This window comes from Homalodisca vitripennis, chromosome 2, assembly GCF_021130785.1.
Source record: "Homalodisca vitripennis isolate AUS2020 chromosome 2, UT_GWSS_2.1, whole genome shotgun sequence".
Taxonomy (NCBI): Eukaryota; Metazoa; Arthropoda; class Insecta; order Hemiptera; family Cicadellidae; genus Homalodisca; species Homalodisca vitripennis.
In genome coordinates, this window is record NC_060208.1 from 77,711,574 (window position 1) to 77,855,752 (window position 144,179).

The 144,179-nt window shown below is 32.5% G+C and overlaps 2 protein-coding genes across 4 annotated transcripts; both read right to left on the reverse strand.

Moving 5' to 3' along the window:
- Nucleotides 1-6,317: 6,317 nt before the first annotated feature.
- Nucleotides 6,318-67,157, reverse strand: LOC124354211 (SNF-related serine/threonine-protein kinase). Its single transcript, XM_046804497.1, has 11 exons — nucleotides 66,945-67,157; nucleotides 38,103-38,301; nucleotides 37,327-37,616; nucleotides 33,169-33,278; nucleotides 31,103-31,244; nucleotides 29,855-30,061; nucleotides 28,657-28,761; nucleotides 17,658-17,949; nucleotides 15,322-15,990; nucleotides 14,924-15,092; nucleotides 6,318-11,343 (listed from the first exon to the last, which is right to left on the reverse strand). Exons 2-10 carry the CDS (start codon nucleotides 38,292-38,294, stop codon nucleotides 14,937-14,939), a joined length of 2,163 nt encoding a protein of 720 aa, XP_046660453.1. The 5' UTR covers nucleotides 38,295-38,301; nucleotides 66,945-67,157; the 3' UTR covers nucleotides 6,318-11,343; nucleotides 14,924-14,936.
- Nucleotides 67,158-75,943: 8,786 nt separating this feature from the next.
- On the reverse strand, nucleotides 75,944-127,874 carry LOC124354212 (sodium-coupled monocarboxylate transporter 2-like). Of its 3 annotated transcripts, none has more exons than XM_046804499.1 (15): nucleotides 127,757-127,874; nucleotides 125,419-125,625; nucleotides 116,427-116,586; nucleotides 113,312-113,377; nucleotides 112,600-112,651; nucleotides 102,416-102,483; nucleotides 101,604-101,696; nucleotides 100,808-100,869; nucleotides 100,481-100,621; nucleotides 95,548-95,656; nucleotides 93,429-93,541; nucleotides 89,678-89,852; nucleotides 86,078-86,164; nucleotides 77,255-77,406; nucleotides 75,944-76,309 (listed from the first exon to the last, which is right to left on the reverse strand). In XM_046804499.1, the coding sequence occupies exons 2-15, from the start codon at nucleotides 125,622-125,624 to the stop codon at nucleotides 76,039-76,041; spliced, it is 1,755 nt and encodes a 584-aa protein (XP_046660455.1). In that variant the 5' UTR covers nucleotide 125,625; nucleotides 127,757-127,874; the 3' UTR covers nucleotides 75,944-76,038. The 3 variants fall into 3 exon arrangements, with proteins under 3 accessions (XP_046660455.1, XP_046660454.1, XP_046660456.1); XM_046804498.1 differs by lacking the exon at nucleotides 127,757-127,874 and adding an exon at nucleotides 127,607-127,714; XM_046804500.1 differs by lacking the exons at nucleotides 125,419-125,625; nucleotides 127,757-127,874 and adding an exon at nucleotides 116,666-116,999.
- Between the last annotated feature and the right edge of the window lie 16,305 nt (nucleotides 127,875-144,179).

Sequence of the window (144,179 nt, forward strand, 5' to 3'; positions counted from 1 at the left end):
AAACAATTACGTGCACTTCCAGAACGTTTTTGTATTACTTTGTCATTAATATGGACACTTTTTTATCTTTAAAATTATTTTTCAGTTTTTTAAGACAATTTTTGAACACATAAATAAGAACATAAAAACAGAAACAGATATAGTTTTTTACGCGAGTTTGACAAGAGGAATGTCCATGGAGCATTTCTGAAAATATATTACAGATTTGTTTTTAAGGACTGTAATTTATGTATAAAATTTAAAAAAGCATTTTCTTCAAAAATAAACATTTTATAGCTAGTACATTTAAAGTCAGAATAAGAAATGAAACTCAATTGAAATTAACTACTACAAAGAGGAGGTGTGACTGAAGCTGAGTGGAGTTTCAATACAATATCCTTGTTATTAAGACATTTTTCTTCAAAAACTGAGCTGTGAGCTGATGGCCTGTGGTTAGAGGTTTCTTACTACATACCAAACATGGAACAGAGACTTGGACACTTGAAAAAAGCAGAAAAAATTAAAGACTCAAAAATAATGTTTTTAGGAAAATCTTTGGACCTACCAGTGGAGGATAAAACACCACAAAGAAACTAGGAAACAGTTATTAAACTCTCCAGATATCACTCAAACTGGGAGTAGTAGATTAAGGTGGACAGGACACATAATTAGAAGAGAGGAAGGAAAAATAGGTAAAGAAATATGGAGAAATCCAACAGGAGACCCTGTAGAAGACCCAAGAAACGATGGAAGGACCAAAGAGAGAGAGAGCCCTAGAGAAAGTTTAGTGATAGGAGTGGAAGAGTATGTCATGCAACGGATGTTATGGAGGCACCTAGTTGATGAGACCAAATTCAACTAGAGTAAATATATGCCAACCATATCTCTCGTAATAAAATAAGGCAACATGTTATGTCAACGTTAGAAATTCACCAATGTTTAGTGGTAAACGATTTTTATAAATTAACAACATAAAGTCACTATATGAGGCACTTGAGATGGTTGAGGTATATGTTTCTACCATCTACTGGTATAATGCGTTTTACACAACACTGTTGTCGCTATTTCTATACAGTCAATGTGTAACAGTGTTTTTCCTATCTTCACATTCTGTATTCAGTGCAATAAATCACTCTTTTTTGGACACCAAGAAGGTCTTAGATTAAACATTACTACACAGTGATGCAAGACGAGATGTGTTATAACTCTATTGATATGAATTGTGGTCAATGTAGTGACATCTTGTTTAATTTTCGCCCAATCTTGTGCACCCATCCATATCTTGTAATTTTTCAAATTTATTCTTGAAATAATGATAGTTTATTTTTGAATTTTAAAGTACAAACCTAAAAAACATAATTGCCTACTTCAATACAAATACACACCTCTGGTCACAAAAAAATGTTAGTTCCACAGTGTGCTGCTTGATTCATTATTCTTGTGTGTGACCACACTAAACAGCCTAGTTTGTGTTCATTGTAACCAATGATCTACTTAATCAGAGAGTATGCATATACTATCTTAGTTGTGGATGTAGGAAACACTCCTTCAGTATCAAACATTTGGCACATCTTACAACACAAACTTATCAAAGCTGGAAGAGTAGCTATATGAGTGATATTTAAATCTCATACAGCCCATGAAAGTAATTGCTTCTTCTATAATCACTATTTCAGTATTTATGTTTAATACCTCCATCTATTAAGGCATTTTCCCAACTCTTTTTAAGTTTACACTTTTTCAGGAGGGCTAGAAAATAGACAATCATTATTTGTTTACACAATCATAGAGATCGGTATTTGTGTCAAAGTAAAATTACATAAACAAGCAATTTTAGTGGCACACTTCCTTGTAATAGAGTATTGGTAATTAATTGTATACCGGTTTCGATTATTCAAACTTAATTATTTTACTTTTGTTACAATCATTTATTGTAAAACCAAGTAATAGCGGCTCAGTTGGAAGAAGTAGTTAGATTTTGTGACAACTGAAATTATATTACTATAGTTCTCAGCCAATACACAACACAATACATGTACTCAATATCTCGAAAACCGTTCCTGATACAGAAACATTGATTATATAAAGTTTAGGAAATGTTATATGCATCCCAAAACACTTTTCTCTAGGATCATAAATATCAGTTAATTAAAGAAATTTAAATGGCCATCATAATGGAAATAAAAAGATGTACCAAGCTGGCCAACAAAATTAGTCATATGTTTATAAAATAAATTTTTGTACCAAGTATCAACTTGTTTGGGCTTTTTTGGGATAATATTATTTTTACAATCCACAGTGAAATATATATATAAAATCCTGTTTATGGTTCATAATATTTATATCAGATCAATTACTTACTTTTGATAGTTAGTATGGTTTTTTAAAAGATGGTGTATTAAATTTAATGATAAACTAATAAAAATTCTGCATTGGATAAAAAGAATAATTATTTTAGCACTTTTTATGACAATAGGACACTTACGATAGGGCTGCTTTGACACTTACACCATTACCCTTTCCTTGCAACCTATTGAGAGATATTTCACTTAAATTGTTCAACTACTGCCTGCGTAACAGGCAGAAATATGCCCAAATGATTAATGCTGATGTAGAGTTAAAATCAGTTTTATTAAAACTATAGCTACTGGTGTACTCCGAAGTTCAGTCCTAGGAGCATTGCTCTTTTTATTGCGTCTATAAACTGCCCAAACATGTTAATAGTCATCGGTACAGCATGCTAATGTTGTACATGCATTTTTAAATGATCCAGATAATTTGATTCTTTATATAAAATTTTATGTTTAAATCAACTTTAAAACTGGTTATCATGCTATAATACCATTTTTAATATTAACAAACATAAAATAGTAATTAAAGAAAATGCAGCAATTTTATTCTACTCTTATTCTTGCACTTTTATTCTGAATAGACATTTAATACTTATTTAAGATTTAACATGGTTTCTAAATGTATTTACAGATTCACACCTTAGGTGGATTAATTATAGAGGTCAAATCTGCTGTAGCCTTCGTTCAGCACTGTTGCTTTAGAAAATAAAACAGTTAAAAAAATATAATACAGGTTGGTAATATGTGTTTTAGTTTTAAGAGACAACAGTTTATTAGTGTTTCTCGTAAAAATGAAAAATGTTACATTTAAAATAGGAGTGATAAAGTAAGGTGGCAGGTTTTTCTGGTAGTTGGTTTTGATAACGGGATTACAATAGGGGTGACAGAATAACCGTTGACGAGTCTCTCTGGCCTCGTGATTGTTTAGTTTGAGGCCAATCAAAGGTAATAGTAAGCTAGTCAGGAGAAGGGGTCAGTATAAAAATCTCCGACACACACAACTTGATCTTTGAGTCCGTACCAACAGCAACAGGTGGTACAAAACATTTTTCACAAAGTTTTTACTTCAGTTTTATCCAGCCTCGTTTATAATAGAGAAAGGTACATTTTAATTTGAGTTCAATTGAAAACTTTTATTTTATTTGAGTTTTATAAGAAAGTTAAATTTTTAGTTTGATTTTATTTTTGAAAAAAAAAAGTTTAATTTAAAAGTTAATACTTAACTCTAGTACTACAGCAATGTTAAACTTGTGAAATGTCCCGCTTTGCACACACTGCAAGCAATTTTTTAAAATAATTTGTTAAACATACAAAACCATATAATATGTAAATTGCTGTATATCATCCTTTTATCAAGAAATTCGGTTTCATGAATAAATTACAAAACACTATATATTTTAATTTTAGATACATATAATTATGTGAAGGATACAAAAATTATTTAAGTATATATGAAAATCATTCTGTAATTATATAACATGCCTAAAGTGACGTTTAAAGCTTTTTTTAACAAATTCAAAGATAGCTTAAATGGGTAGAATTATGTCTAACCTCCTCGGACCCATACATCCCCCAATAATAATTTTTTGAAACTAATATGATTTTTTGGTTGCAAATAAATCAAGAAACTCATATTATTTTTTTCAAAATTTTTATTTAGGCCTCAGTATGAAATCAAGCATGTCCCCTATAAGGGACATTGGGTCCCGGCCAACCTCAAAAAAATCAATGGTATACAAACTGAAACAATAAACATTATTACAAAATAAAACAGGTTGATAATAATGGATATTGCATTAGTTCTCTACATTTCATGGAAAACTTTATAACAGTTCTTGTCCTATTCAGGCACAGGAAAACCTTACATGTGCTGCACTGCATCCTAGCTTTTTTTGAATCGCAACCTGGAAATCTGCAGCGGTGATCCTTGTTGTCTGGTGTCATGGGGATATGCTTCGCTGCGGTCTTCCTTTGGATGTCAAGAGGGATGTTGACGTGTTTTGTTTTACGGTACTGGTTTGTTAAGTGGTAAAATATCCACTTTATCGATGTCCTCCTCTGGTGTTTGGTTGTGAATCAGATGGTACGCTAGATCGGTTCTGTATTCGAGGTAGTCCATTCTATCCTTCTTTGGGGTTTGTTCAGCATTATCATACCGCCTTCGCATTATCCAACCGGAAGCAACAACAAAGTCTATCATATGAAAAGTCAGACGTTCTGTCCATTTTTTTTTTTCTTGCTGATAGACGGTAGTAAGAAATTATGCGATCAAAGAGGTCGACGCCACCCATTTTGGCGTTGTACTGTAAAATTATGTTCGGCCTATCCACATCAATGTATCTCTTCTCCTGCTTTGACCAACGTCTACATTTGAATCCCTGACGATTGCAGAATTCATCCAAAACTCCTGCAAAAAAATTGTTGTTACCGAGTTATCTAAACAATATTATTTCAATAACCCCCTGTAAACCATTGAAAATACAACCACTAAAAATGTTAAATGTTAAAAACAATAATTAACTATATTGTTAATAATTATTGTTTAACAGTACATTACTGTTATGTCGAGTATTTCTATCATTAGTTTCAGTTTTCATTTTTCAAATGTTAAGAAATGTGGCATGGCCGAGACCCAATGTCCCACATAGGGGACATCAAATTTTGCATGCCCGGCTAGGCTAAAATAACAAGGTAAACTCAAAACCAATAATCACATGTTGAAACACGTACCTTATTTAGTATGTCTAATTTTTATTAGGTCTAAATATTAACAATTACTTATTATTAGATAATACTTACGTTGAGAGGTACGTGGTAGTCTGTAATCTCGTCCGTCTGCCATCTTGCAATGCTCAAAACAAAGCAATGACTGAGCAGAAATAGTATTCTGGCTATTTCTGCATGCAAGTGAACTCTAGTGGAAACAATTGGAACTATCTGGAAATGTCTACTACATACAGACCGTTTACTGTAGCGTTTTAAAAAATTGTCCCCTATAGGGGACGCTGGGTCCGAGGAGGTTAATGTAAAATTATAACATGCACATGTGGTGTCTCTAAATTTTTATTTTAGTTTGGCAATGGTAAAATGCAAATAAACCAGTTTATTATTACAAAGAAAACTTAGCATCGGGAAAATAATACTTCTCCTTTCCTTCAAACAAAGACAATTTGTTATAAACAGAGAAAAAACTTTTTGATTATAAAGCGCAATATTTAAATTTTAAAAAACCCCAAAAGAAGCTCAAAATTAGTATATGTGCCCACCGGTTTTCATGGACTGACTACCTTTGTACTAATTATTCAAAATCCTTTACAATACAGCCGTTATAATAAATTCAGAGGTACTATAGCGCTATTTTGAATGAATTTATCTCTCTTTAATTGGTGAGGTCTTGATTGCTTTAGATTAAACAACGCTTCATTCTACAGTAATTCATTAAATCTCTTCTGCTAGTTCATATCAATCCATTGAATTTGTGTGTTTTTCATTCATTAATCTATGATTGTTTCCATCACAGAGGATGTAGTATCAACAGCTCCTTCAGTATCTAGAAGGAACCCTCTTAGATCTAAAAACTTTCCAAGCTTGTTACCTGCTGAGGATTATCAATTTCCACAGATTCTGAGACATGTAGAGATGGCATGATGCAACAAAACGTACACCAGAGCAGTGTCTCGAGTACCTGTCCATAAATCTCCAAACAGAAATTACATTAATCTGCTTGTCTAGAAGTTCAAACATTAGCAGGTATAACAATTCTTACAAGACTTTGAAATGAACATTATGTTTATAAGCCCCTTCACATCTTGTATGGACAAATCTGTCTTTGCTATCCTCTTCTATCTAATTAAAACAACATTGCAAAATGTATCAATAAAAAATTAAATCAGATTGTTAGAAATAATAGGTAAAGTACTGGAATCACATCTAATACTACACAAATAAATTAAAACTAAACCAATGAAAAGGAAAAGAAACAATATAAACAATAACTAAACAAGTTTATTGTTTACAATTAATATCAAATAAAATTACTGTACAATAAATAAAGAACATAAGATCAATGTAAAGAAACAAGACGAAGTTCTTTAATAACACTAACTGGTGTAAAAAATCAATATATTAAACAACAAAATTGGGTAAAAAAGAAACTAAAACAAGTTCTTACAATTACCCAGAGATCATTGTTTAATGTGAGTCCAATAAACTAAAGATGCCTTAATAAAATTAAATATTCACTAACAAAATTATTTCATAAAATAGTGGATTAAAATAGTCTCTTTGTCAAACTTAAGTAGAAGATAAATAAAAACAGTGCTACAACATAAATGACTAGTTTATTCTCAGATGAAACATCTTAAACTATTAAAAGAAACAGTTTAAAACCACAAGTCACAACTTATGCAGATTTTCAATTATCAGTCAAAACAGTTCTCTTCACGAGTTTTGGCAAAAAGAAATTGAGTTATTAAAAATAATACTCTTTAACCGTCACAGATGTCAATGGCAGAAGTAAAACAATTTTATTATATCATATATTTTGATTTTGAGTTCGTAAATTACAAATATAACTGCTTTTCCAGTATGAAATTGACATGCATTTACAAGAAAAATTAAAGACAATAAAATAGTTGATAACTCTTACTTTCTAGATTTTAAACGTATTATGAAGTCTTCACTTGTAACTCATTCGAATAATAATAATAACAACTATAAAAATATCTATAAAAAGCAACCACTAGCATATATTAAAAATTTGTATTTATTTTAAATGCTATAAACTATTTCAAAAGAAAAATAACGTCTACTATGATTTGGGATGAATTGTTTAGTATTCTGAAAAGATTTTAAATATACCAAGCGAGGCAAGTTTCTAATGAATAGTTTAAGTTACAGTTTGGACAATAGAAGATAATAGTTCCCACAAGAAGAGAGGAATGCAATTTAAAAGAAAAACAGATTTCCTCATAAGAAATAAATATTGTGTATTTTATGTTAGTAGTTTAGATGATCAAAATTAAGAGTCAAGTAAATAATGTGAATTAAAGTCAAATGATTGGAAAAATATTGAAGTCTAAATCAGAAACTTTAACATAAGTAATGATCACAATAGTATAGCTATGATGCATATTTTGAATGATACAAAGTTCAACATACAGAAATACTCGAAACTTTTCAAAATAAGTTAATAGAGTGCATATGACTCTCTTCAAACACTTCAAATTTGACCATGAAAGTGTATTAAAAATACAAGTTATGATGAATCGTAGATGAAGCATAATTTCTTGATTATATAGTGAAGCATGCTGCAAGTAGTAGGTATAATTTAATGGATAAGAGACCTGGACGAAATCATATGCACTCATCTCTGTGTAATAGAAACAAACCCACTACCTAAAAGTATTCCTGAATCCTCGTGCACTCATATGTTTACTGCAATAGCTGACTAGTCTATACGTAGATCTGAAATATTTTGAAGTTTTCCAACATTGAACACAGAGAGCTTTCTGAATTTAATTAATTTTTTATCACATGTTAATTTCTATTTACATATTAGTTTGCTTTAAATAGATTTGTATCAATAAAAAATGTATTAAAAAATAAAACAAAAAAGCACTGTACTTTTCCACTATATTTCTTTCAGCTGTATTCTATTTCTGTAAGCATCACAATAAAATTTCTTACAGACATATTTTGTTACATGGATTAAGAAGTTTGTGGAATGATTTGTGGAGCAGTGGAAAATAAAATTCACATACTTTTTTGGAGGACATTCTGTACAAAGAAATGGAATAATTCAAATGCAAATTATTTTTTACAAAAGGCAACTGGCGTATTTATTTATTATTTTGAAATATTGAAAAGCACGGAATAACAGACAAAAATTCATGATATTCCAGTACAATCTATGATGATAAACAAAACTGATAGATAGGTAGTATACAATAATTATTATATTCAAAGAGCTTGAATAAATTTGAACTCAATAAAGCTTGGTGAATTTTATTAATCTGGAAAATCTTGTAGCTTAGTCAAAAAAAAAAAGAAAAAAAAGTAAGCTCCTATAAAAAGAACTGTCTGAATTTGATTTAAAACTGATATTACTCAATTAAAATATTTTGAATACACACATTAAATTAAACATATTTTTCAACTGCATCTACATTACCAAGCCCCACAGTCACATAATGCGCTTTAGATGGTAAAGAACAGGATTTTGAGTGTAGTTTACACTGTTGCACAATCATTTCAATTGTTATACTATCAATAATGTGACAACAGAAGTTTTGAGAACAGGAATACAGAAACTTTATATTCTTAGTTCTTAAGCTCATGCAGCCAGTTTCATGACTAACATCTAAGTTTTCCAGTTCACACCACACAAAACGTTGCTTACACAATTACATTCTTGAAATATTTAAGCCTCGCTGTGGAGAGCCACATTCATTCAACAGATGTTAAATAGAAAATGTTTCAGTTTAAACATCTGTTGACTAAAGATGAAGCCGAAATATTTCAAGAATGTATTTAAGTAAACAATATTTTGACACGGTGTGAACAAAAAAAATTAGATGTTAAGCTTTATAATTAGTTCTGGTAACTATGGCAATATGATGCAAGCGAAGTTTACTCTGTTACAAAAAATTAGTTTCACGGTTATATTAACAATAGTGTAATAACAAACATTTCGAGGACAGGAATAAAGAAGCTTTACAGTGGTAATTAGTTCTGGTGATTATTTCAAATAAAAACTAAACATGACTTAAGGTTGTCTCATTGTTGTGATGGTTGGTGACACTGATAGCCTTCTTGGCTAGGGGGTTTGTCACAGGAAGAAAGGAGGGAGAGAATCGGAGTTTGGCAGCAAACATGTCGCAAACAAACTTTTTTAAGCATTTCAAAATCATGGTCTGAAAAGTTTATTTGGTTCCTTTATAAAAGCATCTTTACGTCATTGTCATTTTCTATAAACTAATTATAGTTTTCCTAGTTTCAGAGCAGATATTTCTCAACAATTCACGTTTTTCAGGATTTAAAATTTTATAAATTGCTGTTTTACTTAGGGTTTGATTGAATAAGTTGTAAATAAAAATATCCAAAATTAATTTGAATTAAACCTATTTCTGATTATTACCCATTAACACAAATCATTTGAAGAATAATATAGATGATACTGTATACCATCTCAAATTTGAATTACAAGTTTGTTTATAACTAACAAAAAGGTATTAATTGAAATGAACACTGGCATTTGGAGAAGTAGTTACGAGTATGCAATCCCCTCTTCCTCTTCAAATCTTTGAAAAATCTCAAATATTAAACTTTTAAAAATATTAATAAGTGTCAAATAACAGTTAAATTTTTCAGAACAAGACCTCTTTGGCGAAATAATTGAATTTTAAATTTATAATTAATTCATATAGATAGTAAAATTTAATAAAATAATCTCAAAACGGCATGTTCGCTTTAAATTAGTGCTTTGGAGAGGATTTTCCATAATCAATCTCAAACAAGTATTAGTTATGCAGATGTGTGCAGTATGCATCATGACTAACTTAGATCTCCGAGACAGCTGCAGATAGACTTCCTAAAACTTGGGTCCGTCATTGGACAGTAGTGTCGAATTACATTACTGTAATAGTATGTGCCCTAAAGATATCTTGCAAGGAAAAGCAATATTCATGAACATAAAAAAACAGCAATAATTTGAACCAGCCAGTTAATAAAATAACCCTACAACAAGCCAAGAAACTATATTATACTGGAGCTAGGATCTAAAACATGATTGCTAAAGAACTGAAAAACTTAAACCGCAGGACTCAAAAGGAAAAATATTCAAGTAGCTAGTCAAAAACTGTTTTCAGCTTTGAAGAATGTAATGCCATAGCTAAAGAATTACAGATTTTAACATGAATGTATTAATGCTAGTTCTGTTCTTAATGAATATGAAAATAAAGAAATATTGTTTCACATTGAATGTTTGTACCTTAATTAAAGTCCGGCAATATGTTATATTGATTATTTTAATCATCCATCTGTAAGTAATTAAAATTACAAAGGCCTTAGTTAATACTGAATTCTCCCAAAACATATGTCATCAACTTTAATCATCACATAGGCCTAACCAGTTGAAGAATTTAAGCAAAAAAGATGTTTTAAAGTTTACAAAATACGTGATAATATTCAGCCATTATTAAATAATAAAACATTTTCTATCTTTCTTATTAATAGTTTATATTAACAAAAATAAATAAAGCTATTCTATTTTAAAAGTGTCATTATTGTAAACTATTGCACTTTAAGTTTAAATTTTAACAGGTACATTCAATTAACTATATTTCAAGACTAGGAATTAAGTAGATAATTTAAAAAGAATAATGTTATAAGGTATTTTAAAATATCCCAATCTTTTACAACATAGGATAATCAATCTTTAGAGTTTTGAATAATGCTTTTAAAAAGTGTTTATGTCAAGCCAAAACTTGTTAAGAATGAAAACTGTTGCAAACCATTTTATAGACTCACACAGTACATGGACTAAAACACCTCATGAAATTTACAGTACACACAATTACTAAAATCTAAAGTATATAAAAAAACTTTAAAATACCCATAATGGTACTTGAGGATGTAAACTATTAAAAAACATAACAAACAAATTAAAATAACATGTACACATAATTTACATTAGACTTAACATTATTAAATAACATTAATAAATTACTTAGACAATAATTTTAAAGCAGTATTAAACCTTAAAATTATGCAAGAGCTTTGGTTCTGTAAACGCTTAAGACGATTGAGTATGGGCTGATATCAAATTGTGGATTTAAACAGAAAAAAAGAAATGCCAGCGATTATTGCTTTGGTGCTGACTTACTACGACAGTTGACTTTGGAATTAGTTTGATTTTGTTTGGTTGGCAGCAGTGACAGTGCAGATAAACGCCGGGACGGTCGACTGACCCGCAGCGAAGCCCCACGTGAACTGTACTCAGTCACCACTCAATCTGAAAACAAGAATAAAAACTAATTTAAACAATCAGTGCCTGCAAGTGACTTTTTTATCATCCAAGGTGATGAAACAAAGTTTTTTTAGAGTCAAATGGCAATTTTGGGGAAAATAAAAATTTGTATATTTTTTTACTCCAAAAAAAGCTTACTTTCATCTTTTGAGTGTTGATGGTACTAAAGTGCCAGAATTGACTATCTTGATGATTAGTGTTTTTAAAATTTTGGTCATCTTTTAATGATATGTTTGGTAGATTAGTATTGTATTGATTTTCTTCTTCTTCAATCTGCAACTCACTGTGTTGAACAGCACTTTTCTTATGACACACTTGACATAAGTGAATGATTACTATTATTATATTATTTGAACTTAACAATATTCTGACTAAATTCTTTCAAATGAAAATCGTATTACTTTTAAATCTGACTATTGCTCATCAACAAAGGTTTTTAGAAACTCTGTTTCAGTATTTTTAATATATCTCTTATTGTAGTGGCAAACTTTTATTGGAAGTAGTTATAAAATGAGTGAAGAAAATATTGTTGATAACAATAGTAGTCTTTCAGCACATTCAAAATTATCTATTGCACATCTTTCTTTAGCAGTAGGCGGGATAGTAGCGATAACAACATCCAACAGTGTATTTATATTACAATTACAAATTTATTTTATTACAGAAATGTGTATTATATATAAAAATTACACAGATTTTCATGGTCTCTTACATGGTAAAATTATTTTAAATCTACAAAATACTGTACTTAGCTAAAGTTAATTCAAACATAAAATGTTATGAGAAACAAGACACAATATTTGTATTTACACCTTACAATTTGTAACAAAATTCTTTACAATGTACATACGTATATATGAAAAAGAAATGTACAACTCAATGTTCTTTTCTCATTATATGTATTATTCTGAATTAAATAATAAAAGTATAAAAATCAACTGGATAGGTATTTTACAATATTTTTATCCAAACCATGTATTGTAAAGAAAACCCTCAAAAGCATTACAATACCATATTTTTTAGTTGCAGGAAATAGTAGATGGTATTTATTTTTTACATAATAGAACTAAAAAAAACCTAAAAATTATAGATAAATAAAATTTGGTTCAAGCATGACTTTTATAAACTTTTTTGTAATGTAATTTTCCCCAAATTTAAAAAAGTAGGAATATATGACATTCAATTTATAGCCAAGAAAAAAAACTGAATTATAAAAATCTGTTGATCCAAATACTTGCAAATACTGTACAGTCCAGCACTATGGGGGTTTAATGAATTTTAATTAAACATTAAAATACCCAGCATTAAATTTTTAACTAAAAATGAAAATATTACAACCATTTAGGATAAAGCTGCAAAATTAAAACTTTAAACTTATTTAACCCTGTAACTGGCAGAAACCTGATATTGGGCACTTTAGTTCTATTCTACATGAAAGCATCCGAAATTGGGTCTCTTGACACACCCTACATTTTTTTTATCAAGTCTTTAAAATATGCTCGAAAGCTATCAAAAATTGATACTAATAGAGAGAGAAATATTCACTTTATCTCAATAATAAACTTTCTGATCATTTTCATGTTCCGTTACATGTCTATACATTTTGCAATCTCTGAACTATTTCTTACGTTCTCTGAGTACTGATGTGTACATTGCGAGAAATCAGCTGGTTCACACGGTTGTTTTTAATTCTTCTACCAATAAAATGTTATTCTTATTTATGAATAGTATTTATGTGCTTTGGTGCTGTTGTAAACATGTGTTTTGATGAGCTATTATAGTTTATTAAGACAATGGATTGTAACTGTCACGATCGCTCTAGTGATATTCGAGAATTTATTCAATAGAACATAAGTGACAATGATTTTTCTAATTTAAATATTAAGTAAGAACATAGTGATGATGAACCTTCCTTTTGGGTTTGACTTCAAGTAGTGATAAAGAATATGTTCCCAATTCGCAATAAATACTCGGATGGGGCAAAAATAATACAGCCTTCACTTTCCGTAGATGAGGCGGTAGGCTAAAATATATAATAAAACTCATTAGGCCTAACCACATCACGTACCGGTAATGTTGCCAGTCCTAGTACTGCAATACCTAGGCCAAGGAACACTGCACATAGAAGTCAACCATTTAAAGAACTCAATAGAAAAAATTGCTCCACCCAAATATGAAAAAAGGTCTTGTGTTCAAAGTAAGAGCTTCTTTGCTTGGCAAAAGAAACTATTCCCCCAAAAATGCTTCACCATTGCATTATTTTTATTTGTTTCTTACCAGATCTGTTTGGGAAATGATTGTCAGACATACAAATATTTATGCTCATAAACAAATTGAAAAAAAAATGTGTGGTGTTTAGTAAATGCCCAGCAGGTTACAGAACTGGTTTGATGTTATGTTTCTGACATTAAAAAGCTGATATCAATAATTATAAATATGGGCCTAATCTTTCATAACAACAATGTGAATTATAGGGACACAGATCCAAAACAATGAATGGCATTTTATTCTGACATTATACTTCTTAGAAAATTTCAACTGATTTGGTTTCTCTTGAACTCAGGAACAGCTGCTGAAAGGGACACTCCCGTATATGAACCTTGGCATAAAGTATACCACTTTATAATGCAATGAATATAGTACTTCATTCCATAACATCCAATTTATATAGATGAGTCAATAATTAGAATGACAAACTGTTGCACATTTATACAGTGTATGCCAAATAAGAGGCACGCCTAACTGGAACCAAAAAGTTTGAATTTGTGACAGTAAGACATCTTATGTAGCACGCGTCTTTCGCCTGCAATGGGTTAAAAGACAATTGAATTGTTTAGGATAAACTAAGAATATCCATATATGAAAAATGTATTGTTAAAAAGGAATATAGTACATGTACCTTCTTTTCTGTAGATGTTTTTGTTGTGATTTTCATACCAGATTCCACAATAATTCTATTTACACATTATAATAATTGTTTATCTAATAATGAAGTATAATTAAAATATTAAAAAAAAATGATTTGTCTTTCTAATGATGTAATGATGTAATATGAACATTTAGAGAAAATATTGTTAAAATCAATGTAAAAGTTTCAGCGAAGTTGTGAAGCTGCCGACATGATTGCAGCTTTTCACAAAATATTTACAACCATTGAACAAATTATGTGTTTTTATACGGAACATTTAAGATTGTAGATAGTATAAAACTATGGTTTAGCCAATTACTGATACATATATTTATAGATTTTACATTGCCTTAATAGAAAAAGTTACTATTTTCAAAGTGATGTTAGTTCAGAAATTTCCGACCTTACCACTGGCAAATAACATTTTGAGTAAAAAAGTCTAACCTTCCCACCGCTTGTAGGGTTAATGAAAATTAACTCAAAACTATTTTAACTCCAAAGATTTTTACTACAACTTGTATTAGTTTTTCTCCATAAATTTATTCTAAAGTTATATTTCTATGTAAACTAACCAATTAGTTTTGTACAGCCAAGAATTCTAATATGAAGCCAGAGCAGAATTTTTACACAATGAATTCTCAACAATACGACACTAACCATTAATGTTATGTCAGCAGAGGTTGCAGCACTTGTCCTGCTCTCCCGTGTGGAGGTGACACATGCCAATGGATGCAGCCACAGCAACAGCCGCAGACCCAAGGTTCTGGTTGATATCCTTGCCTCCAGTCTTGTACAGTCTTCCTCGTCCCCACAGTGGCAAGCACAGCTGCAACACACGATAATTACTGCTGAGGCTAGAACACCAGTTGTCCTCCAGCAAGAGTTAAATACTCTATCTAGTGAGTTGTAATACTACATATTACAAGTTAACCAGCACTTTTTTACTTGTATTCTTTGATATTTAATCACCTCTCAGATGATCATTATAACTACAATAATGGAATCTCTTTACATGGTAGGTAAAACTAAGAGGTATTTAGAACTAGATATTATACCTTCCTCTGCAGGCTGAGGTATCGACCGATCAGGGCATTGCGCTTCGACTGGTGTTTCCGCACCTCAGTGGAGTCTGAAGCCTTCACAGGGCTCGGAGGGAGTTTAGGAGAGGCAGGGGGGTCCGCCTCTTGCACCTCTGTAATCCTGTTCAGACTCTGGCTCTCTCTTAGCCGGGTCTCGCCTGCCCGTCGCCGGTGTCGACCATTCAGACACTGTCTGTGCCCCTGAGTAGAACTGCCCTGAGTACCACCAGCTCCACCGAGTCCCTTGCTCTGTGATGGAAAGTTTCCAGTTCCTCCTGTGGACCCGCCTCCAGGAGGTGGAGCTCCTCCAGTACCTCCTGATCCTCCGCTCCCTCCAGGATCTTGAGGATCTCTCCCACGGTGTAATGACTTTGTACTTCCTCGCTTCTTTCTTCCCTCCGAGTCTTCATCGCTGGCATCTGAAGAACTACATGAGGCTGTACGTGTCTTACGAAACTTTGTTCTTCTCTGTTCATATGCAGTGAAGCGTGGTGTGCCACTGGGCTTGGCAGAACCTTCCTCCGATATCTCGCCCAGACCAATCTGTGGGGAACTGAGGGCAGTTGGGAGGGGGGCAGGAAGTGTTTTGACTGGGCGGACCGGAGCATGGCTTCCAGAGTGCAGAGGGCTAGGGACTGTTGATGCCTGCACAACAAAATCATTATCTTTCATTATTATTCTAACAATGATTTAACCTAAAAAATTACAACAATACAATAAGACTAATTCTTTAAAATGTATTTTGTTTTCAATACACTATTTTCTAATATATCTGAAATTTTGTGGTAGTATTTTTTAACCCAATACTACCTTTTGAGCCTAATAACGAACTGAAGTGTAGTATTTGCTTCCGTTATGTTTTATATTATGAAGTGAAATTAAAATAGCAATAAATATGTTATTTACATATTTCTAATAGATTAAAATATCAGTAACAGGTGGTTATTTCAATGATATGTTTGTGGTAAATGTGAACAAAGCGTATAAGTAATTTATACAGTATGCAAGATCATTTATGTAAATCAAAAACAAAATCGGACCCAGAACCGATCCCTGTGGGACTCCGTGCTCAATTTCCCTAAAATAACTCAAAAATCCATTTATTCTAACCCTCTACTTTCTGGATTTTAAATAGCTGCAAAATCAGTCATACACAACACTTCTAATTCCACAATTATACATTATATTTAATAATATTTCATGACTTACAATATCAAAGGCTTGCTTTATATCCAAATATATCCCACTTACTTTTTATTATCATTCATCCCATCCTCTACCTTGCTCATAAATGTAACAATGCTGATTCACTAAACCTGCTTCTGAACCCAAACTGATTATTACTTAAGAACCCAGTTTTTGAAAGATATTTAACAAGTCTCCGTTTTTCGACTTTTTCAAATCTTTTGGAAAAAGGTCGAGAGATGGGTTACAGGACTATAGTTGCTGGGTAGTTGGGCCTTTTTTATGTAAAGGAACCACAACTGCTTCCTTCAATTGATTTGGAAAAATGACTCTTGTTAAACTTAAATGTATTAAAAATAAAAGAATGTTTGAAATCTTTGGAAATATATTTTTAATTAGGTTAGTACTTAAACCAATTCCAGGAGATTTAATATTTTTCAATGAAACTTTTCCAGCTTATACATTAAAACAAGTTCAAAGAACATAGGCGATAACTCAATTTTGTTCTTTAAAAAATGTATATGTTGAAGTTATCAACATAGTTTTCCTCTAAAGAAATCAAATCTCTAATAACCTCCAAAAAATATGTATTAAACTCATTGGCTACAATGAAAGGATCTCGTTCAATAACATTATTTATTTCAAGCGCATATATTTCTCTCCCTTTAGCCGCTTGACCAGTAAATTCATTTACAACTTTACACGTCGTTTTACTGTTGCCTTTGGAATTTTAAGACAATTCCCTGGAATAATTTTGTTTTGTTTGATTTATATCAAACTGCAGGATATTTTTGTACCGTACGAAGATTTTTCTTAATGATTCATTGTTTGGATTTCGCTTTGCTATTTTAAATAAATATTAAGTTTGATTCTTTTAATTAGTTTGTCTGTTACTCACAGTTTAATCTTTTTCATTCCTCTATTTATGTGTGTTGTTTTCACATAACATTGTTCAAGATACATTTTTAAAATATTTACAAAAATGTCATAAGCAAGAGACACGTCAAGGCAGTTGTAAACAACTGTTCAATCCGTATTACACTATGTGCAACCTCATCATCGTGTACTTAAAGCACTCACATTTTTTCCACAAAAGGAAAACATGAAAATATTAAATTTATACTAACCTCTGAAATGATGTTCACCGGTACAGTGACCGCCTCCCGGCGCAACTCCTGCACAGCCAGATGCAGCTTCCCTTCACTGCGACTGCCTCTTCGGTTGAGTGATGACCGACTGCTGCAGCTGCCTCGGTCCTCCTCATCATCCTCTTCTTCTGTGACTATGGAACACTTGCGAGCCCTCTCACCTGGGGACCGTGTTGCACCCAACAGTGTGGCAGTCATTGTGGCTCCACTAGACCCCAGAGTGGCTGCTGCGCCATCACATGAGTCCACCCGCACACTCGGTGGTATTTTGCTGCAACCAAAATATAAGAATAACTTTCCTCATTAGAATCTAAAGTGATGACATTGAATACATAGAACTTAAGGTCAATTACAAAAGCAAGCAATGAACACTATCCACTTAAAGAATTAGTACCAAATTTGTAAAACATTTATACCCTTAGTCTGTCATAAATAAGTGCAAAAGAAACAATAGGAAAAACCTTGTCAGAAGAAGAAAGAAAGAAAAATGTACATATCAATCCTTTATCAGAGTGGTGCTGGGATTATCGGAGAAAATGAACAAATAGGGAAAAATATCACATTAGAACTCCCTTTAGAACACAAAACACTCTTAAACAGAGAAGATTTCATATTCTTATAAATATGAATCCAAAAAATTGCACACAGAACTCAAAAAACTGTGTTTAAAATATAAAATTTTCTTTTAGTTATAAAAAAAAAAACCACTAAATGTGACAATTAAAAACGTAGAAAATACAAAAAAAATCAAGAGGATAAGTCTAAAATAGCACAACACTGCTGGTCTGAAAATCATCACATGAAATGGAATGAAGCCTCAAAACACAGAAAGGAGAAATTTGTTAAACGTAAACTTATTGAGGGTTCATACAAAAAATTAGCAGACGAACCACTAAGTCAATCTTAAGTTGAGGATAGGCCACTTTTGGCTACCAGTATTAAAAAAGAATTAGCTAGGAAACTTAAAAATAGTTTAACAATCAAACAAACCTCAACCAAAATTTCATACACATGACATTGAGGTCAGGGACAAAAACATAAGGCCAAAGGTGGCTCCCTTTACAACTCCATGTCCCCACCATCGCCTTTCTGGTCTCTTTGTTTCAGATGACGAGTTGTGATAGCAAAGGAAATGCCGATATTGAGTTCTTCATCATTGTTTCACCTTTGTTAGTTCTGTTGTGACATATTTGTGCTCTTGGTTCCTGTGCAGTGACATGTGGGTTCATTTTCACTAGTCTTGATTTAATGCAGTACATCACATATAATTTAATAATTATATTAACTTTAAGTGGCAGTCCATTGCCACATTTTTAAGTTTTTTAATGACAGTCTTTTGTACACCTGAATAAAAGGGTAGATTTCAATCCTCAAAACATAGTGTTATACTTTTTGGTAACAAATAATTATGGCAAATGTACAAAATCCTATTATACTTTCAAACTTTCCATTGTCTATAACAAACTTTAAGCTAGGAATTAAGAATTAAATTTCTACTTATTATTTGATTTAAAAAATTATGTATCAATTAATTTACAAAGCTATTTTCTAGGCTTGTATTTCTAACACTTTTCTATAACTATCTGAAGACTTATTGGTGCGATTCTATATTTATTCAAAATTGTTTACTGCAAGTATTTATTTTTTACATAACATTAAATTTTTAATTCAACATTACAAACTAAAACAAGTTAAAAATCTGCACTTTATAACTTTTAATGACTAACAAAGATAAGCGGTTTCCCTATTTTAAAGTACTGCTCTATAATCTTTGGGTAAAAAACACTCATCGCAGGAGAGCAAAGTGAGGAACCCTTAAAGATAGCAGAACATTTTAACAAGTTCTTTACAACAGTGGCAGAAAATACTTTAAAAGCCAATAACCCCCCAAGAACTGTTGGTACAGGTGTTTTTCAGCACAACTCGAGGAGCAAACTTGTTTCTTTCAAACCTACAACGAGTGAAGAAGTCAGGATTATCATCCAAGTAATGAAATCTTCAATGTCAGCTGGTGTAGATGATATCTCCTCAAGACTTCTGAAGCTCTGCAAGGAAGAGTTGTGTGCTCCCTTGAAGGACATCATAAACAAATCGCTTTTTCAAGGAGTCTTTCCAAATAAACTAAAAACTGCCAAAGTAATTCCTCTGCATAAACAAGGTCAAAGATGAAATAACCAATTTTAGACCCATATCACTTATCCCAACGGTATCTAAAGTCATAGAAAAAGTTGTGCTAATAAGACTAATTGAACATCTTGAGTTTAACAAGCTCCTACCAGAGAGACAACACGGCTTCATCTCTGGAAAATCCACTACAACTGGGCTTGTTGACCTGATTGAGTTTGTTATCGATAGCTTTGAGTCTGGAAACTCTGTTGTTAGTACCTTTCTAGACTTAAGCAAGGCTTTCGATTGTCTTGACCACAGCCTAATACTGAAGAAGCTTGATTCTCTGGGAATATGGGGAACACCTCTCAAATGGTTCACAAGCTATTTGTGTAACAGAAGACAGATTGTTGAAATCAAACATGTTATTGAAGGGTCAGTAAAGAGAGTGGCTTCAGAACCTAGGGGTGTATCACGGGGCGTGCCCCAGGGATCCGTCCTGGGACCCGTTCTATTCATCTTATTTGTTTCAGACTTGCAAAGTACTTAGAAGCTTACTGCTATCCCATCATGTATGCTGATGACACGGCCTTACTCACTACCAGCAGGTCTGCAGAAGAACTGGAAATAAATGCATACATATCTCTAAGTATGGCACAAGACTATTGTGAAAAGTACAAAACAAAAAATTAAAACTAAAACACTAACAACCTAACAAACTAAAATTAAAACACTTTTACCTTGTGTTCAATGAAACAAAAACAAAGCAGATGAACCTGGGACGACTAAAAGATAGGGTATCAGGACCTCCTAATATAATAATGACTGACTCACTAAAACACCTGGGAATGATTCTGGATAGCTGTCTTTCATGGACTCTGCATGTTGACTACTTGTGCCAAAAACTAAGCACGACAACATTTGTTCTGAAAAGGGTAAAGGCCACCAGTACAGATGAAGCTATGACCACCGCTTACTATGCTCTGTTTGAGAGTCACCTACGATATGGTGTGGTACTGTGGGGCAGTACATCTAGTACAAATATTCAACAAGTTCTTGTCCTGCAAAAGCGTGCCCTAAGGACTATGGTGGGTCTATTGCCGCATGAAAGCTGCAGACAGGTGTTCAAGGATCGTGGAATCCTGACAGTAACGGCTATCTATATTCTGGAGGTAATTCTTCACGCCACAAAGAAAAACTTGAAGAAGCTTGGAGACTTTCGAGGGCATGCAACTAGAAACGCACAGGATTACATCCTCCCACTACACAGGATGGAACTCTTTACGAAGAAACCATCATATGCCGGCGCAAAGCTCTTCAACTTGCTTCTTTTTGAAATCAAGAGAGGAGACAACAACACTCTAAAAAGAAGACTGCGAAACTGGCTGCTTGAAGAAACCATCTATACCCTCAATGAATTCATTGACCGCTGCAGGAACTATAGGACCACCTAGGAAGAACTGCACACAATTGATAAATAAACCAATTTTTGACTTATTGTTAAATCCTTTAACTTTATTTGTAAACATGATTGTAAATTCTGTGACTCTATTACATTTCTTAAAGAAATTGTTAATAAAGATTTTTGACTTAACTTGACTTGACTCACCTGAAATTTAACAGAATTGTAATAAATATATACAATACACATTTACACAATACACTTATAACTAAAATGAATCTACTTATATTTCATACATACAATGTTACTGAACAAAATATAATAAACTTTATTCTATTACTTTATTATAATTTGTTTTATTTTTTACAGCCTACAAATGGGCCGAAACAGGCTTCTGAGTATTTTATGGACAAACGGAAGGTTGACTGCAGCAGATGCATTAGAGTGCCCACTCATCATTCATTATGAGCCATATTGCTAAACAGTTATTGTATGGTAGTTTAATACAGTGACTGCAGCAAACGCATTAGAGCATGCTAGCTGTTACAGTACTCAAGATCTCGGTACAGAACCGCAGTGACTGTAAGTTACTGTGTTTGTAGATTAATAACATACATTTTCCATATCACCAATATTAGTAATAGTTTTCTAAGTATTTATGTATTTAATTAGAATCATTGTTGCATCTTCAAATTTACTCATTTAATGACAACTGTCATAACAAACAATAATCACGTACATATTACGTATTAAAATTTTTTCTCTGTTTAACAATTCATAACTTTGTCTTTATCAAACAATTGACTAACAAAATCAAAATGTGCAATATTAGAAAATTACTGGGAATTTAAAAATAAGCATAGCAAAGCATAAACAAAACATAAACAAGGCATAGTAAAAGAAATTCCTGAAATCGTCACTTACACTCAAGTATAGGTTCATCAGAGGGGAAATTTTCTTCCAGTGGTTGGTAAAGCTAGCTAGGGAAAGTGCCAAGTTGTCTGTCAATCTTTCCATTACTCCAATCAAAATATCTAAGTCTCTCCTCAAAAATATGTATGTTTATGAGTTGAATTTTTTAATGTTATTCAGACCAGCCTGTGAACATAAATCCCTTTTGTGCTTGTGTAAGAGTAAATAATTTTGGAATGGTCATTGTACACACATGAAAATTAACATCATGCCGGAATCATGCACTGCAAATAACAATGATGACTACCAAGATCATTGGACTCTATCAAATGACTATAGAGAGATTCTTGGTTTCCTCGTAACTAATATTTCACGTGGAAGTTTTCACAGTATTCTTCATGATGGTCTAAAAATGCATGGTTTAGAAATGCATTTTTTATACATATTTTCAAAAATGTTGCCCTGAATAAATAGTAAATGGGAAAAAACATAGCAACAAGGATAAACACATCATTTTTTCACAAACAACTTAGAGATTTTGATGGCAGTAACAGAAAAATGCTGGATGGCTTAGCATCTTCACCAGCAGTGCTTCCAACTCTAGGAGGAACTCCCACAGGAAAACTTTGCTCTTAAAAATAATTTACGATTCCAGAAGAAAAAAAATCAAAGAATGTATGTAGTCTCAGGGAACTCTGTGAACACCTTAGTTTTCTTGATTTGATGTTAATAATTTATTGCTGTAAAAAAGTATCTCTATGTATTAAAATCTACTTGAAAGATATGAATAAAATAATATAAATTTACCCCTCCAATACCAACTGATTCAGTTTTTCAGTAGAAGACTATGTGAAATGAAAGGAACGTCTTAGGAAGAGCAATAAAAATACCAAGATCTATTGAACTTATTGATTCAGTAAAATCAACTAAGACAGTAAGATTTATTTTTTATAAAGCCATGTTGTTCCTTACCAAATAGTTCAGTGACTTCTAGATATTTTACCAATCTATACATTTTTGTATACAATTTTTATAGAGAGGGAATCTTTTTATGCATTGGGACGTCTTTTTAAAGTATTTTTCCGTATTTTCAATTCTGAAAGCAAAATACCTATTATAAAAGAGAAATTGGTTTAGTGTACCATAGGTCTGGAGAGGAGGATTTATAGCAATATTCACTAATGTTATCTGAACTTCATCTTAACCACCTCACCATATATTTCTAAGATGGAGGATGATTTAAAAGGATAACCAAAAAACTGGACTATCACAATGTGTGCACGAGGAGGAGGTACCAATAGTGTTTATGGAAAACACATGTTGAGAGTGCTGAGCAGTTTCTTCTTCTATGCGAGGAAAATAAGGAGATTAACGTACTCCATGGTTACAGGCAGTGAAACATGGGTGATTAATTTTCCTCATAAAACAAGCACCAATCACGTGAATGGAGCCACTTAATTTCTTCAAACCAACAAAACTGATGGTTATCGTAACACAAAAGGGAAACTCTTCTGGATGAAATAGAACTGGCAGAGGAAAAGACTGACCAAAGGTCTGAAGCTTCTTTACAGCAAGGCTTGACCCCAAGTATTTCATAAAACACAGTACTGCAAACGGAATTTGGCTCGACTCCCAAGCTCTATCCCCCAAAGTCCGGACCCAGCCCCAAGTGGTTACATTAAAGGAAAACTTGAGTTGCCTATAGTTCATGAATAAGGATAAAGTGGAAGAAGTTATTTGATTTCTGGAAGGATTGGCAGAAGAATTTTAAGACATGGTTACAAAGAAAGGAGCATCATCTGCAATAATGCTTGGGTAGAAATGGTGATTATGCAGAAATAAAATACATCATAAGTCTCAAACTTATTAAGTTATAGTTTTAAAACAATGATTATTGAAATATACAATACTTGCCTATATTTGAAAATATGGAAACTTTATTTTACAACTGCTCCGTGTAGTTAACTGCCAAAATTCTAGGACTAGTAAGATTCTTGATTGATATACACATTATTATACTTGGTATAAAATTGTATTATTCCACATACTCGCAGAAATCAATGATATCAAAATTTATCAGTTGTTTATTTTACTTTAAGTAAATTCCTCTCACAAACATTTGCAAAAGTAGTTCAGTTTCAGATCAGGAGTAAATTTTAGTAATTCAATTCCTATGCACACTTTCTCACATATAAATACTATAAAAACAACAAAAAAAACATCACAAAGTAAATATTATGACAGAAGATAATTATTTTAAATTCAGTTTAATTATTTCTTTTGACCTTCTTGAGTGTACATAATGCTTTACCCCTGAAATCTGATCACCAATACAATGTAATTTGCATTTGAACCAAGCGACATGTCAAAGCGACGCTTAGACATAAACAGAACACACACACAACCTGTTCTGTACAGTTGACTGTTATGGATTTTCTACGGCTCTCGCTTTGTTGGTGTCACTGCAATCATAATTCTCAGCATCAAGAGGAATTGCTGTCACCTCTTGTACTAAGGAGTAATTCCCAATCTCAAGATTGCTGTTAGACAAGATAACATCATAACTTCTATAATATCCTATAATATGCAAAAAAACTTAACACTTTCACTGCCGACAGAATCATTTAACGTCTCCTATGGATTTCTATATACTGTCGACTTTTACAGTAATAAAAATGCATTTAAACATATTTGGACTTCTACATTGATAGTCATTTACTATTTATATGTTCTTATTTCTTACTCTATGGATTACGATCTATGAATTGTTGTTGGCAGTCATCTGGAATATTGAAAAAAAGTTGTTTTAATGAGTGTGTCGTCCGGTTATGGTTGTTCTACTAATTCGTCGTCTGCATTGTTATTGTTTTGCTTGATATTACTTTAGTTTACAACAATTGTTTTGTGAGTAAATACAATGAATCGTGATAGTATTGAAGACAATCAAGTGTTAGAAGAGTTACTCAGATTTTCAAGTGAAAGTGAAGATCCCGATTTTATTACCAATGGACTTCTTGAAGATGCAAGTAATTTTTTGACGTAGTTTTTTTTACTCAAATAACAAATATAACCAAATTGTAATAACAACTTATATTATCCTTTTTGATAACTAAGAAACAATCAGGTAAGGCTGCAAGAAGAGATACTTCCTATCAGAGTAGCGAGTGGAAAATTGCCATTTGCAAAGAACCATGTTTCAAGACTTTACATACTTAAAAAAATATTTTAAATAAGAAGAATATTTCAATTGTAAACATGTGAAGCTATAGTGATAGCTATAGCTATAGCTATAGTGAAGCTATAGTTATCAATGCTTAACCCTTTCCATCCCAGACACTTTTTTTAAATTTGTTCCAAAAATCCTAAGTATTTTTACTAATGACATACCCAAAAATCCCAGGCTCTTTTAGTTAATTTTGTCGTGTTTTACTAGAAAAACCATAAAAAATTTATTTATGAAGCAAATTTATTAGTTTAAGTGTTAATAGCTTCCTAAACATGTTATATATACTATAAAATAAAATATAAAAGAACATGCAAATATTTACAATAACCTTTTTTAATAATATGTACTTACCAAAAAATATTTTGAGGATTTTTTTACTTTGTTGCGTTGTGTGGATGGGCATCAAAAAATTATTTAACCAAGATTGATAACACTTGACAAAACCATATTTAACAGTTTTCAAAAAAATCCATACTTCACACTGATATGTTGAGAAATAAAAAAGTTCTGGATTTTTTTTAAATCACTGTAGTTTAGAGTTTTCCCCAGTTATAACAACAATATGGCATATCATGTTCCACTTCTACATAACATATAGTTCTAACCAAATATATTGAATGTCAATAGGCAAACAATGAACTATTTCATATTTTTAACTAAAAAAAACTCCTAATTCTAACAAAATAAAAAACTAAAAATTACCATCCGTCAATAAAATTTTGTTTTTGTTTACAAACATCTATGGAAAGGATAACATTTAGTGTGCAGGCCCTTTTTGCAGTTAACACACATAAAAGTAGACTTTTTTCTTTTCCCTCCACTTCTTGTACTTTCTGCACTGCACACACAGCAGTTTTTGTCTTTATTTTCTGGTATTTTTTCAAAAAATGATTTTGTACCACCGTTGTTTGCATTACTGGCTTCATTTTGATGAGTACCTAGGCCTACTCCTCTCACATGTGCCCATTCATCAACCAAGTTTGATATGTATTGAATGAAGCCTACTTACAGGATTATCTGTGTTGTTTTTGTACAATGTATATAAATTTAAGACCATTCTAGAAATTATATTAAATGTAAGTTTCTTCCAAAATTTGATGGTTTTCCTTTCATTGAAATAATGATATGCATCTGATCATTTCTATCAATCCCTCCCATAAAGTCATTGTAATCCCTTATCATTTTTGGTTTACTTGTAATACTTATGTTATTACCCCTCTCAACAACAAGCTGGAATGAAACCCAACAAATACTGCTGATAAAATTCAACACAGTTGATGACGCAACACAAAGAGAAAGAAGTAAATAAGTTGTTGTGCAGTAATAAAACATTGTAGCGTAATAAATCGATGTTTTTATAACGGTATATGTTATTCCGAACATTTATATATAATTTATATAAATATTACGAGTTAATAAACATTAAAAAAAAAATTTTTTCTTAACGTCCGGAAAACCGGACGCCGGGATTTTTGCGATGTTTTTCGAACGTCCGAAAACCCGGACGCGGGGATTTTTGCGATGTTTTTCGAACGTCCGGGAAACCGGACGCTGGGACGGAAAGGGTTAATACAGTAAATAATAATGAGGAATATATTTATGTTATAGACTAGTACATAGTGATGTATTTTGGTCAATTTTTATTTCTTTTAACCTTATGTTTTTTAGTTTTAAAACAAAACTTTCTGTTTGAAAATATTTATACATGAGCATTTATGTAGAAAGAGGAAGAACTCAGCTTTAAAAAATGTAAGTCCAATGGTTCTGTTGTAATTGGTTAAAAATTTATAATTATTTAAAAGATATTAAAGAGTACAAAAGTTGTCAAAAACAGGAGATGGCAGTGAAAGTGTTAACTCAACATTAAATACATTGGAAACTATACACAATATGCCTATTTGTAGTTCATTACTGCTTGAAAGTGAATAAATTTCCTCATCCCTTCATTTAAAGTTGGAAATGTTCTCTACGTGTTCAAAGAACATTATCCACTTAAACTTATATGATTCATCATTTAGTACTAAATTTATATTCCATATAATTTTTCATTCAATGATTTAGTGAAATTTAAATAACAGCAATAACAGATTGTCAGCTGTGTGTGTGGATTTGCTTAGAATCCACAACTCCTGCCAAACACTATTTTAAAACAATGTGGAAGGAATAAAGGAGCAGGCATGGTACTTTCAGTCCTGTTAACTGTCAAATGTGTTATAAATTTTCATAATAGTTATAAATCTGTTATACGAAATTTAAAAATGTATCTGGTTTATAGTTTTTAAGAAAAACTATATGTGAAAATACTAAACAGTATCTGTACAAGTAACTGGACACTTTCGAATAATTTCTATTACGATCCATAGATTTGCTTTTGACTAAGGAACAATGTCATAAAATATCAATAGTCACTAAGCAGTGCTATACATTAATATTCAATAGTGTGTTTCTAAGGGTTAATCTCACAATAAAAATGAATGTAAGGCCTACAAATTTAAAAAGAAAATACAATAAAAACTCAATAAGTAAGTACTATGAAAATAACAACTGTGTTTTTATTTACCACTGCCAATCTAATTTTTATGTTAAATAAGATACAAAAACATAAAAAGGGCTCTTTTGTACACTTTAAATCAATTTAGTCACAGTCATCAACTTTAGGAAATACAAATATTCATATATCATAATATGTAGGTTACATTGAATATATCCTAAAATAATCTAATTTAAATAAGTTATTAATTAGCGTATGATCTTGATTTCATGCTCTGTATGCAAGTTTAAAACCTTAAATATAAATAAAAGGTTGCAAAAATGTTTTTACCCCCATTTTACATCTGTATCAGAGTTTAAAACTCTCCTACTAAATATCTAGCCAGTATTAGGCATTAGCAGATTACACGAGAAATGAAATCATAATGGTTGGAATTATTAAATCTATTTATTATCCTTGTGAAAATTCAAGAAAATTATCTGTGTGCCACCTCCTTTATAATAATAATAACAATAGTGTTATATAATAATAAACAATACTGTAATTAAAGCTTAAAATTTATTACATGAAAAAAAATCAGTAACAGAAACACTGATGACTACAAAAATCCTCATATTGTAATTTAAGTAAGTTACTTCAAATAAATTTCAATAAAAAAGGTTAAAAACGCCAATTTGCACATAATGTGCATGGATGTCTCTTCAAATTAAGTTTCAATACAGTGATGATGGATGAATTTGAAAATCAACCAGAGATTCTTTGTAGGGACTTCATTTATGTAATTCTCCAGAGTTAGTAACACCTTTGTGGTTTACTTCAATCAAAACTAGCAGATACTCACCCTGGTGTCTTGAGTGCCTGTTTGGGTTCTAGTGCCCGCAGTTTGCGTTCTGCCAGAAGAAAATATGTTGCTGTTATGTGGTTGTACTCATTCTTGTCCAATGCTCTGAAAACATAAAAATTACCAGCAATAAGTTTTTTCTCTCATAGTACTATTGTTATTTTTTTTAGTAAATAAAGTTTGAATTAAAACTACCAATTACATATTTAAATAAAATTAACACGTACACTGCACTTGCTACGTAAATTTCTCATGGTGATACTATGCACGGACGACCATCACTTTAGAATGTGTACAGGGAAGGTGATGATTCCTTTGTTGGTTTGGTGACACTGATTTATTTTCTACACTGATGCCATAATTAATTTGTCGTCAGATATGTGAACAGGTGATGGGAGAAATCTACTAGTATGTAAATAGATAACTGCTATATTTATTTTGTAACACAAGTTTCAATAAAGAGATTGAAACATTTTGGGATTCGATTGTAAGGGTTTAAAATATATCACAATGTTTTCTGCAACGGTTGTTTATTTAGAGTTGAAATTATCAGTTAATGTTGTTAACCGGCCCACAGATCAACCCATGTACCCATGTTGAAACGCGTACTGTTGGCTACATGTTGTTGGCTGGTTACGATCCCTACCTCATGGTGGAGGGGATATAGGGGTGAATAGAGGACACAGCCTGGCTTGCAGGAGCAGTCATTCCGCGATGAGTGTTAGACCATTTGGGGCATAATAGAGTGGCGTTATAGGGACAGGAGTTAATCATAGTGGTCACAAAAGTGACAAGACTGGCTCTGTCTCTGAAGATTATTTCCATAAATCTTGTACTAAAAAAAAGGACTTAAGGTAGAAAAATTAAAATTCATGTATTTAAAATTTACAAGGATTAAAATCTAAGTGGATTATTAAGTCTTAATACACTATAATTCAAGGAAATACCAAAACCCAAGATTTTAACAAGACCAGTAGAAGTGCCAAGCTGTCTAAGATGTTGAACTATGGATCTAAACTAGAGGTAGTACAGGTTCAAATCCTGTCTATAATTGCAGCACTTTTTATCAGTTCCATTGATCTTGTACTGTCCCCCCTTATTCTGCTTGATAAGATCCTTGCACAGATCATTGTCCCATGAGAACAGGTAGAATAAAGCTTAAAAGAGAATCGGCCTCTCCCTTTACAAAAGTACTCACTCCAATATCTCCTCCTTGGTGGCGATCTTGCCGTTGACCATCTTCTGCACAATGAGTGTGTGATCGTCCTCAGTAAGCTGTTGCCGTGAGACCAAAGGCAAAGAGAGATCTGTCTGAGTGTCCACCTCCTCCAACCAGGGATCATTAGCTATCTCCTCCAGTGTAGCCCTCTTCTCTGGCTCTCGCACCAACATTCGACCAATCAGCCTACAAATACAACTTGTTTATATTTATTCCTCTACCATATTAACGAATTAAAAAATAAATTAACTGCAACAACTGAAGAAATTCTTAGCATACTCTCTCCCCATTCCCAATGAAAATACACATTTATATACAATATATTAAATTTATATATTAAGATATAGCTAATCATAGAGTTAAAATTAACAATTTTATGTTTTTAACTGACTGTTTTAGAAAGAGTACTTTTTTGGTAACCTTGGTTGAAAATTTGGATTTTCTAAAAATTTTAACAAGGTAACAGTAAAAAGAAAATTTATGAAACTGTACAACTTTTGACATTATAGACCATCTGTTTTAGAAAGAGTACTTTTTTGGTAACCTTGGTTGAAAATTTGGATTTTTTAAAATTTTTAACAAGGTAACAGTAAAAAGAAAATCTATGAAACTGTACAAATTTCGACATTTTACACCACCCTGTATACAAGAAGCGAAACAAATCAAAACTTTTTTCCAAAATTATCAACTTTGAACAGCTTAATATACCTTACCATTTGAAGTTTATAGAAGTATACAGTTGAACCGTTATAAATGAATACATTTACAAACATCATTTTGTATTAATTGTAATTAAATAAGGTCGTTTTTACAAAAAAATGTATATGGTTATAACAATGTTTGGCAAGGTTTCAAGATTACGGACTTTCTAAATGTTTGAAAGTGTGAACATGCCAACATCGAGGGTTGATGTCCTATCAGTGTTGAGTGAATCAAACATCTAAACCCTCATGTGAAATCTACTTTCCTTACGACTGAACCAGCAATGATATTTTACAAAAATTTAAAAAAATTAAAGTTTTAGTTAAAAGAAAATAAAACCCACTGAGAGTTTAAGCTTACCATCAATATCGTCAGAAAAATACCTGTTTCTACTTTCTGACTTGTATTTGTCTTTATAATAAAGCTGTTTTGATATTAAACAATGAAATTTGTATCATACTGCATGACACAATGGTGAGAATGAGCAACAGAAAACCAGAAACGACATGTTCTGACGAAACTCACATTCTGCAAGGCTGTGAGACGTGAGGCGGCACTGTATACTTGCAGTCCATGATCATTGTGAGTGTCTCACTGTCATTGGCTTCTTGAAACGGGGCCTGCCCGCAGACTAGCATATACAGGATCACTCCTAGTGACCAGACATCTGGACACAGAAGTACAGTTATATTTAGTGCCATTCTGTGCAATAGTAGTATTCTATTGGTAGTACTGTTGGCAACTGTATTATCTTATATAAAGTAAAACTATTTTACATATATAAACAAATGTTTATGTGCTCTGTACAATAAAAATCAGTACTTGATTTTGAAGTTTTCATAGAGTTTGTCACGAAGAAAAGCAAACATTTAACACTTTATAATTAGCTGTACAGCATTAAAACTAGTGATTTGCAGTATTTGAAAGACAAATTCCCAGAAATATGGCTGAATAACTGGTGTCTGGGAAGCACAATATGTAATATAAAACAGTAATTGATAACATTACAACTTGATAACATGATTATAAAGCACTTTTATATAGCATAACTACATAAATATCAGTCTCAAGACAATTTGTTCTAATAGTTTCAGTCCAGGTTCATTTAATCCTTGGAATGGAGATCTAGGTGAAATCTTTCGCTTGTCTTATCTCACTAACAAAGCATTTCCAGTCATGTTTATATGAACTTTTTGTCTTGTTTTTAGGTCTAGAATCATCTGTAAACATGTTTTCCTTTCCTCCCAGACCACCCTGTATATAAGGTAGGTGTATGCTATGTATCATGTAACAGGGTTTTTTTCAGAGGATTCAACATTTTGAGGTCTGCAGGGATATAAATTAACACTTTAACCGTACCATTATTTTCAATTAACTAACATTGTCATCCAGTATCTCAGACCAGAAATAAATTTTGGTATCCATTTCAGTTATCTTTTTGACCTGAATCTCAAGATTTAATTCACTGTAAGATACAATATATGTATGTATTAATTAAAATTTGGCATTACAGAGGTTTAACATTTTGTAAATTGTACCATTTTATGAATAATTTGCGTATATGAGTATGGAATGGAAAATAAAAGTGTTTTCTGCCAAAACAACCACTTGTTTATTTTTTAACAAATACTACCAAATATCAATATAAGTGATATAAAAATGTTACATGAGTGAAATGGAAAATTTCTTATCAACTTAACAACACTTTTATTAGTTCAAAATTCATATCTTTGTAGCACAAGAAGTGTACTCTTTCAAATTTTCCACTATATAATGAATGTCATCTTCAACTTCTATTGTTGGGATTCATCATCTACTACTACTTGTTACTAGTTTCATTTTCAGCATAAAAAACCACATAATGTGGATCTTGATCCAAATTGTCCACATCTTTGTCACTTTCTTCCGCTGTATTGTTGTAAAGGAGATGCAAAACATGACCACTGAAGTCTGTTTCATTTATTCTTAGATCCTGTGAATGAGCCATGTCAAACACAAAATAGATAGGGAACCGAAAAACAAAAACTATGTACAATAATAGTTACATTGATAGATACACCCACAAAACTTGAAACATACGGTAATACGTACCTGTTATCAGATGCCAGGAGTTACTTAACATTAAGCGTATCGTCCGGTACAGTACAGGAGACAGTAACGAAAACAATAAAATACTGCCAATTGAAAGCTCTAGGCCAAGTGAAGGATGGAAATAACTATTTGATGGGAGCTACTGAGCGGGTGAAAGCCATCAAACAATCAGGTGTGCCAATTTCACAGAGCCAAAATTCCCTTCCAGTCTCAGAAACCAGTGATACGGTTAAGTGTTAAGCTACTGAGTTTTTACACAGATATGATTTCAATTTACCAACTCACGACGTGTATTTCCCTGAAACCATTTACAATAAACCACAATTGTTTAATGCTCTCTGAATTAAGCTCATGCATTACTATTTTATAATGTAAAATTTTTAAAATCTTAAAACTTGAGAGATTTTTACTTACAAATAACTTTACATAGTTTATCAAATAGTTATAATAGATAAACATTTATACAATATTTGAATGAATGAATAAAAATGGTTACATACCGACAGCAGGAGCATCATAGGAGTCTCCCAACAGAATCTCAGGGGCAGAATAGGCGAGAGAGCCACAAGATGTCTCCAACTTCTGGCCAGGGCAGAATCTGTTGCTGAAACTGCGGGAAAAAAGATTTGAGACACTGACAGTTTGGAAAATATATACTATAGGTTACAGATGTCTGTTATAGTAAAGTGTACAAAAATAGCTTAAGTACAATGTTTTACGAACTGGTTGAGTCTCTTGTTTGTGTTGGCTATTTCTTGACATTCCTTGTAGGCGATTGGCTCAATCGCTACCAGTGAGTACCTTCTGCACTCTTTACACTCTTTGCTAATTAATGGTTGGCCCTTCAAGATTATATTTCTTATTGTGGTCGTCAAATGCTATGCTGTGTAGGCTAAAAACTAAAATCAGAAGAACATTGTAACTTTTATGTCTGTATTTAAATTTTGTTTTTTATATTATTTTTTGCTGTTCTTTCCTTTTATCTAAACAGATTTCTGTTCTGATACAATTGAATTATCCTATTATACTTTATATATTTACATAACATCCTATTTGTCAGTGGCCAGCTTTGCAAGCTAGACTGATTTGCATGTGAGGCACATTGTTGAGGAGACAATTCAACTTTGGTATTAAATTTACATTATATCAGTTTGCTGTACGTAAATAATTATTTGTCACATACTTATTGTACAGTATCAGATGCCAATCTCGGTTAATTTTAATTCGTTAATAGTAGTTCTGTGAAGTTTTACTTAGTCATTCAATTACTATTTCTGCTTTAAAGATCTTTTATGCTCTTATAGTGGAAGAGCTTGTAATTTAAAGACATGGTACAAGATTCTAGGCTTATCACATCTTGTATTTATGGCTCTCTGTCTTTATTACCAATCCTCATTGCTTTAGTGTGCACATAGACCATTTATTCCTTCTGACTTTTCCATTGATGCTTTGAGAACATCTTCTACAGGGTGTCCAGTAATGACCAAATCTAAAATTCAAGCACATTTCAAGGTTTTCAAGGCTCAAAATTATAAAATTCAAGGCTATAGTCGCGGTTTACTTTTGGCTCTTTATCGGTAACTAACAATTTTACAAGCCAAAATCAAGTCACGAAATAGTGTTTACTTTCCATGTAACAATAAAGATTTCTCAAATATTTAAGGCCTAATAACAGCATTGTGATATTTTAAAATAACTGCTTAAAAGAATACACACCTTTATTTTAGATGATGCTCAAAGATAGTAGGCCCTCTGTTTAAATTACTAATGTCCTTATACATTATTAACAACATTTTATAATTCGTTATTTAAAAATCTACAGTAAATGAGGTTTTTTTCGTAACCTATAACTTATAATTGAACTTCCTTGTGTTCAAAAACATTGAACTGTAATCGTACCTATAAAATATGTTAAATTAATTATTTAAACAATACTATGCTTAATGTGGCATTTAATTTAGTTTAAAATGAATTTCAGTGTAATGTTACTATTAAAAAAAAAATAGTAAAAAACCTTGTAGGCCTATAAAAAATTATGATAAAGTACCAAAGATTAATTTAATGTTATATTGTAACAGTTTGTTACAAATACATTTTAATATCCAAATAGGTAAATGATTTCGATTTTTTATTTGAAGTCTGAAAACAAACCCTCAAAAACACTGGACAGTAAAGAAACAGTTTTACTTTTAAATTAAAGAAGTTTTACTTACTTACACTTTCAACATTAAACACAATACTATTCTAAACCAGTTGAGGGTTAGGTTAGTTTTAGGTGAATTTTCATAAAAACAAAATAACTGTTAAAATAAATAAAAATATATTAATATTCATTTTGTAAAAACGGATTAAACTCAAAAAGTCCAAAACATGGGCTATTCAAATGTTGAACCTTTTTTACAATTTATTTTGTGTTAAAAAATAAATTTGTCACAGAAAAAAGTTTTACTCTTTTTAGAAAACATGTGTAAAAGTTATAAAACTTTAAAATTGAATTACTAACGATGTATTGCACCTTTACTCATTGCACAAATTAATTTAAACAAATAAGGCTATTGACAATAAGTAAAATGAAAACAACCATTAATAGTATAGCAAGGGTAAATAAACACCTAGATTACTAAAAAAGTGTTGTATTAATTATATATCTCCAATAAATTTAAAATAAATTCTATAGGCATCCAATTGTACACCATTATTGATGACATGATCACGTTTTTCGATTACCTTAAATTGAAACATTTAATATTCATCACTATGTTTCAAAGAATAGGCAACCTCTTCAACATGCGAATATTAAAAACACAATATATAGTCGCGTAGGTTATTAATTTAGCCACTCTTCAAATTACTTTAACATCAAGCATATATAAATGCCATCTCTCGCCAAACGTACTACAACGCCATTTTTGGCGACTGCAACGAGAGCGAGTTACTTCCAAATTTCCTTTGTATTCTGTCAATTTCACATTGATGTGAACATAATCGAACTGTTGCTTCAATACCTTCATTCGTGTTAAGCACGGAGTCCACTGCGACCGGTCCCGGTCCAGCCCAGCCCGGACTTTTATACTCTGTCAAAATGCATACGATCAAATGAAAACCCGCCCACTGCGACCGGTCCGGGCTGGGCTGGACCGGGCCCGGTCGCAGTTGGTGGGTGTCCATTTGATTGCGTGTATTTCGACATAAAGGCCGGGACGGTTGCAGTTGGCGAGTGTCCATTTGATTGCATGTATTTCGACTTCACAAAAAGGTCGGGCCATACCGGCCGCAGTGTGCAGGTGCCCATTTGATTGCGTGTATTTCGAGAAAAAGGCCGGGACGGTTGCAGTTAGCTGGTGTCCATTTGATTGCATGTATTTCGACTTCACAAAAAGGCCGGGCCGGGCCACCCACAGTTGGTGGGTGTCCATTTCATTGCGTGTATTTCGACTTCACAAAAAGGCCGGGCCGGGCCGGCCGCAGTGAGCGGGTGCCCATTTGATTGCGTGTATTTCGACAAAAAGGCCGGGACGGTTGCAGTTAGCGGGTGTCCATTTGATTGCATGTATTTCGACTTCACAAAAAGGCCGGGCCGCCCACAGTTGGTAGGTGTCCATTTGATTGCGTGTATTTCGACTTCACAAAAAGGCCGGGCCGGGCCGCCCGCAGTGGGCGGGTGTCCATTTTATTACGTGTATTTCGACAAAAAGACCGGGACGGTCGCAGTAGACGCCTTGCATTAGTAACGGCAGCGGCGTTTAAAAAAATCAAAACTCCCGATTTTCTATAAAATACAAGCATAATTCCCGCCTTATTCAATCCAGGTAAAATTCAAGCATAATTCCCGCTCTTCCCGATTTTCAAGGCTGCTGGACACCCTGTTCTAGTTTTCTTCACCAAGATAGGTGCCACTTGTTAGATGTATCCATCATCATTTGAGAGTACAATTTTAGCTTCTTCAGATTGAGCAAACGGATTAGTTCGGATATAATACCTTAGTATAAGTTCTTAGATTTAATCTTACTAAAATTAAGCTTACGGTAGCCACAGCTAGAAAGTGTTAAAGTCTCAATTATAAATAAAGAGAAACTTTTCAACAATTATTTAGAGATAAAAAAACTATATTTAAATTTGGACTTGAAAAAGCAATTTTACAGCTAGGTAGAACGAGTTTCCTGGAAAATTAATTGTGTACTTTTATTTTGAAAATAGATGCAAAGCTGAGCATTTAGCAGCAATTTAATTTGTAGTACTTAGTAAGGTTTGATCGGGCTAAATTATATCTTGATAAAAAATATCTAAAATTTAAAAAAAATGACATTTAGTTTACATCAAAATCCTTGTTTTATAGTCAGTTTTCAAAAATTCATAAAAATGTGGGTTATAATAGTTGCGAGGCATCCCCCTTCGAGAGCATCAATCAACAATTTTTAATATGTTGAAAAGTAAAAATTATTGGCTGATCTAGAAACAGTTCATCAAGTTCCATTTTTCTATCTTCAACGAATCAATTCTTAGAAAATTTTAATAAAAACAAAACAATTTCCAAATTAATGATATTAACTTCACAATGGCATTGTTAATTGCATTTTTTTAAATATAATTAATTGTTTTGAATAATCATAATGATTGGAAGCCAGAAAGAACGGTATGAAAGAAATTTGAATTCTCACCCGAAGTCGGTAAGTTTGACGACTCCCAGCCGCTCAAAGAAGACGACATTCTCAGGTTTTAAGTCACGATGAACCACATGCAATTTGTGACAGTAGGAGATCGCACGGACGATCTGGCGAAAGTAATCGCGAGCAACACTTTCGCTGAGGCCTGCCTCATGCCGCATAATGTAATCGTAGAGATCTCCACCATCACCCAGCTCCAAGATCAGATACAGCTTGGTCTGTGTGTCGATTACTTCATAAAGTCGCACAACATTTGGGTGCTGCACCAGTTTCATACATCGTACCTACACAAACATATCATATATACTGACAAATCTCAACCCTTTCACATTGTGTCTAACTGATACAAGGTGAGGCAAATAAAAACTGTTAATAATACAGAAGTAATGGTCTTATACATGAACAAAAGTAAACACATGGGCAGTATTGGACGAAAATTTGTCTTCTAAGAAGACAAACACAAGAGTAACTAAAATAGTACAGTTTAAAACACAAAAAAAGCTTTTTAACTATTTCTAAAGTGGTGCATAACAAAACAATTGTTTTATTAGAATTTTTTGTATGTAAACAAATTGTTAGTCATACTGTTTGAAACTTTGTTTATTATGCACAGTCTCAAAACTAAGAGTGAATAATAACTTAAAAACACTGTAAAAATGACACTTACTATTCATAAAACATGAAAAACTTTAATTACAAAAAGTCTAAAAAGCTGACTATTACACATTTCACAATCAACAAATACAAAAAATTAATAAAAAGGAGCTTACTTCTTGGAAGAGGTGAGCGCGCGATACATCATCCAGCTTAGCCTTGTCAATGACTTTCACCGCCACCTTCTCGCCCGTGAAGACGTGTCTTGCCAACTTGACAACAGCAAAGTGCCCACTCCCCAGTGTGTTCTCCAGGTCATACAGTCCTGCGATCTTGCCATCATACGAGCCGACACGACTCTTGTGCATCCTGTCTCTGCAACAGAGGATAAACTTGAGACGTAGAATAACAATGTGATATGTTTACTTCCCTTTCAAAGGATTTTACCTAAAGTAGAAAAATATTATTCAACCTCTGAGTTCTGATCTCTAGTATCTTGACTCTCAAAAGCTAGGAATACAATAAAATAAGTGTTTTTGTAAGGCAAAAGAACTTGTAACCATTAGATCTGCAGTTTTCTAATACGTTGAAGCATTGAAAATAACAGTTTTGGAAGATATTTTACTCTAGGAAGACGAGTATTTACAATGGTATATTATGGCTTTTCTAAGGGTATCATCTAGTTCATAAAAAACACGATAATAATACTAACAATAAACAAATGTAGACAGACAATAAACAGTTGATATTGATGTAACCTAAATTTTAGTAACAGCTGTTCCTTCGATTACTTGTTTACACTCAACTACTGTTCAATACTAAAACTGAATGTTTATTCTTTACATCTGTGTCTAATAAAACTTATCTTTAGGTTCTTTACTACTTGTTTCATTACTCATGCAACGAATACATCATGTAGACCTCAATTTTTGTGATAAACAATTGTAATCCATGAGATATTGAGACATATACAGTTATGTATAGTACTGTAACTACTGTGAATATATTTATCTTTAGGTTCTTTACTACTTGTTTCATTACTCATGCAACGAATACATCATGTAGACCTCAATTTTTGTGATAAACAATTGTAATCCATGAGATATTGAGACATATACAGTTATGTATAGTACTGTAACTACTGTGAATATATATTCACATTGAATCACCCCTTCCCACCATAGCTATATTATGTGTAGCTAGCTACTGTGTTGGAAACACAGAACATTAGTTATATATAACACCTGTCTCCTAACATTATCAAATTCTTCAAAAGTCGTTAGGACTAAATAAAAGGTACTTTGATTACAAAACCTTGTGATTAATTTCATACAAATCACCATTGTTCTTACATTTATTAAATTTAAAAATTCTTATCTAAAAAGGTTTTTATAAAACAAGATAAAATACATTTTTTAATAAGAGCAAGTATACATGTTATTTTACTGACAAATTTAAAGCATGGTGGAAAATATAAAATGATTAAAGACAAAAAATACCCTTTATAAATCCATATTTGCCAAAAATTTAATGGAAGTTCAGAGATGAAATCCGAAAGTGCTGCTTCAACAAATGGGAATAAAAGTGATGAATAAATGCTAAAAGGTTGGGCGTAGTCTCAGCCAATGCATAATCAATCATCCTTAGACTTCACTCACGTTACTTTCTGTTGTCATATCAGGATTTATTTGACAAAACCAAGCTCGGTGGAGAACATTTTCAAAACACTACTCTACTTTGACAATATTCAAAACATTCATTAAAAATCACTAAATATTAATTTAAATGTTTACAAAAATTAAAATTAATACAACTTGCTTGGCTACAAAAGTTTGCCCAGCTAAAGAAAATGGACCAATCTTGTAACTTTTCTAATATGACACAATTAAGAATTCGTCCAGTTTTCAAAGAAACTTATAATTCAGTACCTACAATTTACACTACATCATATTTTTCTAATAAACTGTTAACAATCTAATCATCAAGTGATTCAGAGACAAATATTGTGTCACAATAGTAAGCTCTCTTGTACTTAAGGTGTTACAATCATGGTCAAATAATACTTCAATATGATAAAGCACGCTCTGTAAAGATCAACTTATTTAGTATGAGTACAAACACCATTAAAATCTGTCTTTAGCTGGAAACATCACAAACAAAACATTTTAAAATCAAATGACAAATTTTTTTTAAGGCATGTAGTAGAAAACAATCCTTGGCATTTTAGAAAAAATGACTAGCAGTTCCAGATTTAACAACAATTTGCAAAAATTTACACAATATATCCAAGCTAAGCACTACACGGGATTTAGAGGATTTCGTACACTTTTTGAAAAAGCAAATTAATTATTGACCATCTGATTGCTCAAAGGCAACTGTACAGCCTAAATGAGAACATCTGTAGAACATTAATTAGTATTTTTAAAGTAAATTTAATATATAACCTATGAAGGAAAAAACATAACTCAAAGAAAGTAAAAACTGTTTTTTATTTATACATATAGTTTGTTTTCTGAACTTTTAATATTAATTAATAACCATAATTACAAACAGTATTAAAATATACAATAATCCTTAAATTTTAATCAAAATTAATAATAGTTTTATTCACTCTATAGATAGTAATAAGAATCCTATAGTTGTCTTTCTGTACATACCTTTGTACCCAATGGACAAGTCCGATTAAATGGCTTAAATTTTATATATTTGAAACAATCCCAATTATCCAATTTTTTAATCACCTGTCTTAGATAACACATTGAAATAGAAGTAAAATTATGTAGATTGATTTTTTAACAATCTATTGTAGTGATGGTCGTTTTGATTGCACCCCACAAGATCAATGTTAAACCTAATGCACTTTTACAACTTTATGTTTAATTGCAGAATTATGAGATGCTCATTTTAAAGATATATTTATTTGTTTAAAGTTTGTTTTTAACGATGGAAGGGCTGCGAAGGTTTTTCCACACATTTGCTTGTTCAGTAATACAAGAAAGGGTTAAAAGAAAAGTACAACATTGAACATCATTTTTTGTGTCCGAAGATCATTAGATGAATTGGGATGAAGCCAACATAATACATTGGGTAAATCATTTCATTAAAAAGAAATTAATCAAAATGTTGTACATTTAATTAGCGCATCAGCTGATAAGTCAACCATCAGTCGAAATTAAGCTGGTTATCAATTCTAAAAAAAGGAAGTAACAAGGAAACTTAAATTATCAAACAGATTAGAGACTTCTAATAAACAAATGCAGTGCCACAGTACTAGAATGAACCAACAATAAAAATAAAAAGGCCCAATCCCATTTCCTGATGTTCCACCATTTTGTTTCTGCCATGACAATCACCATTTACTACTAGCGATTGGTCAGTTTTCAGTGGTTGGTCGGTCAGTGCAGATCTATTATGGCCTGTATTCTTTAGTTTGGTTTCAGTAATCAGTGTTTTTATTAGTACATCTTCAGAGAGTTAACACATAACTTGTTTGTTGTGTTTCCTGACTTTTGTTTGTCACATGGCTCTGGTATGACTTGTCTATTCTAACTTAGTTAATTATTAGTTTAGTTATTCAGGTGGGGAAGAAAGATTGCAGATATCCTATGTAAAGTTATTAATTTCTTGTATCACTGAACAATGGTAAATGTCTGGAAAAATACTTAAAATATATAATTAATAAGAATCCAAACAGTTATTTATTTATTTCCATTTATTTATATATTGCCCATGATTCAACATTTACAATAGGTAATAACAATCATGCACATAATATATGACATGTCTATTCTATGGATTAATAATAAATAACAACTTGTATCCAGGACTGTATTTAGATATAAGCTATTCTATTCTCAAGCACAGGGCAGCAAGATTTGGGGATGACAGAATTTTGATTTTATTTTTCATATTTATAATAAAATACTTACAAAGCATTAAAATAATTATAATATGTCATATTATGTTACTAAAGACTAATGTAATTATAACGTTGTCTGAATGAGAGTGCCGCACAGAAATGTATAAAGGTTCTATATCAACAGATATGTTTCTAGAGGGAATCCGCCACTGTGCCGCCTACCACTCTACTACAGTTCGAGGACTTTAGCTGTGCGCGTGACCTTGAGTGTGTGGTGATAGGCGGGAGGGGTAGCGGGGTAGCATTATGCGCTGCATCCCGAAAACATTTTCTGTGACTCTCTCGAATAATAGCAATAATAGGACTTATCCTTGTTTTTAGTTGTTATAGTCTTGTTTAACGTGTTTTTTAAATAAAGTATTTGTAAATACTAATCTGCAAATCGAAATCGTGAGTTTTTAAAAGCGATTGTTGCGCCTTCATCTCAGCGGCTAGCACGTAAACGCAACCCACCACACAGATAGCGTTTATTTGTTGAAAGGGTAGTATTAGGGCCCTACGAGCACAGCTAAATTCCTCCAACTGTACTCTGGGATAAAAAAAAGATACCCGAATTTGAACACAACCACAAACAAACTAGTAAAGGTACAATGTCAGATGTTACATTAAAATGTAGTAATTGTTATAAAAGATAATAATTATAAGTGTAATACATAACTTTTGAACTATACAAACAAAAGTTGTTTTTAAATCACCATCTAACGTTTGTTCATTCTTTAAGGTAGTTCAAAATATTTGGCATTGGTCACATTATGGAGCTCTTAAAAACCATTAAATTGTACATGTGATTTTGTAAATCACTATTGAAAATTTTAATTTTTGACACAGGTTTCAATGAAGACTGTAAATTTACTACGGCTAATGGTGCCTGCTCGTTGAAATGCGCAAACTGCTGAGTGCGGTGTTTCAGCAAATGTGTGCTTACATCCAGGATTGAAAGAAGCCGTAATAACTGTTTTTAATATACTTGATTCATACAGGCTTTGGAATAGCAATGGCAGGTTTAAAAACTAATAGATTGCTAAGAAACAGTTTTCAAATATTTGAAATCTTTGCCAAAATATTGCTACAAGAAACCACTGTTTATAAGTAGTGGTTTTCTTCTAGCTCGCCTATGGGCAAATCGTCAATTACTTAATTGAATTAGACTGTTTGTTATGTCTAATTCCACGCAAATCAGTGTGCACAAACAGCAAACAATTAATTTTTAAACCTGCCATTGCTGTTCTAAAGCTTGTATGAGTGAAATATATTAAAAAACAATTATTAAGGCTTCTTGCAGTATATAAACTTCTTGCTTATATATAAGCTAAAGGTCACTTTTCAAATTCAAAAAGATTTTTTTAATCTAAATTTTTTTATTTTTCACTGAATTATTGTTATTGCTATCTATAATCTGATGGAAATAAAGACTCAATTTAAAACCCTTATTTATATTCCTATGTTTAACTATGCAAACTTTAGAATAGTGGATTATTGAGGAAATGTCAAATGGCACAGAGGTGTGCAATTACTAAATACGAGCAACATTTTTGGTTTTTTTTAACTATTCAGTTTATTCAATATTTATATACATTATTCCAAAGATATTTCATTTTTTATACTTAATCGTTTACATATTAAAAAGTATACTCTTACAAAACTTGTTTGGATGTGTAGGTTATTAATTAAATCTTTAAAATGAGACATACTCCAACACACTAAAAAAAAAAAAAAAAAAAAAAAAAAAAAAAAAAAAAAAATAAAAAAAAAACAAAGGATGTGACATTACATGATGTTTAAAATTGTTCTTATGGAGAAAACTCAAGGTCACTTCGTTACAGCCAGCTTTTAATAGTATTTTTGAAATGGCTATTCATTGCAACTGTGCCTGTTCAGGAATTAATACAATTGTGATTCTGAAAATGGAGGAAACTATGCAATAACCAGCCTACTGTATATTTATGTGAATTTCTCATGCTATCGCTGCAGTCCAGCCAGGCTGAGAGTGGCCAGTGGACCTTATAACTTCAGTACACTGTCATTATGACGTCAACCGCCAATTGTATAACATGTTTATCAGCATCACAACCACCTGTGCTGTAGTAACGAGCTGAGGTAGCTCATTAGAGTTATCAACATTTAGACGTCAGTCCTGGCATCTAATTTTTACTTATCGATAGTATTTTTGTTTTCTTCTGGTGGATTCTGTAATTTTAGAATGCACCTTACTCGTGATGGAAATTATAAGCAAAATTTATAAACCGTAGAAAATTATTTTTAAGAATGATTTTTCTTTAGAATTTTAGTCTATTTATTACAAAATAAATCACACTTATATAGGATAACAAGTTAATTTTGTTGTTGTTAAAATAAAACAATTTTTACCATCTTGTAAAAATGTTTCAACCACACTTCGTAACAGGCTTCTCTGACGTTGCAAATTTCATATATATATATAGCTCATTACATTCTCGAGATGTCCTGCAAACAGACAGACGGACAATCTTATAAAAAAAGAAGTTGACACGAAAATGACGCATCACAGAACTCATTCTTGTAGAAAAGAAATTTCATGCAAAAATTTAAAGTCATACATTCAGATTTGTGTTCCTTAAATCGTGTTTCATATCAGTGTGTAAATAATAAAAGTCTACATACCAAATGGCTATAAAATTATGTATGTGTTGAGATAGCTAGGCTACATGGGTTATTATACTACACAATTAAATCTCTTATGGGTGTACTGAGTTTGTAATAAAGTTATTTATTCTAACAGAAATGAAAATTCTCCAACTCCAAGAGTGATAGGCTTTGCTAATGATCAGCCAGTAATCTATGAATAAATTTATTTCATTTTTAAATTGGAGCAGACAATAGTGTTAAGGGTAAAAATGGTTTTAATAATACCTCTATTGCATTTAGTTTAGATTCTTCATCTCTAAGCGAATATTATGTTAAACAATAAATTTTGAAGGCATGATTTAATATACAATTGAACCAATTCTACACCTTGATGTATTGTTAATTTCAATAATACGTTATGAAGCTGTATTGCTGAGGAATGAATATTTTGTTGCTGTAAACCATAGAGGTGCTGGTCACCAGAGTTATTAAGTGATGCATTAATCTGATCCTCCCTCACTCCCACTACATCACCTCCTCTCACATTCCCTCCCCCTCATCTGTCACAACTTGTGCAAACACTTTCTTTTTTAATTATTTTTGTTAATTACTATAAAGTGCTCAAGAGACATATTTTCAGGATTGTGTTTGGATTACTTGGAGATGGATCATTATTTAATAGCTCGCTGTGAATTTAAAAGCTATTTTATAAACATGACATGTCTGGCACTTAGTAAACATTTTCACTTTATCAGAATATTACTCGGTTGTTTTTTTATATTTAAGTTCAAAAATGGGTTAAAATTGAGAAAGAAGTCCTTAAATTTATTTCAATAGCATGTAAATTTACAAATACTTTAGCTGGCTGAGCTTTAGCAAAGCCTGTCACTTGTGGGGCTGAAAAAATTTCATTGCTGCCTGTCTGTCTGCACGAAAGCTCGAATAGGAAATGACCTAAAGAATTGAAATTGTGCATCCATCCATGAAGCTTTATTATTTATATATACAGAACACTGAGTTCAAAGATGGTACATGTCAATCGGAATTGGCTGAGCATTAGCAAATATATTTACATTGGTCTTATGGTAACTATGATGGCAATGAGAAAATAGCAGAATAAATTTGAAAACAAACTCAATACACTAATAAGAGAGTTAAAATTTGACACATGTAACCTAACATGTAATGTGACACATGTAATCTAATTATTCCAACACAGCCAACATTATTTTATGGTGACTTGGCGTCTAGACGCTTATTATTTAAACACTGATATTAAACCCAATTTAATGAATGAAAATGTGAATTTATCATGAAGTAAGATATCTCAAGAAAAACTCCATTTGAAGACTTAAAACTTGCATGAAATTTCATTTAAATACAGAGACAAGAATGAGTTCTTGATGTTTCATATTAAACCATGGAATTTGGCTAAGCGTCATTGAAGCCACTCAGTAGGCTGACACAATTTCTCTTTTCATTGTCGGGGATGTAAAAATTTCTATACCGTTTGATTGTCTGTCGTTCTGTCATTAATAAGATAGACTATAGACTAGAACAACAAATATTTTTTCCATTCTTGATAGTTTAAAATGCAATACTTAACTAACTTTGTTCTTCATTTTCTTAAATAAAAGGAAATAAAAAAGTAGCCTATTTTTAGCAGAAAACTATAAGAAATTCAGTGACTTGAATTTCAAACATTCATCTTGGTCGGAAGAAACGTAAATTCCAAATATGACTGTCATCTCGAAATGTCAAACCAAAGATTTAACATTATTAACTTAGTAATGGAACAAATACTGTCAATATTTGCATGTTAATATACTAAGAACACTTTCAAACATTTAGAAAGGCCATCATCTTTAAACCTTACATGACAAAAATTTGTATAATCATATAAACTTCACTATAACAAAGTGTACTTGATTTAGTTCAAATTAACCTGAAATTATGTTTGTAAACATATTTACTTATAACAGTTCAATTGTATAATTCTTAATTTAATTTAAAAACAGCCTCCATCTGAAACCTTAAGGACATATAAAAAAAAAAAACAAGAAATAGTGCGTGAAATACTCGTAGTTTGACAATTTAACAAATGCATCAATTTTGAATTATGTTGTGAAATACCCCAGGGAATCTTTTTGCCAAAACATGAATGACCGCCATAATGAAACGTTTTATTGGTTAAGACTGAATAATGAACTCAACCAATGTTGTCCCATACCAAGTTTGAATCTATCAAAAAACATCTAAGAACAAACATTATTATAAATGACCTGAAAATTCTAAAAATGTGTGTGTTACAATACATATTAATTTTATATATAACCGTTCATTTTCCAACCTTTTGAGTGGCTATCATCCTGAAATCTTAAGAGATATTGAAAAAAGTACATGAATAAAAATTGTTTATAGTAGGGTAAATATTTTTTAATGTATTGTTTCGTGTCTATAATGGAATTAGTTGAGTTAAAATCTTAGCCCAAATGCAAATGTCCGCCATCTTGTAACTCTTTATTAGTTAAGAAACTGGCTAATAATCTCAACCAAGCCTCTGTACTAAGCTTAGGCTAAATCTGGTAAGAACTACTAACAGTAGTTATCACGTTTACAATTATTCCTGCAATGTTTTATACTTCTTAAAACTTTGTATGCCTGCTATCTGGAAATATTGTGAGATATTAAAAAGCACCTAAGAACATTATTGTAAATGACCTGAGAATTCTAAAACACTTTGTTTTGCGCTATAATACATAATAACTTAAATATAACCATTCCTTTTCAAAATTGTGAATGGTAGTCATCTTAAGAGACTAAAAGTTGTTTTTAATTTTGTACTTTATGTAAAAAGAAATGTATTGGTTTCAGTCTAATGTTGATAATTAGTTAAGTAAAAATGTTTGTTCAAATGTTAATGACTGCCATCTTGAAACTTTTTATTAGTTTGGACTGACAAACGTATTCATCTAAGCTATACGCAAATACTGCCTTTGTACAAAGTTTAATGAGGATATTTTAAAAATTACGGTATTGGTCATGTTCACAAGTTCACATTATAATTAAGAAGCCCCTAGAGCACATACAAACAAACATACACATTTATCTATTTCCATTATCAGACTATGGTAGTTTGTGACTCTCGGGGTTATGATTGGAGAAAATGCAAAACAATCTCTCAGAAATTACATCATAAGAGCGTTAAAAATTGGCAGATATAGATTAAATTTATCTAAAAAGTGTAGAGGAGGGAAGGTTCTAAGCTTTGGTTTTTTTTTATTTCAAAAATAAACAAAGAGTACAATGTTAATTAATAATAATAATAATTAATAATTATGTATGGGTCATATTCCAAAATCTGTTTTTGTTATTACCCAGATTTTAATAGAGGATTTAAGTAATTAAATTTAGTATTTACAAGTTTATACTACGTGTAGTCTTTGTTTTTGTAGTCTTATACAAAAACGTGTAGTCTTTGTGACCTTCAAGAAAAGTTGTCTCCTGGTCTGCACTCCATGCCTGGGAAGTCTACTGTTTACAATTATTAACATTAAGTGAGAGTTACAATAACAGAGATGTAAGTGATTGCTGACTGGCCTAGTCTAGACCAAGACCAGTTGCCAATACTGCAAGTAAAGACTCAACATAACAGCATGTCCAAGTATTTCTAGCTTCAAGGTCAGATCTCACACAAGCACATTCATCTCTGCTCAGGACAATACTCTCACAGAATGCAAACATTTTAGAACAAAATAGATTGAACTATTTTGTTATGATTGTTAGTTATACTAGAATAATTAGCACTTTTAATTGTACTAAATAATTGCACAAGAATAATTGTACTTTTAGTTAGTACAATAGCCCTTGTCTAAAATTGTATTCACCCACATGCAAACTCGATACATTTGTCAACATGATTGTTGCAATTTCACACTAAAATGATTACAAACAAGTTCCATTATTGTTCTACAATACTATCTTGCATGAAAGGCCTCAGTTTATAATTAGTATGTCTAAAAATAATTTTAAATGAGCTGTTGTCTGCAAAAACACAGTACTTTGGTATTATCCGGAGGCCACTATTTTTTAAAGTCTTCTTACCGAGTATCTAAATAAACTACATTATAAGAAAGAACAGACTTTATTTGACTCATTGTAAAAATTAGTGTCTTTATGACAATTGGTTTTTGTTTTCTGCATCCCAACATTATGTCCAGTCACTATGTCCAACATTATCTGAAATCGGAAAAGTAAGACGATGAGGCAAATGATCTGAGGTCGAGAAAGTATGGATCGGAAATGCCCCTGGCTATCAGTGTGGGCTTCAGTGACGCCTTCGGTGGCAGCCCACGCTTCCGGCGAAAAAAGGAAAATCATCCGTAGAAATACTAATTACATTTAAGCTCAGATCACGTGAGCGCTTGTTAACTTTTTATATTATAATACGTATTTAACTACTTATATAGTCCAATAAAATATAGTAAAAAGAGACAGAATGGACTCATTCTCGCCAACATCACATTCTTTTGGAGAGGCAGAATACAAGAACTGATTATCATAATGACATTTAATTTTTACAGTAACTTAAATAAGATCTGTTCTTTCTAATAGCTTTTTTAGGTACGGTATCCGTCCCAGGTAAGAAAAACTCTTCTAAAAATAGTGGCCTCCGGATATACCAAAGTACCAAAAGGCCATGTTTCTACCTTGAGAATACCAATTCCATGTCAATATTTTAACATATAGTATGAATGAAGTAATCAAACTGTAAAAACTTTAGTAATTTATCTGAATCCAGCTGTAAACTGCTTTCTCTAAACTCAAAAGTATTTGAAATGTTATATAACACAGGCTGGTTTTTCAAGTGATGTATACTGTATTTGTCTATTGCTTAAATGTGATTTTAGAATCCTAATAATTTTTACAATCGGTTTACATGTAGAACTATTTGACAATGCCAGATACCTCGCTTAACTATGAGATGTTTTATAGTTAAATAAATGTTTATGTTGTCAAAAGCGTCAGATTGCTCTATAAAACTGTATTCCAAGCATTACTCATCTGTTAACAATCCCAGCTTTCTTGGATAAACTTTTTATATAGCAAGAGAAATTTTCCTTTAATCTGCGAAAAAGAATATGTATTGACCCTTTTATACACTTACAAGCAGTGAGAATAAATTCTTGTATATGTGAAATTAGTGAAGAGTAAATGACCTTTTATCAGAGAAGGTGCTATTTGAACTTTTCTGTTGAAAATTGTGCTAGCATACACTACAGAAATTTGACTAAATCAAAGCACACACTCACACTGTTACTTATTGTAATAGTTTTGTGGTTACACACTGATCAATTGGTTATCATATAGTTCCTGGTTTTGTATTACCACATTATGTAGTCTATGCAGATTTTGTGCAGGCTTACAATATAACATTCCATTACATAACTATGTTATTAGCATCCTTTCACTGCATATTTACTGCTTGTCTGTCAGCCGCTTGGCTTCTATTATTATTGTCAACACTTTTATAATTTGTATGGAACAGTGTTCTTTTTTCACAGTCTATTAGAGACTATATTGTGATGGGACAAAAAGTTATATTTGAGTGTTGTTGGAAATTAAGTATTATTTGGAGTAAAAAAAAGACCTGTTAGATCTCATGAAAAAATGTATCCCTATATGATTGTGGTGACTTTTACATATCCCTAGTTGGTCTTATTTGGGCATCTGGCATGTAGGTGTAACATGCAAACATTTTCAAACCATTTACCCTATTTTATTCAATGACAAGAGTGTTTCTATTAATATGATCAACCCTGAGGAAAAGCCACAAATAAACAATACAAATTTCCATTTGGTTTCACCAATCTTAGATTTATTTTTTTAGATTTTTATAATGTATATTAAATTAAAAATATCTGATTTCATAATGTTTTCTACAACCTGCCTGTAACTCTGTAATTATACTATTGTGAGATAACCATCTAACTAATCTGTTGTTTAAAAAACTTGTAAATAAATATCTTTTCTATACAATCAATAAATGATTAAGCCCTTATAAGTTTTTACTTAATTTATTGCCCCTTTCTTGTAAGGTGGAAACAATATAGTTTTTTATTCACATTTTGTATGGGATCTGGTGGCCATAACTGATTATTCAGTAACTTGTCAAAAAAAATACAGAACTCTATTCAACCCTTATCAATGTTCAATTTTAGTATAACTACCTTTTAAATTATTCAATGTTAAGTCAAAATCAAGTTCTTCAACATTAATGTAAAGTTCAGCATACAAAGTGTTTTCTGAAAATAACGGTGGAATTAACAGATGTTTAAAATGTACAACCTATTCTTGGGAACTAATGCTTATTGGCTTTTTTCTATTAATCGCTTGCCAATACTTTTTGAAATCTGTCATATGACTCAGAATATTTATTGTGTTATTGTAATAACTGAGCTTTTTATTATTACATAACTAGGTATAAATTATTTTCTTTATAATATATTCTAATCCAACTTGACTTGAATTAATTTTTCTAGAGGTTTAACAATCTAAATACCTGTTTCCTAGCTGATAGTTCTCAGTTGTCAAGTATGAGATAGTAAGTGAAATCTGGTCTTCTGGTTAGCTAGGAAAAATTCATAATCAAACCATGGAGTTGTTATTTAAACTTTGTACCGATGTGTTATTTGAAATCCTTAACGAGGAGTTACACATTTAATAAGGCCATTGGTATCCTCATGATTATCTTCACTAATCTGTAACTAAGAGCGTGTAGCCTACCAGACATCACAACTGATTATAAATATTTACAGCAGTTCTGTCTCAGTCAAGCGGATGGGCTCTATTTACCCAGATACAATCTATCGTACCAAGGACTTCTACATAAAATTTTGACACTATTTTTTTTTTTTTTGTCTGGTGTGTTACCAGCGCAGTTTAACCTTAAATATAAGATTATTCCTATTAGAATAATTTACCAGATCAACTAATTTATTTACTATGGACTTTTCATTATTTTATAAGTTTAGAATCTCTAACTTCAATTCTTTATTTTCTTCTATTTAGACTTGTCAAAATAGCAAGGTCATTCTTAATGGGTAATTATGACATTTTACTGTCTAGTAAGCTACCTAACACTTCCATAAGCTGTCCATTCATACGTTCCCCACCTTTTCATCTCTCGTAATGGTCGCCAAAACTTGGCTTTCAGCAGTTTCTGGTGAATAATGGGGCCTGTGGCATTTCTCACTAACTGTAGGCCAATGACCATGTTGTATCAAACACTGACAATAATTGTCCTGCCCACTTTACTGGTCAAAACAAACCGCTCTAGACAAACAAAACTATTTCAAGGAGCGTTTTCTGATAAAGTTAAGACACTCTCTCTTCTGTAAGTTAATAAATCATATAAAATGTGTCTATTCATGTAACAGTCAGTCTATTAGGAATTGCACCAGTAGTGCCAAATATGTACTTCTTATGTCATTAACAATACTGTACAAAAAATAGTTAGTTTTCTAATAGTTTCTCAGAAAAATGGACCTAACCGAACATTCATACTCTATTTAAATAGCATTGGGATGGAAAAGTTAGAGTATTCCCTTAATTGGAATACATCATTATTCAACTTTAATTTTTTTTTAACTAACTTACATCATAAAAAATAAGACTATACAATATTTTCCCAATCTACATATCATTTGTAAAAAGCAAAAAAACTACTTAACGATTTTCAAAACTAACTAGCAATATCTACTCGTAATACTTATAAAACTAACTAGCAATATCTACTCGTAATACTTATAAAACTAACTAGCAATATCTAGTAATACTTATAAAACTAACAGCATTATCTTGCTGAAATCGTTTGTACTTTTGGGTGAAAAGTTGTGTCCAGTTGCAGCAGTAATACAAATTTAAATACTTCAAGACGAAAATAATAATAAATATAGTTAAATGAATTGACAAATTTTCATATATAACCGACAACTCGATTGCTAAAATTAAGTTTCAAGCTACAGGGGCCTAGGAGTAAAGGTAGGTAAGGAGCGAAGGGGAGGGGGGCCAACTGCCCAGATGATAGGAATGTGAACAGACCTTGGCAGCTGATAAGCATGTTTGGAGTGACAGTATTGTCCCTGAGTATAATCACTTGACACTGACTCTGTGTTGACTGACAAGTACAATAACACAGGCTCTTAACCTCACCTTTGCTTGTGTTCTGGACTGATGTGTCAAGAGATAAAGCCATCAATTTTAAGAATTCTTAATATTTTAAAATGAAAGTGAAATGTTGGACAAAATATACATAATAAAATACCTTATAAAACATGACCAAGGAATTTTGTTTTAAAACCAATATTATGTTTTAAATTACTAAAGTAAATAGTTCTTCCGTCTGCTGTCGGAGTAAGTAGGTAGATTTTGTGACAACTGAAACATTATTAACTTACTCTCATGATATTTATATGTATTCAATATCTCAAACCATTCGAGATACAAAAAGTTTAGGAAAATGTTACATGCATTCCAGAACACTTTTTTTTTTAGCTTCATAAATAATGGAGTTGTAATTTTTTTACCGAGTGTTTGATAAGTCAATACCCAATTTTGTAGGTGTATACACTTAGTCAATAATGAACTGTCATTTTATAAGGTTTTACTAAACTGGAGCACATGTAGAACTATATATAGTTGAATCATCTTTAGGGAAAGAACGTTATGAATTAAGCTTTCTGTTTGTGTCAGTCACACATTCCACCATAAAATATCAAATATTTTATTTAAAATATGAGATGGGTATTGATTTATCAAACACCCTTTTCATTTAAGACATTTTGTTAGAAGTAATAATTATTTCAAGAGAGATCATGAACAATTTATGAAGAGTGTTTGAAAGATGAAAAGAAAAACTGTAAGTATAGTGAATGGTGGTGACATTGTACTTGTATATTTTCAGATGTAATGTTCATTGTTTTTAATTAATACTATCAGTTACCCATAACTACGCACTCAACTTCATACGCTTTGCACGCATATGAGCACCCTGATTCAAGTTAATTATATTTCAGACGCAAATGTTGAGTTTGCCTTGTTACAAAATTAAGAAAATATAACAAAAGTGTATATTTAAATCCATAAGCCTACTTCTGTCAAAAGACAACTAAGATGGATTTTAAAACAGTGTTTAAAATTTTAAAGTAAAAGTTAGACAGTAACTATGTCTTTGATATCTGCCTAACAGTACTAACCAAGCACTGCATATTTAATATATGCTTAAATGCAGAGTTAAAAGTATATTTTTACTAAAACTTTTAAATCTCTTATCTGGATATATTTTTATTTTACACTCAACAGCGGTGCAGAATGCGTTAAAATAAGAAGTGTTGTTACTATCACTCTATATTCTCAAGACTATAGTCTAAGAGCCGCTCGCACCTAGAGTAACTTTTGAGGTGCCTGGCTGCATGAAGGAACCATAGAAAGTGTCTGGGAACTGAGAAAACATCTTTTTATAGTTCCCTTAATAACATATATAAATTTCAGGTTTTATAAATACGACGAAAATACTATTTTTATTAATCGTACTTTAGGGGTGCCTGGCAGGGGGTTGGAACTATACTAAGTGTCCGGCATCGCACATGCAGCTTTCTATCGTTGTTTAATGTTGAAATGTATAAAAACTGAGCTTTACACTATTACGAATTTAAACTGTGATTTCACTCACCTTTACTACCTGTTACCTGTCGAAGCCACCGCGACCCAGGCTCCATACTCGAGGTACGTTTATACCTGTATAGTACTCGTATACTGACAAGTTGTCAGCTTTTATGAAATAACGAATGCCTGGGCGTCACAGGCTCTTGCTCTACTATAAATGTAAACAAACTAGAAATAGTGGCTAAATTAATTAAACATATGGTTGTGCTGTCATAAAACAATGTTTACACAGAAAGGTTTTTACATTTAACAGGCTCTTTCAATTAATAATAATTGTGGATGTAGTGCAACGTTAGAGACCAGTGGGTGTAGCCCGGGGGTGTTTTTTTGAAATATGAACAGACCTATATGTCAACCAGAACCCTAAGAATGTATATGTGAATTTATTTATTTTATTATAAATGCTAAGTATTTTGTGAAGCATAACTTTTTTATGTTTAGTTATTTGATACCCAATCACACGACGTCTAGCGAACAGAATTGAACAAAATTTGGCATGGATATTGCTTGGATATCAGAATAATACATATAAATATTTTTATTCCAAAATACTACTCATTATACAACACTTATTCCAAATTTGGGATTTACAAAAATAGTAATATTATCTAATGTTTGCTATAGATGACAGCTGTGTGGAATTCAAACCATTTAGTTTAGTTTGTATATACAAAATTAATTTCCTTTGATGTTGTAGGACATCATAATAACAGTACCTAAAGGAACAAAATCAGAGGGACCGGGCACTTACATGACACAAGGAGCCATTAGCTCTGTGATTTACAATCTGAGGAAACAAACAAGCATAGAGAGTCTAAGACGATTGCAATTGGAATCACAGAGCAATGTACCAGACATGAAGTGCAATTTTTTATGAGAGAGAAAACCATTGAGGGAGCAGTGGGTCCGTTTTTAACACATGATACCTTTTAGATATATACAAATTTATATAACTCGATACTAAACCAAGAGAAAAGGATGATATAGCAAACAAAGATTGGAAAGCAAGGGCATAAAGTGTACTGTATCAGGTTTACAAATATGCATACTTTAAAGAACATGCAAAAACAGCGAGCTAGGTGACTTGCAAAGTAGGCATGATTTCATTTTATGGAAAAAAGTAATCAAATATTGTTAGCATATATGTATTTGATACACGCCTATTTCCATTTTAAATTTTGTCATAGGGGTTTTATCATAAACACTTTAATAGAATTTTACTGAGAAATTCAATTTATTTCATTGGTATTCATCAAATATTCATACTCCGACTCATCACTCTCCGACTTCAGGACCTCTAAATACTCCTCTTTAAACTTAAAGTCCATTCAAAAGTGGACGATGAGTCTAGAATACTTTCCAGTGTCTATCCCTTATCACAGGAGTGTTTGGTATGTAATTTACAAAGGATATGGATTGATGTTTCAGCTGTTCTGCAAGAAATGGCGTGTTAAGCCACTGGTAAACTTTTAGTATGTATGTATATATGTGGTGTGTGTATATATATATATATATATATATATATATATATATATTTCAGATCATATGAATTTATATTCAAATGTTACAGTTTCCTTATGTAGAAACCATTAAAAATTGAATTAACTGGAATAAAAATGACCACCCTGCATGCAATTTTCAGACTATTAAATATTTTAACATAAGGAAGTTAAACTGGTAAACAGCGGAAAGTTATAAAAACATTGGTGAATCACAACTCAGCACGAGGTCGGGACCAGTGGACTAGGGCAGACGTAAGGTGTACGGCATGCCAAAAATCTGTTGATCTTGGGAGGCCTGAGCCAAGTTTTCCTTGAATGAGCGTCTACGAGGAGCGAGATATTATTAGACCACACTCAGCTCTTGCTATTTCTAGCACATTCATGACAAATGTCACTTCTCAGTGGGGGGAAACACTCCCACAACATTTCAAGTGTTCTTCCATCTAAATGTGTATGGTTATGACAAAATGTGTAGATAAGTTAAGAGAAATAAGTTAGAAAACTTACATGACTACTGTAAATTGTATTGTTTTTTTTTTTCATTTTCATATATATTATATAAGTATAGTATAGTTAGTATATGAGGAAATCGTGTGATCGTAGCTTAGCTGATTCAGTGTAAATGCCGATTTTGAATACATTCAAAACAAAAAAGTTTCAAGCTTTAAATTTTAGTGTTTGTAATGACTGAAAAAGTTGCCTTACAGGTTTATACATGTAATAGTAAATATCCGGATACATACTCTTTCCTTAATATTTTTAATTTTTAGTAAAATAAAATAAAAATAATGTTTACAACACCAGTCAAACATTGATTCAATTTATATTAGCCTATTTATTATCACATACTTAGCAAAGGCACCAACTTCAACTTCTTTACAATTCTCAGCCAAAAGATTGAATTTTTGGTTAACAGAAATTAACAAAATAGAATCTATAAACTGGTTGCTAAATGTTTACAAAGTCTATTCCCAGAAAACAATATTCAAATGCTTAAATATTTTAATTTTTACAAATGTGTTTTATTTAATATATCATCAAGTACCTAACAAAAAATCAGGGTTTTGGTATAAGCCAAGGAGTGTCTACTGTCTTCATAAGGTGGGGCTTTGGTCAGCCTGGGACCGCAACAGTGGGCCTTGCAACATTAGCATCCTAATTTAGGGAGATGCTGGTTTGGAGATGGACGGTTCTAAAACAGGAAGTGGCATAGGCGCTGGGGGACTGTAGGTGTGAGACCTTGCAGACCATTCTTTAGAGTTGATAATAAATGTGATGGTAATATAGGCCTTAAGTGCAAGGTAAGAAAACACGACACTTTTTTTATTTATTTTTAAAACATTTCTCAATAATATTACACTCACATTATAGGTCAAAATGTTCTTTATTCATTCTTGCACAGTTAATAATTAAAATGGCGTCATTAATTAAAACTAATAAATATATATATATATATATATATATATATATATATATATAAAATTATATGGATATGAGTTCAAAATCTTAGATTTGCACATGGGCAGCCCGAAATTTACGTTTTACTGAAAAATACAAAACGACTCCAGGATGACACAAATACCACGTGAAAGTATATAATATACACTACATTATAACAAATAATAGATCTGGTTTTATGCGCTTAGAAATGTATTATTGAGCTACTAATGCGTTTGTATTCTTAGATTTGCACAGAAATGGTCCAAATTCGTTTAAGTTCTCCTCAAAAATACAAAATCGCTCCAGGATGACACATATACCATGTGAAAGCATACAATATACATTACATTATGACAAATAATGCATCTGGTTTTATGCGCTGAGAAATTTTTTATTAGGCTACTAATGAGTTTAAACTCATCAATTTTTGCAATTATAATTCTTACTCTTCTATCTCTAAACATAAACACAAATGTAAGTGCTGGTTATTGTAAATGAAAAATATCTTACCTTTAAAGAAAGCTTGTCTAATTTGTTTTCTTTCAGTATTAGATAAATCCTTGTTCATTTTTGTAATTTAAGAACTCATAATGCCTGATTTGGTGATTTCTATTTTTAAATCATGTTATGTTAAACCTGAAACTAATGGTATGACTACAGAACACAACATCCTTCCTATGTAGAAATGGTGTTTTGTTCATTTAGCATTACCCGGGGAGACACGAGCATAACAGTTTAAACATTTTGTTTTATATGACGTGTATTACATTTAGTCTATATTGTCAAGCAGGTCTGGTTACTTCTAGATAAGTTAGGAACAGCCACTACGGCCGCTGCCAATTACTTAAATATTGTCAGTTTCTTTATAAAATTGTGTATATCATAATAGTGTATATGGTGTACTTTCACGTTGTACATGTGTCATCCTGGAGTTAGTTTGTATTTTTCAGAAAAATGTAAATTATGGACCACCTACGTACAAATCTAAGATTTCGTACTCATTGGTAGCCTAATACAAAACTTCTTGGTGCATAAATCCAGATGTATTATTTTCATAATGTAGTGTATATTTTGTTATTTTACATGTTAAATGTGTCATCCTTGAGCCGTTTTGTATATTTTAGAACAACATAAAGTTCTGAGCACCTACCTGAAAAACTTAAGAATTCAAACTCATTGGAAGCTTAATAAAAAATGTCTCAGCACATAAAACCAGATGTATTATATGTCATAATTTAGTGTATACTGTGTACTTTCACATAGTATAAGTGTAATCCTAGAGCCATTTTATATTTTTTTTAATAACAAAGTTCCAACCGCCTACCTGCAAAACTTGATGAGTTTAAACTATAGCCTAATAAAACACCTCAGCACATAAAACCAGATGTATTATATGTCATAATGTAGTGTATACTGTGTACTTTCACATAGTATAAGTGTAATCCTAGAGCCATTTTATATTTTTTTTAATAACAAAGTTCCAACCGCCTACCTGCAAAACTTGATGAGTTTAAACTATAGCCTAATAAAACACCTCAGGGTATAAAACCAGATGTATTATATTTCATAATGTAGTGTATATCATGTACTTACAGGTGGTATATGTGTCATTCTGGAGCTATTTTGTATTATTGAGGTAAACTTAGAAGTTCGGACCATCTACGTGCAAATCTAAGAGTACAAACTCATTGGTAGCTCAATAATACATTTCTTAACGCATAAAACCAGATGTATTTTAGGTAATTTTGTAGTGTATATTAAGTACTTTACGTGATATATGAATCTTGTTAGAGCCGTTTTGTATACAACTCATAACTTTTCTGTAAAAGTAGAGGTTATTTGAAGGTTCTTTTCCAAAATTACTAAACTATCCTAAAGTAGTTATAATGTACAAATAGGGCAATAAAGAAGATCCTTGTAGTTACCACCCTATTTTGGTAATACCTATATTTAGTAAAATTTGTTATGTTGTCTGAAAGAGCAAGCTTATGAAAATAGTCTTTTCTGTGTAGAACAATATGGATTTCTTAACAACAAACACAAAGTATTAGAAAGATTTGCTGAAAATATTTTTGCAGAATTTTAAAAAGAAGTCTTATCGTCTGCAACATTAATAGAGTTAAGTAAGCTTTTGACCGTATAAATCATGAATTATTGTTAAGAAATAAAACTCTAGAGCTACAGTGTAAGAAATAAAGAACCTAAATTGTTTTCATCTTATTTGTCTTATAGGAAGCAAATTAAATAGTTCTTACAGGAGGAAACAGGTCAAATTTTAAGACAATGCATATTAGAGTTCCGCAGAGTTTTGTGGTGGAGCTTTTTTTGTATATTGTTGCAGTCAATGATGGTTTAATGCAAACGGGTTAGCTGTCAATAACAGAAAGACTGAATCCATAACCTTTTCTCTTGGAAAATCTACAGACAACAGTAATGAGTTTGTTAAGTTATTAGGAATATATGTAGACAATAAATTAAGCTGGGACTATCACGTTTGTTACCCATGCACAAAATTATCTAGAGTTGTTTATCACTTAAGCAAACTAAAAAACTGTGTCAGTCAAGAAATGTTGATAACAGCAAAGTATGCATTTTTCCATTCTCATTTGTAGTATATTACTCTTTGGAGGAATAGTGCAAGTTCAAAAATGTTTTGATTTCACAGAAGAAGGCTTTGAGGGTTATGAAGAATGTGTTTAAGCGAGAATCTTGCTTACCAATATTTAAAGAATTTTAAACTAACTTTTTGCCTTGTTTATTTACTAATTTCTATTGCTCTTAAGTTAAAGTAAATTTAGACAAAACATACACATACACTATACAAGAAAGAACTATGTGCTAGATTTACCATCAATTAAATTAGATAAAGTTAAAACAGTGATTCATTTTTAAGAATAAAACCTTTCAATAAGTTACCAGAAAAGGTAAGGGATGTTTGTTAAACATTTAAAGTTAGCATGGAAAAGTGACAGAGAATCCAATCTTTTTATCCTATAAATATCTATATGATCTATGATATTAGTAATTCAAGTTTTTATCCCTGCTTTAATTTAGTTATTAGAGAATTGTATAATTAATGCATTCATTTTATTGTTTTATGAAATTTTACTATTAGTGTTTACTTAGATATTATTCATTTAATTAAGTAAAGGATAGTATGTGAATGCGGTAATGCTCCTAAATAACCGATATTGAGGAAAAAAGTGGTCGTTTGGTGGGTGTCAGATCATGAGTACATTATTATATCATGTAATAACAGATGCCTTAGTCATGAAAAACTAAGAGAGCATGTTAATGAGACCACAACCAGGCTATAGAGTAACTATTTCATACAGCAAAGTCTCGTGAAAGATTAGGAAAATTTTCAGCCAATATGTAGGGAATGACTCAGAAATCTTACAATTGCAAATGTTTAATACACTGTTATTAACAAGATGGAGTAGTTTCTTAGACCTGAGTAACAAGGATATATGAATGGTACCTCAAATACGAACAGAACTTTACCATAAGACCAATCAAAAATCTTCACTAATGCTCGGTCAAATACTATGGAGTGACATGCACCATAATCAAACTAAGTGTTCCTCTTATATAAATAAAGCTACATGCTCAATATCAAGTCTATTGGACAGGTAGACAGAAATTAAATTTTTCCAAGCCCACAAGTGATACGTTTCGCTTACACTCGACCAATACAAAGAGTAGTTGAGACTTTGACATTATGGGGGTATCCTACAATGTTGATAGAACAACAACCCCCCCCCTGTTCCCTGTTTTATTCACTACTGAACATTAGATACATCATACACATGTGTGATTACAACCAGCATTTACTTGACTAATATTGTAGAAAATACCCCTAGAGGAATTTTTCTAGGACCCTGTAATTTGTATAAATATTGCGTGAAAGAAAGGGATTTAGGAAAACCTCCCTCACCACTTGAAATTCCAAATAAGGATACTGGCATGTATTAAAGAGGAGGAACACCTAACATGCATGCGCTGCAGGAGCAGCTAGACATCATGCGTACTGTACATGGAGGAATAACCGAAAGACTGTTGTTTCATGTTCTATATGGTAAGATTCATCTGTAAGCAATACACCACTTCTCTGAGTAACAACTGTGCCAGATGATGTTGAAGAGGACATGTAAAATAAGAAATGAACTGTCTGTTTCTAGCAAAATTATAACACATACATATTTTTTTGTAGTAAATAAGAGACAGTTATTATTTTAAACAATTCTTCCACTTTACAACACTTTGGCATTTAAATATAGAAAGTTATGTTTTGAAGGTTGGGTGGGTACGGTCCAATAAGCGGACCCGGTTTTTTATATCGAAATTGGCAAACGATATTACTTAATCATAACCATCGATATAATCAATCGATACTGATGAATTATTTTTAACAACTTAAATAATCTATATGAACAGCTGTAAACACTTTCAAATAATACAAGGTAATATTTTAAATTTCACGTAACATTGTGTATTAAAATGGCCGTCAATCTTAGGAAGCTTCACGAAATTGCTTTAAAAGACGATAAAATATGTTTTTTATGGCTTCAGGATGTTGGGTTAGTACCTAAGAATCCATTATGTGATATTTGTGGAAAGGTAACAAATGTAACTGTCAGAGAAGCTAACATGGTCGTCTTCAGATGCAAAAAAAGAAGGTAATGGTGGACACAACTTTAGTAAAAACGTTTTCGTTCTGTTTCATTTAGTTAAAGTTATGAGTTTCCCTGATTTTGGTTATGTTCATTTATTATTTGTTATCATTAAATTCACATTTTAATTTAAACATATGATTGTTATTACTTTTATATCGATTGATAGTCTATGATTCGATATGCGAATATTAGGTATCGATGATTATATTCTTCGATATAAAAAACCGGGTCCGCTTATTGGACCCTACCCGGTTGGGTATAGTTACAATCATTAATAAACTTATTTATTGTTAAAAATACGCAATAATTTTATAAAGCTAACATTATAAACCTATTCCAATGAAACATGTTTAATGATTAAAATAACATCTAAATGAATAAATATTATTTTAACAACAAATATTAAGTTCTTTCACTACCCTATCTATTTTTCCATGCATTAATGTATAACTCTAGTTCACAGGACTAGTCAAAGATTAACAAGTCCTAAACATATTAGATTTATTAGCCAGGACTAAACTCCAGGCAGGTTTTGGGTATGTTTGAACACTTTTCTTTCCCTTCTTTCTGTTCTTTATTTTTGTATGTACTAATACCTCCCCAACGTGACAAAGAGGATAGATTCCAATCCTCGAAACGTTGTGTTATAACTTTTGTAACATATAACGATAGCAAATGTCCGAAATCCTGTTATTCTGACAAATCTTCCATCGTTAGTAACAAACTTTAAACAGAGAAGTTGTTAATAATCACTCACTGAGATAAGAGAAATGGTTACAAAAAAGTTAACAATATCTTACAAAAATCGAAGTTCAAACAAATTATATAGTATTAGTATTCTTTCATCATTTTTCTAGAGAATTGTTAAAATGAGATTAACTTTAATATTTCTGTATTAGTTTTTGTCTTTTGATTAAGCCAGAACACATTCTTGTAACAACTGACTTAACGGGTAGTACAAGTTACCTTCTTGGTAAATTCTTTAAGGGTTGAGATTTTTTGCACTTATTATGAGAGTTGCTTTGAAATTTACTTTCCTTGCAAAATGATCCATTTTCTAACAGAATGCGCAGGTGAGTTGATTTAGTTGTTCTTTATTACGAGTAAGTGAGTTCAAAAGTACTGTATTTAATTGCTTTATAAACTTTTAGGTTTGTCAGAATCTCACAAGTTTGTCCCTTTGCCACCCCAAAATTAACTTCAAAACATTATGCATTTTAGAAGTACCTGAATTGTTGAGTTCTTGAACACATGAAAACACTGAGCTTAATCTACTCTATATTTTAAGTAAAACTTCAAGAGCTGATAATCTTGATTGAAGTTCTATGTTTTATTGTATAGTTTGCACTGATAAGTAAGCTTTGATATAAAGAATGGTCAGATAACCACCAATATTACACAAGAAAGTAGTTAATGTTACATTATTGACTGATAATCATGATTTTAACATGTGACATATTAACAGATGAAGCCTAACCACCCCAACATATACAACACCATCTTTTGGGACTTGGTAAGGAGACACTTTATTATTAAAACACTGTTTTGAAACCCAACTTAACAGGGGAAAAATTTTAATGTATAATGAGGCAAGATATTTCAAGAAAGATTTCATTAGTGTGGTTTTTATATTTTGCATGAAACTTCACTTCAACATAAACAATGTTCTATGATGGTAAATGTCCCTTTTGTGTACATGGAGGATGTAAAAATTTCTTTTCTGCTGAAAGTTTGTCAATCTGTCCTCTGTCCGCAGGACGTCTTGAGAATAAAATGAGCTATAAGACTAGATTTTATGTACAACCTCAGCAAAGCCACACAACACATGGTAAGAAACTTAACTCCTGATGTCTGGAGTCAACGTCTATCTGACGAGATCCGTGTGTTTAAGCATTAGATTTCAGACGCTGCACCAAGCAGAAGGTGAAATGGAGCTAAACTCAAAAATTCAGATTGAATCAATCCTTCCCACCACAGCTACCGTTATGACAAGTTATGATTGTAAGTTGATATTATTATCTCATTACTCCCTGACTCCCATAAGAGTAACAGTTTGTGTTCCTGTTTAAAAATTAATTGGATTTATGGATCACCTAAACATGCTTTTTACTCAGTGAGTGATTTTTTTAACTCAATTATAAAAATATAGTTACCATACTTTACGATTCTGGTAAATAATAGTTTGTTACAAGTTTATTTATTTATTTATTTACATTCCCACGGTATAACCATTTTGCAAAATTACAATACTTAAGATGACTAGTAATAACAGTAATTACTAGTTACAAGTTTACAAGTTAGGGTGACAAAATGCTCATACACTTTTTATAACTATAAATATACTGATTATTATTGTTTAACAATGTTCTGTCAGTAAAATAAAACAATGATTCCGTCTGTTTACACAAACAATGGGTATATATTTTACTCTTTATATTACTGTTGTAGGATTTAAGATTTAGTGTTATTTCCTGTAACAATAATATATTTTGCAAGTATTTCATCACAATATGCCTTTACCAGACTTTTTTACATTTGACGTTGCAAGATATTCATACAAAATTGAATCAGGAAATTTTTACTATAAAAAGGTTTGAACTACTAAAAGCTCTACTTTATTTACCTTTTTATAATTATGTTACCTGCTGATAAAAGTTTTTTAAATTTTATGATAAATAAAAAAAATGAATTCTAATAAAAAAATGTAAGAAGCTGCAACATAGTGAATGATTTATTACAAATTCAACTGAAAAGATACCGAAAATGGCTAAATTCTTATTGCCTGCATCATTACAACATGTTGATTTGAAAGCTCCTATTTGTCTTTGCTTGTTAACAAAAATAGCCTTAAGCACCATGTGTTTGTTCTTGTGATCATTTATGGATCCATGGATATCATCTTCCACAAAGCTTAAAAGCCAGCTGTAGTGAGATGACCTTGAGTTTTACCCCATAACAACAATGTTAAACTTCAAACACTTTTACACACTTAGTATTGATAGTTATGGAAGACATCTTATTAAAAAAAATATGATAAGTACAGATTCACATGCTTTTTTTATTTAAATGTGTTCAAAGTATTCGTACCCAGCATCAATGCACTTTTGAAGTCGGATTTTCCACTCCTTGAAAGCAATTTTCACACTTAGTCCAATAAAGTATGTTATTTCTAACAATGTTGTTTTTCGTTAGGTGCTTTGTAAGAAAAACTGTTAAAAAGCTGTAGCCTCCAGAAAATACCAAAGTACCCGGTTTTCAGCATGGTAAAATTTATTCATTGTTTCTACCTCTATGGTTAAGATTATTCACGGTTTCTTCCATTGTTCCTTCAGTTGTTTGCTATTACACAATTGTTTCCTGATTCCATTCAGATTAGGTTACATATTAATTTACAACAAAAAAATAATTGTTACTCTATTTTTTGGTACTAATGAGAGATGATTTTCTGCATATAAAATCTATAAGTTAGTATCATACTTTAAAGTATACTAGTTGTTGTTTTCTTTTATTTCATAATGTGAATTTAAATTTATCATGTATTTGTAAGTTAGCGGTTAGCAGGTTAGCAACCATGGGCAGAGTACAATAAGCAGACATAGTTTTATATTCATTATTACAATCAATGATAGGCCTACTATGGAATAACAGAACTATCAATCAATACATATCAATGTATCAAAAACACTAAATTATAGTCACATATTTCAAATTAATAGAAATAGTTTGAACAATTATGTAATGTCATTAATAATAAAGGAACCATAACCATGAACCAAATAATAAAATTAAAATATATGACAGAAAATATGTCATTGATATAAAATAGAAAACGTAATAACAAAACAAACATCTTGAAACCAAGAATAAAATAATAAATCATATTTTGGTGTTATTTTGTATATGTGTCTAAAATTAACTACTTTTTAAAATAATAATAGGTAATAATAAATTCGCTTAGGCTTATTTGTTGTAAAACATGATACATGCGTTGACAAAGTCTAATTCAGCTACAGACTAAATAGCATTGTTTCTAAATAATATTTAATAAGTAAAATACATAAATATTTTATATATATATATATATGACATTAATTGTCTAGTTACTTAAAAGAAGTTACTTATAAGAAGTTACTTATATATCAAATTGTGTTCAAAATATGAAAACGTGTATAGTTGGTGCAATGATTTAGTTATTGTTCAAATTAATTACTATTGGTTGATTATATCGATGGGTATAATAATTAAATATCGTTTGATAATTTCTATATAAAAAACCAGGGCCACTTATCATACTCTACCCGCAGCCATTGCCATGCTACATAGAATAATATGGTTCTAGAGGAGTTTGTAATATTTTTGTTCTCATGCATTAGTAATCAGCCTTTTTTTGGAATTTTATATTTTACTGAACAGTAACCTACTCTTGAGAAATGTTTTACGTTTGTTGCCATCAATGCAGAGCATCTGCTGTAGCCTGCACTGATGGCCGAGAGGCACTCCTGTCAGCCTGTCCAACTAACTAGTTCCTTTTACGAGAATTTCTTTATTTTCAGCCTTTGCAAAATATAATTGTTTTCTATTGTTTTTTATTTACTTTTCAACATTTTCCTCTTGGAAAAAAAAAAACATAAAATATTGTGAAGTGGCTAAAGTAAACATTTACGTTAAATTTAATCCTTACTATAATACACAATGAGTGTCAACTGCTTGTTAATTTTTACATTATTCAATTTGTTATATTCATAATATCTTTATTGTGTTACAGTTACAGTGAAGAATTAAAATAGTCTTATTTAACCATAATAACCTGATATGGGAATAAGTTAGATGCCAAATCTGCCAGTTAAAAAAACAACATAGGTGCAAAATAATGTTCACTATTGTTTATTCAAAACCGTGTTTGGATAAAACAATTTAGGCCTTCTTACAATTACAGTATTTTGATCACAAAACTTATCCTATCAATTGCCTGCTAAAGAAGGTTAGATGTACATTTATTTACTTATTTATCCTCCAATATAGACGATGAAATATTGCTATACTGTCCGAATACGTTGACCTACACAAAAGAATATTAATAAGCTATTAAATTACACTGATTCTTAAGTGACAAAATTAGACCAGCAAGTGGAGTAAAAATATGAGACTTACCTAAGTAAAATTTAAGTTTGCTCCTGGAGACAAATCTCCTGTACAGTTTATTTCACTTCACAACACCATGACCTATGAATGCTATCAATATACAGTAACAGTTCAAAACAGATAAAAATGATACGAGATCGTGATTAAACTGACAACAGCCTAACACTTTTACTCCTAACAACCTACGCCTACTACTGTTCTGTGTTATGTCTGAAGTTTTCTAGGTTCGCTGTAGTATGAGATGCATAGAGTATAACGAGAAAAGTACAAAACTAATTTGGCTTTTGGAAAGATTGGCTACACCAGCTATACCTATACTCAATAAAATAACGTCATTCTTTTTGCAAAAAGTAAATTAAAAAATGTATTGTTGCATTTAAAGTATTACTTTTTTTGATTATTCAAGTGTATAATTAATGGCTACTGTAACAGTTAATGTTGAGTTGAGTATAATAATAATAGTAAATATACTGTTCAAACATTTTCTAATTTTTGTACTTTTTATCGTACAACTGTCAAATTCGCATTTTTTAATTTTTGTATTCTTTGTATTCTTTCCACCACTCTATATGTTACCAACACCACGATTACCATCCTTGGTTAATACTGAACTTACCGACTACCACTCTAATCTCAGAAACATTAAATTATTTAATTACGTATTCTTTAGGCAAAGGGTATCATTGCTTAACACATTGACTGCGGTAAAAGTACCTCACAACTACCATAACTGTCCTAAATTCGGTATATAACTCGTATCGCAGTGAATGAGTATATAAGATTCTATAGGCAGTTCTTTAAAAGGTACGTGTTTCTTCAACAGAAACTAATCTCCACTGCCTTTTCGTCGCTTATATATTATGAAAACAATCATTATTATCCTAATTATGCTCTAAAAGGACGTGAAAATACGGGATAAAGGATATTTTAATGTTTAATACATAGAGTACACATTTTTTAAATGATGAGTTTAATGCGTGACATACGAAATAATTATAATAATTATTGCTAATAGGTTTTCTAAATGTTTCTTTTTTTAAATCCATTCTTTTAATTCTATTTTCTTGTTAAATGTCATATCAAATGTTCGAAATGTAGGTAGTTTGTTTAGGTGTTTACTTATAATTTTTTTTTTTTTAACTACTGTATATTCTATAAGTCGTTTCTGAGTTTATTTATTTAAATTTAGTTTAGAACATACGTTTCTCGTAATGGAGGAGATAATGTACTCATAATTGTTCGATGGTTATAAACGAGCACAATTACTCTCTGAATCAGAACTTAACTAACTCAAATATTAATTCACCTGGCTTTAATGCTTCTCAGCAAGAATCAGTAAGGCACTGATGACATTCCTTGGCAAGTAGAGTATTATTGGCCGAAAGTATTAGAAAACGTTATCTAATCCTAACACTGACAATGATATAAAGAAAGTGTTGAATTGATTTTTCTAGTGAGTCAGGTAACACGAGTTCTGTACAATATCAAAATGGATGACACGTCCCCACGACACCACAAAAAGGAGCCAAAACCACCTTTGGTTTTTGTATCACAGATATAATATGTCGAAAATAGTTGCTAGCTTAACAATTCGAAAAAATTACAGACATTTTGAACTTTTTTTATTACAAAAGATGATTGTAATATCCCTTTAAAGTATAATCTTTCCTTGATCTACACTCTAATCACTTATTATTTTAATTATATACTCTTCTGTAGCATTAAAAGGAACCCTCCCCTCACTTATTGCAATGTTTACAAATTGGAATATGTTTCAATACATTTTTGACCAAACAACAAAACTAAAAACGCCCTTTAAAAACACAGCAATGTTTTTTTTATCGAAAATAATATATTACGTCTGTACCCGGAACGACGATAACTGTGCAAAGTATCAGTATCTTATCAGTATAAGTAATAGTGACCTGTACTGGGTACTTTCGGTTTGCGGATAGACGAGTGCCCGGTACAAAGTATCTGTTACAGTACTCCCGACGCGATCATTTTTTACAGTAGCAAGTGAGCCGTCGAGATCTGAACAGTCATGTTCTTTGTTAATTTGATGATTTTTTGTCACTACACCGCCCTGGTCTAGCGATTTACACGTTAAAAGGAGCACTCTGCCACTCTTGATGGTTACGGTGAATTAACCAAACCTGCTCGTGGCCAATGCCGAATTTTGTGAACCACCCGGTCAAGAATAAAAGTTAATATGGTAATTTCATGAGGTTATTTTCATACTATTCTAAAATTACATACTCCATTACAGTACACTTTTATCTACCTTGTATAAACATTTAGGCTTAATCGGATAACAAGTTTCCGAGCTATGAATTTTCAAAGTTGTAGTGTCATAAACCAGTATTTGTTCGTTGTTATCGGTATACAAACTGGAAGTTATTATTAGTCAATAGATTTATATCTCGAAATGCAAAAATAAACCACTTAAAAATTTAACTTCCTCATTAGTTTTAGTGTAACGTACATTTATTAGTTAGGTTGTGGCCAACCTTCCGACTCGGATGTATACACTTATTGATTCGAGAGTAGATATCAAGCTTTAGCTTTAGTCTTGTTTAGTAATATACATTTAACTATTTTGTTAATGTTATGATTAAATTTAGTTAAACACGCTTAATACAAACTGAATTTGTTGCGGGAGATTTTAATTATCCTGGTATTGGCGGTAGAATGGTTTAATTGTAAACTTTATACACTGTGATCTGGTATTTTTCCTCTATTTATTAGTTCAGAATTACTGCAAAATAACTAATTCAGGACATAATATTTTAATCAATTCCTGGAGGAGGGCCCTCGGATCCCACTGCTAATCTGTACGGTTTTCCATACAGGACTCGCTGGTATTACGGGCACCCTCTAGAGAAGATTTCTGGGTGCACCAATGCATGTGAACAAAAAACTTATGTACACATTGCAAGTATTATTGTTGATTAATTTTGTATTCTGTTTAATTTAAACGTACAGACCTTGGGTTCATGTAAGAGCATTTAAAAGTAGTGTGAAACAAAGAGAGAATGTAGCCAAGGATAATTTCAATTTAATTTGTACAGTAGAAATTTGATTGATATCAGAACATGACATACTACCATAGTATGTGCATCATTTTCAGCATCTAATAAAGAAATGCCTGAAAATCACCTTTATAATTTTAATGTGTAAGGCCAGATTTGTAGTCAAGGTGTATCTCGGACTTGTATTCTCTAAACTTGACCAGACGCCTTTCTGTTAAACATAATTCATTTATCTGAAGCAAACATCAGAATAGGAAGATTAGAAAACCGAAATTTGAGTAGAGATACTTTGAATTCTACCCGATATTTTAGCAGATAATCTTTGTACTCAAGAATGCAAATGCTTAGAGGATGTTATTAAATGAACAAAATAAAAAGTTAGATTTAATGTTTAAATTTGTTTGGTTGATAGTTTCTATGGCAACCGCCATCTGTAACAAACAAAAAGTAGCAATTGCTGCCATGAGCCAATAGTAGCCTGTTATAAAATCTTTCTCAGAACAAAGATTTGTATAATGTTTGCATATGATTTTATGGTATTTGAAATTATTGGGCGTTTTTACTGTGCAGAGAAACAGCCATTCTATCTACAGTCAGAAAAACAATACTTATATCACTCAAAGCTTGTTATAAACGATTATTTGAAATACAGAATTAATGCAGTTTTAAAGATTTTCTAAATTTAACTATTGAACCATAAAGTAAATGTAAATGGCCGGAATAAACACTTTTTTACCTTATTAATTTATCACATAAATGTATATTTTCTTCGATATTATAAAAAAGAACAACTATCGCACTTGCAATATTTTAGACTGAAAGTAAATTATAAGGACCGTTAGTAGACGCTTTTTGACTGAAGTAGGTCTTGAACATCAACATACGTGTACATTTTCTTAATAAGGGTAATGTGTTAAACTCAACGGTGGCGTAATCATTACATTAGACCAGAAATAAATTTAAACTGTCAGAATAGACACTTAGACTATAATAATTTCTAAGTTCTAAGTATGTACTCGTATATAACTAAGATATATATATATATATATATATATATATATATATATATATATATATATATATATATATATTTTTCTTTTTTCTTATCGGGTCAACAAGGCAAATAAGTTATGGCAGTGGAGATATTTTAGACCGAAGTAGATTACAAAGCCGCTTTTTAAATGAACTAGATTTCAATAACTAATATATGTATATATTTCCTTTATCAGGGCAACAAGGCAAATTCAAATGTGTCATCAAAGTTATATTACACCAGAAGTGAATTTAAATGATCAGAATAGACATTTTTAGACCGTTCATTGGTAAACAAGGCTATAAACATAGGGGTCCCCAGTCTTACACATATATATTCATTTACTTTAGACAAGACAAACTCAACTTATGGTACTAGAAATGTTTTAGACCGAAAACTAAAGAGACGAAATTATACTTTTTTTATAGAAGTTTGTTTTAATTGGTGTATATTTTCTTGATTAGGGCAAAAACACCAACTAAAGTCATGACACTAAAAAGTCTGGAAGTGAATTTAAACGGCCGTAGGTTGGCTCTTTTTGACTAAAGTAGGTTTTTGAGATCTTTATATGATACTATGCATCAGGATAAGCAAACTGAGCTGTGGCGTCAGAAATGTAATTGATTTGAACCATAAATGCATGCTCCTAGATGTGCTGAACCTGAAATAGGAGCCAGTAGAATCTGTATCTAACTTTTGAATTCTTAACCATGGACACTGAAATAATAAATGCCAAATATATGCCTGCTTCTGCTTGAAAAATGTCATAAAACTCCCATATTATACCATACATCCTTTAAATAAGAAGGCTACTATTCAATTTTGATAATGGCATACAAAACCATGGGTAACAGCTAGTTATAAATGAAAACACGTCATTCCCTTCAGTCATTATTCATATACATGCTTTAATAAATTCATATCCATATCAACAATTTTTCTTCGGCTCTGATTATAAGATCCTCCTGTAATATGTTTGAAACTCCTACTACAATTCCTTGTGGGATGATAAATAGTTTTTTTATAATCCTGTCTTCAGAAAAGGTGTCTTAAAGGGTATGTCTAGAAATAAAATGTAAAAAGTATCCCAATTAAACAAAATTGGAATATTTAACCAAACAGCAGTCTATGCTGTTCCACTTGCTCCTCCATTACATTAGGTACTCAAACTGTTTAAAGAAAATGTTCTTTTAAAACAATTGTCTTTACATTGATTACACTAGCTTCATGTTTAACATTATGTTATATAAAACTTTACACTTGAACAATAATGCAGATATGAGTTCATGTTTCTGCTGTTGTAACATAGCGAAGTCAAATGTTCTGTTTTCCTTTCAAATTGTCCATTATTAACAATGAACTTTAAACAAAGTTTTGTGACAAAACGTGTTTGTCAAATCTGGGGGTAGACAGCAGGTGACGGGGAAGTCTACGATCTTTGAATCAATTTGCTATGAATAAGCACACAACCAGGTTTTTCTATATATTTTTATCAGTATCTTATTTTTATTAGCAAAACACACTTCAAACCAACTACCAGACAGATAAATAACAATTATATCACATCAGACAACTAGACAAAGAGACAACAGAAAGTCACCACTCTGTCTATATAATTGGTAATCTATGGTCAGCTGATGATTATTTAACTTTTACTCATGTTTCTGACAGTTGGTTTTAAGTGTATCTAATTACAAAAAATATACAAAACCTAAGAAATCTAAAAATAAATTATCATTTAAATTTTTAACCATGTCAATACTCTCCTATTTTGACCTCCTGCAAAACTAGTGCGGCCGATGATAATTTTTTTCTTAAAGCAAATACTTCAATCAACATCAAGAAAAAATATCCCTTCCAGGTCACTCAGTTGGAAGAAAGGTACATTTCACATATGGCCATCATTTCTAAATTTCAAACTGAAGATGCATATTGGTTTAGATTTTTAATTTGCACAACACTGATGGGACAATAACCCCAATGTTGACATGTTCATAAAATTGTAATTCTTTCAAAAATTGAGAAACTCCATAATCTTAAATCCTTTTATGCATTAAAATTTCTTTGTAAAAACGTGGAGTTGATTTGGTTACTATTATTTGTGAGCTATAGTGTTCATTGAACGTAACATGAACTTATTATATAAAAATATAATGCTGTTATTATATAATCAAAGGTACTTTGATATATTGAATAGTTACCTACCATATTCTAACTATTGAATATGGTAAATTATGTGTTATTTTATGTTTTCTTTTTAATAATTTATAACATAGCTAAGTTAATGTAAAAGTTTTAAATTACATATTCTTCATAAAAGACTAATATAATTTAATAATTATTCCTTTCAACCAGTGGTGTAGCTGGACAGAGTGGCGCCCCCTGCAGCGTATTGAAATGCGCCCTTCCTGTCTGCTCCAGTACCTCCCCCCCCACCACCCCTTCCAACCATCCTGTATCTTTCTGTATATAGAGTACATCCTTGTTGGGGTACATTTGTTCTCATGATGTATAAATACCAAATAAATGTTTTTATCAATGTCTACAATTCAACTATGACTATTTTTTAAAATTTATCTTAATGTCTAGACTCATGTCTGGTTCATTATTTGTGAGTTAAGGTGGGGTCGGTGTGGATTTTTCATTTTCAGTCTTGATGATAGGTAGGTTGCAACTTATTTCACTACACCAACTAACAAAACCGAAAGTTTTTCTCTGCTCTTTCATTGTTTTTACTTATAGATACATCAAATTAAAAAAACAAATAGATCTTTGATGTATGTCCCCCGGTTGCAGCGCCAATTGATGAATGTAAATTTGAAGTGATGTCAATTTGATGAGAGTGGCAGATTCTAACACCAATTTGCTGTGTGTCACCCCCACGTTGGTTGCGATAATTTGCTGAAAGTCAGTTCTTTAGAGTTATTGACTCACCATGTAGTTGTACGCCCCTTGTCACTAGTGGCACGTTGTTGTACCATGTTCCTCATCATGGTATCGGTCGCCATCTTGCCCAATGCTAGCTGTATTCCCTCGGTATTACTCAAAAATTATTAGATTTGAACGTCTCTGGTGTTATCACCAGAGACAAGTCTGTGTGTATGTCAGGGTTCCAAAATATGGTAAGTAATGATTACAAAATTTAACATCACTCCACACTTTTTATAAAAGGGATATTTAAAGAAAGTCAAAGCAAGTGACCACGAGATTAATTTATTAAATGTCACACTCTCAACACATATTATAAACTCACTCACCTTGCAGTGCTTTGATAATTTTAAAAGTCTAAACAATATCCCATCCTTGATTAAATTTCAATATACTATACAACAGATCATTACTATCCCAGGAGAACTAACACAACCTCCTTGCTTCGAGTCTGGTGAAAGAAGAAGGAATCTCCGTATAAAACGACGGATACCGACTCAAAACAATACTCTTCCCCTCTCTCGTTCAAATCAGCGTCTTCACGAATAAATTTAATTTAATTCTTTTTTTATAATTGTCGAAATTTATTACGTTTACTATAATTAATCAATTTAAGTATTTCTATTTTCTTTTTATTATTTTTTCAAAGCTTTTTATTTAAATTTTTAGCAACATGTGCTTTATGACGTCATCAATATACAATTCATTCATCCCACAATTGGCTTTTCTGCGTAATTCTATTTAATGTTTTTGTAAAACACGAATTTTGGTTATGTTTACTTCATTTTAATTAATCAAATCTTTTCCCGAATAAAGTTCAATAAATTTCTTCGTTATTAAATAAATCTCAATTCCGACAACATGTGATTCACTGACGTCACAGTCTGCCGATTCATTGACGTCACAGTCTGCCAATTCCCCGCGAATATTCAAATGTCGTAATTTGACCTGTTACATCTTTTATGTTTATTTTTCATTCTACTCCTTCCTTCGCTTTCTGTACTCCGCACAACTAGGTTTATCAGACATTGCTTTTTTATTTTAAAAAATATTTAGAAAATCGGATTAACAATTGTATATCTGTTAAGAAGTAAGACAGTTAAAATTTATCTTTAAAAGCTGTCACAGTCACACAAATTAAATTACCACCCTCAAGAAGTGCAGTAAACATAAAAAGTGAGTAAGTTCAGAGAAGGAACTAAAGAGGGAACAATGAATGGATAGTGAGATAGGGGAGGGAGAGGGAAATATTCAAGTCATAACATGAAACAATGCTGCACACACACTGCTGTCTGTGAATATACTTGATTGGCACTGGCACGTGGCGTGGTGGTGGTTCAGTAAACAATTCGTTGTTTTAGTTCTGGAAGGCTATCTTATTGCTGTAACAAGTAAGGTCTAGGGTTTTCTCGTGAGTTTAGTTACACGAAACAGTTTTATTTACCATTATAATGAAAATAGTAATATTCATTGTATAAAAGAGTAACGTGGTGACATCGGACTACATTTTTACTAATTTTATTAAAATTCCATCACTTTTCATCATCCCAGGTCTCCCCTTGACATGCAGCACCACCCCGCAATGTGGGTACTGCTACTCACATGCCACTGCTTTCAACCTATTTATCTCAACATGTAAATAAGTTATAGAGATGTACTTTTTTAAATAACCGTAAAATTATATTTTAATTAATCAATTAAGTCAGCTCTATAATTTTTTTAGGGTAATGGTTAAGTATTTGAAGTACTCTGTAACCACATGGCTTGCGGTAACAGCAGGGAACGAATTTGATGTCGCTCAGTCCTTGTTGACTACTCTAAGGTCATGTGCCTGGCTCCTCCCTCAACTGCACTTTCTCTTCAATCTGTTGATCCTTATTGTAGGATATTAATTGTAATTAGAAAACAAACTTCATACCACTAAAATGTAAAATATAGCAGTTACATCACTTTAAATTCAGAACTTATGGTATTGGTCCAAACTAACTTTTAAACTAAAAAAAGGTTTCCTTTAATATTTTCTTTAAGTGTTGTATTTCTTAGCTATTGTCATGTCTTTTGTTACAGCAGTTTAGCACAGCAAGCATCCAAAACAAAGAAAATAAACAAATTAATTCTTGTCAACAACATCGCCCATTGGTAGCTCAGGTGTTGGTCTTGGAGGCAGGAAACGACGCATGATAGGCACTAACAGATCGGGGTTCAGCTTGCTCAGGTCTTGGCATGTCACTGCTGTGACCAGTGCTGCCACTGAGAATCCTGCTATGGCCCCCACCGTGGCGTAGTACATGTACGACAGAGTAAATAGAGGAGCTACTTCATTCTCCACAAGTACCGGAGATCCTAGGCCTGTGTATCGACTCACTCTACTCTCTGCTAAGCTGTAATCAAAATGTTTAAATTATTTAGTTAAAATTATACAACTATCAAAGTAATTGATATTTTTTATGCTTAAAATTGAGCATGTACTAAAATAAGTCCTAAATATTGGTGAGATTTTGAACACTATTTTATGGCTTTCTCTATTATTTAGAACATTTAAACTGCCATTTAAAATTCTGTATCTCCTTCTCCACAACCTGCCTATAATACAATTGTTCTAGTTTTAGAAATTTTTCTGAAAAGTACACATCTATCGTAATTTGTGCTGTCACATGCAATTCTGTAACTTCTTTTACATTTTGAATACATTTTAAATTTCTAATGCATTACTGAAGATTTGTAATTTAAGTTATATGTGGTGAGAATTAAGTGACATTATATTTAATATTACGTTCAAATCTTATAAAAATTTCAGATTTATTCTTATTGAGTATGTGTAAATGATTATGGTAATCATTTTTACTACTTTAAACATTGTTAATGATAGAAATTGTTCTAAAATATTTCCTTTTGTTTGGGCTGCAACTACAAAAATCAATCACTCTTTTCCTTGAGTGAAAGGAGTCGGCTGTACTAAATTCAAGCTCATAGCTCAATATGTACAGCTGTTATATGTAACCATGAGAATAACAACACATATATAACCTACGGACATTACTAACCAACCTGAGGGAAAGACTGTTCTTCAGCCAACCAATGTTGAACATGTTTACAACGCACAGTGTTTACTTAAAAATATATTTATGTTTGAACTAATTAATCAATAATTAATTACAAGTTGTACATTTATTTTACTCTGGTTTCAAATGTATAAATATTAATGAAATAGATACAACATTGTTCAATTAAATCGGCTGATTTCACTACCTTAGTTAGACCCTACTGTTATGGCAAATTATTAATATTAATATAAGACTAAAACTAAAATATTTTTTAAATCAGACCTTAGATTAGTTGAGAGGGGAAATTCTTGACAACCAACAACGCTGGTGACCTTTCCTGGGAAGCTGATCCTTCCTTGGGCTATGTTCCATTGGGATCCACCAACTATCCAGAGTGACACCAGGAAACTAGTCAGGGATCCAGCCACTGCACCCTGTTAATACTATGTCAGTTACATTGGTTAGGAAGCTGATATTACATTATGCTGTGTTCTATTACGAACAACCAATTACTTATTCAAAGTGGTATTAGGAGGCTGGTTAGGGATCTGCCCACTGTGTCCCGTCAACATAAAGGCAACCATACTTTCTGCAGCTGGTCTGCCTTGGGCTATGCAGATACAACCAACTACATCCAGAGCGACACCAAGAAACTAGTCAGGCATCTGGTAATTATGTTATCACATTAAGCCTACTACACTAATTAATTAGCTTGGTCAAGAATGAAACTTTGCTTAGAACAATTATTTTAATAAATACTACGAGGGGTATTAGAAAAATAAGGTTCCCTATGCCGCCGAGACAGAATGCGATATGTTGGGAGAAATCTGGCAACACTGTCTTACCCATCAGCTGTCCCTCTCTCTATCCATACCACTCGCGCCTCGCTACGTCCAACAGTGCCGCCATAGCTGCTTTTGAAGATGGAGCTCCCTGTCGTTGTTACCGCCAGATGCGAAATTTGTGCTGTGATATGTTTTTTAAATGCAAAACAGATTTCACCTATTGAAATTCATCGTCAGTTAATCGAAGTTTATGGGGAAAACTGCATATCTGTTCAACACGTTCAAAAATGGTGTAGAGAATTCAGTGAAGGCCGCATGGAAATTCACGATGAAACCGAAGTGGACGGCCTTCAGTTTCAGATGGAGTTGTTGAAAAAGTTGAGACAATATTGCTTGAAGACTTTTTGCCTCATAGAACAACAGTAAACTCTGACAGATATTGCGACACAACTGAGACGCGCGATCCAGAACCGCCGGAGAGGAGATTGTCCAGTGGTGTGAGACTTCTCCATGACAACGCTCGACCTCATGTCTCACGTCAAACTCAAGAACTGCTGACAAATTTTGGCTGGACTATTGTGCCCCATCCCCCCTACAGCCCAGACCTAGCCCCAAGTGATTATCACTTATTCCCAAAATTAAAGGAACACTTGGGTGACCAACGCTTCAGTACCGATGATGAAGTCAAGGAAGAGGTTATTCGATTCCTCAAAGGATTGGCGGCAGAATTCTAAAACATGGGGATAGAAAAGTTGGAGCATCGTCTACAAAAGTGTTTGGACAGAAACAGTGATTATAAAATACCTTTACTTTTAAGTTTTAAATGTATGTATAACTCTAAGTAGAAATATAGAGCTGTCTACTTTAAAAAATCACGGGAACCTTATTTTTCTAATACCCCTCGTACCATGCAATCTGAATCATAAATATATCAGTACATCACTAATTTAAAAAGTAAAAACATACTAAGTGATTTTTGGGACTACTTGAGATTTTAATAAAATGCAAGTGTGTGTGTCAATGTAAGCCTTGTATGACAGTCACCCCGAAAGTTTTGGAATATGAACAAACTGTGAATTCTGTAATAATATAAATCTTATCTTATCGTTCAAAGGTCAGATAGTATTCCAGTGAAATATGGGTTCATGAGTTAACCTGATCTTCTATGTATGAAGTATAATCTCATTGTTATGGATTTATCAATAGAACATTTTTACAACATTTTCAAAGATAGTAAGTTGAATTATCTCAAAAATAGTGCATAAAACATCTTAGTCTTGTTTTTTTTATATTTAGGCATCTTTGTATGCAACTGTTTACAGTGGTATTCTTAATTCCAGAGAGGTTGAATTCTGATCAAATGCGACAAACTCTCAGGTAGACCACATCCCCCATTAATCAGGAGAAAATGGATTGTGTCCATACTTTGATTGAAGAGGACGGAAACTCTTCTTACAGTGTGATAAAAGCAACGGTTAAACCCGCAGCAGTGTACATATAGCAAATTATTTCAAAAGGGGTTGACACACCATGGAATTTAGGAACTATGGTATGCCTTCTCAAATCAGAAACTGAAGATCCTCCTCAGAAAGCTGTTAACATGTTTCTTACGGCATGGTTAACCAGTGACTCACAGAACAAGAATTCTACCAGATTTCACCAAATCTACTATATTTTGTGGAACAGCTTTTTCACCAATTTAATTAGTAATTAAAGTGACGAGATATATATTTTATTATTATTACAATTCAGTGTATTATTACATATTATGAGTAATGGTGTTATCATAATTAATTCAGGAACCTTAAATTAATGGTATTCCTGTTTCAGAATTGAAAACTAGGGATTTGGTAGAAGTGGCTGAAGGGAAAAGTCTTTGTCTCAGCTATTTCCTGAATTTGTCAATAATATTTCCACCAATAGAACTGGAAAGACTGTTGGATTACCTCAAAAGCAAAATGTTGACACTGGTTTTAGGAAGTGACAGAAATTCCCATCGTACCTTCAGGGGAAATTCCAATACAAAAAACAGGGATAGGGATCTTCTTAAGTTTTTTTAGGTTTGATATAGAATTCAGATACATTGGGGCTGTTTTTTTTTTATTATAAAGGCATATAACTCCTATATTTGAAACAAATTGAATTGATGTTATACATATAATTGAAACATTTTTAGGGCTTTTACAGGGGGTTTAATCCTTCTCATTTAGTTATGTCACTGCTTGAAGAGTCAGGTTATATTTTCATCAGCTGTATTTTTCATCAGCTTATGGATCAGACCTTGTGTTTAGTGTTCCTCAAAGTTTGGTGAAATTTAGTGGTAAATTTTAAAGATATTAATTAACATTTTATATCAATATAAAGAACACACTTTTATCTTTTATACAAAATACAGTTTTAACATTTTTTATTGGTGATAATTAATTTTATTGATTGTTTTAAATGTTTTATTCATGTTTTATTTGATATCAAGAGGAGATTGAATAAATGATAAACTCTGAGTTAGCACAGCCAGCAGGTGACCCTGAGTTGGACCTTGGACTCTGTCTCAGATAAGATATCTCTACTGATTACTGATTATTGAACTCTAGAAATATTATTTCTCAGGACTCTTTAACCTGGCAATATTTGACCAGACTCATTTTATGCTTGTCTTGATATTTACTTTGACATTGATGTTGTAGATCAGATAAAAGACTCATATAGGGCTTGTCTAACCTGGTCAAAGTCAACTGGTAAAAACTCAACAGATCATCTTGTGCAGGATATTAAACTGTCTTCTGCTTTGTTTATAAACAAACAGACAGCTCAGCATACCATTTTCTTAAACTAATACAGTTTTTCGTTTGAATATTTATAAGTTGTACATTAATAGGATTATTGTCATACAATTAATAAAATGGTTAAAAATGTCCAAATAAAATATCCTTGTAGCATATGTAGTAAAAATGTCAGTAAGTGTAGCAAGGCTTTGTTATGTAGCAGAAACTGTTCCAAATGGACTCATTTTAAATGTTCTAATCTAAACTTAGAAGAATACAACAAATTCTCAAAATCAAAAAATTGGGTTTGTGAAAATTGTTTAGAACCAAATGAAGAAGAACAAGAAGCAATTTTTATCACATGATATAACTAATACATTGTTAAAAGAGGTAGAGAGTTTAAATAAGGTTGTAGTAACCCTTAACTGTGATTTGGAAGAGGCCTTTCAAAAAGTACAAAACCTTCAAATAGAAAAAGTTTACACTGGAAATTTGCTATTTAAAAAGAGAGGAAGAAAAAATAATTACCTAAGTTAGAAAGTTTAATTAATAAAAACAAGGTTTCCTTGAAACAGAACATTACTCAGCCATAGGAATTTATCTTACCTTGAGTAACAGTTTTTCAGTTGCTTGGTGAAAATACGGATATGTGTAAGTCAGCTGATATCAAGAAAGTGATTTCCCTCCTCTACAAACCCCTAAGTTCATCTCCAGAAAGCCGCAACGAAATAATCTAATCCCAAATGTTATCAGGGCAGTAGCTTCCAAACACAAGGGCATAAAAAATACTGTGGTGCCTGCGAAAGAGGCAAGAGACATCCTCTCTTCAAACAAAAGTACAAGGGAAAACAAAGTACCCTCGAGGAAGTGCACTGATAGTAACTATCAAGCAAATATTGACAATACACTAAATAGAGTTAGTATGAATGACCAAAGTAAATTTTTGATTTGTTCTGACAGTCATGGGAGAGATTTGGCTTGGTACATTAACAAGAATCAAAGAACCCGAACTGCTGTTGGGTTTTGTGAGGCCATGTGGTAGGAGCAGTGAAATTCTAAATCACAGAAATATTACAAATGAGTTAAAAACCAAGAATGATGTCCTGGTGATTAATTTGTGGCTCTAATGACATCTCTATAAATGAGGCTGATGTTGCAATAGATAGTATGGAGAGTACAATAAAAAAAACTGGGAACAATAAAATTATTCTGGTTGACTTGCCAATTAGATACGACCTCCCGCTGTGGTCAAGTGTTTAACAAACTGCAAAGAAAAACTAATATTGCAATAAAAGAGCTATGCAGTAAATATGATAATGTATCTATTGTGGAAGTAAGCAAAGCAATGAGACAGCTGCACACTCGTCATGGATTACATCTAAACTCAAAGGGGAAAAAATGGCTAGCCAAGCAAATTTGTGACGCTGTTGTGGAAGTACATGAGGAAATTTCAACACCTATTAGCAGCAGCCCAGTGACTATTGAAGAGGTTCTCAGAGAAGCACCTACACCATCACCCCTACCATCATCCACCAGTCCAGTCATTACAGCGAGTACACCACAACTTTTTTTAGAAACTATAGCCAACAAGAATGAAAGAAAACCTAAACTCGGCCAATTCAACCTATGTAAGAACTTTAAGTAATGATGTTCACAATTTAATATTAGCACCCCCAAATAATGACAAGATCTCAAGAAATTCATTTAATATCTTATTTGGAAATGTTCAATGCTTGACTAACAAAGTCCTAGAAATAGAAATGTGTTTAAAAGAAATAAATTACTCGGTACTGTGCATAGTGGAGCATTGGCTTAGTGAAGACAATTTTGAACTCTTTAACTTCACAGGTTACAAACTCGCTACAATATTTTACAGAGTCCTCCAGTAGTCACGGAGGTTTTCTGGTATTTATGTAAAAGAAGATCTAAAAGTAAAAGAAGTTGATGTTAAGAATTTTGTGTCGAGATGCAATTTCGAAGTTTCTGCAGTCAAACTCAGTGACCAAAAGTTATTAATAGTATCCTTGTATAGGCCCAGTGGTGGAAACAATAACATTTTTTTTTTGAAAAATTGGAAAATCTACTGGATTATTTGATTAAATTTAAGATTGACATAGTGCTGTGTGGCGACCTGAATATAGAAGCAAATGGGAACAATACTACAACTGTAAAGCTTCATAATCTCTTGAGAACTGCTGGCCTTTATTGTTTCCAATTTTAGGCCAACAAGAGGCTTAGCCTGCATTGACTACACAATAACAAACATTAGACCATCAGACTACAACGTTAATGTTCTTGATCTTTTAATATCTGACCACAGTTTTTTATCCTTTAAACATTTTATGACCGGCTAATGGCAGCTTCAAAAGAAGTTACACAGGTTCAACGACTTGAAAGACCTTTCAGACCATTACCTGGGCCTGCAGTTGAAGATTTTAAACTTTGTCTACAGAATATTGACTGGGGTGTAACTCTTAAAGGATTAAGTGCTGAAGAAATGTAATAATAAGTTTCACAATGTGTTTATAGGCTGGATGAATATTTATTTGCCAATGAGGAACTCAAGAACAAATAACTTCAAGAATTACCATAAACCTAAAGGTCTGCGCAACTGGTACACTCCTCAGTTGGAAAAAAATGAAAGAAATGGTTATGTCACTTTTTAATATTTCACAAGCGACTGAAGATCCCAGGGATGCTAAAAATTATAAATTGGCCAAGATCAATTACAAGAGTGCTCTAAAAACAAGCTAAATTTCATGCTAACCAAGAATTTATTCAGTCCTCAAGCAACACTTGCAAAGCTGCGTGGCAAATTATAAAACATGAGACTCAACCGAAACAACAACAACATGCTACTACTCCGGATGCTGATTCTTTCAACGAATACTTCATTTCGGTAGTGGATGAAATCCAAGAGAAAATCCCCGCAGCAAAATACAAAGCCAGATGAGCTCCTAGAGGTGCAACACTTACCTTTACATCAGTCTTTCGCCTGGCAGCCTATAGAGTATAGTGATATTGTGAAAGTAATTTTTAAAGTTAAAAAGTTCCAAAAGGCTGTGATATTTATAATGTTTTCAAATAATTTAGTGAAATTGGTGTGCAGTGGAGTGAATATCCCTCTCACCATGTGTCCCTAAATGCGATGCTTAAAGAGGGAATCTTTCCTAGTAAATTAAAAGTGTCAAAGGTTGTGCCAATCTTTAAGAAGGAGGTGATCATAGGAGTGTTAAATCGTACAGGCCTATCTCTCTGGTACCAGTTTTTTCTAAAGTCTTTGAAGCCATCATTAAAACCCAGGTTAACTTATATTTTGAAACAAATAATCTCTTTAGTTGTAGTCAGTTTGGTTTTAGAGCCGGGATGTCGACAACCGATGCAGTTGGGGGACTTGTTTCGGGCGTCTTGGCTGGTTTCGATGCAGGCTTTGACACCTGTGCAGTTTTTATGCGACCTCTCCAAGGCCTTCGACTGTGTCGATCACGACATCCTGTTGAGAAAACTTAAATTCTATGTGTAACAGGCATTCAAAATTCTTTGTTTAAATCCTACCTCAGTTATCGGCAACAAAACATTTTTACTAATGGCAATCTTTCTAAATCTTCTGAGGTAAAGTTTGGCGTGCCACAGGGATCAGTTCTGGGCCCTACTTTATTTCTAATTATGGTTAACGATCTTGAGTACAATGTGAGTTATAAATCAGTAATGTTTTGCTGATGATGTCACTTTTTTTACAACAGTAAATAATCAAAATGAAAGAGAGCTTAAATTAAGATGTATGATCGATGAAGCAGATGAATGGTATAAATCAAATGTTCTGTTGTTGAATTTAGAAAAAACTCAAAATATGGTTTTCTCCTTAAGAGTCCAAGCTGATTGTAATGATAATGTGGGTTAATTTACTAGGTATCACTCTGGATTCAAAGTTGACCTGGCATTCTCATATAAATAATGTATGTAAAAAATTGAGCAGGGTCATATATCTCTTGTACCATTTGAGGCACTGTGTAGACAAACACTATCTTAGAATGGTTTACTTTGCCCTTTTTCAAGGTGTAATCACATATGGACTATTATTATGGGGTAATTGTAGCAGTATAAAATGAAGTATTGATTATTCAAAAGAAAAGCAGTCAGAATTCTCAACAACGCCCATTGTCTTGAGCACTGTAGACCCTTCTCTTTATTTGCAGTAAAATACTAACTGTTATAAATCTATACATTTTATCTTGTCTACTTTTTGCAAAAAATAATGTTAATAATTATGTCCTCAAATGAGCATGTTCACTCTTATGCTACTAGGAATTCTCACCAAATTCATGTACCTTTTGCTAGGTAAGTAAAACTAAATTATCTTATGAAATTGTTAGCATAAGGTTATTTAATAGACTGCACATTTCTGCTCATTATAGTAGCTTCAATAGTTTTAGAAATATTTTATACGATTGGCTGTTGAACAATCCTTTTTACAAACTTGACGAGTTCTTTAAAAGTGATATATCTAGTCTAGTCTTCCAAAGTTAGTCTGTAGGTAGTTTTTAACTGTATATGTTAATTGCTTTTATTTGTATGTATCTGTATGACTTAGCCTATTGTACAAATATGTATTTAATGGCCAAATATATGACTTATGACTTATATGGTAGAAAATGCCATAATAAAGGCATATGAAAACATTTTGCTATTAAAATCAATAAGCTTAAGGAATATGTGCCTTGCTGGACAGAAAGACCAAAAATGAAACAAGAAAACTCTTTAGATGAGCATATCTAAACAGATGAACAGAAACTGCATCAAAGTGCCTTTTTTTAAATATAAGAAAGTGATCAGAAAAAAAACCAAGAGGAGAAATGGGGAAATTTTTGTATGAATATAATAGATCTAACAGAAGGAGAGCTTAAGTCCAAAAAGCTCTCCTGAATAGTCACTCCAGTCTCCTAGGGTCACTAATAAAGATGGATTGTAACCTAACCCTAATTTAAGAGTAACCTTTTTTGAAAGAATAAGTTGAGTGGAATATTACATCTGTTTAGTCCTTTAAACCACCAGGGGTAGAGAACTCGAGATTACTTTAAGTGTGCCTTTGTTAAAAAAGGTCGAGATTTGTTTCAGACTAATTCATATACAGTAATTTGTCCGACCTTCTTTTTGATAACAACCATGGACACAGTTATAGACATACATATTAGAGATGGAACTTTGTTGGTGTGCCAACTAAACCCATTTCAAAAGGTATTGTTAATGGAAAAATCCACAACAACCGCTCTCCTTAGTCCGGTGGAAAAAGTAGAGGAAACCTTTGATAAAAAGGAAGTTCTAGTAAGGTTTAAGGTCACTACTCTCGAATTGACTAACATTTGTTATCCATTTATTATTTTTTTACCTTTAAAATCATTCATAAAATTGTTTAAAAGTTCTTCTGGCCTTATGTTTTTTTTTTTTGGATTTGAGTGGGAAAGGATTTTCAAATTGTGTCTTTCTGCCTTACACTTTTGTCTTATTCATTACAAACCAGAGACGTGTTTGTTGTCATCCCTGACACTCAGCTAACTTACCTTGGTATTTGTCCATGGAGATAACAATCCCAGTAGAAAGAGAGTCAAGAGAGTTCCGTTGGCCACTCCTCCTAAACTCACTGCCACCTGTCAACAGGACAGTTAGTCATTTATCAGGAAGTGTTTGAAATTTAAGATAATACTTAATAGAGTAATATAAAAACATTAAATTACTGTACGTATTTTATTGACTGAGGTGTTTTGATAAAGGGACAGTACTTAATAGAGTAATATAAAAACATTAAATTACTGTACGTATTTTATTGACTGAGGTGTTTTGATAAAGGGACAGTTCATCTTGCTTCAACTCATATCTCTGTAGAGAGTGGTCTAACAACTTTCAAACCTGCCTGTATGGGCTGCTTGAGTGTACAGGATTGCTCAGTGATCACACATTCAAAGAACAGCCACGCTCGTTGCTACACTTACCGACTTGGCTATTTTAGCGAACACCAAAGGTCCTATTTAAAGAGATTGAGAAGTTCTTTATCACTAATGACAACACTCAAAGTAGATACTTCTATTAGAAGTAATCACCAAACATAAAGGAATATCTGACTTTTTCGCAAAACCTTTCTCCGGTGTGTAATCTGATACTCTAATTCAGACACCTATACATTATAAAATGTATTACATTAAGGGTATTTCCTCAATCTCAACTACTTCTTAGATGATTATAAAGAAGCTTCATGAGGTGGATGAGAATGAGAGTTGTATCCTTTTTAATATATATGTTTAGAACAAAATATCTTAAATGTGGCTTGGCATGCAATATTCAACAACTGGGAAATATAGTATCACTAAGGTGAAATTCTTTGTTGATTTTCAAGACTCATTTACATTAAAACTGCCTACTTCTTTGAGCTAACAGCAGCTTAAGTGATTTGTCCCTTCAACTTACTTTTTGGCAGTAAGCATATATCTGTACCATAAACATAATTTAATTCCTAGTTAATTCTTGTTAATACATCATTACAATACTCTTGTTTAGCATTATTGTATTTCCTAAGAAGGCTGATGATTGTATGTTAGCCTGTTACTTGAAATTATGTTACTATCTATGTATTGCTTATATATGCTATGTATTGCTTTTATTACTTTGTGATAAAAGACTTTTTAATATTATTTAGCGTTAATTATTTAGAGTTGTATTACTAGAATATTTTTGTATTTTTTATAACCATTAGATATCTAAATGCTACATTTGTTTTCTTTTTCAATATAAATATTTACTTCTGTTTTTCAGTTTTTTGTGGAAATAAACGTGATTTGATTTGACATAATAAAAAAGGTATCGCTTTTAGTGAATAAATAAAACAAAATAAATCTACTTAACTAACTAATAATAGAAAGGGTCATTATTGTAGTGATAATAGCAGAGATGCCACAGTAAGATCAAAGTTTGCCTAAAATATGTTAAATTATTCTCACTAATAATAGAAAGGGTAATTATTGTAGTGATAATAGCAGAGATGCCACAGTAAGATCAAAGTTTTGCCTAAAGTATGTTAAATTATTCTAACAAGAAACATCATTCATATTTTTATATTACGGAGCTTTAACCCACAATGGTGCTTGCTACTTATCTCTTAAGTTGACAGTATCTAGTGAGTGTATCTCTCTACTGAGATTAGTCTCAGATCCTGAGATGATGTATCTAAATGGATACATGATGTGTAAAGGATTAACTACAGATGGCAATTTCAAATTTTGTTACTGTCCATGTTAATAAAAGCACAATTAGTATGGCTAGCAACAGCAGTGTTTCTTTTTATTGGTAGGAAGAAAAGCTAATGTACTAGGTTAACTGTTCTATTTTACTACAAAAGCAGTTAGGCCATGCAGAAAATACATCCTCATTCCTAGACAGATATTTAGAGTCTGTACTTTACACAACAGATGCAACACTCTTTGTTCAGGAACTTTTGTAGAATTGAGTATGTGAAAATTGACCAATGTCTATCTTGAACTCTTTTTCAAGAGGTGAAGGCGTCATCTTGCTTCAACTCACTGTAGGTATACTACTCAAAGTTCCCAAACTTGTTGTTGTTAAAAGATTAAAGCTCATAAATTTCTGTGGCCAGTGCATACGTAACTAGTTCAGTTCATCCATGCTCAATGAGCAATGACCTCTTGTCTCTTGTTGCCATTGTTCTTACACCAATCCTGTACGGTGAGTATTTTAGCTATCAGCTGTTCTAAAAATATTTCTGTTCACTCCCTCAAAGGATAACAGAATTTCGGACATTTGCCATCGTTATAGGTTATGAAAGGTATAACACAACATTTCTAGAATTGGAATCTATCCTCTTCATCAGGTGGGGAAGGTATTAATACATACAAAAGTAAGAACAGAAAGAAGTAAAGAAAAAAAAGAAAAAGGTTCAAACGTACCTAAAAGCTGCTTTGAGTCCAGTCTAGGCGTTGTCACTGCACAGGATGCAAGTCCTGAGCACAAATCACAAATACAAGGATCACAATCACACATCACACTAGCACGGGCTACAGTGGGATTACTAACAAGAATATCGATATTGGCTCATTTATCGGCACCAAGTAGTGTCATCTGAAACAATGGGACAGGAAGCCTATGATCAGGAGGAAGAAGGGGTAAAGGCAAGCCGCTTCTGGCCCTAGGCCTTAGTGTCATGGTGTGTGTGCAAATTTTGTTGGTTGAGGTTTGTTTGATTGTACACGGTGCCGATGAAAGAGTCGATATCGACAATCTGTAGCCTGTGTTACTGTAGCCAATATCACTGTAGCCTGTGCTGGTGTGATTGCTATCCTCGTACTTGTGTGTATGTTCGGGACTTACATCCTGGGCAGTGATAACGCTTGGACTGGAGTCTAAGCATTTTTTGGTATATTTGAACCTTTTTCTTCCCTTTCTTTACTTCTATCTATTCTTTGTTTTTGTATGTATTAATACCTCCTCCACTTGACGAAGAGGATATATTCTAATCCTCGAAACGTTGTGTTGTATTTTTTATAACCCATAATGATGGCAAATGTCCAAAATCCTGTTATCCTTTCAATCCTTTCAACGTCAATAACAAACTTTAAACACTTCCTCAAGCTGTACAATGGTTACATACAATAATGTCAGAATTTTCAACTTGGAAGAAACAAATAATAAACAATCAACTATATCTACTGAAATAAAATTTGTTGCTTCAAAAGGTAAGCTGAACAGTAGTAACCTAGAATATAATAATTGGTATAGACTCAAAATGCTACAGGTAGTATTGTGACTCAGCTCTTGGGTCGAGATGAACTGGTTCAACAGTTTACCAATAACAACAGTGTATATTCTCTAGACTGTAACTTTTCAACTTGATGTTTTTAAAGAGCTAATAACTCTCTGGTATAATTCAGTAAGTGGGAACCCCCTTCTATCTAGACCCTTTATCTCTCCCTTGAGGCACATTTAACTTATGGCCTAGATAAGCACAATAATAAACAACTGAGCAAGTATACAAGATAAAAACATTAGCTCCAACCATTTGTATGAAATTGTATGCAAGTGGTTGTGAACCGTAAATTAAAACTCAATATCTGGCTGAGAAAATATGAAATAATAGAGATATGAGGATCAAATACTTGCAGGACACCACCGAGATGCTCGACAACGAAGACGAGACCAAGACATAGAGAGCCTAGAACCAGAACTATCAGCCTGAGTATGAGAGGTGCATGCCTGTCTGTCTTGCAGAATGGCTGTATAAAGTCCTCATAGACTGTTCCAGCCACAGTGTTGAGGCTTGCAGCCATAGTGCTGGAAACATAATTATTCATATATTAATATTTATTCTGAAAGATAAAGATAAACAATTCCCAAAGAATTGAACTATTTTATTTTCTTAGATATAACATACCATCTATATAGACTGTATAGAAGATATTTTAATAATTAAATAAATCATATTTATTTTTAGCTTTCAGTGTAAATATTCCTTTTGGAATCCTGTAAGTTTAAATAGAGATGCTTGTGGTTGTTAGTAAATAAAATAACTGGGTACTTTGTTAATTTATTAAAATGTAAACTCATTTTTAACCGTATCTATTTAGTAAACATATCTTGCAACTTTAAAATTAAGCTCAATATACAGTATTATTAATACTTAACACTTTACATATCTATGAAACTAACTAAATCCCTCTCTATAAAAATTCTTATTAAAAAATTATATGATTTTTTAATAGTAAGAAAATGAAATCAGAACGGTATCTAATAGAACCCGATGTGGACAATATTTGTATCTTGAAAGTTATCGTCCCATCAGTTTTGTGCAAATTAAACGTCTAAACAAATAATGCCATCTTCATTTTACATTTCACAGTGACAGCACGTATGAAATCTACCTTTCTTCCATCTAAGGTTGTAGAAGTATTAAAAAATTTAAATTAAATTATACAATTTCTTAATAATTAAAAATGATGACCATAAATTAAGTTTTTAAAATTGCATTGCAAAGTCTGCTTGAAAATTTTTTTACAAAAGCGAATATTAATGATAAATATGTAATTAAAAACATTAAAACCTACCCAACCGAAAATGGTAGTGTTAGGAAAGTCAAGGATGGAGTCATAAAGCAGAATTCCAGACCTCTCTGGAAATGTGAAAATGGCGAAATACAATATCCAGTATGCAAAGGGAGAAAGTTTACATTGTATTTTGGCATATAGTTAGTTATCTGCAGCCTTGCGTGGTGTCCGGGATTTAGGTGAATAATGCCACAGCTCTTCCTCCTACTTGTTGTAGGAGCTAACTAATAGGGGACCTTTCACTGGTCCCATCCAGCCAGCAAGGGTACCTTTTTCCAGTGTTCCATCACTTCCTCATAGTGCATAGTTCCAATGCGCAGGGGCCATATCCACTCTGTCAGGAAAACAAGTTCAGGACCAAGAGTGGACCACTATTCCAGCCCAACCCAATGGTGTGAAGCGACCTATCCAAAGAAAGTGGATAGCACCGGGTAAAAGGTGTGCATGGAGCCTCCAGGATACCGTACAACCTACTGGAGTATGTCAGCCTTACCCAAATATACGATGCTGTGGCCGGGTGGACATTCATCCCTGGCTTTCTGATGGCAACTGGGGTTTGTCTTTTCTCAAAATCCCAACAACTGTTGGTATATGATTAGTAAACATGTAATTTTCTGATAATAAAGATGTGTAATAATTATCCATTTTAAGATTCCTATCTCCAGTCAATATCATTTCTGCAACCCATTTTACAATGTAATTGGGAGTCTTGCAAGGACTACTGGGCTGTGTTGCAGGGTAAATCTCCATGTTGTCTTTGAAAAATGCTCTGGCATCTGCTACAACATATATTTTGATGCTATACTTGTTGGCTATATATTGACTAAATTTATATCACCCTCTGAAGGGCTAAATTATGTCTTTTTTTCCTCTCATTTCGCGTTTGCCTGTCATCAAAATGAATTCCTTGTAAAAATGTATGAAATCTTTTTTTGGACATTATAGGGCAAAATATATCTGGGGCAGTTTCCTGAGTTGACCAAAGTTCGTCAATGTTTACATGGTTTCCTTTCCTTGTACCAATCAGATACATGTCAAAGAACACGTTACAGTATTAAGTGGGCAATCTTGTACTTTGTTGGTCTTCTTGAAGCAGCCAGTTAACAAAATACTCATTGTTGACATTCACTATTAGAGATAAACTAATTAAAACATACTAAAATTCATACACTACATAAAAAATAAACTAGTGTCCTATAAAAATTACTAAAAGTGTGATCAAACCATGGAGAATGGAGAATGAGTGTACAACAATTAAAATGAAAGGAATTGCTGAATAAAGATAACCCCTGGTGGAATCACTCATGGTGATAGGAGTAATATCCTCATATCACTCAAACAGTGTCTGAATGTACACACCCACTTCCACACATGCCTTTAGAGGATTACAAAATGCCATTCAATTTACTTTAAATTATTTATAGAAATAAATCAAAAATGCATTTGGATGAAGTTTTTTAAAGGCATGTGAGTTATCGTGGGTTAATGTTAAAATTAAAACAATTAATAAAAATAAAATGTCTTGGACTGACTGACACCAATTGATTAGAAGGAAACAGACACTTCAAATTAAGCAAGATATAATGGAATTACAATAGAAAACTCAGAGCTAGCAAATTGATAAATGAGGGTTTTACTGTTTCTTGTTCCTATGTGATTCTTGCTCTTCATTGTGGATTTACCAAATTATCTTGGTGATGACTCTTACACTTTTATATATGCCTCAGTATAAATATGGTACTCTTATCTAGCAGTGAAAAGTGTGAATGAGCTCCATTTCACTTTCCTCTTTGTACTAAGTTCAACATTCACATTGAATCAACCCTTCCCATCAAAGCTACGTACGTTATGTGTAGAAAATTCGGTTGCTCCACCATGCTTAGAGATTGTGTCAGAAACATGTTAGTGCATTCAATTGTGCACCTGATGAGGCAATGAGAATACCTCTTCACCTAAACTATAATATATTTTAATGTTTTGTAGTCTAGTTGCCTCTGAAGTCAAAACGATGTAAAGAGATCATTTTGAGCTTCTTCATCACCAACTGTTTTTGGATCTCTTCAGATCAACATGACTTCAGATTCCAGGGATCAAGTGTGAAAGTGTCAGACTTCAGACGCTGCACTAAAGGGAAGATGAACTGGAGCTAAACTCAACATTCACATTGAATCAGCCCTTTCTGCTATACCTATGTTTTATATATAGCAGTGATGTCTTATAAATAGCGAGTACTAAATTAATTGAAATTAATATATCTAATTGAAATAAAAAACTAAACCAATTAAAAAATAAATTGAATAAAAAATTGTATTGAATACAACATATATAGTTATACTAGCACCTATCTGCAGTTCCACGTGTATTTTCTGCCAAATAACAAATTCAACAGAACTCAAACTCCACAAATTAGATAACCAATATAATAAAAATAAACAAATTATTATTTTAACATTTGCCATCATTTGTTATATATAACATTTGTAACTTTTGATAGACAATTCAAATTTAAAATGAGATGTAGAGATTCATCTTATACTTAGACCATTTAGTTGCCTAGAATTTAAAATTAGCTGATGTACAAAACAACATTCCTTTAATTTATTAAATTAAAATTAGGTATTTTGTTGTAAATGATAAATTCCTTTTATGTTGAAGCAATTTTCAAAACAATTTTGGCTATGTTGAATCAAATGCGCAGATACTTGTCTCTCGGAATTTTGGTCTCTCTAACATTATCTAACCAATGATTAGGCATTCTTACTCTTTATTATAAAACACTGTTTGCCGAAAACATTGTGCATAATACCTTAGAGTGGCACTGAACACACCAGCTATAAAAAGCCCAGTGAGACCGTGGAAATGGCTGCCTGCGATATCCTTCACAAACAGTGGTAAGAGTTGACCTGGTCTCTGTACCTCCTGCAACATTAATAAATAAATACATTAAAATTAATCACAAAATGTAAACTGTAAACATTCCCTATAGCTGATTCTTTAGGATCTTGGCAGAGGGCAGCACAACCCTTCATTACTCGCACTGAAAAAATGTCCTGTTACTCCATCCAGTATCTGTGCAAAAGACCTTTTAGGTTTAATTTGAATAGAGCTTTCTACATCCTTTATTCACACACTAATTGTAATTCTTCATATTACAATATTTATTTGTTTACATTAAGAATAAGAGACGGCTTCCTAGCCCTAATTTCACCAGGTAAAATAAAACATTTTTTGACTCTGCCTTTTTTCCTGGAATACCTGTAATCATGCTGGGTCTCGAAGAAGGAAAAATGTTCCTTCCTATAATTGGGAGAAGCACTGGTGAAACACTGATTCTATAGATGCTTCTTCCTTAAACTGTCACTGCAGATAATTTCTTAATCGGATAATTAAATAGTCAGATTTTTAAATGTCCTTATTAAGTGTGACTGTCATTTTTGTATTAGGGATGTAAAAAGTACCATGTCTCATCACATCATATTAAAAAATAAATAAATTGTTATCATGATCAGTGATTGTTACGTCAGTGATGTACTTGGCTTTACTTTCACTTCATTTTGTTAGTGACAACATTTTCAGGATCGTGTTCATAAAAATTCTGTATGTTCAAATTATTATTAAGAATTCTGTCAACACTACTAATGAAATTCAAAGTTTGAAATCAATGAAATTATGGTTCAGACACAGGAACATAAATCATGTTAGTATCTGTAAGTGCCTTCTTCAAACTTGTGTCATTGTCTGTTATTCTGTGCGATAACTCTTGATAGAAAGGTCCTAGAGAATTAAAACTTGGTACTTAGGTTTTCCTTGATCCAAGGAAGAAATCTATTGATTTTTGTATCACAAGAGCAAAGAGCAATACATCTGTCTATGTGTCTGTGCAATAACGTTCGATAGAGAGGTCCAAGAAACCGGTCATGTCCTGGGCTTTACTTTCACTTCTTTTTGATAGGGACGGAAAATTTTTAGGATCTTGTTCAAAAAATTCTGCATGTTCAAATTCTTATTAAGAATTCTGTCAACACTACTAATGAAATCCAAGTTTGAAATCAATTCAATCAGTGGCAGGAACATAGATTATTTTACTATCTATAAAAGGGCCTTCTTAAAATTGTGTCATTGTCTGTTATTCTTCGTGTTAACTCTTCGTAGAAAGGTCCTAGAGATTTAAAACTTAGTACGTAGGTTCTTCTTGATCCAAGAAATAAATCTATTGATTTCTTTATCAAAAGAGCAATACATCAGTCTGTGCAATAACTGTTGATAGAGAGGTCCAAGAAACTTGAAAATTTGTAAATAGTTTTCTCTCTTAGTTCAAGGAAGAATTGTATTAATTTTGGGGACTTAGTTGCGTCGAACTGTCTGTCTGATAACTCTTTCATTATGTTTTATCAGGTTCCTTAACACTCCATTGTACCTGTTTATTAATTTTTTAATCTGTAGTTGAGGTAAGAAACAACATTCTCAAGGTCATCTTCATTGCATGTGTGATCTGAAAATGCTTACACCATTTTATATACTCCCATTTTTCTATTAAATTCTCTCTATATGTTATGTTTAGAATTTCAAGTGTCTTTGTTAGTATTATCTGAAGCAAATCACAGAGTTTTCTGTTGTTATGGTTATTTGGAAACAGCGCTTAAAATTCCTATGCAAGTTTCTGGTGTGGGATTAGGTTACAACTTGCAGCATCTTTCGATGGCAGTAATGGTAAGCATATCATTTTTTTAAAGTAAATGTCAGAGTTTGGATTTCCTTTATTTATTATGGTGAACCAGATACCAAAGCAGATACCAAAAGATGTTTGTAACAGTTAAAATGCTACTGGCATAGAGAGAACCCTGTAGATATTTAAAGTTTGTAGTCAGTCTTAGACATAAAAATACCATGGAATTTCATTTTGCATCAGCAAAGAAACGACTCACCCCAGTGGCAAGGGGATCACAGGAACTGTAGTAGGAAAACATAACCAAGCCAAGAAACACAGTGACTGTCTTGATAACACATATTCCCACTCCACTCCACACCATCACCCTAAAGGAAAAGAATATGTGTTTTACTCATAAAAGTATCATAATAATTATTATTTTCAATTATGTGTTATAAAACGCACAATGTGGTTTGTTCCTTAACAAGATAATGATACACCATATTAGTGAATTTTTATAAGCAAAACATTTTAGACAGAGAATTGAATCAGTGGTGTTTAACCCTTTGAACGCCAATATAAATTTAGTCATTTTTTAGATTACGCTTATTTAAGGTGAAAAAATAAAAATGAAAATTCCTTTAAGCTAGATTTTTTATTCATTCCTAATGACTAATAGTCACACAAAAAAGTAGATTTTACAATAATGTAATACTTGTATTAAAATAATCAAATTTTTTCGTAATAATGGAATATTTCAATCAAAATCAAATTTAGGTTACAGAGTAATCAAATACATGTGATGAAAAATATGAAATCTATGTACAAGGATAAGAAAACAAATAAAGTGTAATATGCTGATCTTGATTAGTTTTATAAGTTCTGATAATATTAGATTTATGCAGTTGTACGGTAAACTTCAAAACAAAAATTGGGTAGAAGCCATGGGGTCTCGGGACATGACTTGCAGCCATAATTACTCAACAGAAAAGAAACAATAAAATCTTTATTATAACACCTAAAACATGGTAAAAATAACTTTTTACAACTGTTTGTATAAGGAATGACAACGCAAGAACATTTCCCAAAGGCACAATGCGTGCTCCACTGACAGTCGGTAATGGCGGATAGTATCGTCATCGGCGTTCAGACGGGAGTGAGAGAACAGCTGCCAGCAACAAAACAATTTACTGTTTACCTACTGCGGCCAGCTGACAGCTGCAACTGGACTATTTGGTCAAGCCAGTACATTACTTTGTATTGTGGCTTATGTATTGAACTTATAAACTTCAAAAACAGTAATAAAATATATTTATATCGATCGGCGGATTATTTCGTCTTCGGCGTTATAAGACCAAACAACATCGCGGATTATTTCGTCTACGGCGTGTAAAGGGTTAAAAGGGGACAAGCCAAACTTCTGTTATTGAGATATGTGTGTATTGTTACGTTTACATTTGGATCATACAGAAATACAATTTTATAAGAACCTGAAAACAATCTCACTGTATTGTTTCATCAAAAGATTCAGATTGCTTCTGTAACAATGCAATATACAATATTATTTACACAGCTGTAAGTAATTTAAAATGTTGAATTAGGCTACAATCACAAAACCAATTCATTTACTTTTATGTTTCACTTTCTTTCCCCATTAATTTGATGGCTACAATTGTATAGTCATTTTATTACAAATTAAAAAAATAACACTGATAATGGTAGAACACGTGAAAATCAGCCTAGAGGGAGAAACTAAAAATTCATACTTCAAATGAATATGCCACAGTTACTGGCTGTAATATTAATGAAAACATTGAATATAGTAAAAGATTGGATGTAATTGGTAGTCTCGCTTACATTGAATGTTGCCCGATAACCAATATTTCTAAAAATATTTAAGTCAAAGAGGAGCATTTTAATATCTAGCTGCAGTGAAATGACTTTGTGTTTTATCCAGTAACTATGTAAAATCTCAAACAATTTTATGTTCTTATTGTTTGCCGTAGAACTATGGGAAGTGTCTCCTTTTAAAAATATAAACAAAACACTTTTTTTTTTGTTTTTGTAAAGAGTATACTTTTTGGGTACTTAAATGATGAAATACAATGTAAGGGCTAAAAATGTCCAACAACTTTTCTTAAATGGTCTTAATATGAACCCAGCATTTTTTAATCATTAAAATTTTAAAGGAAAATAAATAATTTTATTATAAAAAAATAGTTTATATATAGTTGAAGTTATCTGAGGATGTTGTAAACGAGCAAAAAGAAAACGCGTCGAGACATGTGGTCAGCTACATGTTGGTGCAAGGTGATGATGTAGTACTGTGACCCCTACCTTGTAATGGAAGGAAGCAAGAGTGGTGAAGGGAGGATAGAGCCTGGCTGCAGGAGCGGTTATTCAGATCCTGATCCTTACGCAGAATGGTAGGTAGAGCTCGCTTAAGTGGTTAATTGTAACCTTAACTTGAGAGGGTAGTGACACCATAAGGGGTGTAATAGAGCAGTATCACAGTATAAGAGTTAATTTACTTTGGGAGTAATTGAAATTATTATATAAGGTTTACAATATAATATATATTTCATCTGGACTTGTAACCAGATTCTACAGGTTGTCGAGAATTATTGAGAAAGTGTCACTGTCAAGAACGTAGCCAGGAAAATATTTTGGGGGGTCAAGACAACCATTTTGTTCCTTATAAAGTTCTTGACCCATATCTGTATTGAGAACGATCTTTCGCCAGTACTTGTCAGTAATACTGAATTATTTAAATAATAATAATTGTTTACTAAAAAAGTAATTGAAGTAATTGAAAATTTGGGGGGGGGATCTGGACCTCTTGAACCCCCTCACTGGCTACTGTGACCATAAAGTATTAAGTTACTTGAAAACGGTGTGTTCCACCGAAAGTTACAAAAAGAGAAATACTCTTGATAGTTTCAGTTCTAAAAACAGTGTAATGCACAGATAGTTACTAAACCGAGAAATACTCTTATAGTTTTAGTACTAGAAACAGTGTAATCCACAGAGAGTTGTTAAACAGAGAAATACTCTGATGTTTGTATGGTGATTGCTTGTTTCTTTCTTTCTCTGTAGCAACTAGAAGTCGTGAGGAAGTGTTGGTGAGACTGTAAGTATTAAGCTACATATAAACAGTGCACAGAGAATTACTCTGATAGTTTTAGTACTAGAAATGTAATCCACTGAGATTAGTCAAACATAGCAATACTCTGGTAGTTTTAGTAATAAAAATGGTGTGGACCTATAATGAGGTACTAAAATAGAGAAATATTGTGATAGATTTAGTTCTAGGAATGGTATAATCCACCAAGAGTTGTAAACAGAGAATCACTCTGATAATTTTAGAGATAGAAACGGGTGTAATACACTAAAAGTTACTAAACAGAGAAATACTCTTATAATTTTAGAATTATAAACTGTGTAATCCACCGAGAGTTTTTAAATAGAGAAATATTCTGATATTTGAATAGTGATTGATTATGGTTTATTTCGCCGCAGTGACTAGACGTCTTGAGGAAGTGTCATTGTGACTAAGTATACATTATTTGAAAATTGTGCACTACACTAAACAGAGAAATATTCTGATAGTTTTATTACTATGAATGGTTTAATCCACTGAGACTCGTTAAGCAGAGGAATTATCTGATATTGGTCGTACATAAACCGGTGTAATCCACCAAATTTTGATTGAACATTGAACAGAGACATACTCTTGATGCTTGCAGGATCCTTACATGTTTATAAGTCCCAATTTAGCAACAGGGATTCACTAGAAACAGTGGTAATGCTGTACGTATTAAATTACTTGGAAATGGTACCGTACACTGTGTTTTTGGTTAATTGGGAATTACGGTTTTCCGGCCGTTTAATTTAGAGATCAGGACGTTACTCAAATTGTGTACACGAATAGAGCTGGATTAAGCATGTAGGGAACACTGATGGTCCTCAAGCATTTAGGAACAAAGGTGAGTGGCTATGATAAACTAAAGGTTTTTTGAATACTTTCGGTTTAACCTATAGATTCCGAGCTCAGCTTTCAGCTAAAACTCGTTTTAAATTAATTGAAAACAAAGGGATAGATTTGAGTGTTTAATAACCAGAGCTATATTATTTAGAATTCTGGAAAAATCCTGGTTTAGTGTTACCATGGAACAAGGTTATGACTGGTTGTAAATATAGTAAAGCACACAATACACCCTTACAAAAACAAAAACATAAAAATATTTTTGAACAAACAACCGAAATATTAAATACTAAATGTGAAGCATCTGGAGTAATTTACCTTTAAAATTACACATCTCCCATTATTCTATGACTTTAAAATAAGAGCATATAAGTATTTTAGGTTTAAAATTGTTCTTATGGGACTAAAAAAATGGTTATCAAAACAACTACTTTTTTAAATCCATATTTGATAATTAGTTTGATATTTGTAATTGCAGCAATTAATTATGGTATTGTCTGCAACTGATATAATCAGGAATAGTTTGGATTCAAATGAGTGCTTTTAGAGTGGCTAATATAGTTAACTGTTGATGAGGAGGTATATATTGATTCAGTTATGCTTGCCTATTGTCTATTTCGTACATTATTACACAGAAGCATTTTCACAGTTTTCTGCAAAGAGATAACTTAACTGATAGATCTACTGCAAAAGATGATGGTTGGTGTGGGTAGGACAATGAGAGCATATAAGGAGGGTGGGCTCAGGGGGCCCAAGCCCCCCCCCCCCCAATTTTGGAAGACAAACATTAATATTGCACCCATTAGGTTTTTTAAGCTGAAACACATTTAAGAAGCCTTAAAGTTCAACAATTTCCTGAGGGAAGATTCCAGAGCCCCTATTTTTAGAAGGTATTTTTTATTTCCTAAACCATCCAGTATGTCAGTCCACCCCCAAATAATATTCTATATACACCACTAAGTGGGACTCCCCTATACTTAAAAGATTTTAGTAAGCCTAAAAATGAGGGAGGACCCTTTCCTGCACACTTAGAAAGTAAAGTCATCTCCCAATCTTCCAAGAAGACATGAGTGAGATAGTGACCACTAATCTTTCTCATGGTGGCTGTACCACAGTATCTCATCAGGAGGTAACCCCAGTCCTTTACACGTACCCACCCTGAATATCCTGCCACTTCAGAAGCCGAATAGTCAGTATAAACCCTTGTAACTTCTATATTATATACCTGACGGCATGGATGTGAGATGGTACGGACATGAACCTTTGGACTACTCCAGGATGGAAGCACAACTGGGCCAACCAGTTGACAGTGGTGCCAACCGTCATCGTCCAGAATGTGTTACGAGCAAATGGGTCCAGGTTCATACTGCCAACACATCACACTAATATTTATTCATTTACAAGCTTAATGTCATTCAGTGTACAATGACACTTCTAAACAAAATGAGTTTGAATAATGTGCAAACTTCTAATTGGTTCTTGATAAACTTAATGAAAATAGGCTCAACATTTAATACATTTCCTACAAACTTGTGAAGTTAGATAAACTTACTTAAACAGTTCCAGTCTGTGTCCTTCATTACTGTATTTGAAGACATCATGAATACTTCCCACCTGCAAAAATATGAAAGAAAATAAATTTTTACATTAGATGTTACCTATTGCAATATAACTAACCAACAACTTTTTTCCAAATGTTTAATCTTGATTATCCATTTCAACTTGTTTTTTAAATAGTTTAGAGCTTACTAGCCTTTCCTGGCTCATAATCAAAATGTCAAAAAGTATCAATCTAACTTTTATTACAGATTGCGTGAGTAACAAATCAACTATTTAATGTATTGGAAATACTTTTTTAAACACTGTTATAATATTCACCTAAATGAATAAAGCTATGAGTGCTTGAACATTAGGTATTCAAAACTGGGAAGCTATCTTGTCATTGTGATGCTGTATTTTACAATGGCTTAAGGTAAAACAGAGAAATGAACACTGACATGCCCTAACGAACCACTCTTACTAAGACTGTAAACTGAAAATTGACAAGACTTCTATAACGCAAAACCTTTTATTATAATAAATTAGTAGTATGAAATGTAGCATGAACTTATTAAAGAATCTACTCTTTCCCTTAAATCAGAAGTAGATTACAAGCGTCTGAACTAGTTGCTTTTTTCTGAATTAGTCCTCTCAAGGCTATATATGTATGAAGTATATTTTCTTGACCGGAGCAACAAGGCAAAATCAACTATAGCATCAAAAATACCTTACATTATTGTGCCACTACAGTGTTTAAGTATGGAACCTTAATGTGCTAATTTATACAGATTAGTTTAAAACTAACTGACCTTAAGACAACCAAGGACGATAACAGTTATCAAGGAGATGGTGGTGAAAACACTTTGCAAGGCTATTGTCCAAGACACTCCCCGCAAACCACCCTGGATTAGAAAATATTCATGTAATGGTATTACTCTGAAAGTATTCTTCTATATTCAATATGAATTCTAATTATTATTTGACTGAATGGAGATATTGAGTTTGACTACACAAGTCAATAAATTACTCATAAGGAAAGTAAATACAAGGAAATGTAATACCTCATATACATTGATTTTAAATAAATCTTGTAATTGTGGGTCTCTAGAAAATACTCTACTTCATACAATGAAAACTTTAACTGTATAATTTTAAAACTCACTGTGTAATGTGATATAAATATTTAGTCAATGTTCCTAAATAACACATTCAATCATAGCTAACTTTTAGTTTTTACAGATTGAAAGACCAAAATGGCATTTCTTGTCAAAAATCTTAAATTTTAAGTTAAATATGTGAACTTTTCCAAAACATTGTATTGTTATTTATTGAAAGGAATTGTATTAATAGTTCTTTGGGTCAAATCTGACAAAACATGCTCTTGAAGAATACTTTATTTCTCAGAGAAAGTTATTGTTAAGTCATTTTTAATCTAATTTGTCTGATAGTTAGCTAATTATTTGGTTTTGTCATTTTAAATAAAGTAATTTTAAGCACTTAAGATCACATACAAGATTTCTAAGGGGAAGAAAAACATACTAGCAATTGCTCTAACGTTCCACATTGTATGTGTTTGGAGTAGTTTAAAAGAAGCCTTTACAGTACTTTTACTTTTACTCACATAAGAAGTGTAGAGGATGCAGACAATGGAAATAACAGGAGTTACAGAGTGGACTGGCAATCCTGTCACTGAAAGGAACAAATTACAAATAAGTTATAAAATGAACTATTTTTTGGTACATTCAAAACATTATTTGTTTCACATTTTTATTATCATAATGTACTTAAAGTTTATTCACCTTATGAATTACAAGTTGAATTTTATAGGTTGTGAAACAATCACTCAAAAATCTAATTTTAATTTTGTTACTACTATAACAACTTCTAAAAAGATAGAAAATTCTTTGTTTGATGTGTGTTATTGATGATGGATGATGTTAAAGAATAATAACATTAATTCAAACATTTGCCATCACACTCTATATTACAAAAACAGAACACTGTGTTTTGAGGGTCCATCCCTTCCCCCAGGTGTAAAAAAGTTTTGAGGTGTAGTAAGCACAGTATTAATCTTAACAGTATGTATCGTACTTAAAAGTAAGCACAGTAAATTAAAAACTAATAACATTTTTGTTACAAAATCACAGAAGTCAAATATTATAGCATAGTTGTATGTCAAGGAGTCAAGCATTTATCTCAAAAACCAAGGCGATCAGCATAGACATAAACCAATCACTGCACAAAAAAGGTACTGTAAACACACACACACACACACACACACACACACACACACACACACACGCACGCACGCACGCACACACGCACGCACACACACACACACACACACACGAATTTAAGGAGTCTATGGATTTTTTTCTCTCGAAAGATTGATGAATATGAGACTCAAATAAAAACCTATGGTTCTCAGGTCAAGTCTTTACAGGATTCCCAAGCCGATTTAGTCAGAGTAAATGAAAAACTCAAAAAGGAGGTTGCCCAGTATAGAACTCAATTAGATGATTTGGAACAGTACAACAGAAAGAGGAATATTCAAATTGATGGAGTCCCAGAAGTAAATAATGAGAATATTGATGATGTTATGCAGAAACTTTCAAAAGTTGTAGAAGTACCACTAAATCTTTCCCACGATATTCAAGCTATGCATAGAATACCAACTAGGCGTGATCGGGGTCCTAAGCCTATTGTAGTACAGTTCACAAACAGGCAAACTCGAGACATGTTCTTAAATAGGTGTAAGAAAACCAAGATAAAATCTACTGATTTTGAAGAGGGAGCACCAGTGACCAATGTGTATGTAAACGAACATTTGACTCCTTTCAATAAAAACTTACTATTTAATGCAAAAAAGCTGAGGGAATGTGGCTGGAAATATGTCTGGACCAGAGAGGGGAAAATATTTGTCAAGAGGAATGAAGATGGGAACAGAATACGTGTAACCTCGCTGGAACAGATTGACAAACTATTGGTTAAGTCAAAGTCAAAGTCAAAATCTCTTTATTTACAAAATTTCATAGAGAAATGTATTGGCGTCAATAATACAATGTTAAAGTTTAAAATTTACAAAATAAATAAGTTGAATTGAGCAGTCTTGATGTCTAAGATGGTCATGTGTCTTGTAGATATTCTTCCAGCGTGTAGAATGGCCTGGTCACCAGCCATCTATTCAGTGCCATCCTCAGTTTCTTGCCCTTCTGAGCCTTTATCTCGGTTGGCAGCAGGTTGTAGAGCTTGCGTCCCATGTACGATGGCTTCCTCCCGTACAGTGATAAATGGTGTGCTGGCAGGATGTAGTTGTCAGCATGTCGAGTGTTGTACTGGTGTACATCTGTTCCCCGAGGGAGTTCATTCATGTCGGCAAACATAATCACTTCCTGGATGTAGAGGGCCACAACTGTCAAGATGCGAAGATCCTTGAAACCTTCACGACAGCTTTCCTTGGGTCCTAGGCCTTTAAGAGTTCTTATTACTTTCTTCTGTATCAGGAGAAGTCTCTGTAGGTTAGTGACTGTGGTGCCTCCCCATATAGCAATGCTGTACCTCAGATGTGATTCAAAAAGGGCATAATAAGTTGTCTTTGCAGTGATTAAATCACTAATGTGGTAAATTCTTTTGATAACAAAGAGGCTGGTGTTTAGTTTCCTGCAAAGGTTGTCAACATGTTGAGTCCATGAAAGAGTTTCGTCAATTGTTACGCCAAGAAATGTTGCCTTGGGTTGCATGTCAACTTCTGGTAGGGCTGCAATTTCATCTCGTCTTCTACCGAATGCTAGTTGTTTGGTCTTGGTCATATTGACTACTAGGTCGTTTGAGTGGCAGTACTGGTATGCCATATTTAGTGCAGTATATGAGTCAATTGCTAGCTCTTCTGCAGAGCTCCCAGTGAGCAGAAGAGTAGTATCGTCGGCGTACATTAAAGTAGAACAGTAGGCATTTAAAAGATGAGGCATGTCATTGGTAAATAAGATAAACAGTACAGGGCCTAGGACTGATCCTTGTGGAACTCCTCGGCTTACAGGTAACGGTTTGGATCTGATGTTTTGTATTATCCCTTTGCTATGATGTCTTATCTCCACCACTTGGGTGCGTTCTTCCAAATAGCTTTTAAACCACCTGTAAGCAGAGCCACTAATACCCAGGCTTTGAAGTTTTTGCAGGATGAGGTTGTGTCCCAGGCAATCAAAGGCTTTGCTGAAGTCAAGCATTATGCCAGTCACAAGCTTTCCTGCTTCCAGTTGATCGCAAATGAACTCTGCCAGCTCAGCAATTGCAGTTGTTGTGGATCTGCCTTTCACAAACCCATGCTGACTATTAGTTAGCAAGTTTTGTTGTTTAAGGTAGTCCATCAGTCTCTTTAATACAACTTTTTCATATATAATATATATAGGTGCATATTACTGATCATTATGCTTTGCATATTTCTTTATCAGAGTTTTTAAAAAATGTAGAGCATCCAAAATATTGTAGAATAGTAGATAACGCAATGTTTAAAAGGCAATTACAGTTGGCTGACTGGAATAATGTGTATAGTGTAAATAATATTGATTTAAGTGTAGCTAATTTTTATAAAACCTATAATGATTGTTATTTAGCTTCTTGTACCCTCAAAAAATTAAATAGTAAAAATAAAAGAAGAAAGGAGTGGGTTACAGATAGCCTAATTAGATTAATTAATAGGAAAAATAGTCTATATAAGACTTATTCTAGGAATAAATACAACTTAGATTTAAAATATGAATGTAATAATTTTTCAAAATATGTAACTAGTCAAATTAGGAGAGCAAAAATTGCTTATTATTCTTCCTTGATTGATGACTGTAAGGGTGATTCAAGGAAGTACTGGAGTGTTATTAAAGGAATTGTTAAAAATAAAAAGAAATCATTAGATGCCATGAAAATAGCAGATAGGTTGGTCAATGTAGCAGGTAATGAAATTTTGGTTGGTAATGAATTTAATAAATACTACACTACTGTAATTTCTAAATTGAAACATGAGGCATTTGGGTGTGATTTGTTCATTGATAATCATAATGAGCATGAAATATTGTTTGATAAATTTGATTGTACCTTTGAAGATGTTGTTAATGTTATTAAGTCAATGAAAAATAAGCGAAGTACAGGTGTTGATGGCATAAGTATAGTTGTAGTGAAAAGTAACTTAGATATATTTGCTCCTCTTTTGTACAGCATGTTTAAAAAATCATTAAATCAAGGACGAGTACCAGATGAATTTAAGATAGCCTCTGTTGTACCAGTTTTTAAGTCTGGTGATAGCAAGGGCGGATCCAGAGGGGGGGGCGCGAGGGGCGCGCGCCCCCCCCTCGGTAGTCACAAATTCAAAATTTTTGTTTGTTTATAAAAGATTTAAGCTTAAAGTAATACTATATTGTTCGTTAGTAAAGGGTGCTTTCATCGGCCACACTATTCGTAATTGGTACTGTCGGTGTTTCAAACTTACATTTTGTACTTAAGATTGTAGATTTAATTCGTGTATGAGTAGAGGGGAGGTGGTAACAGTGCGTATGATCACCGGAAGGGGTGGGGGAGCGGTGCGTGCGCATGAGTCGTCCTAGTCCGCCCGCCCCAACGATAGGCCTACACCACACCGCCTACTACGGCCACTCAGTTGATTCAGTGCGTACGTTCGTGAATATCGTGAAGTACCCGTTCGCTTGTGTTTAATAGCTTTTTGAGTGTTAACAGATTTTTGTGCAATATGGATCGTTATCTTGTTAAAAGACCAAAGTTAGACAGTGAAGTTCCTTCTTCAAATGTTGAGGTTTCCACCCAGCATGAGGTTACAGACGTGCCGCTGCCACCACAATCGGCGCCATCATCCTCCAATTCACAAGTTAGTATCTCCGAAAACATGTGCTCTTTCGACATCGGGTCTCACAATTATACAACATCTCTAAGATGAGTGGACCATTACTAAGTATAGTATTTTTTACTAATCATTGGAAGCCTAAAAAGGACTTTAAGTTTCCTACATCCCTCTCATGTAAAACGAGGACGGAAGAACAAAGAAAAGCTAATATTGGCCATTTTGAAAAGTATCCATGGTTAGTTTTTTCAGAAGCTAAGCAAGGGCTATTTTGTAAATTTTGTGCAGTACTATGCCATCAAAAGTTAAAGTTAGTAGTTGGAGGACAGCATAACAGTTTCTTTAAAGAAATTAGTTACTGAACCTCTACAGAAATATGCTAAACTCTCAGGCAAGGACGGAGATTTAAAAGTCACCGCAGCGACACAATATCACAAAGATGCTGAAATTGACGCCAAACATTTTATATCTGTTTTTGAAAACCCTGAGGAGAAATTCTTAATTTGTTAAACGAAAATAGGAAGGCCCAAACCATGCAGAATCGTGCAAGGCTTGTGCCAAAATTAAAACTATTTTGTTGCATGGTAGGCAGAACATACCCCTTAGAGGTCATAGGGATGATGGCAGTTTGATTGAAGTTGGAGATGATCCAGTACAAAATGACGGCAATTTCAGGGCACTTTTGCGATTTAGAATAGATAGCGGGGATGTTCAGCTTGAAGATCATTTGAAGTCTGCAGGAGCAAAACGCCACTTACATCAGCAAGACAACAGCTAACTGCCTTATAAAATGTTGTTCTGATGAAATTTTGGAAGTGATAACTCAACGAGTATCAGAAGCTAAAATATTATAGCATAATATTTGACGAATCAACAGATGCGTCTCATACTTCTCAGCTAAGCCTTAGTTTACGTTACCTGTATAACAATGCTATAAAGAGAAGACTTTGTAGGTTTTGTTGATCTCCACGGTAACGAACTATTCTGATCAAGAAGTTGAACCTGTTATCACGGGGTGAGGTTTTAGGACAGTCTGTGCTGAAATTCATGCAACAGCTTGGTTTGAACATGAATAACTGTGTAGGGATCGGTTTTGTGATGGATGCTCTGTCCAATATGTCTGACATGCGAGGAGCAGTGACAGAAATTTAAAAAAATTGCCATAAACAGCACCTTATGTGGCTGCAGTAAATCATGCATTGAATTTGGCTATTTCAAAGTGCAATAAAGTCCAAAGCGTGAGAAATGCAGTAGGCACTGTAAAAGAGATTTCTAGATTTTTTCACCTCCTCGGCCAAACGGAACTCTATTTTGAAAAAAAGTACTGGGACATCAAATGAGAGGATATTGTGAGACCCCGTTGGGTAGAACGGCATGAATCAATTTTTGAGTTTACAGAAGACCTAACAAAAATAGCCAAGGCACTTTAAAATTGTCTGAAAGTGGAATGATAGCTCAACAGCAAGCAAAGCAAATTGCTTATTGTGCTCTATCTCCACTTGCGAGTTTATAATAACTATGCATTGTCTTAGTGATATAAACGGATGCAACCTGTGTTCTTAGTAAAATATCTTCAGTCAGAAAACCATAGACTTGTGTTCAGCAAGAGACAAAGTAATGCACACAATAAAAGTACTTCAGAATAAAAGGCAAAATCCTGATCAATTCTTTTCTCTGATTTTCAATACTGCTGAAAAGACTATGGAGTCTATGGGCATAGAAGTTCGTATTCCAAGAATTGTGGGACAGCAAGTAAATAGACCAAACTACCCCTCAACGTCCAGTGACAGTCGGGAATGTACAATACAACATTGGAAAAAATCCGCATACATAACAATCCTGGATAACATTATTGCAGATATGACAGAATAGATTTTCAAGCGATTCACTGGAGTGTTATATGCTGAACCTAACCGTTCCGACAAACTTGGACAAAATAGTGGATATGAAATCTAGTTTTGAGCCCATATGTAATGAAGTATTGCAGTTTAGTGTCATTGAACAAAAACACGATGCTACTGAAACTTATGAACGAAGTATGCTCCCTCAAGAACATTCCTAATTATAATGAATTTAAGACTATAACTAAAGCAATGAAATGTTTTGAAGCATTAAATGAAAACAGCTACCCTCTTCTAAGGGCTTTGGTACAAATTCTGCTTACTCTTCCAATTTCAATAGGTAAGTAATTTTTGTTTATACTATTTTTTCAAAATTATTTATTAGCAGATAATTTCTAAAACCAGTAAAAACTAATAGTATTTTCTTAAATCGTGTGGTTGTTAGTAAAAAGTATTTTTTTTCATTGGTATGAAACATTTGACCTTTTTTGCCAATCTGTTTAGAACTTATTGTTTTTTTTCCAACAGCAACGGCAGAACGATCTTTTTCAACTCTGAGAAAATTGAAGTCATGGATCAGAACAAGGATGGCAGAGGATAGGTTGACTGGACTCGCTCTGCTAAACGTGCACAAGGACATCGAAGTATGCCCCGAAAAAGTCATTAACAGATTTGCAAGCCAAAAAAACAGAAGACTCGATTTTGTACTTTAAAGATAAAATTTTGTATTTTTTACAACTTTTGTCAGATTATATACAGTTTATTGGAAATATTACATTGTTTTTTCATTTATCACTTTAGCCCTTTTTTTCATTAGTATACAATAATAACATTATATGTCAAATTACAGAGCTTTGACTACCAACATGAATCATATGTGTAAAAAATCTCCCAAAATCTCAGACCCGCCCCCCCCTCACAAAAATCCTGGATCCGCCCTTGGGTGATAGCTCAGATATGTCATCGTACCGTCCTATCTCAGTGATTAATGTCATTGCTAAAGTATTTGAGACATTAATTAAAAATAAGATATTGGACTATTTTTGTAACAGATCATTGTTTTCTAGTAACCAATATGGTTTCCTTCCTGGTAGGGGTACAGATCTAGCCATAGAAAAGCATGTAACCGCAATTGTTAAACCATCAGATAATTATAGTTACACTATGGCCGTTTATCTGGATTTCCAAAAGGCATTTGATGTATTGGACATAGAAATTTTATTGAAAAAATTCAGGCACTATGGTTTTGGTGGTCTCGCTCTCTCCTGGCTGGAATCCTTCTGCAAAGGTAGGAGGCAAGTGGTAAAAATAAACAAAGTTTTGAGTAGTCCTCTAGAATTATACCACGGCACAGCTCAGGGAGGGGTGTTGGGCCCCATTATGTTTTTAGTGTACATAAATGATCTTTTGGACTTGGAATTGTACTCATCGGTATTTGCATATGCTGATGACACTGCATTAGTGTGCTCTGCATATAACAGAGAGGCAGTGAAATTCAAAATTGCAAAAGATCTGGACAAAATTTCTAATTGGTTATCAAACAATAAAATTTTAATTAACAGTAGTAAATCTAAATGCTTAATATTTTTTGACCATCACTCTTCAAATGAATTTTTAAGAAATGAATATAATTTATTTTGTCACAAGCACCAATGTATATATAATTGTTATTGTAGTAATATAGAAGTAGTAGATTGTGTGAAGTATTTAGGTTTGTACATAGATAAATGTCTTAAATGGGATCACCATATAAATTTCCTGTCAAAAAAGCTTAGAAAAGTAAACTATGTTCTTTATCACCTGAGGGATTTTGCATACAGTTATCAATTAAAAAATGTCTATCTTTCCTGGTTTGAGAGCCTGCTGAGGTTTGGTATTGTGCACTATGGGGGACCTTCACAACTTATTTAAATACCATAGTTATGAACCAAAGGAATGCTCTCAGAATAATTTACAATGTAAAGCACATGGATAGAATGAGCCACTTATTTGTAGAAAATAATATTTTTAGATTTAGACAGCTTTATCAGTACTCAGTAATCATGCATATTCAGAAATATCTTGGCCAATTTGAATTTAGACAAATTAATCGCTTTACTAGATCTAGTCAAAACCTGTTGTTAAAAATACCTTTGTTAACAAAAGAACGCAGCAGGCATCAGTTTTGCTATCTGGGACCTCAGATATATAATAGGTTCTTGACGCATAGTGGCCAAAATATTATATTTGAAAAGAAGCCAAAAGTAAAGATGAAAGCAATTGAGTTTGTAAGCAAACTGCCAGATATGCATGCTTAGTTACTGTGTCATTGTTGTTTGGTTTTATTTCATGCCTATAGCAAACTGTTAACTCTTTACTTGTTTTATTTATTTAATTATTTATTGGCATGTTGATATTTACATATTTATTTATTTATTTAGCCTGTTAATATTTACTTATTTATTGATTTAACCTGTTAATATTTACTTATTTATTTATTTAGCCTGTTAATGTTTACTTATTTATTTATTTAACTTGTTATATATATATATATATATATATATATATATATATATATTGCATTGTTGTTTGATATTTAGGATATTTATTATATTTCTGTTACGTTTATTCATTTTGTTGTTGGCGTTATGTCTTATATTTAAAATTTTGAAAAATTTTTAAATTTTTAAAAATTTAAAGGACATATGTTGTATGGTCCTGCACTGCAGAAATATTAACAAATAATGCATGTTTAGTTATGTATTTACTTATATTGCATGTTTATAGACCTTTAAATTAATTTAAATTGGATAAATATATTTAAGATGAGTAATTACATGGTATAATTTGATATGTACAGCAAGTGGTGTGAAAATGGACTGAAATAGACTGCATTCATCAACTCCACTCCCGCACGCGCTGACTGAAGCGCACTGGGAGTAAAATTGTATTTTTTGTTGTATTGTTAAATTTTGTTGAATAAAGGAATCTTGAACTTGAACTTGAACACACACACACACGCACACGCGCGCACACACACACACACACACACACACACACACACACACACAAGCTGGTCCTAGGTGTGTGGTAAAATATTGACAGTCTTGATTAATTTTTAATATTTGGTGTTCCCTCAACCTTAAGCTTTAAGGTTTTGTTTATTTTACATGAAGAAGAAGATAGAATCCAATTCTTGAAATGTACAGATCATTTTGTGTTACATAAATGGTGGCATATGATTAAAAATCTGTTATTCTACAAACTCTATTAGAGATATCATCACAAGACTACACTGAGATCAGATGTGTACAATAAATTCTGAAATGTGTATATATTTTTCTCTGAAAATAGTGAACATATGTACTATTATGAGAGTATCTGGACATAGTCTGAGATTAATTCCATGTATAGTACTCATGACATTTTCATTTCAATTTTTTTAAGCAATAGCAATTTAAAGCCTTAGAAATAATTAATATTATGAATATGTAACACATTTCTGTTTCCATTTCTAGTTATGTTATCTTATACAAATAAGAGAATATTCAAATTGAAAAATTGTAAAAATGAATCTTTCTGAGATGGATTATTCAATCATACATTGTTGAATATGTTATGTTTATTGTTTATAATATTTGCGTGTATTTGTATAATATCTGTTTATAATTATTTGTTTATAAATAACATTATAGATTTTGATGTATCTGTTTATAGTTACTTGCATTATTTTATCATATTCAAACTTGAAACTATTCCAAATTAAATTCCAAATAACTTTTTGACGACTTTTAACCATACCTAGTAATTATTTATTTAAAGAATTAATTTTGTTACACATATAAGTGGTAATTTAGAGGAAAGAAATAATAATTATGTAACTAAAAAGTGTTATTAAAAACTAAATATAGTGAATTTCTGATATACAGATGAATACAAATAGAAATATTTTTTATTTTCAAATACATCAAGTATTGAAACAGCACATGATTGTGTCTCGTAACACAAAAGGCTGATTTTCAAAATTAATTATCAATTTCACGTAGATGAATTGTTTATAAAATTATAATCAATATTCAAGAGTTCATGTCATGCTTGATATTTTTAATAAACTCTTTTAGATATAAAAAGAAATACATTTACCTTGATTCAGAGCTAATGCCGGCACATAAAGAACCACTGGAATGTAAAACAACTGAAAACATAGTAATTGAAATTATATATGCAAAAATGGCGAAAAACTCCAAACATTAATGTGAAAATATCTAATTTTTATAAATGCATTATAATTTTGGGTTGAAATTTTTTTTATTGTTTAATGTACACTATAAATAATTGAAAAAATCAAATACTGTATGGACCTCGAAAACTTTTCAATGCTGCACTAAGTGAAGCAATACAGAATAGTTTATAAAATAAAAAGAGTTAAAAATATTAAAGTTTACAAATATATCGTTTTCTTCACAGAATTAAATGTTTCTGTTATTTTTCACCTGAGCAGTATTTTATATTTGGTTCTAAAACAATATTACACAAAGAAAGGGGTGATAAGAATGAAAATTAGTTATAAAAAGTTCAAACTCTATTTAAGTATGGTATTTTACAATTACAGAGCTTGAGAATTAATCTTAATAAACAGGTGTATGTTTGTATTAAACTATGTTTGTCTTTCGTCTTGTATTTTGCTGTTTGTGCTGTTTGCTGTATATTGCTTTTTAAATCTACTGATAACAATGTAGAATATGGCCTGTTGTAAATTCAGTAAAATCTAAATTCTATACTTAAAGTACATACTGAATTATCTTCCACATTACGTAGTTATTAGTTTATTTGAATTTAATCCTTTTATTCTTACCAAATAAAGAGAAAAAATTGATGAGCCAAACACTCGAACGCCATGACTGAACCGCAACTCCAGATACTACAAGTAAAAACAATTAATTGTCAAACATAAACGTCCACATGTATTTTTTGTTTGAGTAAGACATTGTTAGATTTAATTATATATAAATTTAAATTATTATGTAATTTGATATTACCTTTGTCTAAATAATTTTCTTTTTTACAATGCCCCTCTAGTTCAGACGAGCTGATTTTTCTTCTTTATTGGTTGGATCATAGTAAATGAATAGATATAGACTTACTGCCTAAATGTAATAGCATAAATGCAGTTACATTTCAGATAGTAGTAATTTAAGTAATCTAACTCGTGTGTCAATTTGTTATTCATTTAAACACATAAAAATGATTGATATAATACTATCATACTAATATTACAAATTATTATTTAGTTTTAAATAAATACAAGTTAGGTGTACGCCATGTCACATGTTGCGTACAAGCTTCACTGATTTAGCTTGCAAAATGTAAAATCTGTAGCCAATTTCATTCTCAAGATATCCTGCAGACAATAGACAGACAGAAAATCATACAGGAAAGAAATTTTTACACCCCCCTCCTGGCAGACAAAAAGGAATTCATGTCTGAGTGATTGGCTTACGTAACGCTCAGCTAGATTTCATGGTGGACATGCACCATCATTGTATTCTAGTCTATTTAATTCTAGAATTCATTATAGTCTATGTAGAAATGATGTTTCAAACAAAATTTGAAGTCTACTGATTAAATCTTTCCCAAATTCACATTTTTGTTCATTAAGTACATGTAGCAGAGTCCATTTAGCTAGGGAGGGTAAGAGTACGCCGAAATCACGTTGGTTACCAACTTTTAACATTAACTTTGCACCCTACTATATTTATTTTTATTTCATGAACAAGAATATCACAGTAAAAATCTCTCATTCACTTTTTAGTGACAATTAAAATTATGAATTTGGAATGGATCAATCTATACAAAATGGCAGTCTTGTTGAAAATAGCATTGTTGTGAATTCTTTTAATTAGTTACAATAGTTAAACCCCAACCAGTGACACTGGATATAAGGAACAATATATGCCACCATTTCTTAAAGATTTGATTGTTTAAGATCAGATTTACTGCATAGTGTTCTCATAATATATCCCATAATAAACTTTACTTTGGTATTATTTATGGTATTATTTTCTTCAGAACCTGGTGAGCCGTTTCTTGACATGATGAAAAATTACATATTTACAAAAAAACAGATATTTTATTGTATAGTAATGATGTGTGAAGTTTTAATATATATATATATATATATATATATATATATATACACGTAAAGGCCGTCTCACACCGAACATCCATCCATCAATCTACTGGGCGGATTTTATGCCTTGGGCGTCCACGAAGTACTACCTTATACCATAAACATCCATCCAGTGGATGGACGCATGAATTGGTTTCCATCTTGTCTTTCTGTTGAGTTGCGACCTCCATCAGAGAAACATTGACATAACATCATTTAGTGTACCTTGTTGTAACAGAGATTTTGTGAGAAGTGTACCAAGGGCTGCTGCTGAAAGTTCCTGCAGTGATGACGAAAATACAGTCATACTATATCATTTAGTAATCAGTAACTTTGGGTGCAACCCATTAATAAAAAAAGAAAAGTCTGGTAATTCCACCATTTAATAGCAGATTTAGAGGGAGGCAAAGAAAGATTCAGATGGTATTTTAGACTAAGTTAAGAACAATTCAAAGAGGTTTTTATATTTACAGAGAATTATATAAAGAGGGAAAACACCAATTACAGGAAATCAATCACAAGCAGAGAACTACTAGCTGTATGCGTGAAGTAGGCTTTTAAATCTATTAAGAACCAGCAAAACCTCAAAGGTATTGGTTAATATAAGCAAAAACATAATTTTATACTTTCATCAAAACTAAAAAAATGTTATTTTATTTTCTACAGTATAGATTTAGGATGTGCTATATACATTCCAAAATAATATTGCTTTTTTTTCTTGGTTCATAAGTAACAGATTTCTGAATTTTAAATATTTTTATGGCCCTCATATAAGAACAAAGTGGTGTACCAAGGCCAAAAAATCAGCTGAGATATTTAAAAGGTACATTTTTGTAAGTTTCTAATTGTTCATGTTTTTTGTGGGAAATGTATAATTTCCAAAATATATATTATATATATATATATTTTAAGTTATGTAGAAATTTGGCATAATTCTACCATGAGAATAGTTGTAATAGGCCAATTTGTATACAAAATCTACCTAAAAGGTTAATGCTGTAAACACTATTTCCTGTGGTGTACCAAGCCCAAAAAAACAGCTGAGATATTTAAAAGATACATTTTTGTAAGTTTCAACTTGTTCATGTTTTTTGTGGGAAATGTATAATTTCCAAAATATATATATTGGAAGTTATGTAGAAATTTGGCATAAGTCTACCATGAGAATAGTTGTAATAGGCCAATTTTTATACAAAATCTACCTAAAAGGTTAATGCTGTAAACACTATTTCCTTTTAGACTTGAAGTGATACATTACAACACTGTACAAAGAAATTACCATACACTGCCAAATTATCAAACTAAAATGTCTAAGTTTGGCCTTATAGTCTGAAATTATAAAGCCTTTTCTAAATATAAATTTGTCAAATTTATGCAAAGAATAATGTAAAATTGCCTTCAAAGAGCCTGGATTCCTATCTAAACTCTAACTCTATTATTGTTACCCTTTACTTTCGATTTAAGTGTGCAAGTGACAGTTCAATGCAGAATCTGACCAGGGTGTGCACCAGTATGAGACTAGAGAAATGAGTTTGCATCTGTTAAAAGGACTAACGTTTTAAATATAAAAAATGATATTTTAACCCAAATATTTTCTTAAATAACTATAAAATTGTATTATCAAAGCAGTATCACAGACATATTTTCATGCAATTATTAATTATTACCAATTATGTAATGCTGATTGGAAAGTTCATTTCCAACTTTTATTGTGTTTAGTTCCTAATTAATTTACTGCCTATATTTTCTAAGAAGAAATAACTGCAAACGACAATGTATCAGATGTTGACACACATCTTACCTCGTAGAGAGAAGTGAGCTGGAGCTTGTAAAAGACAGGAATGAAGAAGCAGGTATTGATGATAGTCACAATCACTCCACTGATGATGACAGTGTAATACTGCGTCCCATACATGTACACCTCCGATGGTACTCCTATCACTGTCACACTTGATACATGACTGGAAAAAGAATTGGAGAATTGAGAATATTTCACTATCGAACTTTTACATTAAAACTTATAACTTACTGTTTAATTACCATAGTTATCCATAAACAGTTGGGTTTTGGAGAGGAAAGCTTGTGCCTTTCTTTGCTTTCATTTTATATCTGTCTGCATTTCTTCAAAACTCTTCATTTCACAGATTAAAACTCAAGTCAGTGAATATGTTTTTCTCACATAAGACATCATTGTCATTTAGTTGGCGAACTTCATTAAAGCCTAATCTATAAATAAAAGAATTTATGAAAATCTAATGACATTCAGTACAGCAGTTCTATCCAGCCGATTTCCTTCATTTTGGATTTAAATTAAAGGTATTTGTTTAAGTTCAGGCATCAAGTATTAAAAGTTACTTAGCTTTGGTATTTTTCATGTTTTACTCAAAAACGTAAAACTTTTCCTTATATATATTTCTTATGAGTTTGTGAAACGTACTGTTACCATTTCTTTTTCAATTTCTCTGGTATTAATATACTTTGTTTTTATTTAAGAACACTCAGTGAAATGTGGGCTTCTTTTCAAGCTACTGATTACGCAAATTGGTTGAGACTGAGAAGATTTAGCCTAACCTAAATTTCAAGAGAGGTTTGTTTACATTCAGTGCCAGCTGTAAGTTTGTTTACATTAGATTATTTTAACCTGTTCATGTAAGTTTAATGTAGCTGTTGGTCTCGCCCCTTTACACATGTGTTTAGTTGCTTTATAAATTTTGTGAATATTTTGTACTTTGAATTACGGGTCTTTGAAGGCAAACAAAAGACGCTTGTAGGAATAGTGAAAATGAAAATTTTAGAGTAAACTAATTTAATGATATGTGGTCCTTTAACCACAAGAAAAAGACAAGTCCTTGATGATGCTGATTTGATGACATCTGATCCTTCTTCCTCTAAAAGAAGACGACTGGTACCTGCACCAGCTAATCCTAATTTAATGGCATGTGGTTCAACCAAGCATGGGTGAACCATCAACAATTTTGAAGTGATTCCCATTATGGGTGACGGTAAATGTTTATTTCGGGCAATCTTTGTTACTTATGTGGAACTGAAGATAGACACCATGAGGTCCGTTTGACTGCTATTGACCACACTGCTAAGAAATGGCATGATTTAAAAATGTAATTGTTGGCGATGAAACATATGGGCAAAGTATTAAAAATGCTACTGATTATAAACGTGTAATGAGTGCCAATGGCCAGTATGCAGAACATGCTGAACTTCACAGTGTGAATGAGCTTTTTCCAAATTGTTTGTTTAGAGTTAATCAGGAAAAAGGTGACAAAATTCCTAATTATGGTTCTGCAGGGACTATTCATGACTTCATGACTATTCTCTGGAAACCGAGATAATGGGCAACACCTATGGGGGAAGCACTTAATAAAAGTTCTGTAGTTGTTGATTCTGACATTAAGAGGACTAAAGGCAAGGCCACTCTGACTGGCTGCCGTTAGGCAAAGGACAAAACCCAAAAAGAGCCAGAAAGCAAAGTATTTAGGAGTAGTAAGAAATTTAAATTTACTTCAAGGGCGGTTTCTGATACTACTTCAGATGTCAGTCCTTACTCTGTAGGTGGTCTTGAGGGAGATTGTCAGTATTGCTCAGTATTGTATCTCAAATCTTAGAAGAATAGAGCTGGATAGTTCACTCTCTGTTGCTAGGATGAAAAAAATCAAACTTCCACCTGAAAGATCTAAAAATTTCAGGAACAATATTCGCCAATATAATAATGCAATGTCATTTGTTTCATTTGATGCACTTACCACATAACTATGGTCCTTATTCCTTTAGAAGCCATGGCATGGTTTACCACTGAATTTCTCCATTGTATCCTGATGATTCCCAAAATACTTCATATGGTCAGTTATATATTCTTGATTTAGCCAAATGAGAATGTCACATGATGCTAACAAAGATTTGGCCAACAGATGCTTACCAACTTGAGTGATCTGCTTAGTAAATTCAATCCTCCTTATGTCCGTTCATACAAAACCATGAACAGAAACTTGAAGAGGAAAAAGCCCTTACACTTAAAGAAAATTATTGTTCACCAACAAATGTTGTTATGCGATTCTACTATGAACCATCAGATCAGCGGCATTATAATGATCCTACTACTTCTGAAATTGCTGCAGTGTTTGAAACAGCTGATGGAGCACCTCCTTCTCATAGACATATAACTGTTTATGAAAGAGCAGGTGCTTTACAAAAGATAGATTATGATAGTATACATTGTGATCCTATGTGCTACGCTTTGATTTGACCATGTGGTGAAACTGGTTATCATATAGATATGCCAATTCAAGTTGTGCATCAAACTAAAATACGAAAGACTGTTACTATGTGAGAATACTTTTTATGTAGAATTGCAGTCCGAGAGAATGGTCCTGTGGGTGACTTCAAACTAATAAATGCTGGAAAACTTACTCAGCAATTTTTGTGGACTATTACTGCCATATTAAAGGAGATAGACTGAAGTACATCCAAACGGAACAAACTAAATTGCATGTAGAAACATACATAACTTTAACAGATGCTATAGGTATGACGATTGAGCATGAAAAGTTAAGAGTTGGTGGGATTGTAGTTCTGCCTTCATCTTTTATTGGGAGCTCAAGAAATATGAAGCAGGATTACCAAGATGCTATGGCATTAGTGAGAAGGTTTGGCAAGCCAGACATCTTCATGACATTTAATTGCAATCCTAAATGGTCTGAAATAACTGATAGCATTCATTCTTGAGAGACACCAAATAATAGGCCAGACATTATGGTACTAGTTTTTCATGCTAAAGTGGAAGAATTTATACAACTAATTTGTAAAGTGGAGATCTTTGGAACATTAAAAGCGTTTTTGTACACTGTAGAATTCCAAAAACGTGGATTGCCTAACATTTACCTGCTTTTAACATTGGAAGATAATTTTAGGTTTAGGAACCCAGAGGACATTGACAAAGTTGTATCTGCTGAAATTCCCGATTCTTCAAATAAAGAACTATAAATTAGTAAAAATTCATATGGTACATGGACTCTGTGGTCATCTCAATCCTTCCTGTGTTTGCATGCTAGAAGGAAAATGTAAGAAAGATTTTCCATTGAGGAAACATAAGAAAATGTAAATGGCTATCCACTTTATAGGCGAAGAGATAATGGCACGACCATAACTAAACACATTAATGGAGAGTTTGTTGATATTACTAATCAGTTCATTGTATCATATAATCCATTCCTCTTGCTATATTTCCATGCCTATATCAATTTGGAGATCTGTTTGAGTGTTCCCCCTATCAAGTATATCCACAAGTATTTTTATAATTTCTATAAATTCTATATAAGATTGCTTCAATATAGATAGATAGCTGCTGAAAATGATATGTTTAATCACGATGAAATTAATGTATTCTTAAATGTTTGATATGTTGGACCAAGTGAAGCTGCTTGGAGAATGTTTGCATATTTCATGCATGATCAATCGCATACTGTAGTTAGGTTACCAGTTTATTTGCCTAATTCTCAATATGTTTATTTAAAAAATGATGTTCCTGAGGAAGCAGAGTTATGTAATACACAGTTAATGAAATGATTCAAGTTGCACAGCAATGCTACTACAAGAAGTCCTTACATTTATCCTGAAACAACCGTCTAGTACAGATGAAGTAAAAATCAATGGCATAATCTTAACTTCATACAAAAACAATAGGCTGAATGTACATTGATTCACCTTCTGATTCAGAGCAGTACCATCTAGGGCTATTATTGCTTCACGTAGTAGGGGCTACAAGCTTTTAAGATATGAGGATCTTTAAAAATGTGAATTACCCTACTTTTAAAACAGCTGCCACTGCCTGAGGATTAATATTGGATGATGTAGAATGGCAACATGCTTTAGAAGAGGCTTCTTCCTTTCAAATGCCATATCAGCTTAGACAGTTATTTGCCTACGTATGTATATTTCAGAATCCATCAAATGCCTTCAATGTATGGAATCTCTTCAGTGAGGCAATGTCTCAAGGTTTCCTAGTCTCTTACACAGCTGAGGTAGCCTATCAGTTAGCTTTGCAAAACATTTTAAAAGATTTCTAAAATTACATGGTTGATGTCTGTCATCCTTTGATTTAACTACTATTGACAATTTACCTCAAACTATGGAAGAAACTACAGAAGAGATTCGAGTTGATGAACTAATACAAATGATGGCTTCACCAAAGGGAGTACAACAATTTGTTGTAGACGAAGTTCTCAACTCAATCCACAACACAGACTATTCTACAAGTGTTTGCAGGACATATTTTATAGATGGGCCAGTTAGTACTGGAAAAACATTTGTGTATAGATGTTTAATCCAGAATTGTATCAATTTAGGTATGCATGATACTTGTATCCAGTTTAAAAGTTAATAGTAAAGAAGCTGCCATAATTCATTCTGCAAAGTTAATCAACTGGGATGAGGCACCTATGGCCAACAAACACTCCTTAATGTGTATTAATTGACTATTGAAAGATATAATGGATAACGATATACCATTTGTTGGGAAAATCATCATCTTAAGAGGAGATTTCTGGCGAGTGTTGCCAGCTGTATATCACGCATCTAGAGCTGCTACAGTACGGAACTGAATGACATTTTATGCTTTCTTTTCAAAGTTTTCAAACTCACCAAAAATATGAGGGCTAACGCTGATGAATGTGAATTTGCTAATTTCCTGCAAGAAATTGATAATGGTCAATATCCTACCAAGGATGGCAGTTTAGTGGAGTTGACTTTGTCCTTGGTCTCAGACTCAGATATTGCCAGTAAAATATATGGTCAAAATTTATCATTCTTTCTTGACACCTCCTACCTTTCAAACCATGCAATTCTGACACCTAAGAATGAGCACTGTGATGAGATCAATAAAAGGGTTTCAGATCTCCTTCTAGATTAATCCTGAACTTACATGAGTGTAAATACTTGAATAACTGAAAATGAGAGTGAACTGCTACAATTTCCTTCTGAATTATTAAACAGCCTTAAAATGACTGGCTTACCATCCCATGAGTTGACTTTGAAGGAAGGTGCAGTTGTAATGCTATTGAGAAACCTTAATTTAATGAAAGGCACAAGACTAATTGTCAAAAAATGTTAGAGAAAATCGATTTGGAAATTATTTCAGGCAGAGAGGTTGAAAAACGGGTATTATTACCTTGCATTGACTTTCACCATCAGATGACACTACTGTTTCATGTCCATTAAAGCGAAGACAATTCCCTATCAAAGTGCCATTCTGCATGACGATTGACAAGTTGCAGGGTCAAACGACTGAGACGGAGTATATTACCTGAACCAGTGTTCAGTCATAGTCAGTTGTATGTGGCCCAATTGTGCAGGAAATCGTTAAAAAATGTTAAGGTAGAAATTAAACCTCAAGGTTGGTTCACATCCAATGTGGTTTGGAAGGAGGTATTGTGAAATTAGATAGCCTTTTTTTTGTGAACGATTTTGGAATGACATGACAAGTAATTACTATTTTTGTATTATTTGTGATTTTTCATGCAACATTAAAAACATGAGAACTGATTTTGTAACTAAGTATGTTACTCCCATATACTATTTTTTCCATTGATGAGATAAACAATTACTAACGTGCCCCCCTCCCCACTAATTACAGTATCAAGTAATACTAATGAGTAGGAAGGTCCACTATTTTATTATTATTTTTCAGGCCTCTACATGATTTGAATGAAGTTGGAACTTACACACACACACACACACACACACACACACACACACACACACACACACACACACACACACACACACACACACACACACACACACACACACACACACACACACACACACACACACACACACACACACACACACACACACACACACACACACACACACACACACACACACACACACACACACACACACACACACACACACACACACACACACACACACACACACACACACACACACACACACACACACACACACACACACACACACACACACACACACACACACACACACACACACACACACACACACACACACACACACACACACACACACACACACACACACACACACACACACACACACACACACACACACACACACACACACACACACACACACACACACACACACACACACACACACACACACACACACACACACACACACACACACACACACACACACACACACACACACACACACACACACACACACACACACACACACACACACACACACACACACACACACACACACACACACACACACACACACACACACACACACACACACACACACACCACACACACACACACACACACACACACACACACACACACACACACACACACACACACACACACACACACACACACACACACACACACACACACACACACACACACAACACACACACACACACACACACACACACACACACACACACACACCACACACACACACACACACACACACACACACACACACACACACACACACACACACACACACACACACACACACACACACACACACACACACACACACACACACACACACACACACACACACACACACACACACACACACACACACACACACACACACACACACACACACACACACACACACACACACACACACACACACACACACACACACACACACACACACACACACACACACACACACACACACACACACACACACACACACACACACACACACACACACACACACACACACACACACACACACACACACACACACACACACACACACACACACACACACACACACACACACACACACACACACACACACACACACACACACACATATATATATATATCTGAATCTGGTATAAAGTCTGGATCTGTTGTCAGCAAAAATGTCACTTTCACTGCTGAGCTCACTCATTTTAAGCTATTTCTTGGATGAAATAAGGTAATACAATGATTAATACTACACACACACATAAACACTGTATACTGCAGATACAAAAAATTGCATTAACATAATTTTTTACAAAAGTCAGTCCAACAATAAACATCAGCTGTGCCAGGGAGTTACTCACTGTGCCTCTGACACAACTGGTAAAATGCTGTTGCCTGAGTGAATAGTGAGTGCATTCTAGTGGTAAACCATTGAACTATGGAGTTAATCGTTTTGGCCACTGAAAAGTATTCACTGAGGTAAGACTTTTGGTATGTACAAATTTTTTAACACCCCCCTCAAAATTGGGATTTATAGGGGAAGGGTATAGATATATTAACAGTAACTCCATTGTGTAACAACTAAAATAAAGATCAGAATAAAAAAACAAGAATGGTGAACAAAAAATTATACGTCTTTCAATTCACTACAGTTAACATAGAATAGAAGTTCAGAATTTCATCTTTGTTCAAGGGTATATTTTGTAGAGTTGTCAGAAATTTAAGATTACATTACTACATTACTACCTTAAATTTAAGAAATTACTTAACTGATTATGATTAATCCTCACATTATATTTTGATTTATTAATATTTTCTTTATATCTCAATTTCTTCATTGCCAAGATAGAAAGTTATCCATGAGACATTTGTAAATATTTTGCGATCCTTTTTCTATACTTATATATATATATATATATATATATGTATATATATATAAAACACTTCAAATCTCTAGGTTATCAAAATGCTATTTTAAAATCTAATATAAAATTTGTACTTAATGAAGAAATAAGGAAGCACATTAATACAAATGTTTAAAATAAATTATTTATTTATTTCCAACGGCAGCAGCCAATTTACAAAGACAAGCATAGATGGTAGAATACAGCGGAAAATAAAATTAATACAATCAGATGAAAAATCTACATAAAGTAACAAAATAGGTATACAAAAATGTGATAATAAATAATAAGTATCCAAAGATATAACAAGTTATAAATATCCAAAACATAACAAAAAATAAAAATAAAGATTAACAAACAACAATAATTACTCAAGTATGGAAACAACTCAGAAAATTAATTCAAATAAATTGTACTTTACATAAAAAAACAATAAAAAACAACTAAAGTATAGGTAGATATCAACAAAAGTAGAATAATAAATAATTACGTAAAGGAAAAAATATTTATAAAAACTCTCTGTGCAACAGGAACAAGCAATCAACTAGCTAACATTATTTCATAAGTTTATAGATTACATTGCTAAAGTTTGCATTTGACGTAAGTACGTTATTATTAAAACAACATCCCAAACTTAGTGTTTTAATATGTAATCAGTAACCCATGTTCTAGAACGAATCGAGATAGATATATGAACGGCTCATCATTGTTGGACAGCTGAGCGTATGTTGGCAGTGCTTGTGATTGCAATCTTTTGTAATGTATTGTATTTCAAAGTTGTATTGAATAAATGTTACCAATTGATATTCTGGTTTATTGAAGTCTTTGGTTTAGGAACGACGATAACACATTCTTGTTAAATAATTTAAACCTAAATCTATACAGTTTAATTTTACCATTATTCTTGTTTGTAATTTCTGAACACAAAAAAACATTAGCTTGTGCTTTGAAGAATTTTTCCATAATATAAATGGCCCATAAAATATAGGTCAGTTAGTCTGTTAGTTATATTATTTTTAGGAACAGTGTGCATGCCTAAAAAAATGCATTATATTATATAAATGTGTCACTAAGACACAATTGAGACAGTGTAGAAAAACATATAAGATTGAACAATTTGTTTTAATTTTCCTATAACTTTCGTATATAGGGTAAAGATGACACATACCTGGCTATCAAGGACATGGTGACAGGAAAGACATTCATCCTTTTGTCACCCAGCACGTAGGAGGAAACGGTGCCTGCTCCAGATTTCAGTCCGTGGTACAGACTGATGGCAGTTGACAGCGCCAGAACTGCACCAAACACTGAATACTCTAACCAGTCAAAAGCCACTAGATCTGGTGCACGTTCCATTGTCATGTTTGGTGTCATCCTAATAAAATAAAATGATTAGTTACTAAAATTTTTACATCGGAAAATTAAAAAAAGATAGTAAAACAAAGCTATCCCTGAAACTTTTTTACATTTATTTCCTTTACATATAAAAAATAACCTAGTATCATAAAGTTGAATATTTTTTATGTGCATAAAATAACACTACTTTTACACCACAATATTCAATACTATGCTCATTTGCTGATGATACATTAGTTTGTATTTTAAACAAAAATATTAACACTTTTGAAATTATCGAAACTCTTGTATTAGATTGTTTTGCTGTGTTAATATTGAACAGACTACAAAAGAAGCCTGTTCATCTTTACCAACAGCCATTCTGTGTAATCTAGATGAAGAGGTGTTCTCATCTAATTAGGTACACAATTGAGTCCACTATGATGTTTTAGACATGATCTCAAAGCACTGTAGAGCAACCGAGTTTTTATACATAGTATAGTTATAGTGGGAAGGGTTGGTTCAATGTGAGTGTTGAACTTAGCTCCATTTTACTTTCTCCTTAGTGCAGCATCTGAAATCTTACACTGTCACAGACTCGACTTCTGGTATCTTAGAGTCCATGTCAGTCTGAAGAGATCCCTAAAAAAATAAGTTGGCTACAAAGACATTTAAAACAAGCTCCTTACATCCTTTCAATATTAGAGACTCCCAGACTACAAAATAGGTCTGTCTGGTTTTACCAAGCAGCCATCCTGTGTAATCTACATGAAGAGATGTTTTCACAATCCTTCAATTGTGCACTTCAAGATCCAACACAAGGGATAAACTTGCAATATGTCTTGTTTATTACGGAGTATGGTTAATAAAGTGCGATGAGCTCCTTTAGTGTTAAGGGTTTTTTTTGTTCTCTTAGGAAAAGAAGATTATAAAGTGCACTTAGTCCTGTAAGAAACTTAGCGCTGGGGCTAGGGGTAGGGGCTGCCTCCTATTGAGATCCGTGAGGAAGAATTTGGGCACTAATCTCAAACTCTCCCGTTCGTCATAGTAAGGTTTGTGGAAAAGATTTAACTTAATATCCTGAGGAGTTTAGTTCCCTGTTTGGGGAATACTCCAAAGATTATTATTAATGGTGGATGACTTAAAAGAATGATAGTGTTAAAGACACTAGGATTGTTGAGTGCTACAAAAAATAACTTAGTTATTCTGTATCATGGTAAACGGCTGCAATACTGTCATCCTTGATTGTATTATTCATTCAGTAGAGAGTGAACCTCGTGATGTCATAGCTTTTATATAGTGTTTAGTCAATTTTAGGTGTTTTTATAATCTTATTTAAAAAAGGGAATAATACTTAAAGTTTTAAAATTAATTAATTGCTACAATGTCAAACTGAACCTTACCAAACTTTGGGACGAAAATCGTATGAAATTAAAGCACCATCAGTATTTATTTTATTCTAATAGCTGAACCCTCTAAATGAGATGGACTCATACTATAATAACAGTTTTTTATGTTTATATAATTTCTTTAGAAATGTGCAACAAGTATTTTAAGTATAAATTGAATTCCATCAGGTGTACTTGGCATCATCTTAATTTTATTTCCATTAGAACAGTCTTCGACCTAAAACACTTTTATACTTTTATTTTTGGTTATAGAATTGTGAGAGTTATGTTATTCTAAATTTTATTCACATCTGAATACTCTTTAATGTTTTAAATATTGTTGTTTGTTTTGCAAATAAAGTGGAAATTTTATTTGATTGTTTATTTAGAAAGTATGCACTTTAAAAGAAAAATGTAAAGCATTTTGATGCTTGTTAATCATTATTTGAAATGAAATGTCTTTGATAATCCTATAATCAAAAATAAGATTGCAAATATAATTGAAGTTAAAATTGTTCTTATATAATTAATTGAACTCAATGTTTATTCTCTATAGCCAGCTTGTAGAGCAGTGCAATTAAAATAGTAAATAATTAAATTTATATTTTTAGAAAGAGGAAATTGAAGACAAACCTTAAATTATTAATAAATGAATGAAAAAAATTGGAAATAATGATTATAGAAAACTGTGCCAGTTTCTGTTCATTAAGAAAATTAATAACAATTATGTACATTCTAAACAAAATTACATTCTTATACACAATAAAGACAGTTGCTAATCACCTAAACTTCTCCAATGGTGTACTTGTTGGATTTAAAGACCTAAACACTATGCTGGATGCTTTACTGATAACAATCTCTTAACTACAGTTCCCAATCAAACAAAAACATATCTGGAAACATCTTATTGAGTGTTATGAAATGATTTGTTTATTACATTGAACTGTTGTCATATTAGCTCTTGATATTTAAAATTGATTTATGTGTGCCTATTTTTGTATGATTCATGTTCATAAAAAAAAAAAAACTGAATGATACAGATATTGGTAAAGCTTAAAGTTTAGGAAACTTGCATTTGATTATAATTTTTGTGGTTATACATTTTAAATATTAAATTTGAAATGTCATATTGAAATTTTTTTATCTTTTTTATTATCTTCCAAAGATCATAGTTCATCTTTTTAGAAGAGACTACACTGTTGATAGTATGATTTTTTTTAACCGGCAGCTATCCATCAATGTTTCACACATGATTTTCTGTGCTGTTTATATAATTTATTTTATAATTGACAAAAACACAAGTAATGTAAACAAATAGCTAACAGATAATGATAGAAAAGGACAAGAATTATTCGAAGGACCCTTGTAATCACAATACTGACTTTTTAAAATTTATGCATATTCCGAAAATGAGATAAGTACAGGACTGCCTGATCCTGTTCAATCAAAGCTATTCTGATTGTCCTTCTAAAGAAATGCATGTAGTTGCTTTAAGAATTTTAGTGGTTATTCCCTTAAATAACATAAAACTTTTTGAGAACTCTGTGCTAAACAATAATCTCATTACGGGGTGGTTGCACACAAAACACAATACAATATTATTAGTATCTATTGTTGGAACAGACCAATCTCAACAGGTGTTTACACTGATAACCTTTGTGGTGTGCATACCACAATCACTCACACCTGAATGCAAGAAACAACTATAAGTTGTCTTTTGAAGACCACATCAAGTTTATGACATCCTTAATTAGCTTTGAACAACTGCTCTTGTGCTCTTGCCAATATTGGACAAAGTTGATCTAACTGTGTAGCATCATAAATAAAGAAAAGATGTTTTTAGCATTGAACAACTGCTCTTGTGCCATGGCTTATCAAATATTGGACAAAGTTGATCTATCTGTGTAGCATCATAAATAAAGAAAGGATGTTTTTAGCATTGAACAACTGCTCTTGTGCCATGGCCTATCCAATATTGCACGAAGTTGATCTATCTGTGTAGCATCATAAATAAAGAAAGGATGTTTTTAGCATTGAACAACTGCTCTTGTGCCATGGCCTATCCAATATTGCACAAAGTTGATCTAACTGTGTAGCATCATAAATAAAGAAAGGAGTTTTTATGTATAGTAGCATACATTAGACAATGAATGCAACCACTTTATGCTCTGCAGCAGTTGTGTTACGTGGCAGCAATATCCAATAAGTGTCAAATGGATAGCACTACACGTTTAACACAAATACTGACTAAAAATTTTAATGGAACCAAGTCCCAAGGGCTGTTGGTCAGCAGCATCTGAACTCTATCTGAATCCAGAACCATCCATCCAACTGTTCAGTTCTCTGGCCTACCAATGCTTTTACTGGTACCTAGAACACATGTGTACCAATTAAACCTTGGTTTAGAAGTCTAATCAGAGTTTTTTTCTTTGTTCAAATGGTACCCATTCTTGACAAAGTAGTTAGAAAAAAATTGGCTTATTCATAACTTCTTATTTGATTTTTTTTCTGTATTTAGCTATGTGATTATCAAATTAAATTGATTCATCTTATTAGTCTAAAAGAAATGACAACTGTAATTATTCTAAATTGGTTCATGACCATTGGAGTGTAAAATCAAATTGATTGTTTACTTGAAATGTGAATGATGATAGTAGCTATATCAAAGTTATAGGTTATCAATTCTGCATTTTAAAATACTTTCAAATAAACAATTTCATGTAGCATTTAAATGGCTCCCTCTATGTTGTTCCCTCAATATTCTACTGCACATTTTACAAATATTTTTGTGCAGCTCATCATATACAACTGACAAACTACAAAATTAAGTAGAATGTATTTTATTAGTGCTAATTTCATCTTTTTTAATATTATTGTGTATTGAGCTGATAGTATACACAATGCCGATTCCATTGAAAGAGGTCATAAAGGCCATTTGTTTTTTATAACTACTCCTCACCTTCAATTCGTCATAATGTTCTTAACATAGTACTTAATTCAAACTACTATTGGAGAAAACTGACTTCTTAAAATAAATACTGATGATTGAGATCTTTATTGCTCATTCTATTACTGGGATGAATATTAATTTTCTCCAGAATTAGTTTTTATTAGAGGGCTAGAATAAAAGGTTGAAGGATCATTTGAATTCTTTATAGGACTGTTGAGACTGGTATGTCCTGGATTTTATTTTAATGCTGTAAGAACAAATTTCCTTCTGCCCTGGAGTTACACCTGTCATATAAGAAATTAGTAGTAATGCTCTTAAGATCTCCCAACTTGGAGGCAGTTTTTTGAATAAATATTACCACTTTCCACTTGGATGTTATTTCGATTTAATCTTACAAGGTTATTATATTCCTAGTCCTTTTTATCAATACTGCTTCTCTGGAATTTATTGAGGTTTAACTTTGTGATTAGTGGTGAAGCCTTGGTAAGGGTGTTTATAGTCCAGGGGGTCTAATATAGGGGTTCCAAAGATTTTGGAAGAGAAAAATGTGCAGGAGAAAATTAATTCACTAGGTAAAAATCTAATGACATTCAGCACATTTTACTTGTCATACATAAAAAGCATACTACTTTAGTTCTATAAACCTTGGTTAATTAATCACCCTCTCTTTTTAAATATTCAAACTATGCCATATACTCAAGAAAAGAACGGTTTTCATTGATTACTTTGCTAAAGGAGGGATTTTCTGCTCATAGAAGTAATTTAAAGTCAAACATATATTCCAGTTTGAGAATAGAAATAAAAGTGGAAATATTGTGCAGTGTTCTAAAAATTGCTAACTGATCATTTTTATATTCACAAGCAGTGTTGTTTCAAAACCTTGAAGAAACTTGGAACTCCTTATATGGATTACAGAATTTATGAAATATAGAAAACTATACCATAGTCTATCTTGCGTATGGTATGCATGTAAAAATATCAGGTGATCCCAAGAAAAAATTGGATTATTAGCACTGGTGGAATTAACCAATATTCAACAGCTTTTAAATTCTTAACTAAAGGAGACCTAAAGAAGATAACTCAGGAGAAGAGCACAAACAAAGTTAACAGAGAACCCCCTAAAGCAGACACCTCAAAATGCATCAATCAACCAACCTGCATAGAACCTGGTAGTCAAAGAGGAAAAACTCGTAGTCTACCCCAAACTGTAGGTATCGTAACCTCTATTTTTAGAAATAGGCCATAAAAACAAAAAACCTAAAGAAGACAGCTTATGACACCAGAATCTTCATCAACAAAGCAAACAATGAACACAAGCAATATAACAATATTACACCAGACCATTCAGTGAATTACAAATTTTAAAACATAGACTTTTACACTTACTGGAAATAGTAGATCCTAAACCTAACATATTAATCATAACTGAACATAGACTAAAACTAAACTAAATTGAGACTGTACTAATGATTCCAGGATACAGCCCGAAAATAAACTTCAGTAGGGAACATCATAGAAGTGATGGAATAGCCATTTATGTGGAAGAGAGACTGGATCAATATTCAGAGCATATTGACATAAACCAATACTGTGAAGAACTTTCCTGTGTAAATGGAACTCATGAAAATCATTATCAACCATGTCAGACCAACATCATGGGCATCTACACATCCCCAAATACAATCCTTGAAGAGACCCTTGACAAACTTTCACAAACAATTGAAACAACCAAAGTTGAACATTTACGATTTATTCTTATGGGAATCATAAATCCCAATAGAAATACAACATAACTCAATGAAGTTTTAGCATCCCACAATGCACCACCCATATAAATAGCCCACAAAGCACAATCATCAATAGACTGTGTCTGCACAAATATTAGTAATGAAAAGTTTATCACATGCAGAATCATTAATGCACAACTATCAGACCACATAGCTCAACTATGCACAGTCCATGCTCAAACAGAAGCTCCAGGGTAAAACACCATAAATCAAAGTCTAAAATCTCAGAGACTTAAAACTGCTCCAGCTGCAAACAAAGCACACAGTCTTACAGTCTTCCGAACTAGCTCTGAATTCAGCTTGTCTGCTGCAAAACACACCTGTACGAGCCTGAGCTAAAACAAAGTCAAGGCATTTTGTAGATGAGGAACCCTAAAGACTTAGAACAGCTTATGTAACAGCAGAATAACAATATGAACTAACTTGTAACCACAATGGCAGAGTGGAAGCAGAAAAAAAGGAAAAACCACTGATTGATGGCTAAGAATGCTTAGGCAGTGAGCATCTCTCCACCATATAAATGGAGCTGAAAAGAAGTCAAAAGCTGTATGAGTGGTAATAAACAATGTAAAAAAAATAAACGGCCAAACTCAAAGAACTCATATTTAACATAAATGACAATATAACAAGCAACCTGCAAGAAGTTGCCAATCAGTTCAACATATACTTTGTGAACATAGCCAAAGATACACTACAGCAAATGTACCAACACTTTGCTTTATATTTGGTATGCATTAGACATTATTCTAATAAATTAAAACAATATTGATGAATCATTGCAATATTTTTATTAGTTTAACCTTCAGCTTACTGACTGGCTTCGACCGTACTGCTTTTCAGACCGTGCTAATCACAAAATTTTGAAAATTACCTTTCATAGCAATGTATTTATAAATAAATATTTATTCTTTTCAAAAATACATTCTTAACACTTTGCTTTTGCACTGCAGTATCCAATTTTGGCATTTACACACAAAACACTGCTACTGTGACCTTCGTTGATGAACATATTATATGTCTACACTTCTATAGTTATAGTTAACACTTTGACAACATTGAACATCATATTATCTAAGATTGGAATACACACTAATACCAATACACCACATTATATACCATCAGTCTTAAATAATGAACGTGTGAACACAATCACCATGGAAGACACAACTTACTACTGTTCCGGCTGTCCTAAAGCCAGTAGATGTCTCATGTTGCAGTGAAGGTGTTAATAACATATTCTATAGTTAGAGATGTATTATACTTTAATGACTGTGGTGGATACAACTTACTAAGCTTGGAATAAGAGCACATGGTCTAACATCCCACTATTAAAATTCAGGCGAGAAATTGTGGTCATTAATGACTAGTCCTTCCTAAGGAACTAATATAAATGGGAAATATGTTGTAGTGTATTTGATCTAAGTTGCTTTGAATTTGCAATCACCTCTTGCACTAAAGGATACTTCTGGCAGCCGCAGACTTCTTTTTCTAGCTTCTTAGTATCAAACAAAGATGAATGGGTCTTAAGATTTCTGTGCTTAACTTCCTAGCAACCCTTTCTTTCTGGTAAACCTCAGCTGGATTTAAGATAAGAGGAGATTTTCAAAATATGTCCAGTTAGCATAAGACTTCCAGTTAAATGCATCTTGTTTCAAGGAATATAACAATACAGATTTCCATTTGAAGGTATTACCGTGAAAACAAATTTGTCTCATTATTATTTTTCAATAGTAAAGTTCACGTTCTCAAGGCTAGATTTTTATCGCATTTTTTTGATTATAATTCCTGAATTTTTAAAGTAAATCCTAGAGAATATTAGAGTCTAGTACCACATCTGCAACAAAATGACCTGCTAACTAACAAACAGCATGGTTTTATGGCAGGGAAGACAACATCCACAGCCATACTTGATTTTGTTGAAACCATCATTGACCACTTGGAATCTGACAACATCCCCATAGCAATACTCCTTGACTACAGCAAAAGTTTTGACTGTGTGGACCACAATCAACTTTTCAGAAAACTTAAGAATTAGGGCATTGAGGGGAAAGCAGCTGATTGGTTTGAAAGCTATCTTCTCAACAGAAAACAAGTCATAGAGATTAAACACTTGCATGAAGGAACCGTTCAGTATGTCAAATTGTAAACCCAGACCATAACAAGAGGTGTGCCATAAGGTTCCATTGTGGGGCCAGTCCTGTTTATTTTATTAATGAATGACTTCCTCTTATATTTACTCAAAACCATACATCGCTTATGTATGCTGATTACATAGTGACTGCTATGCACTAAAAGCCCAAATATTCTAAAATGTATTGCCATCACTGTTTTAAATACAGCTATTAACTATTGTAAACATACAGCTTACTTGGGGTTGTGCCGCGAATAATACGTAAGGTTGACGCTTACTCCACTACATAGACTATCGTCCTTCACATGAGGATCACCGCCCAATGCCAACCCACTATCCTGACCGGCAAAGTCACCAAGCCGACATACTGGAATTTAATGCAACCTTTCTGTGGCAAATTACGGTTGGTATCAACCCAGACCTATCATCCAACCATCTAACTGTTATTATCATCCTGGATCAGCCCGATACTACCACCTGCTAGACGACCCTGCATCAATTGGTTGGTTGACCTATTTCAAATATTTGGCTGTTCGTCCACGTCTATTAGTTGTCTTAGTCTCTTCAGTTGAGATTGGCGTGCAAGTTGAGGAGCTACATTCCTGCCTCAAGCAAGCCCCAAAACACTCCTACAGCCATGACCAACCGCAGCATTTCCTTATCACCGGTGCCGCCCACCTTAACATCTTCATGATGAGGTCCGAGAGAGACGAGGACTGAAAAAATTTGATAAATAGCGAGGGAAAATCGACAGAATCTCTGGACTCTCTTCATCTGGAACACGGCTCACTCTGGTGACTTACCAAAATCCTTAATTCAGATAAGAGGGTGGAGAGGCGACTTTGTGGACCAAACGCCCTTGTGTACTCTGCTGCAGAAAAGGCGGAAGCTTTCGCTCACTGCGTGCAGAATCACTTTGTCCACATCTAAACATAATAGATCTCCAACACTCCACGAGGGTTAAGGCGTTCCTGGAAGAAGCTACTTGGAATGTGGACGACGAGGGCGAGGACCTTCCTCCTATTACCGAGGAGGAAGCCTCCGAGCCCTCTGCCAGCTTCGACCTAGAAATAAAAAAAGTTAAAATCAGTAAATCGACAAATAAAATCAGTTAAACAATTTTGTAATAAAAGTTAACATTTGTGCTTTATTTTATTACTTATCGATAAAAATGTTCCGTTAAAATATATGGCGTTTTCTCGACTATATTTTCTTTCAAAAGGTTACCAACCAACACGAGTAATATTTATTTTTAATAGCTCCTTCTAATTCTTTATACTATCATCATACAGACATGTCTAAAAATTGCCTTATTTGATTTCAGGGGCCTTTTAAAAGACGAAAATACTGATGTCAGTTGTACTGTTAGGGCTTATTACAATTAATGTCTATACATAGGTATTTCAATAAAATTTCAGTTGAACAAAAACATGTGAATGTATACAAGACACCCGTTTATTAAATGTAAGATACCAAAGTCCTCTACGACCGTAAATAAGGGAGCAATGTACTCTGTAGTTTGTAACTAGTTGTACGCTTATTCTTCCCGTAGCAGGTGAGTGAACTCGTGTCTAAACAAATTTAAAAGTACACGAAGAGTTAAGAAATGTTTGTTGCATGTACGAAGGGAATAAACTCTACTTGCAGTCAGTTGTTAAAACATAGGCTGCAAGCACTAATTCAATTGTTATTTGGCTGAGGAAAAACCTAAAGGCGTGTGTACGCTATGTAGCAAACCCTGGTACATATAGCACAGGTACATAACTTTTGCTAAAAGTTAGAAAAAATACTTATAGCAGAACATGCTAGTGCTAAAATTAGAAAACCTCAATTTTAAAACTGTTATATTTAACTTACTAGACCTTTTGCTATCCATTCAGAGTCAGTAGAGATCAAAGAACCCCGCTTCTGTATGTAGGAGATGTTAGACAAAAATACTGCGTATAACATTCCTACATTTTCTGTCATTTAAGCGGAAGCCAGGCAAGCGCGAACAACGTGAGTGGTTGGTGTACTGTCTTTGTTTATCTTGTGGATAGTTTTGAAGTAGGTTGTGATGGTGTGTAGGACAGGGGCATAGTTATTAATTTAATTGGTCTTTCCGTTAAGAATCCCCACTTGCTAAAAACATTTAAATCACAGCTGACTTCTCGCACACAGGAATGGTGTCTCTAAATTCAGTGTCTTTTTCCCGATCTTGTAATAATTAATAAAAATGACATACTCAAAATCTTTGCTGGTAATTCGTAAGAAATGTTTAAAGTTGCGTTACATTATTTAATCCCATAACTCAATGAAGGTACACTCGCTTCATCATCAGCATCGCGTCATTTCCGATACTGGAAGCAAAGTTGCTACATCTAGCATCCCTACAAGTCACTGACATATTAACATTTGCTATATGTCACATATAGCATTTGCTACATTTAGCAATTGTTATATAACATGTTTTACTACTAACTGTACTGTACATAGTGTACGAAGTAGGTAATTATATTAATATAACTACTTTAAAATTGACGATGCAATAGTTAACCCCTGTTGTAAAAATCCAATTTTTGGAATTAAATTGCAGGACCAAATGTAATACGCAAAATAGCCCAATAATAATAATAATAGGATTTCACTATTAATTATTATTAGTATCATTAGTATTATTCAAATCATAATATAAGCAATTTGAAAATGCCAATTAAAAATCTATAAACTCATGATGTGAACCAATTTATAGAAGCAAACATTTTTATCTTAACAAAACAAAATAGGTAATTATATGTACAGAACGAGTGACTTATATTACCTCACATAGTATTTAGTTTTGGTTAGGTATAGCTAAATAGCCTTTAAAATGTTTTGTAGACTTCAATAATCATAGGTATACTATGTTAGAAGCAATAAGGAATTGTCTCTTAAAATAAAAAAAAATGTAATCGGTAAGAAAACAAAAACAACTTCAACCACACATTCCCAGAGTTTTCTATTATAAAGAAGAGGAAGAAGAACACCAGTGTTTTAGCATCTACATCAAAATAGCAGAATATAAATCAAGAAGTCACACATACAGAACTTTATTTTATTAAACACGAAACCGTATTGTTAATTTAATGGCTACTGGGGTAACAGTTTCAAATTGAGAATTGTATTTAAAAACTTTTTGCAAATTGATATTGAGATTGATATAGTAAATGTTTATGGTAAAATTCTTAATATATATATATATATATATATATATATATATATATATATATATATATTTAATAAAATTCATCGTAAGCACTGAATGTTTATACAATTCATAATTTATAAGCATGCATTTTTTCCTAGATAATAGTTGAGTAAAGTTCTGTTGTAAAATAAGAAATTCTATATTTAATTAATACTTAATACTCGTAGAAGGAGGACATACTTTTCAGTTATTACTTATTATATCATTAATATTATTTATTGGTTGCTAGTAATTGTTTTTGATTTCTAGCTCCTGTCCTCATAAAACGAAACAAACCATGTAATAAACATTGTGTCTAATTTCATATTGAGTATAATTCTATACATTTTATGAAGAAATGTAATATTTTACATCTGACATCAGTTGGACCACTTTAAAAACAATAACAAAAAAATGTTTCAATAATTCAAATTTACTCATCTATCGTGTAGAATTTTAATTACCATCACAGGCTAACTGTTAAGTGATGATATTAAGTTATCAGAGACATTAAATTGTTTTAAAAACCTGACGATGGAGTAGTACTTTCAATCTACCTCGCTATAAATGTGTATTGTAAAATGTTACGTATACAAACTAAATTTTATCGGAAATAGCTTCTTTTTTTGTTCTAGATAAAAGTTATGTAACAAATAAAACTAGCCAAAACAGGTTATCGCAGTCTTCAAAAAAGTTTTATCTAAAATAAAACAACCAGTTTTGTAATTAATTATTAGAGTTCTTATTTTTAAAGTATCAATACCTACAATAAAGGGTACTTTTTGATAAATAAAAATTAATTTAATTTTGATACTAGATTTAATCCAATCGATATAAGCTTTAATTTCAGCACAGTAACATGTTTAACTGCTATAGAATACTAATACGCGTTTGATCGTTTACGTAAAATAATTACTGTAACCTTTCTTTATTGTAAATAAAGTCACTACATTATTAATACAACTTCCTCCAGAAACCTTTATACTCAAGCCGGGCTTAGTTACATCATGCGTAGTGTCATACAGTCCAAAGATCGAGAGGTCTTAAGGTCAGAGCTTTTTACATAAGTTTACGTTACAACTGGCAATGATAACAATTTTAGAATTCACATCATGCAATCGTGTTTCTTCTAATTACACATTAAATCTTTCACAGATTTGAACTTCATATTCTGTTTAATAAAAACAGCAGAGCCACCTTTTAAATGTTCTGTTCTACAATACATATAAGCTAGTTTATATATATCTAGATGAGTAAAATACATTACAATGTTTCTAATCGTGAAGTGCTCTACAATACTAAAGTCACTGATTTTTTTAATATAAAAAAATGATATGGAATTGTGTATTTTGTAGGCATTCAATTGGACCTTTTAATGGACCTTTAAGCTTGCAATCGGCTTTCTTTAAAAACAGGCTATTTACCTTTGTATAAATTTCTATGTACCTTTTGTCTACAAATTCTCTCTGAGCACGTTATGAGCAGTCGGTTGAGACATTGCAATTTCGAAGGATCTGTAAGTCTTACATTCCTTGTGTCTTCTGCATATTAAAATCCAACTTAATATCATTAGAATATGATAAAAATGTGTATTACTCACATTTAACCCATAAAGGTAAACTAGATAAATTATGTTTTCAACATTTAATTGTAAGGTTACCACAATCTTTCATGCATCTCAAATCTCAAATGGCAGGCTTAATCCGATTGACACTACTCTTTATCTTTTGAGCATAATTGACCTAAGACTGGTAGAGAATTTTACCATCAAACATAACCTCTAAATTTAAATCACCGCCAGGCTTGGACTTTTTTTAGAACTTACAAAATGGTTCACTAATTCAACAGTATGTCTAGATCTCTGTGAGTTTAAAATTTCATAAGGTTGTGAGTTAAAGAAGGTATAAAATTCTCTGTTTCAACACGGTTTGTTTATTACAGATTTTACAATTCCAAGCAACTTTTCTACAGTGCTCTGCAGATTCAATACATCAATGCCATAATCTTCTGATAGCTTGATCTACCTAATTTCTCAATACACGGCACACAAAATTACTTTTAACATCACAGGGATAATTTATTTTATGATAATTTCGGAAGGTTTTGAACATTTCTTTTTGTTCTCTTACGACAAGAAACTTATAAATTGCACTTTGTCCTATAAGAATCTTATCGCTGCTTCCGGAGTGACAGGATATTCAGGTTTTGAACATACGCAGTATAGGACCACTTAAGGTGCAAATCACGTTATAACCCATTTCCGTTTTCGTCGTTCAGTTTTATAACAACTCCCAAATAGAGATTCGTTCATCCTCCTTCCGCCATTTTTATTCGTTGAGTGAAGATGTACACCATCATCTATGAAGGCATACGTAGTATTCTTAGGAATATTCATGACAGCGCTTCTTATATTTAGCTTGAGGCTCTTTGTCTGATCGTTCCAGATTCTTGTAGCTCAGAATTAACATCAATGATGTACTGTAATGAATGTAATGTATCGATCGTGAAAGCTGTTTACAAGATATAAAAGATAGGTCCAATCAAATACCCCGAGAAACTCCACAGAATTTTATAACTGATTCTTATGTCTCACTACCAATTCTATTGACCTAATGGCTTTCACGGAGGCATGATTTGATCCAATCTGTTACATCTATCATTATATATTTGGCAATTAATCGTCATATCGTGTCTAATAGAATCTGAAATCTGCGCGTATTCTACCTTTACAAGACAGCTCAATATTTCTTAATCTCTTGAATCGAAAATCACATTGAATTATCAGCAAACATTCTCGTCGATATGTTTCAAGTTCTGTGATCATAATGCATTTGTATTGTTGACTGTTTACACAAGTATTACTTTTTCAATTATCTTCGAAGTGGCAGGCAAAATGATTGGTCTTAACTTACTGACAACTTGAGATTAGTAACATGCCATTTGTTACTTTGTGCTATAGATGTACCTTGAAGTTTTAACTATCTGAACTATTTATTTTGATTCAGTTACTAAAATATTATCGACGAATGTGCTTTTATTATGTGAACTGATATTTCATCACAAACCAATGTATGTGACTCCATTCTATTTCATTGCAGACTTCACATTAATTTTTAAAACTCCGGGAAATTAAACATAGGCTAACTAAATAATTTATATTACCACAAGCCTAATATAATTTGTTGTCATGTAAGCACAAATAACCTTGAGAAAAGTAACCGGAATAGTTCTGCCTATAATTGTGGTTATTGAAAGCGTGACGCATAGTCCCCTCTCTCATCAAAAAATGTATCTGAAAAATATAGTGCTAATCCGTCTTTATCTGACAGATAAGGGCATTGTTCGACTTTGATACAAAACTAAGCTCAGAATGCTGTAGATTTTATAACAACTTGTATTATTCACTCTAAAAATGTTGTGTGGGTGTTGATACCTTGGTTGAGGTTGAGTACACCACAACAGAAAGTGTTTCTCTTTAGGGACCTGCTATTTTGACATAAGCGTGGCCCCCTAGCAACTGAGTGTACCACTTTGGTTTCTTAAACTGTTTTTTACATTTTTTTAATGTCGACAACCAATGAGTACGAAATCGAGATCGGTAAAAGTCCCATTTTGGATCTTCTCTAAGGAACCTCAAGAGGGTCTATTCCGGTCCTTGAACTCACCTTAGCCATTAATGTTTACGCGATGAAGCGGTAACCGCGCAGCGTTTGAAGGATTTGGTTGTTTCAGTTACACAGAAATATTTAGTACAAATATATGTTCCGATGTTGTTACGGAGAGTTGAAGTTTTTATGGGAAAATTTATTCTTCAATGAAGATTTTCACTTTTGGCACACATATGTATTCTAAATACTTATTAAAAGTTTTGTGACGTTGGTAAGTGGTCTGGTCTATTTCGTATTCGACATGTTGTATAGGCTAATTGAAATTACTGATTTTTTCCTCATATTAGTCCAAAAGTTGTATTGGACTAAAAAACTGTATAAAGTTGTATTGGACTGTAAAATATTGTATATCATCATTTTTCTTGAATTGTCAAAAACTGTAAAATATTATTTCACATAACGTCATTGAACATTCTCCGGTCACTTTTTTGTTGCACTCCATTTATTAGAAGGAACATCGTTCGCTTGGTTATTTTATAAGGTGTTGTTAAGACAAAGTCCTTGTTTTTTTGGATTCAACTAAAATTTATTATTCACTACGTACTTATAACAAGTTGTTTTATTTGAATGAGGTATTACAAATTTTTAAAATTTTTCAACAGTGTCACTAGAAATATGCTAAATAAAGGACACTTAAATTATACAGATATTTGTTTTTTATAATTATTACAATATTTGATTTTGGAAATGGTGATATAGCGATGTAATATCGGTACTGATGATGTTATACCTGTGCATTTCATGTAGCAAAGTAAGTTCAATACCTGTCTACTCTAACTTTAGATACTTTACTTAAAGACGCAGTAAATCATTCAAGAAGACGAGGGATCGATCCCTTCTCTTCTTATTAAAACACGTTCATTAGCATATTCGGGAAGAAAAAAAGTCGACTTAATGAAATCTATCATCTAACCAAGCAATAGAATTAAACAGATAGGATGTTAACTACTAAGATTTAATAAGTTTTAATTCTACAGGAAATAATAATTAAAGTTTTACAACAACACAATAGAAAGCATGCAAGCAAGTACATTTACAAGTTTATATTCTATTTTTATGTATATTATTTGTTTAAAATATTAAATGTTTTGCCTTAATAACCATGATTTTATTTAAATGTTCCAAATATATATTTAAACAATATTAATTATGAGTTAATTATTTATAATGTCTTAGATGTTCACCCAAATAGCATTTTTAGTAAAATATCCCAAAAAGTTTTAAGAATATTAATTAATTATTTATAACCGATTACATGATTAAAACTTTTGACACACTTGCCAATAAACGTTTACATTTTAATGTCGAAAAAACTAATATTCACAATTTTCACAAAATTCTGGATGTTGGCATAATTTGTAAAAACCATGAGAGAGAGCCTTTTTAATTTTGATAAGATTTTCAGTTTGTTATAATGGAGTTTCCAATTAGAGGTTTATAAACAGAATGATCCAAACCAACGCTTCCAGTAGCCGATAAGGCCAAGCCCTGGACGCTGGTATGCACCAACTCTGATGGTGGTTTGTCGGCGGCGAAGGGGGGGAGGCAGTACCGGGCCCGCCCCGGGGCATAAACCACTTCACGGCCGAGCTACACTCACAGAGGCCTGCTCTTCATTTTGACCAGTTGAAAACGTAAACTACAGTCTTTACTCCCTCCTTGAATCACCTACAGCTGTTAGGTTACGTAGTTGCAGCTTAACCAATTTCAGAAAAGGAAGTTCACTTATTATTTAAAAGAATTATGAATCCGCATCGTTTCCACCAAATTGTAGTTAAACATGATTATATAAGTTATAATTTATTTGTTCGTAGTAAATTGTGTTTTACATTAAAACAATACTTGGTTTAATTAAATAATTTTAAAGCATATTTATATTGCTTTTAAATTAATTGAGAAAAATTTATTATATTTTAGTAACAATCAAAATATTTATTACATAACAGTGAAAATTGTTAGTTTCAACTGCAAAAACACTACAATTCGCAAAAACACAAAATTTTGTTCAAAGTGTGAATTGTAAAAATGATTGCCTTTACTTGGGTTTAGTCTGATTTTAATTTACTAAACATTTAATCTATTACAAAAGCGTAACAAAGTTATTCATTATAAACTAATAACAGCCAGCCGAATAACAGCGCGGCCCTGCCCAGGGCTGTTCTTTTGCATCAAGCTTGTCTTGGCAGAAGACAGTTAAAACCCCATTTTTTCACGCGGAAGATTTTGATACGCAGTAATAAAAATTTACGTCAATTTACATTTCTATTCCCAATGATAACTATACGGCATTGTAGAGTAGATTTGTCCGGTCAGTTACATAATCAGAAATTCTGGAAGTTCACGATATTTACGTACTATATCTCCGTATAAATTGCCAAAAAAGAAGACGAACCTCGAGATTCCTGGGGTCACTAGGCTCTTGTTATCTCGGCAGCGAAATCACTAAGGCGCACGAGAGGTCATTATGGTCAGATTCAGTTTTCTTCTTATTTTATAAACTTCTTTTATTTTACAACCGAATTTTTTTTCTCGTAAACCACTAATCATTGAACTTGATAACTGCTTAGTGTGTACGGTCTTGGTTCAAGTACAGAAGTACACATTTGATAAAGATTTGATGGGCACGATTTACATTATTTGGAGGCGACGTTGTGATCTCCACAAATGCATTATAATAATTCTTAATAACCATTTAATCTGCTATAAATTGGAAACTATGCGAAAAGTATGCTTAGTATAAATAAAAACCCACAAAAACAACAAAATTATCAAATGTGCCTGTGTGCTTGGAAATTCAAAGAACAAAGTGACTAGAAGCCTCGATATTTGTTACCTGATCATCCCGTTGAACAATGTATCAATGTTACTCTCTCAAATTTGTAAAGTTCATCTTTCCAAAATACGTAAAAAAATAATTTAACAAAAAATTAAATAAAAGCTATCAAATCGCTTAATAACAATAAAACAGGTAGTGTAGTGTTATTATACTACCGGCAGATAAGGGTAGCAAAGTTCTAGTTCAAAACATAAATGATTATTGTGATGAATTAGGGAGACAAATGGCTGATGATAAAACTAACCAATCACTGCAGATAGACCCAATAAAAGAATTTAACAAAACCATAAAAAACATTTTTGGAGCAACGAGGAGAAGACGAAGATTTATCACAGAGAACAAATTAAAAAATAATTTCTATTCACAAATAAAAGGTTTAGCCATGAAAGAACCAAAGGCGCCCTCTTATGCAAATCTTTTTATGGGCTTATTTGAAAAAAATTTCTTAAATTCCTAAAACAAATTTCCACTGATCTGGTATCGTTGCCTTGATGATATTTTCTTCATATAGCAACACGGTGAAGACCTCCTCAAAGATGTTCTAAATTCCCAGAAAAAATTTTCTACATTACATTGCACTTGGCAGCCCCCCCCCCACACTAAAAACAAACCCTTATCTTCTCCTTTTC

Bases quoted from the DNA above. Each gene is read 5' to 3' on its own strand.
- LOC124354212 (XM_046804498.1), bottom strand. From the start codon at position 127,707: ATGTACATAATTGTTATTAATTTTCTTAATGAACAGAAACTGGCACAG. The intron at 100,622-100,807 runs GTAAGTTTATCT...ATGTGTTGGCAG, and splicing joins CACAGACTGGAACTGTTTAA to TATGAACCTGGACCCATTTG. The intron at 77,407-86,077 runs GTAAGTTAGCTG...TAGTATTAACAG, and splicing joins CTCCATGGACAAATACCAAG to GGTGCAGTGGCTGGATCCCT.
- LOC124354211 (XM_046804497.1), bottom strand. From the start codon at position 38,294: ATGCACAAGAGTCGTGTCGGCTCGTATGATGGCAAGATCGCAGGACTG. The intron at 28,762-29,854 runs GTGAGTACTTTT...TTATGTTTTCAG, and splicing joins ACCAAGGAGGAGATATTGGA to AGCATTGGACAAGAATGAGT. The intron at 15,093-15,321 runs GTATAATATCTA...CGTGTGTTGCAG, and splicing joins ACCTCAGCCTGCAGAGGAAG to CTGTGCTTGCCACTGTGGGG.